Raw genomic sequence first — 144,179 nt, 5'->3', positions numbered from 1 at the left:
AATGAAATAAAATAAAAGCTCTGGAAAGGGTGAGTTGAAGGAAGAGAGGGGGTAAGGCAATAAAAAAAATAATCTGTTTCTTAAAGAAGAATGATAGGAGACATGTTATTTTCTTCAGATGAAAGCCTTTTTCATCTAAGTGTGAGCCAATTATTTTACTTGAGAGAAAATATGAACATCTGTGTTTGCAGTAAATTGGTGAATAATGCCACACCTCTAAATGCACATACACACTCATAGAAGCACACAGGCACACATGCAATAGCGAACACACACACACATTTGCCCTGTGGGCTGGGTGACGTCATGTTTGTTGTGGGGTGGGCGGCTTCTGGATGAAGATTAAAGACTAACTCTGCCAATGGTCTTTTAGGGTTTTGAAGATGGACAGAAGCACAACATTCCCACTAAATCATTAGGCTCTTCCAGCCTAGAGATAAAGGAGTCTTCTAGGTTGTGGCCCCAGGCCCCAGAGGCCCCTCAACCCCCATACTGAAAGGCTCAAGCAGATTTACTCTCCGGGTCGACATCAAGTCCAGGGAAAAACAATATTCTTTCTTTGACTGAGCATGTAACATCTCTCCCAGACGATTCTTTTAATTTTGGGAATGTTTATGGTAAAAGATGGAATTCCCCCCTGGGAGGATCCTATATTCAGCCCTCTGACTGCTCAGCCCGTCATGAGCTACTCTGAGAGCACAACCATCTTAGGGTATCTCAGACTAGTTAATCCATGCATACTGACAAAACTGGGATGAAAGTAGATCGTGGTTGACTGGTGGTCAAAACTACTTCCCCAGCAAGAAGCATATTCATACACTGAATCACATATTAAGTCATTGACTAGACAAAGAAAGGATGATTTGTTTTCAGATAAAGTCCCCTTCCGATGACACAACACTGTTGACATGGATTCCTTTCAGTGGAACAACAATGTTTTATACTGACATCACCTGTAGTTGTTATTCTGAGCATACCAGCATGTTTAAATTTGACCTTTTTAATGCCTCAACAATTTTTTTCAGGGTGAAAAACTCCTGAAACAACATTTGCAAAATTGCAAGTCACTAAAACTTTCAGTTCAAACGTTGATGAATGAATTTCTTTCAAGGTTACAGAAGGTAGACGTGTTGGCCAGCTGTGTAAACTCTTTATATTATTTATTCTTTAACAAATGTCAAACAAATTAGATTTGCAAAGGAAATAAAACATCAGAGTTGATTTTCTGTACGTCTAACAATATGGCATAAGAGGAAACTCAATCAAACCAGCAGACATGTCAGATATCTGGCACTATATTAGCCGGTATGTCAACAAACCACATCGGTCAAACTCTGATGAAAACATTTAAACAGTTAGGGCAGTTACTGGTCCCTTCAGGCCCATCCTGTCTCAGTTATCCACACCCTCACCCCTTTCTCCCCCTCCAGTCGCCTGACCCCGGCCAGAGCATGAGAAGAGCCAGCCACACACAGATGACAGCACAGGAAGGAATGCAAACACGAGGCACCAAGAGACATGGCTGGCACTGAAATTTCTAGCAAAGACAACAATCAAAAATAGCAGATGTGCCAAGCTAAAAAAAAAAACAAACGACATCCATCTGAAGTTGACAAGGTCAAAGCAATTTGTCAAAGAAATGACTGCTGGAAAAGCTGGTGAGGGGAGTTGGAGGCAGTCTTCCCATGGTCGCAGCCAGGGACAGGCACCATGGCAGGGCTGGGAGTGGATTGATTTAAATTCAGTCTTTAAGAGGGTGCAGACAGAGATATGAAATTGTCTTACCTGACGTGTCCCACATATTCAGCTCAATCCGGTGCTTGTCTATCTCAAAACTGGCTGTGTAGTTTTCAAACACTGTAGGCACGTAGTTCTGAAAATAAGGAATTTATTTCAGTTAGGCCTATACAGCTAAGAGGCACAAGATAAGACTGTGTTTACACATCCACAGGCTTCAGAAGAGAAGACTAATGTATTTGAAAAGACAAATAAAATAATGATAGACACGTTTCACAGCAAAGCCCTTTGGGGATATTTTAGAAATACAGTGATATTATAGCTGATGAAGACAATGCCTTAAAGTTTTATGGGCAGTACTGCAGACACAATAAAAAGTCAGTATAGACATTACAGAACTATTACAGTGATTTTATAGGAATTCGTTACAGTTCCCTCTACGCCAGTGCTTTCTCTCTCTTTTGTTTGAACGTTTCTGTCTTTAAGCAGGTGAATGGAACCTGCGGAACAAGTGCTGAAGTTGAACTGTTCAGTTTTCATATTTTGATGCCAGTGCTCCTCACTCATACACAAACTCCTGATCTGTTTTCTCTTCAAATTAAAAAGAGTAAGGTCAGACTTTTGATAGACCTACCTCTGGATAGCAGTCCTTGGCAAAAACGTGCAGGAGTGCCGTTTTCCCACATTGCGTGTCCCCGACAACCACAATCTTACAGCGGCTGCCTAGGCTGTCCATGGTTCGTCCGTCAGAGGTGTATTCTTGACGCGGGGATGGATTGCATCCAGCATCCGACAGCCTAAGAGACGAGGCGGAATCGAAGAAGGGAAAGAAAAATGTGCAAATACATGCGCGGAGCCGGTGCGCTTTATCCAGCTCCTTCTGTCCTACGCGCAGCTCTCAGGTCCCGCTGACAGACTGTCTGACTGGTCGGCGCGCAGCCCTCTGGAAACTGCTACTTTGATTGCTGGCCACGCCTTCCTAATATTCACGCCCGACTCACTGCTCTGAAGAAAATATAGAGTATGTGGGAACCGTTTTTAGTGACCTTATTTTACTTTTTCCTCCGATTGTATCCTATTTAATATCTCAATGGTATTACTAAAGTAGTGACAATATCCAAGTTTATCAATGAGTTTATATAAACAAGTCTGCCTCCTGTTCTGTCTATATTATATTGCCTTAGAAACGTTGTTTCTGAGAATATCAAAATTACATCCGTGCAGAATAAAGTCGTCATGCGTGCAATTTTGCCATAAAATTATTATTGGAGCTTCGAATATGAGAACGTGACTTCTTATATCTTCTTGTCACACTTTATATTCCCCCTCCTATGTTAACAACAGGACAATAACACTATCACTATAATATAAGTTAAGTATAGGCTACTATTACCACATCAAATCATATTATTTTAGGCTGTTATGTTCCTATAAGAAGCTTGTCAGTGGTTGCACGATTATTGTATAAATGTATGTAGGGGTTTTTTTTGTGTGTGTAACTTGTTGGCCAGCAGTAACTGGGTGTATCTGTATGCACATGTTATGCATGTGTCTTTTGTAATTTTTGCATGATTACAAAAACAGACAACTCTGCGATGCACTCTGGTGGGAGCAGTTCCATACTGAAACCAGTTACTGCAGCACTGCAAGTCACCTTTTTTTTTAGCGAGGTTGTACGGTTATAATTTATTCACTGCAGTCTGGATGCTGAGATAAATTGCTCGTCAGAAGAGTTGACATTTAGGAATATGATTGAAAGAATTCAGTTTCTCCTTAATTAGCAAAACAGAACTCTTAATATGCGAGAAATCTTTACATCCATATATGGCTTTTAGCCTCCTGATTAGAGAACAGAATAAGTGTAAGTGTGTTTTTTTTTTTTTCATTACTTGTTAATATCGGTGCTTATTTGTCCTCTGATGATCAGTGACTAAATATCTAGTTTTCCCTACTGTTGGAGAAGCAGCGTAAACACTGCCCATTATGCCTCTAGATTTAGTGCCAGTATGACCTCTTAATGGAGATGCAATAAATGCAGCATACATAAATAAAATAGTCTATCAAATTAAGTAGCTAGAGGTCACTGGGCTGTTTTATGGGACTCGTCAACTTATGTTTAGGCTAGTTGATTTTCCTTATTATTGGTTTTGTGAATGAGATAATTAAATGACGCGGAACCATGTGCAAAGGAAAAGTTTGGGCTGTTAAAACATCTTTTTTCCCCAGAGGACCGATACTGCCACCTTCTGGACAAGGTTGGTATTACATGACTTTCTATGACTTGCTATAATTTCAAGAGAGTATCAAGAGACCTGCAAAACTGTTAAAGGACTTGTTCTCTTCATATTATTTTTGTGGCTATGGTTTGTTGTAGCCTATTGTTGGATTGTGGGGAATGACCCTCTTTCAGTGGTGGAAGAATAACCTTTACGCTACTTAAGTGAAACTCCAAATAGGCCTACAACAATGTAAAAATACTCATTTACAAGTAAAAACACAAAGTATTATTATCAGATAGTGCAAACGTATATTGTCAGAAAAATGTAAAATACATATCAATAATTAAAGTACTGATTCTGTAGTAAAGTGGCCCCTGTAACTGATACATTATTACGTAGGCTATGATATTATTAGATTGTTAATACTGTTGCATAAATTAGCAGCATTTTGCTGTTGTAGCTGGTTGTGGTGGTGAAAATTTTCCCTACTTTATATACACTGAACAAAATTATATAATGCAACGCTTTTGTTTTTGCCCCCATTCATCATGAGCTGAACTCAAAGATCTAAGACTTTCTCTGTGAACACAAAAGGCCTATTTCTCTCAATTATTCACAGATCTGTCAAAATCTGTGTTAGTGAGCCCTTCTCCTTTGCCGAGATTATCCATTCACCTCACAGGTGTGGCATATCAAGAGGCTGATCAGACGGCATGGGTGTTGCACAGGTGTGCCTTAGGTTGGCCACAATAAAAGGCCATTTGAAAATGTGCAGTTCCATTACACAGCACAATGCCACACATGTCGCAAGTTTTGAGGGAGCGTGCAATTGGCATGCTGACTGCAGGAATGTCCACCAGAGCTGTTGGTTGTGAACTGAAGGTCCATTTCTCTACCATAAGCCGTCTCCAGAGAAGAATTTGGCTGTACATCCAACCGGCCTCACCACATCAGCCCAGGCCCTCCATCAAGGTCGTCTGAGACCAGCCACCCAGACAGCTGCTGAAACAATCGGTTTGCATAACCAAAGAATTTCTGCACAAACTGTCAGGAAACGTCTCAGGGAAACTCAATGCTCGTCGTCCTCATCAGGGTCTCGACCTGACTGCAACTTCGCACAGCCACTGAAGAGGAGTGGACCAACATTCCACAGGCCACAATCAACAACCAGATCAACTCTATGCGAAGGAGGTGTGTTGCATTGCATGAGGCAAATGGTGGTCACACCAGATACTGACTGGTTTCCAGACCCCCCCGGACTCCAAAATACAGTGAAACTGCACATTTTCGAGTGGCTTTTTATTGTGGCCAGACTAAGGCACACCTTTGAGATGGATGGATTATCTCGGCAAAGGAGAAGTGCTCACTAATACAGATTTTGACAGATTTGTGAACAATATTTGAGAGAAACAGGCCTTTGTGTACACAGAGAAAGTCTTAGATCTTTGAGTTCAGCTCATGATTAATGGGGGCAAAAACAAAAGTGTTGCGACCATAATTTTGGTCAGTGAAGGTCACATTGTGGTCCAGTGTAGTCCCAACCCCTCCGAAGGGTCACAAGAAAAATCTGAGGGATTGTGGGATCATTATAAGCTTATTACATATATTTAAGGTTACTTTCCACCATTGAGATTGAAAAGCATGTTTCTAATTCCTATTCCTTGTCAATAGGAGCAGCAGGTCTTTCAAACTTAGAAATGGTATAAAAATGGTTGACAGCATGTTCTGAGGATTATCCTTGTTTCTGGACAAGTTGTTGCTGAAGAGTTTTCCAAATTAAATTGTTCAATGCTTTCAACAACAGAAGCAAAAGTCCATACAGCTTCATCATATTAGAAGGGTGGTACAAGTTTCAGAGGTGATTTTTGGTGTGATTTGGAGAAGAACTGGCCCTTTAGAGTTAGTCACTGTTTGTGTCAATAGAACAGCAGGTGGCAGTATGTATTCATTAGAGCCATAGACTGTATATAAAAAGATTAGAGCAGGCTTTTGTATAGCTCAGGACCCCCCAGACTGTGTGGGACAAAGACAAAAATATTTGACCATCTTTACATGAGTAGCAGAAATCTCTAGGTCTCTATAGAAAACTAATCAAGCTCATCATATTGTTCTTAAATACATTTCCCACTTCACTTTAAATTAATTTCACTTAATGCCCACAAGAATCTGCTTGTATCTCATTCCCTGGGTCAGCTGGTTTTCTTGTGAAGGACTTTAGACTATTTCAGTAGCTGAATGTGATGCCACGTATACAAGGAGAAAGTGTTGGACAGACAGTGTACTGCATAGGCCAATCACACTCCACATATTTACAAAAGCATTTATGTAATAAATAAATGTGTTAATACTTACAGTAATGGTGGGTGGATTACAATCATTCTCATGCTGACTATTCGACACAGTCCGCTGCATCGGCCAGCAGGTGGGTGTAGAGATCTGCATTCCCATTGCCGGTGCTGAATGGTTGTGTCCTAAGAGATGATTTGTTGATATGCTACTCAACCATGATTACACCCATGCATGAATAGAGAAGACATGCCAGATCACTCAAAAGTAGGGAAAATGAAAAAAAAGCATATAAGTGAACAGAGGTTGAATTGGTAAGGAGCAAATATGCGATGACTTCTGAGATTTCTGTTTCTGTAAACTTGCCAGGAAGAATTGATTGAGCTTATACACTGTACAGTGAAATGAACAGAAGTTCTTCCAAACTCAGCATTTTAATTTAAGGTCTGCAAATAACTGTATACTTAATGTATATGTAATGCATATTTGGCACCTTCTGTACACTGCAGCCCTGAGACCAGGCTAATTACAACTATATGTTTGGAGGAGCTATGCTGGGAATAATTTGAAATCACTAAACTCTGTCCTAATAAGAATGATAACAGGGTGAGATAGATGTCAGTCAAGAAAAGTATGTACACACCCACACTGTCATGGGCAGATGTATAATTAGGTGAAAACACTTGTGGACTTGAGGATTGTGTGTGCAGGGCTTTAAGATTTTCCATACTAAATACACAATCGCATTATGATATATGATGCATTACTATTGCTTATATAGTATAACTAATATAATTACTAGTTACAATTTGCTCTCTCCCTTGACCAGACACAACATTATAATGTTGCTTATACTTTGGTCAGTATCTTCAAATCAATATGTATAAAAACATTAAACTGACACCCGCGACCTGACCCCAGATAAGAGGTTGAAGATGGATGGATGAATGTATGGATGGATGGATGGAGGGATGGCTCTTCATAATTATTACTTTGACTTTTAAAAGATTTAAAATACATTTTCTTTACTTGTGTAAATTTTGAATATTATAGTGCTTTTCCATGTAAGTGCGTTTTTACACTTTGATATTGTTCATTTTATATAAAGCATCTGAATAATTCTGAATACTTCTTCCACAACTTTAAGACACATACAGACATGTGTCCGTAATTACCCAACTTTTCTATTTTCCTGCCTCTTGATAATACATTCAGGCATCTTAATACTTTCAGTAATAAGGAGGTAGGTCCTCGTAGCCACTGAACATGAAGGTATTTCTTAAATCTGCAGTAATAATTCATACATTCATACAGATGTGTGGGATTTGCATGATTTGTCATAACACCATTTTCTAGATTTGTTATGAATCCCAGTATTTTCCCATTTTCAATGAAAGTGAAAATATCTGTATGTTTGTAGTCGAGACACACACATCCTCAGAGACCGTCCAGAGTCTCTGAAGACTTAGTCTATTTGCCTGGTAGAATGGTGACACAGTACTTTATCCAGGCCAAATTAAACCACTGAGCAACATTATGCATTCAGTAACCTACTTAGACAATAGATGAGGTCTCCAAACTACACCAGGTGTCCAAGGTAGTACATCTCTGTTCCTGTGTCCTGTGTTCTTTTAACCTCAGCCATTTCTTGTGATGGATACATTTTCAAACCTTTCTTAGCTGTTGGAACATGTTCTGAAATGTTCTTCTTGGCCTCATGGTGAAATAAATAAATAAAGTTTTAGCATTCCGCTTCTCTTCTAATCCTTTTGTCAGACTCTAACCTGCAGTCCAAGTTATTTTCCTGACTGTGCCTTGCTGATATATTACCATACCAGCCCTGCCAGAGCTAATGAGGAGAAGAGCCACTCTGCAAGCACCCACAGCATACTGATGTATATTCAGAGTGGCTCAGTGCGGTTGGTGAGGAAGAGCAGACTTTCTGCCTTGTAACATTTTGCCTGTGTCAAAGTGGCAGATCAATGATGGCTGCATACTACATCATTAAGCCCCTGTGGGATATTGACAGGGACATTGCTGACTTCGGCCTTAGGGGTGCTGAGTGGCACTTTATGACCACAAGGGTTCTCACCGCTTCTCTCGTGGTCACTTCTCTGTGAATGGACACTGAGCTGATCTCTCAGCTCCAAAGGCACAGACAGAAATGGAAAATGTGAATAGACTTTCTTTTTGTGACAAATATAAGAAACACTGGCAGTTAAATCTATCATCACAAAAGTTTAACTATTGTTTCTATCACATGAGCCTACTAGATTTTGATGGGTAAGGTCATCCTTCCCTATGGCCCTGGCTCCTTGTTCTGAAGTTGAATAATACAAAGCAGGTTATATCGTTTAATCAAAAACTGGCGTGACCTCAATACAAACTCATATTTTTCTGAGCTGCCTGTGCAGGGAAGTTATAACAATGAGCCACACGCAAGCCCAAAGTTCCTGCAAATCCTACTGTAGAATAGGCAGCATAAACAGACGTTTCCTCTGGCTGCTGCTGTTCCACCACCACAAATCTCACTGTTCAACAAGCAGCAGTAAACAGACAGAAATAAGCAAATACTTGCTGAAATAAATATTAATTCAATAATTGCATCCTTTGTTTCATCTTATCTGAGGGGCAGAAGTGCATTGGATTCTAAAGATATGTCACAGACATCGTAAAAATGAAACATCAATGTAGGCTACAGTGTCAATTTTATAGTGACTTCTTCAGATTAAACCTATATTTACCTGTAACGTCCTGTGTATAATATAAGTGTTTCCTTATTTGGAGTACCACTATTTGCTCTTATGATATTACAACTTTAGGCTAATAAGTTTGTGGAGATTTGCAGTAATCAACAGATTTGGAAGAAGGTTTTGCTAGGGTTGGCTTCAACTTCACTTGCCAGTAATGGACATTTTTGCAAATCACACCACTCTGCTTGATGCAATATAGGCTTCTTTTATAGCCCTACCCCAAAAGCCAAACGCATCCAATCACACAAGCCAATCCATGGGTTTCTTCAGCTCTCCGGGTTTTCCAGCCTGCCTCTCTCTCGTCCCACTCACACTCTCTGTCAGAGCGCGGCGTTGACAGCCACTAGCCACTGAGCAACCCACTCTGTCGGGGTTTGTGTCTCCATGCAAGACTGTTGAAAAAAGAAGCTCTGACTCTCTCATTTTGTTTTATTTGCAAGGCAGGCAAAACAGCAAGCCCGTCCACGGCAAGAAAAGGCACAGAAGTGAAAAAAGCCTCTAAGTAATTTTCTAGACTCCTCACTGTCTCACAGCTCCCTGCACAATGTCTGGAGAGGACGCACCTGCCCAGCAGCAAAACGACGTGGACCAGAAGCAGGAGACCAAACCCGCCGAGGAGCCCAAAACCGAGCCGCCCAAGACGGAGTCTCCACCCGCCGGCGCCGCCGAGGCCGCGGCGACCCCCGAGAAGGTCCCCGAAGAGGAGACGTTCACCTACCGCGCCCTGGTGCTCACCGGCTACGGGGGCTATGATAAAGTCAAGCTGCAGGTGAAGAAGGGCAAGCCTGCGCTCAAGGCTGGCGAGGTCCTGGTCCGGGTAAAGGCTTGCGGGCTCAACTTCGCAGACTTGATGGCTCGACAGGGGCTGTACGACCGGCTGCCGTCCCCGCCGGTAACCCCAGGAATGGAGTGCTCCGGGGTGGTGGAGGCTGTAGGGGAAGAAGTGACGGACAGAAAAGTAAGCACATGCCACTGATAATTTTTCTTGAAGTCTAATTTTGGTGTTTTACTGTGTGTGTGTGTGTGTGTGTGTGTGTGTTTTATTGTTTAAGTGATGAATATTTGTCTCGTTTTTGGTTTTGCTGAACAGTCTACATCTGGATATGGGCGTGTCAGGCTTCGTTCGCTGCTCAGGGAGTGGTGGTATAGTGCTGCTACACTGTAGGCCTATTAAACAGTTTTTTGACTTAATTAATTGAATGATATTTGGTCAGGTGATTATAATACGTTTATAATAAATATTGGCCTTTAGTTTATGTGAGCTGCCATGGGTGTTCATCCATCCATTCATTCAATTGTACGTAGAAGCCTAAAGAGAAAGCACTAGTCTCAAAGTAGAAAGCAATAGCCCACAGTCTGTTAGTGTGTCCATGTTGTATTTCATCTCTGTGGAAGAAGCCCGAAGTGTGTAAATTACACGAGCTGAGCACAATGAAGCCAACAGCAGGCGTCGACCCTCTTGTCTCCCCGGTTTTCAAATTGCGCTGTCTCTGCGCACTTGAGCAACTTTAAGTAGCCTACAAAACAGCCGCTGCGAGATGGATTCGCTGTCCATACGCAACACGTGTGTGTCCAAAGTCTAAATAAACACATGCGAATTCGTGGGATGCTTTCTACCCTTGCAGCACCTACGCTGTAGCCTACTGCGTTTTGGTGTGTGCCAAGGCGCGGAGAGCTGCGTCAAGTAAATCAGAATGAGACCGGAAATTAGATTGCTCTGCCTTCAAAATTAAAGCTTTGAACAGTCACCCGAGAGTTTTCTTTTCCTTTTTATGGAGGCAAAAGACAATGAAAAAAATACTATGCAAGATATGAAAACCAGCGATCAATATGCTACGATTAGTAGGCTATGTAAAACATGTTGAATTATAATAGGCTGCCGCATATTGGATTTGTAGGTAACATTTGGTCATGCAGCACACATGTAGGTCTGCACTCGTCCTACTTAGGTCTTTATACAGTAAAAAAATAACATTTTGGATGAAAAACCGAGCTACCTTAGTTCAATTTTGTCCATCAGTTCTTCCGCAACTTGCAAAACGTTAATTAATAAGGAACTTTATTGTGGAGACGTTGTCCATATGCCACAATTATTAATATGGCTGACTTGACACCGGCGGCGGAGACCAGAGTCACCGACGCCTTTTGTTACCGGGAGCGACGGTGGCGCACAGACTCAACGTACGGAAAGGGCGAGGCGCGACGCATCAGACAGCGTGATGTGAGAAATATGACCACTCGCCTTCTTTGTCAACAGAGGACCTATCGCCTCTGTTGTGTTCAGAAGTGATTTACAGTCATCAATATATCAGGATTAAAGTTCAGACCCGCGCGCTCTCAGACAATGAAGCCAAGCCAATGAAACAATCATAGGCTAATTAATTCAGCATTGACTTTTCTTTAATGTTCAACCACAAGGCATGAAGTTGTGATTGATAGAGAATCATTTGTCGCTGTCTTACATTGCATGATGAGTCACAGGCCTATTTATCTGTCTCCTGGCTGCATGGCATCACCACTTTAACGCCTTTGTAGGCAATTAAAGCACAACGCCAAAATGTTACACATCAGCTGGCGATCAGGCCCACGTTGTTTGTTGTAAGAGCACCACATGTTCTCACGTCAGCCAGTTAATAACTGTGGATAAACTAACGCTGATCACATGTGTGATGCCAGTACAGATTCAGTGCATCTGGCTGGGAGTGGCACATATGTCTTTCAAATGCAAGTCCATATGGATGGTGAGTAATAGGAATATAATCGGTGATAGGTCAGCAGGTAGCTGCCAGACATCATAGAAGGTTAAGACACTTGTGTTTCTTGCGTTTCTTATATACTTTATAGCTTATTTCCACACTGTCAGTAATGTAGATTGGATTTAAAGGTCACGCTCTTCACACAACATGCACAAACGCACTGCTTGTCATCAAGGCCTCACACTAACTAACCCCACATCCCAGTGCAGCCCTTAGGTTATAGAATTAAGAGCCAATCTTCCTAATGGATGGAGATCTCTGAGATCTTTTGGCAGCTAACTCAGAGGGAATGTGCTGACCCTGATGGCACAGATTTTTTTGGGAGGCTCATCACTCACTGCAGCTCCATCTATCCTTCTGCCTTTCTATCTCTGTTCCCCCCCCCCCTCTCTCTCACACACACACACACACACACACACAAAGACATGCAATAATGGGTGTGTCTGATAGTCTGCTCCCCATACAGTTTACACAATGCTACAAACCCATTCATGACATTTAATTAGATAATGCAACATAAACATCAGTGGCTAAGTAAAGTGTGATTGATTTTTGTTTAATCTTTCCGACATTTCAGTATAGTGCTTTACATTATGTTCTCTAATGTAAGCTTTCCCACACAAATATATGAGGCATTTGAGAACTTTGGCTTTTTTTGTTAGATGAGAAATAACATGCTTATAGTTGTTAAAGGTGTTGAAAAAAATATTGTTTTGGTATCAAAACTCAGGTATTGTACCGGCACCAGTATAGAAACATTTCAACAACCATCCCTGGGTATGATGTTATTAAAATCCTTGTCTACCTCATGATGAGTTTAAAAATTTGCAAAGATGACAAAGGCAGCACTTGCACCATTGTTGCCCTCCAGCCTTCCTGTGTTTGGCTTGTTTATTGTTTTGCTGCTTGCTGGATCATGTGTTTTTCTATCTATGTATTATCCACTGCATGCCTCATACTGTATTTCAATAACTGCCACAAAACAAGCATCCCCTGAGGGGACAGTAGAGTCGAACGAAGCAATACTACAGTGCCCTCACCTGAAATGACCTAAGAGGGAGTGTGGAGAAAAGTGTAACAGTGAGTAAGCGAGGGAAGAGGGGAAATATCACAAATCACAAGCTCCCCTGACACCAAACATCAGCACTTTTTTTCTCCTGGCCTGCTTTTTTTCTTCATTTTTCATGCTCTCCTCAGTGAGTTTTGGTAGGATCTGACATATGTTCTCAATTACCTCCTTCTGGCCCACATTGTCATTCTGGTATTTCCTCCATCCCTCCTTCCCTGCCTCTATCGATCCCTCTTTCTTTTGTATAAGACGATACTGTCAGTGAATCCCTATCATGCTGCCTTCCCTTTATGTTACCATCCTCTTTACTTTCTGGGCATCTATACCTTGCTACCCATCCTGCTCTACATGTCCTTTTCACCATGATCACAACAGTGGGAACTTTCCCTCATACTGCTCGTGGCCAGTTGACAGTTTGCTATAAACTGCTGGCTTAAAAAAGAAAATCTGACGTTTTTGTTTTGTATTTTTTTTTCTCTTCAAGCTTGTCCAGTGTAAATTGTGGAAATTTCTGGAACTGAAAGAGTAGAATTGCAAAAGGCTTCAAATAATAATCAAGCTGCAAAAACAAGATGAGGAATAGTGATGTTTTGTTAGCATTATATGCTGCTTTGCATAATCAGAGGTGCAGTCAAGTGCAAAAATCAGCATGCAGGCCCTCCTGTCACAGATATTGCTGAATGTGAGCAGGGCGTGGTCTTTATCGTAACATCATACAAACCGTGTTAAAGCACAATAAAACCTACACTGACACCAGGGAGATATTATGTTTCCTTTTCATTACATTTACAGGAGCCACGCAGGCCGTGTGGGTCTTAAGACTTCATCTTTTGCCTCAACCTGACTCAGGAACAACGTATCAAAAATTTTGTTCATTCTTTTTTTTTTCTCTGATAATTTTTTGCTGAGATCAACAAAGCTCAAAGCCACCAAGCAGCTGACTTGGAGGCCTGCATACCCCAAAATTGAATCACCATCTGATTAAGTCCATTCATATACAGTTAACTGGAAGTGTCTTTGTTCAGCGCCCCCGCACTCCTGACCCCAGCTGTGAGTACATTTGATGCAGTGGCATGAAGGCTGAGAAAGGAAACGCAAGAAGTCTGTGCGTGTCTGTGTGTGTCACAGTGTGAAGATGTTGAAACACAACTGTCACAAGGCTCATTCTCTTGGCCTTGAATGTTCCTGCCCAGATTCTGTGACAGTAACTCACATGCTTTATGTAGGCGCAGAAGAATAGCTGCAGATGCATTTGAAGGCGATGTGTGAGTCATATTTGTGTGTGTTTCCTGTAAAAGCCTGCACTCCCCCGTCTATCGATTTGTGCCACACTGTACCCCTAATTAAACCAGCTAGGCTGATGAGTTTGAAGACTCAAAAAGGCAAATAAAATAACTGAGAGGTGGTGATGGGAGAGAACAAGTCAGCATGAATAACAAAGGGAAGGAAAGAGATGTAGCCCATGGCGAAAGTATAGTTTGAAAATAATCTAAATGACTCAAGCTCAGACAGAAAGATGCGGGTATGAAAAGAGAAAGAGAGAGGGAGATCTCTAATTGGAGTGGATAGACAGCGAGGCGCATGGCTCCCTCCAGACCATTAGAGAGGCCCGGGTGGAGAGAGTTTGTTCCCAGGAGGAGAGAGCTTGTCTTATGCTCAGCCATGGGGAAGAATCTGGCAGGGACTCTGATGAGTGGAGAGAGGCCAGGGGAGAAGATGGGCCCCATTGTCCTGTTGCGCTGATGAGGAAGGGGGGATACGGGACACTCCTCGCAAGAAAAAAGGAGGATGGTAAAGACAGAATGAGACAGTGAAGGATGCAGAAAAGGGGAGAGAAAAAGAAAGCATCAAAGAAGGCGGCAAGACCGAGACACAGACAGGATGAGACAAGGGACTGGAGAAGGGGAAGGAAGATGTTCTAAAGTTGTAAGAGGAAAAGGAGTCAGGAAGTGAAAGAGAAAGAAGGGAAGAGAAAAAGTGAGGAGAATGGAAACAGGTTGGGAGGGAGAGCTGTGTTGAGAGAGGTGGATAAGGGGGAGGAAGAAAACAGGAAGAGAGTTATAATGCTGCAGTCGTCTCTGTTTCCTGTGTCCCTTGAGTGGGCTCTCCTGATTGGTTAGCGAGGGCGCCGGGAGTAAGTTTATATCCAGGCACCTCTTTCTGGAAAGAGACTGTTGTGAATCGGAGAATCCTGCTTTGAGAAGGATAGTTTGGGAGCGTACAAAGAACTATTCTGACATTTCCAATATACTCAAACTTAATCTAAGAATCTGAATAAATATCTTACAAGATCTCTTGAAGCCACACTTTAAGCACATTAGCAGTGCTTGTTAATTCAGAGCAGAACTTCCTTTGTGTTTTTCATCAACTTCCAATACTTTTCTTCTTTTCCTCTCTGACAAACAGGGCTGTCAAAAGCTTGCAAGAAAACAAACCACACTTTTACATGCCCGAATGCAAAGAGCTCACCACTGCAAGCCACTGCATTAGAAATCGGAAAACAGCTGTCATATTTTGGCACCCATCCCGAAGCATCTAACCTGTTAAACAAAAAGAAAAAAAGAACCTCATCCCTTTTTTTTTAACCCACATTCCTCTACTGCTTCACTATTTTCCTCCATAAAGTCAATAGAGTTACTACACATACTGTGGTTTATCGCTTTCGTTGTTTGCTTCCACGCTTTAAGAGCAAACTCTTTGAGGTTTGGTGGACGAGGCGGCTGCATGTTTGCATGTCTGTCATTGTTGTAAGCAAAACAATAAACCACAATCATGCTATTCCTGCTGCACGGCTCGCATCATTCGTACTGCGCCAAAGAAACCGTGAGGCTGCAGATGGCAGGATGCTACAGACTCCTTCAGACTCTAGCAGGGAAACCTCCTGGACTACTGAACTACCAGTGGAACCTATTCAAACTCAAGAACTTAATTAATCAATTAAAATATTCCAGAACTTAGCTTCAATTTAATAAAAGTTATACTCCAATTTTGCCCAAATTGCTGTAATGCCTTGGAGATAATAGTATTGATGCCAAGATATGATTCCTTCTTCCTTAAACAAATAATTGTAGAAAGCAAAGATTTAGCTTTATAAGGCTTAGTAAGCTTCTTTGTGTTAAATGGTCCACGTAAATTTTAATAATAATTTCAAAACAGTCACAACTTTTCCGGTGCACAGTGGTTCCCAACCAGTTTTGTCAGACGTAACCCCACAGCCTTGTCAGATGAACTCAGTTACCCTTTCATTGACAACACCCATCGATGTTACAGATGTTTTCATTTAAAGTATCTATAATTTAACTGTTAATGCTATAAAAGTGAATATAATTGTGGATGTTCAAGTTTGCATTTGTATTACTCCCACTTGGAGTGGCAGAATCTTAATGATTAAACTATTTATCTATTACTTCACACTATTCAAACCATTTATCGGTTGTTTTAAGCTAACAATTTTAACTATATATCTATTATTTTATGCTAAATTCTTAAACAATTTATGCATGACTTTTTACTGTCTATTTATACCATTACTTTACCCTGTTTCAACCTTTTATCTATTACTTTACACTAACTTTTTAAACCAATCATGCATTACTTTTTGCTAACTAGTTAACCATTTATCTATTATTTTAAGATAACTATTTCCATTTATCCATCACCATTAGCTAACAAGTTCTCTTCTCTTCTTACATTTTAACTATTTTTCATGCACTCAGTTTGTATAATTTAATATGTGGAAATATTTTTTGATCAAAACAATTAAAAAAAAAAATCTAATTTTTTGACCTACTCCACTATCTTTCTGCGTTCCCCCAAGCAAATGTAAAGGTTGTAAGTACTCCTGGTTGAGAATCACTGCATTAGGTTAGGTTACAGCTGTAAATAGGTACAGACAGAGAGCCCTTTGTTTTACCTTCTATTCAGCGTATGTCTTCCTGTGCCTTCTTTTCCAGGTTGGTGATAAGGTGATGGTGCTGAACCGCTTTGGGCTGTGGCAGGAGGTGGCTGTGGTGCCAGCAAGCCACACCTTCCTCATCCCAGAGGGCATGAGCTTTGAGGAGGCAGCAGCCCTCCCTGTGAATTACATCACTGCCTATATGATGCTGTTTGACTTCGGCAACCTGCGACCCAACCAGAGCGTCCTCGTTCATGCTGCTGCAGGTACTGATACAAATACAAATAGAGAGAAGGATACACAGCATACATGCACATAAGATGCAAATGAACCCTTCTATTTTATGTCAATCTTAGGTAGGGAGTGGTTGCATCACTCTCCATGAAAGGTCATTTGTTTCAGTAATGGTTGAATTCATTATAAATTGGTTAATAATTCACTCACATACAAAAACAAACATCATTTTACCCTGTTTGCTGTAGTATGTCTGAATAACTGTCAGTGACATAAAGTTCCAATATAAATTTATGTTGTCATCCTGCAACTGAAAACCACATTTAATCAGTTTCATCTCAGTATGTATCAACCCAGTATTGCACTCTGTAGTTAGCAGCCACACGTCATGTTCATGCATTTCCTTTCTATATGAATTATGGCTGTTGGAGAAAGTCTGTTTATTGGTATGAGATATGGCTCAGTGTTTTGCACTCTCTACAGGACTGCACTAATACTGGAGCACCAGCCACCTGGACTGTGTGGTCAGAGTTCAGAGTGAGTGGGTGGGAGAAAGATGGGGATTGAGGGAGTAAAAGCACCTGTTTTGGGGTGTGATGCACCAAGCCTGAGAGCATTTGATTTTGCTGTGTATACACGATCCAGCCAGCTGGAGAGAATGGGAGTGCATAAGCCAAAATATATTGTCATCTCCCCGTTTCTCTCTCACTATCTGCCAGTGTACTGTGCTCTCACGTTTCCTCTTGTTCCCACTCTTTCTGTGCAGAGGGAGTCAGAAAGGCATCCCTCTGAATTCGGGACACTGTGTGGGTGTATATCACAAAGAGCAATAAGCACATAATGAATCCTGAGCCTGTTTTCTCTCTGGGAGACAAAAAAATGACATCCCAGGTGGTTGCATCCCTTGGCGTTAATACAATAAACCTAAAAATTAACGTGTCAGATTGTCATTAAACTGTATAGTTTCCCCAGAGCTGAATGACAGCTAACAGACTCATAGTTGTGGGATTGGTGGTCCACAGAGGAATCCCAAATGTTTGCATTCATCATATTATCCAGTCACTCATCCCTGTGAACACACATCTTGCCAGAGGTTTTCTGTGCAGAGTATGTTTGCTATAGGAGGAATGCTGTGGATGTGTGGTGTAAGACACTTTTCCCCACTGGTTTGGTCTAGGCGGCGTCTCTGGTTTCTCGAGGCAGGCTGCCAGTCTTGGCTCTCCAGCTGTCCGCACATCAGGATTGTAAAAGCACATTACTGAGGCTATGACAAAAACATTTGCTTAACAGTCAGCTTCACTGCACTCCGTCATTCTTTGCATGTGGAAAGCATTATTATACTGTATGATCTACAACACTGCTCTATTGAGACTTTTAAAGCTTGATTGTTTATAGCAGTGTACATGATAGTAGTACATTTTGTGAAAAGGGTGTTTTATCAATGTGAGAGATGTGCACTTCCCTCCTTTCAATGTGGGGCTGCATGGCTCACATGGTGAGTGTAGGTGGGGCGGCTCCTGAAAAAATGTTCTTGATAGATCAAAAATAAAAGTATGTGACAGGTCCAGAGCAAGAGCGAAAAAGAGGGAGAGAGAGATTAATAACATTATAATAACACACACGCGTTACTGTTTCATTTATTTATTTACTTTTATTTTTAATATTAATTTTTATATTTTATATACTTTTTACTATTATTTTTTATTAACACACACAAACACAGCTTTTACTGTTTTATTTACTTATTTAATGAAATGTATGAAATGAATTGTTCTTATGTAATCTATATGTAGCTTTGGCAATACTGTTGTTAGACATTCATGCCAATGAAGCTGATTTGAATTGAATTGAGTTGAGAGAAAGAGAGGGAGAGAGAGATTGTGTTGTCTATGTGTCGGTTCTCAAGTCAGACAGGGTGGTATATATTCCATACTAAATGTATTCCAATAGTGGAACTAGTTATTTTTTCAGTATTGTAACATGCAATGCATTGCTAAAATACAGATTAATCTATTTAATCTTTAGTCAGTCGGCAGAAATGTATGTACAATTACAATTGCAATTTTTAAAATCAATTAAGTCATTTATCAAGCAAAAATGCCAGACATTCACTAGTTTTAGCTTTTAAAATGTCAAGATTATCTGCTTTCTCTGTTTTATATCATTGTAATTTAAATATCTTTGGTTTTTCACTGTTGGTCAAACACAGCAAGATATCACCTTGGGCTCTTGGAAAATGTAAAGGACATTTATTTCAGTATTTTATGACATTTTACAGACCAAACAACCAGAAAAAATATTAACAAATTCATTGATAATAATGATGATGACAATATTAGCCCTGCAGCTCTCCATTTTTTTGGCTTAATATGAGGCAATGTTTACCTGCGACCCCTCTGTCTCACAAGACTTTGCAACTAATGACTGCATATAAAGTCATATATCGAACTAAACTGGTTTTGTGTGCCAGACATGCCACCACATTATTGCTAGATCAGCTAATGGTGTGCAAAGATAATATAGTGAGCCTTTACGTGGGTTTAACTGGGCCTATTTGCATATCCGAGGAGAAGCAGTGGTACAGAAGACAGACAGTGATTTGTTTTACACGCTCAGTTACAGGGTATATGGTTTGTTAATTATGATTTAAACCAGTGTTGCTTATATTGAAGGCTCGTATTTAAACAGCAGCTTCTTATCACAGCTGCCATAGACTCTGTGTTTGAGGAGCAATTTTCTTCTTCTGCTGTCATAAATCTTTTCATCTTTCTAGTAAATGCTTGAGGGGTTCATCCTCAGTTGAACCGTCTCATGATTGACCTGTTTATTCCCATAAGGATATAATCCACTGATTTAACCACATGTGGGAAACAATTGTCCTCCTTTCAATTACTTTTTGATCATTTTGTCTCAAAACCCCCTGAAACTTGCAGTTTAACAGATCATTATTTTTCTTAATGATATATAATATATTATTCTTATTATCATCTTCAACTGGAAACAGGGTGAAACATTTAGCCTGGCTCTGTACAAAGGTAACAAAATCTGACCAGGACCAGTTGACAGGCAACCAGCAGAGAATGCAGGACGGTACTGGTCAAGAAATAGCTTGGCACATAACCCCCGGTAAAATGATGACATGTCATTGTTTTGTACAGATTAAACAAATAAAATGAAAGTGTTAAATACCGGGCTTTAGAGGTGCCTTTGAACAGTCAGGCTAGCAGTTTCCTACTGATTCCAGTCTTTAAGTTAAGCGAACTGAGTGCTATCAGTCTTCTCCTCTAAAATAGACACTAAGTGTCATAGAGTTTTGGGTTAAATGTAAAACAGTTTTCATTGTAGAAAAAAAAACAGTAACTTGCTGATGCAAAACCCGAACAATGACATCTCTATAGCAAATAACCTGTTGAACTGTGAAGTAGGCCTTTACAGAGGAATGATGGGTATCCATCCTCTTGCCTTTTGCTTCTCCATTCTTATGTGTTTGCAGGCAATGCCACGTCAACTCAAGAGCTCTCATTAAAGAGCATAATTTCCTTAAAAGTTTGGTGACCTTTACCCATCACGATCAGGTGACCTGAGCATAACGCCTGACTGGTGCTTAGACTCTATCAGTCAGTCATGTCTTTATGTGTGTGTGTGTGTGTGTGTGTCTCAGCTGCCTCTCTCGTGGGTTCTCTCCTGTCCTCTCTCGCCAAACAATAGCTTGTTGTATTTCCTCCCATCGTGCCGCCCTTCTCCACCGCACTGCACATCTGCATCCTACGTTCTCCTCCTCCCCTCCGGCCCTCCGGCCCTCCGTAACCTCCGCTCCCTCTGCGTGACCTCCCCATATCCATGCTTAACTCCTCGTCATCGGGGAACGTGTGCACGTTTCCCCTTTTGTTTCCCCCAGAGGGCTTGGGCGGGGGGAAGTTCAGCGACTTTTGGATGTATCTCGTGGGTCTTCCACTGTGCCCAGCCAACAGCCTTTCCTCTGACCTCTCCCTGAACTGGTCATAATGTTTATGAACCCTGGCCAGCCACCAGTCACCACACCCACACTACACATTCCTGCATACATATGGGGCTCCGCTGCTTCTAATGATGACGTCCACCTCTCTTTTATTTATGAGTTCTCGAGTGACTGCAGGCCAACGTCAACTGTCATGCATTGTGTTGCAGATGTGGAATGCATAATATGAATTAGGTGGTGCTGCAAGAGCCTGTGTCATCAATATATCTGATGCTTTTGCTCCATGGCCTTAGCCACTTCCCCCTGCGTGTCAAGACTTTGTAACATTTTGGCGCCAATGCTGCCAAAGTTTGTGGTTTAATTCCAACTGGAGCTTCCCAAACTGTAGAAAAACGTACTCACTAATAGCATTGTAAGGTGCTTCAGTCTACTAAATAGCATATGTTATCGATCACCTCTTCTCATAAAGTTCAACAGCCGTGTGTTTGAGGTTTGTGTGTTAGATTCCACACATCCTCTCAGCCTTGTTTAAGATGGCCGTTATTAAACTTTTTATTTTTCCAACCAGCCAATTATGGTGGCTTCCATACTTTGCAGCTGCTTCTCGCTGGAGTATCTGTGTATAGGATCGGGTTACACCAGGTTGCACTGAGGATAATATGGAAGCACTTGATATGAGAAGCTTCCAGCTGCATGCATGTGCAGTACAACCTCGAGAGGGATGGGGGACAGCAGTCACAGCTGAGTTAAATCCTTGTTAATGGTATTCTATTGCATTGAGCTGCTGGTTCTGGAAGTAATTTTTACCATTGTAAATTCCTGTTGGAACATTTTCTTTTAATGATACCCTCATTGTTCAGCATTCAAACATCGAAACAAGGTACTCTCCTGGATAAAAACTTTTTATCGTATACATTTCTTATGCTTTCCACAAGCAGAATATCCTACATGTTTAAGCTTTGGAAGTGCTCTAGTTGTCATGTAACATTGTCTATGCAAAGCAGGAACAGTACTTTAACTTCTGGAACAAAACTACTTTGTAACTGTTAGCTGTGGTTGACAAGGAAGGTGAGTTTCTGGCTTTAAACGTCTCTGTACAGTCATCTCAGAAGAGTGTATTGTTGTTATAAGTGCACTGTAAATGCTTAAAGCAAGTGGAACAGGTGGCTGGATCTCTTGGGTTTGCTGAATGAGAATCCCCATCCTGGTGTAGATCTTCATGACTGCTGTCAGACCTGCAGGCAGGGCCTCAGGCTTATGAGGCCTCTGTGTACAGCTGTTTGCAGATGGGATTGAAAAATGAGAAGCAAAAATGTTTTGAGAGGTTGGATGATTGCAAGAAGCTATAAGGAAAGAAATCCCCCCAGATTATTGCTCTCATTCATTATTTACCAGCTAACAAAGTCCCTAGCTATTTCTTTTAGCTCTAGTGTAGTTACATCTCTCAATTTCATAGACCCATTGTTCCTGGGAGCCATGATAAAAGTCTAATGTGCCTTGAAAATGTTTTTTTCTCCTCTCCTCCTGGTCTGTCTGCTCGGGAGGTCTTACCCTAGTTTAGAGAATGCTAATTCAGTCTGACCACTAAGCAGGAGTCTGGGCTGCGTGGTTGAACCGTCTCTGTGTTCCCCAGGCCTGGCATCGCCGGCGGCAGATCAGCTGCACTGATAGGAGAGGGAAACCAGGGCAACCTCCAACCTAACCCACCAATCACAACGCTCGCTCGCGCTCTCATTGCTGCAACCGTTGACAAATGACCCCATCCACCCACCACCACCCTAACCACTACATACAGTCGCAGGTGTATGTGAAACCTGTGTCAGGACACCTGTGTGTGTGTTTGTGTATGTGTGTGTGTGTGTGTGTGTGTGTGTGTGTGTCTGTGTGTTTGAATTTGCAGCATAACAGGATGAGAGTGCACCAGCTTGTGTTTCATTTTGCAAAATGAGGAAAGAAAGTGGTTTATGTTTGTGTCCAACATAGATTCATTATTATGTGTATTTCTGCATGCTGTGTGTGTGTGTGTGTTAGATAGAAGTGTGAGAATCCTTACTCAGGAAATTACAGGGACCACCTTCACACAGGAGCAAAGGATATTTTTTTTTATTCATTCACACAGTAACTAAAAATGAGCTTCCTCTGTGTTGCACAGAGAGAAAATCACCATCAGAGAGAAAAAATTAAACTTCTCTTTAAGCCCACAGTGTGTGTGCACATACACACACTTACAGTCATCCCAGAAAAACACAGAGATTACATAATATAGAGTAATACCAGTAAAATAAGAGTACACGTTCTCAAACAGCCAACCACAGCTCCTATCATCATTACAAAACTGAACTATGTTATAGAGCTGCAGAGAGTAGCAATAAAAAGTTCATTTATTTGGTTCAGCTTGTTGATGCTGTAACACAGCCACAGCGATTTTGGGTAAAAAGAGATGCTTGGGTCCGCGTCTGTATTTCATTCTTTGTCAGCCACTACCACCACGAGCTAATGATAGGTTAAGAAAGATGAGAGTCCTTCAGGAAATGTGGAAATAAATGCAGAAGAAATCACACAAGAAAACAACACAGAGCTCAGAGGCAAGGGACCAGTCATCTCTCTGGTGTTGACAGTAGCCATATGGCCACCACCCGTCCCCCGACTAACACCTGAGATTATTGCCTGGCTCACACAATTGACAAATGCAGTGATGTGAGATCATTTTCATTTAGATAAGAAATATGAGCTGTCAGTGAGCATGCAGCTTGAGAATAGATTGACAGATGTATTAATCAGGACGAGAGAGACATGGTATTCGTCTTATTATTTTTTTGATAAATCTGAAAAACATTTCTGATGTCCCAACCCACTGCTGCTGTTGAACTCTGGGTGTGGAGCAATAACAGTGGCCTCAGTGTCAATCTGGATTCCACTGTGTTTTGGGGAAAATTCCTCTTCACTCCTAACAGTCATGTTTTGGAAGCCAAGTGCAATTTGTGCCAAATGCGAGTACGTAAGGATTCAGGGGAAGACAAAACCCTACTGTGTATCCTGTTTCTCCAGAGAGAGAAACAACATAGATAGGTGGACGCTTTTTGACTTTCCTAATTTCCAAGTGTAAACAATTCTATTGAATCTTGAGGAGAACAAATGAAATTAGCTGCAAGAATTTGCTTAAGCTGCTTTCTCTTCCCCAAGCAATTGGTAAGTGTTTGTGGATGTTCTTAAATCACACTCAGCCCCTGCCAAGAGAGATGATTCTAGTCTAGTAGAAGTAGAAATATAGAGAGAAACTATGAATCAGGAAACCAAGAACACAATGGGAACTGAAGCACTGGGTTAATGAAAGGTTAATATTTTTAATCTCTGTGCATATTTGTGAAGATTAGCTCTTACCAGCAGCCATTCAGGACTGTTCAAGGCCGCAGCCCCATTCCTCACTCCTCTGTGATCTTTGTATATATGTATGGATGTGTGTGTGTGTGTGTTTGTGTGTATGTGCGTGTGTGCGCGTGTGTGTGAAGTAAGGTGGGGAGCAGTAAGGGGTTCTTGGCACGGCTCAGCAGTCTTGTGACGGCTGATCAGGAGTTTGTTCTCAGGGGATTCAGAAACAGGTACCTTCTTCCTCCCTGGGCAGCAAATTTCTTTAACCAGGAATAAATTTATACACACAAAAATAAAGAGAAAGAAAAATATCTGATTATATAAAGAGATGGTTTTCTACTGTTTTAAGGTCTGATTGGAAAGTAACTATTTGTTACTTGAAGTTAAAAAAAAAAGCAATATGAGAAGAATAATTTTAGCATGAACCGTTTTCCCCATTGTTCACTGACTACATAAAGCAGAAACAGAAGGGGAACCACTGTGTTTATGACAGCAGTGTTAGTTAAATATTAATATGTGAGTGCCTGGCTGTAAGTACGTGGGATTAATGGATGCATCATCCTGTTGGACACTTTTTCACACCTGTATGTGAAGGCTGCTACTATATGAAAGAGATATTTAGTAACAGCTCTTAACCCCCAACCAGACAATACTTTTTCAACATTGTTTCACTTTTTTTTATCTTCCCTTCTGCCTCACATACAATAGCTCATGTACTTGTGTAAAAACCCATGAGTCCAAGGCAAACAGATGCTTGTATGTGTCAAACTATAAGCACATGATAGGTACATTTCTTATCATATGTCACTGTATAGCATAACTCCACTGCCCTTTAATTTGTCTATAAATGGCTCCTGAAAAACCTTGACACATACTTACATGCGGCTGGCTTTCCAAGGTTTGGTGGCTACTTAAAGGAAGGCATCACTCAGTTGTCAAATATAAACTGATGACAAACTTGTGATTGCCATCAAACTGTCTTATGTGCGAATCCCTTATATGCCCAAAGGAAGAGCAGTCAATGAAACAAAATGGCTCCCTTTGCTCAGTCATTGCCGGTAATTTGGCCAAGGTTTCCTTGGCAACACAAACTTGGTTTCTCACTGAGGACAAGGAGAGATGGTGCTGTTATAACGCAGCCGCAACAACACACACATCCAACAGCAACAGCCTTGATTTTGTTTTCTCATCCATTCTCCCTTCAGTGTCAGCAGGCGTGATCATAGTAGTGCAGAGCAGTCGATTCATCTCACATGGCCCTCAGATGAGAACCACAGATCAGAAATGTTATTTTTTTTGTCTTTACGCTGAAATTATGGAGGAGGGGTTGTAATCAAATTATTTTTCTTGCCTTTTCTGTAACAAAGGCTCCCTAAATGAATTTTTTTTCACTGTCATGCTGACCGATTCCTGGTCAGAAATTAATAAAGAGGATCATTTGTTTTGGCATTAATCTTGTCCCCACATCTCATTTTTTGGCCAGTGTCAGTGCTGTTTTTATGTGATAGTGCTGCCTCAGAGACTAACTTCCAGGATGTCATTGAGGAAATTGTGCTATTCGACTGGTTCACTGGATCAGAATCATTTTTATACTGAGATGAAGGAACCAGACGTGCATTAGTGTCATCTAATGCATGTGCATGTTCTACCCATACAAAATATATAAACCATAATTCTGATATTCAGATATTTAGAAGATATACATGATCAAACATAATAAAATAAATTAACTAATTAAATTACTTACTGGTCCTGTTACATTGAGTATGCAGAACAGACTATAGAATAATTTACCAGATAAAATAAGTGTACCTTTATGGTTTGGGAACATTCTCCTACATCTTTAGCTAAATGCTCCATTTAAAACCAAATTGTGTGTGTTTTTTTATTAATTTATAAGGATTATGAAAGAAACATCTTTATTGATTTTACATGATATAATCAGAAATGTACTAGATTAAAAAAAGCATCCTCTTTGGTTACTTTTGCACAACTCTAATCAAATGTGCATAAGCCTTCTCGTGCATGTGCCTGCTTCCTGGCTTTCTGATTATCTTACAGGGTGTGCACATTAAATGTTTGGGTTTGGTTGCCTATGTAAGCAAGCAAATCACAATTTCATGATTCATTTAATCCAAACCAATCCATCATTAAAAATTGATGTAAATGCATGTGTTGCTTTGTGTTGCTTTATTCTCTGTTATCAGATAAGACGTGCTCTTTACTTGGTCAGGCATAGATGACCTTTATGGATGCCTTTCAGTTCAAGTCCTCAAGTCAGCCTCCATTGCAAACAAGCCACTGCTTATCAGTAACCTATTTCTTCTTGCTCTGGCTGCCTTAGCAAACATTGGCTGAGGCATTTGCCACAATTATGTACACACTTTCAAATACAGTGAACACAAATAGATATCAGAAACATCTACCAAAACACACAGTCTCACAGCACTTTGTCTTTTAAAGTTATCTTGGACAAAGTAGCACATTTTATTTTTCAGCTGAAGCTGTGTTTATGTAATTTGCAATAGAATGTCATCCAGCTCTCCTTTCCTAACAAACAGATACCTCAGCTACATTTTTGTCCTGTGGAACTTAAGACAGATTGTCTTAAATAAGGGAACCAAAAAATAAGAAGCATCACTGTGTGTGAGTGTCTATTTTCCCCAGGCCAGACAGGGTAATGTGATTGTGTTTAATGCGCTCTTTACATAACCTTGAGCAAAACACATCCACACTGTTATTGACTGGCTTGTTTGGGACAATAATGCAAATCACATTTACCTTCCATAGAAAATACGTGTGGATTGTGAATTCTTGGGTGCCTTCAGCAACTGTTCTGTTCAGCTGAGTTTCATGTAGGTCTTTGTGTTTCCTTGAACAACCATACAGAGTTAAGCTTGAATCTTTGTCAGTTGTCTTTGTAGCAGAATCCATCACAGGTCATTTCCTGAAATATATTTTTTTTCACGAAATTACAAATATTTATTAACTCTGCCATCTTCCTTCAGGTGGTGTGGGCATTGCTGCCACTCAGCTGTGCAAGACAGTGAAGGATGTGACTGTGTTCGGCACGGCATCAGCCAGCAAGCACGAGACTATCAGCGAGGGCGGAGTCACACATCCCATCGACTATCGCACCAAGGACTATGTGGAGGAAGTTCGCAAGATCAGTCCGAAAGGTGAGAAACTTGGCCATCTGCACTGGGTTAAGTGCTTTAAATTTAGAGTTGGTGTGTGCAGGGATTGGGAATAACGTTAAACAAGTGATCTACTGAATTATCTTTAATCAAGGTTTCTGCATGTTTCACTGAGGTTGTTTCATAAAGCAAATAGTCCAGATCGATATATTCCCACTGGTACAAAGCAATACTGTCTGACTGCAGAATTAGTGGCTCAGTGCTGAACAAACAGCAGAGAGTGAGATGATACAGTTTCATACACTTTGGGTTTTTTTTGCTCATGACACAATTCTCAGCAGAGCTGGCTGCCATGTACGCTAGACTGATAGCATGTAGGGAGTCATTTTTCACTAAGCAGTGAGGGATTTCCATCCCTATCAATAATGCATCCAAAGAGTTTTATGTAGACGTGGCCTCGCTAAGAGGGGCACACAAAATGCTACTTTTCAGCAAAACGTCCAGTTCCTGTTTTTTTTCTTTTGCATGCTGCTGTGTTCCTAGCAGCAGGATGGAGACTGTTATTATGCTGGAAGCTCATTTCATAGTCCCCTCTCCAGCCAGTCTCTGTTCTTTGTAGCATGGAGTGAGACAGATAGACATTACAGAGGCAGATAGGAAGACAGCGAGAACTGACACTTTGGACAGAATGTATCTAATTAGAAGGCTGGATCAATGTGAAGCCCTGCTCGCTACCTCTCCCTCTGTCTTTGGATCTCTGTCAATTCATCTGTGCTGTGGTCAAGGCATGGTCCTGCTGTGAGCCTCCCACGGTCAATAGAATCAGGGTTTAACAGAGCAAGGAGGGGTAGCCCAATTTGAGGAGTTCCCTCTGGCACAAAGAACATCATTAAGGCTGAGCCTACATGGCCACATTAATAAGCCACAGAGAAACCTTCATAGTTGGGTTGCCATGCTTTACCATGTGTTTAGACATTAATTTGATATCCTCTCCACCTAGGAATGAAATGGACAACAAGACAGGGACATTTTATTCCTCTTGTCTTATCAGTGACAAGAATGAGAAAACATAAAACAAGCAGGATCTCACCCCACTCTCCTCCTCTCCTCTATTGGCATATGTATGGGTTCCTCTTCGTGTAAACATGGCACAACTTGGCTACATTCTCTACTCCTAGTGAACTCTGCCATGCGGAGGGGGCTGCTGAGGAGACTTGGCAGGCTGCTCTCACTGAATACACACCAGTGATAACTGTCCCTTTCTTCTCTTTTGTGCTCCAGGGCTGGACATAATACTGGACTCTCTTGGAGGATCAGACACCCATAAGGCCTACAACCTGCTGAAGCCTATGGGCAAACTTATCACCTATGGTAAGTAGTAAAAAATATAGAGTCAAGTTTGGAGGAGCTTTATTTGAATCCTCAGTGATCCTCCAGGAGCTCGTGAGGAAGTAATAGGAAAGAGTTAATGCAAACAGATTTGGTTAAAATGGTAAATCTGGATGAACACCCACCTTTTATCACTTTTATAATAATCAGATTCAGAACCACTTTTATGAGCGTTAAGTCAAATAAAGATGAAGCCTCAATCTCCTCTCCCTCAAGCTTCTCCATTTTTTTCATTTTTAAATTTACCAGAACTTCTTTTGTAATGTCTAAAACCAAACTATTTTGTTATTAAGCTTGTTGGCAGAGCTGCACAGCATGGTAGGAAGCCCAAAGGTTACATATACTGTTAACTGCATGGCTAGCTACCTGCACCTGCTGACAGGAATACCCATGAACAGCGTATTCCTAAACGTGTTTTTACTCTTACTGAAACTCATTAGCAATATTATTATTCTGCGTAAGTTCACTAAATTGCATTTTTTTTCCTAAATATTAATCTACTTCATACAAAATATCAAAAAAGAAATCAAAAATCTCCCAGAGATCCTGGATTATCCTTGTTAAAGGGGATGTAATGTGTTTCAAAAGCATTTTTGATATTTGTTGAAATATTTACATCCTGACAGCAATCAATAAATCAAATGCTCTGAATTTTCTTTTATCCGGTATTTGTGGCTGTTGCAGGTCTGTAATAAGCCCAGCCTGGCAGGTCTCCCTGCCTGTCTACCTTCCTACCTGCGCGCACTCTGCCCATGCACTCATTGCGCATGAAAATGTATTTTGGTGGGGTGGCTTCTGAGGGAGGCCTGCGGGGAGGGGGTGGGATTTTTTCAGTTGGTTACTTCCAAAATCAAGCTGTCTCTTTCTCCAACGTTACCTTCCATAGCTTTAAGCAAATTAATACAGTACATGAAACAGGGTTTCCACACTTGCAACAGAATAAAGCTGCTTCCTGGTGGGCAGTGTGACCTCTCTGTAGAGATCCATGTCCTCACTGTGCTGTGTATCATCCGTGGGAGGCCTTTACGCTTGCTCTGTTACAATGCCAATCTGGAACCAGCATGCATGCAACAGTGGGCGGGGTCGGCATCCATGGAGAACAGGGCCTTGCCTTTGCATGCCACACAAAAACCCTGTACCCAGCATGGTGCCCCCCACCCTCGCCCATTCACCCTCTATCAACCCTAGAGAACCCACCCCCCCCAGCCTTACCCCACCCTCCCGGTCCCTCCGTGCTGGCTGCTCCTCTTCCAGCTTATCAGAAGTATGCATGGCGGAACAATGGGCGTTCTATCCACACGAAACCTGGAATGTGTCTGAATGTAGCAGGCCGGGTCCCTCTCTTCTCTCAGAGCTTGCTTTGTGTCCCCTGTTTCCCCCGAGAGAGAGAGAGACAGTGAGACCATAGGAGGCTGTGTGAGCTATGCCTCACAGAAGGACGGGTTAGGAAGGGGATGTGGTGAAAGTGAGAGCTGAAGTGCTTAAGAGGTTTTCATGGTCGAAGGCGTAGGTGAGGGTGTGAGGGGTAGAGCAAAAGAGAGGTGGAGCGAAGATTAAAAACCCTGATTAACAAATAGAAGCACCTGACAGGACTTAATGTTGATTTGACACGATGATAAATAATTAATCAGAATTTTTTTTGTCAATAATTGAAAAAAACTTTTATTTGAAATGATGAGACATCAACAGAGCCTAAGCCCATTTCTTGTGTTTTCCAACCAGTGAATTTTTTTTCCTGATTAATGACTTTAAAAATGTATGAAAATATCTGTCAGTTAAATAATTGAGTGATTGTTTCACAGCTAAAAGAGAGAAGTTGATAAGGTTGATGAGTACGGTCAGAGCAAAAGAGGAAAAGGGAGTAGGAGTGGGGGGCAGATCATTTGAAAGAGAATGGACCGGTCCTCTAAACAAAACATACACACACACACTCTCTCTTTTTTAGACTTTCTCTCCCTCCTTCTCTGTCAGGCTCTGCTAACATGCTGGCGGGCCAGAAGAAGAACCTGCTCGCTGTGGCTAAGAACTGGTACCATCAGTTCTCCATCCACACACTCAGCCTGATCCAGGGCAACAAGTCGGTGTGCGGCTTTCACCTGGGCTACCTGGATGGGGAGATGGAGCTCATCAGCCAGGCTATGAACTCCATTCTGAGTCTCTATAAGGAGGGCAAGATCAAGCCCCGCATCGACTCCACTTGGCACCTCGAGCAGGTTTGTGACTGTACACTGGAATTAACATGTTTCTTGTATGTTGATTGTCAGTGGATTGATTAGATTCTTTATTTGTGTTATTCAGTGTTTATCACATTATCTCATAATATTATTCATAAGTAGTTTTGGGAGATATGATGATATATACAGTGAGATGATATTTTGCTTTATAGTTTTACCAAGAAAGTGATCTGTTTAATGTCTCTGGTTGTATTATTGATGTCAGTGTTGCAAATCAGTGAGCGGGACTGCACTAGTGTAGCTATTTACAGGATTTGAACAATCAATGTGACGATAATTTCAGTATTTTTAAACCTGGGCCCTATTTTCACATAATTTAGTGTCAAAATTACTAGTAGGTACAAAAGGTTTTGGAATCCATGTAGTTGATGGCTTTAGCTGGCAGCCGCAAACGGGCTGCAATGGATGAACGTATTCCTTCGGGGAATTGCGCCCGTTAAAATTACGTCCACAATAGTGCTAGCCACTGACAGGCTCTGCCTGTTTGGAGGTGTCTAACAATATCATGGAAAGCATCCATATGAATGATCTCTGAAATCCTGCGAGAGGCGAGTTGTTGCAGGAAGACGACGGTGGAAACGTGAGTCAGAGTTTGTTGTTGAGAGGAATTTGTTATGTTGGAGTAACGTTAGGAAAAAAAGTCTTGCTAGCAGTTCCTCTGTGTACACAACAAACTCCTCTCCTTCGTTTCCACTGGCATTTCTTCTCACCTCTCACGGATTTCACAGTGAGAATTGTCCTTGAGTGAGACTTCCTATTAAAAACAAAGAGTGTCATATGTATCTTTATCTAAAGAAAATACTGAGATATTTCTTTTACCTGTATGTGTCTATTTAAACATTCGCTGTTTTCTTCCATGTTTCCTAGACTGAATCCATACTCAATGCTGTATTTCCATTAATCTGCCTTTGTATGTGGATTTCAGATCCATTTATGCCCAGTTGTTAATGTGACTAAAATCATCCTTGTGTCCCTCAGTCCAAATGTTCAAATGATTCATTGTGACCTGGGTGCATTTACACCTGAATTACATCTATTTTTACACCATGTGCTTACAACCCAGTCACCCAGAATTAATGCGAATGTCAGGTGGATTTGTGTGTGCGAGTTTTGCAGTGGCATCTGCAGGAGCTGGGTGTGGCTCAGATTCAACAAGGCTCAACATTCAACAGGCAAAGTTTGTCCACAAGAAGCCCTGTGTCTCGGTCATAACTCACTCAGCCAGACAGAGTCAGATTGTTGCTGACAAAATTAACACTGCTAACAGATATGAATAGAGAGTGTGAAAAACACTGAGAGAAAGAGGGAGTCAGAGGCTGACATCTTCTGTTGTCAAAGTCGAAGCTGGTCAGTATTTTGGCCTGTGTGACTGCGGCCAGAGAGAAACACCCGCTGTCTTTCTCCGCCATCTGACGCCCTTTCTCTGCCTCTCCATCTGTCTGCTCTTTATATCAGACTCTTTCTCTTTCTCTCTGTCTTTAGGTTATTGACTCCCTCTCTGTCTCTCTCCATCTCGCTGTATTCTCTCCTTCTCCCTCCTCACAGTGTCTTTTTTTGCTTTTTCTCTCCTGTTGCTATGGTGACATCCTTTAGTCAGTGAGTGCGTCGGTCTCAGGGAGGGGCACTGATGTATGAGAAAGAGACATGAAAGGAGCGTGGAAAAAAAGAGGAGAGAAGAATGTATATCTCAGTCTGTCTGGAAGCGATCGGGCGTGTAAAGTGTATGTCTGCAAACACTGATGGTCGTAGCAGCATCAAAGACACAAAGCTGTTGGGCGATAGCTCATCTGATAAATGATCAATTATTACGAGCTGACTACAAATGCCACGCCCTGACCCTATCCATCATAGCCGTCCATTGTCACTTATTTGGTCCGATAATCAATGAACATACTTGAACAATGTTTGAAAATAAGCATTACCCCTCCCTCCCATGGTTTCTCTGGATTAATATCTACATCTGCACTGATACCCAGAGGATAATGGCCATGTCTGTAGCCGCAAATAGCACACTCCAGTCCGAGATGCCCGGGAGCCAGAGAGGTTGACAGATCTCAGAGAGTGAAGGGTGGAAGTGGGTGGAGTCATCAAAAGAGCCTCGGTCGCTCTCACTGTGACTTTCATTCACATTGAAGATGATTCTTATAATTCCCGGACTCACCCCTCCCTCCCTTTCAGTTTCAGCGAGGAGTGTTCCTCATCTGAAGGACACCAGTTGCCCCCACACCACCACCACCACCCCCTGAACTCCCACACTCTCCCTCTTATCCATGTGTCTGAGTCGTCAGGGCCACGTTTCAGCCAGGCTTTACGTTGCTAGGAGATGGCCCTGTTGCTGTGGCATTTGTCGTTAGGTGGTCTGCCTGCCTTGCACGAAGAGAGGGATCGGAAGAGGGAGGGCGGGCGGGGGAAGCGATGGAGGCAGGAACAAGACAGTGGACAGAGCTCTGTGGTCAAGAAGCGGGTGGGGTTGTGTGGCTGGGATTCTCCAATATCGTCGTTATAACTGATAGTCTGTGGGGTCAAGTTGGTCGATCCATCAGTGGATGGGGGTTTGGCTGTATGTCCCAAAAAGTAAGATGATTTAATAGCTCCATTAAATTGAGCTATGTTACAACCAAAACGTGTTTTAGTTCGACAGACTAAAGAAAAGACTATGTACAAAGAGCTTCCATGATCAGCAATAGATTAACTACTTCTAAATTTACCACTTTTATGCAACATTACGTAAGATTTGTGTGATTTATCACCCTTACTGAGTGTAACAGCTGTACACATGCATTTGTGTATGCATTTGTTATAATTACATTACTTCAAAAAAAGTAGCAAGTTGACAATTTTGCTAACACAGCCAAACATCAAGCAGGTGTGACAACACAAGACATAGCAGTATTACTTACTAGTCCAATAGAAAGAAGGCCAGCTCGGCGTCTGTCTTGCAGCCTGTTATTTCACAAAGCTCTCACCAATGTCTGGAGACCATTTGCATGGTCTCTCTCTTTTTCTCTTCTTAGCTTCCTCCGTCAACGTCCTATTCAGTCTCTTTGCCTCTGCCATAAGCTATTGTTATGTCCATGGAGGCTGCCGAGCCTAGTTATTGTTACCCTCTCACCTGGTTCCCGCTTGACCGGCACCGCTCTCCACCAGCAGCAGCATAATGTGGCTGGAAAGTTGGGTGGCAATATACCCAAATAGGCTAGACAGCAACCGACACAAGAACACTTACAGTAGCGTCACCGATGTCCAAGTGTGGTATCTAGTCAATTTGTTAACATCAACTCGAGATTTATAGCTTTTCAGCCAGAGGTTTTACAGAGGTTTCAAACCTCTGTAAAACCTCTGGCTGATTTTGCTCGAGTTGGCAGCTTTGCTAACACAGGCAAACATAAGCAAACACAATCAAGATAATATGTTATTACTTTCTAGTCCAACAGCAAGAGGCCAGCTCAGCATCTGTCTTGCATCGTTTCAGCTCTTTTAGCTCACGGCAACAAATAAAAGCCACTCCAATATTTACTCCTGTCCGGTCTCTTGCTAGGTCACTCTCTCTTTTGCTCTTTTTCGCTTCCTCCGACAGCGTCTTCGTCGGTCTCTTAGCAGCCTCTGCCATGATATCCACACTGAGAATACCGAGCTAGCTTCTTCTTGTAGAAGAGTCGTGTTTGTGCCGTTAATCATTACGCCGTTGTCGCGAAACGTTGTTTGTTGTTTGTGAACTTAAATGTTACATAATATAATAATAATAATAATAATAACCACTTCCCCCCCCTGCCCCGGAGTGGCAATGACAGACGACACCCTATTACAAATCAGTGGACAATCAAAATTATTTTTAAGCTGTTATTTTAAGATAAAATTACTACATATTGTTGCTTTAACCCAAGGGAGACATTCACATTTTTTAAATCTTAAAACAACACTCAAATGCCCATTTGTACATTGAAAAAGTTTTTGGTCGCTGTAATTGTTCCTCCTGTGCTTCTAAAGTTTAGCTGAGACTAATGACGCTTTAGTTTGATTTACACAAATATGTGAAACTTTTAGTGCAAAATCCCCTCTTTGTTTCCCTGGACATTGTTTCCTCACTGTCCTGCAATGGAGGGATAATAACACAAAGAGGGAACTATGTACTAAAAGTCTGTTATTTTGGAAGACAGCTGAAGCCTCATGTTATCTTAGGCTAAACTTTATACTGCATTTTTGCACAGAACAGGACGATGGATTTTATGTCCCAACACACTAGAATCGCATTAGGAAAGGATCTCTTTATGGGCAGTATGATGAGGAGGTACAACGTGCAATGACCAAAAACTATTTTATTGTAATGTGGGTTTGTGAGTGTTGCTTTGGGGCATACTTAAAAAAATGTGAACCTATCTTTTAATAATGAGACATAACACTGTCAGATAGCCATGGTTTATTGATTGAATTACCTGCAGAGGCCTCTACCATCAGTGGAAAAGAAGTGATTACAACGAAAATGAATACAATGAAAAGAAAGCATCACAACTTAATTTTACAAAAATTATGACATAATAGTTTTGATTAGATTTAAAGTCAAGCACTTACTAGAATTTACACCCGACCAAGACAAGGACGGAACCAAGGTCTCAGATTCGACATTACACTATTCATCATTCACTCTCCAGGGAATCTGCCTCATCCCCCCTCATTTCTGTCCATAAGTTTTAATGTAGAAATTATATAATTTTCTAATTAAAGTAAATGTGTTGTTCCATAGCATTGGGATATTAGACAAAATGATGCACGAAAAGAAAAATGTTCTGCTTCATGTGTGTATCTTTCACCTACTAAACATTTCATTATCTTTATACTTAAATTCTAATATCAAGAGTATCTGTTTACAGGACGTTATTTCCGTCATTTATTTTGTTATCCTTTTTTTCTTTGCATTTTGCTATTACAACAATTTATTTTCCCCTCAAAGGTTATTAAAGTCTCATCTAACAAATGTAGTTTCTCATATACTGCATATTAAAGTGATATTGGAGAAGCGCAGTCCTATAAAATTTGTTTCTAGGCTGTGGTATCAAAACAGAGACAAAGATTAAAGGCACAGGATGTGAGGAGGCTCGTATTGCTGGGGATGTGTGTCGGTGAAGGAGAAACTAGCTACTACTACTGCATACACTTAATGTATTTTTCTCAATGGCAGGTGTATTTAAAATCGTTTCTACCCTCTTTTCACCCCTCACTCTTTCATCTTGCCATATGTAACGGTTTTTGTCCTTCCATCTCACCTTCAGGTGGGCGATGCCATGAGAAAGATGCAGGAGAGGAACAACATTGGCAAAGTGATCCTCACCACAGAGCCAATGCCTGAGGAGGAGAAGAAGGAGGAGCCCAAGAAGGAGGACAAGAAAGAGGACAAGAAGAAGGATGACAAGAAGAAGGATGACAAGAAGAAGGACGATGGCAAGAAGGAGGAGAAGAAGGATGACAAGAAGAAAGAGGAGCCCAAGAAGGAGGAGAAGAAGGAGGAGGAGAAGAAGGAAGAGGTCAAGAAGGAAGAAAAGTGAGAGGGAGGGATGGATAGTCGAGCAGAGCACCAGGGAGTTTGTATCCTTGGAGCAGGGGTTGTGGTGTGGGATGGAGGGGTAGGGTGGGGTGGGGGGAAGGATGGAGATGGATGGGGAGGGATGGTGGGGTTGGAGGGTAGGCAAGATGGGAAGGTGTTAGAAGGGTACATTACAAAATTATCACACCGCTGTTGATCTTTCATCTCTTCCACCTCCCCCCAGCCTCGCCCTCTTTAGTCCACAATGGCAGTCATTACTCAGGCCTGGCTCCACCCACCTCCCCTCCCATCTCATCCCATTTTCTTGCCTTTAACTCTAAAAGAAAAATTCCAATCACTTGTAACACCTCGTAAGCTCCCGACTTATCCCTCTGCGTTATGAGATTGAGAAAACAAAAGTCACAACACGGGAAAGATTTTTCCTATTGGGAATGACAGAAACAAGAGAGCCGTGGAGGATTGTGGGTATGGTCCAGGCCTGGGGCAAATTACTGTTTCCTTGACAACCGCAACCCCCGCTCGCACTCCGGCCCCTCCCTCGACCCCAATGCCCCTCTGCACCTCAACTCCCACTGTGCTAAATTGTTCTGCTCTGACTTCCACCTGCCACCTCCTCTTCCCCCTCACTGTGCTGAGTCCCCTCCCACCTCCCACACCACCACCACCCCAACCACATCCACGGGCCGGACCCACAGACAGGCACAAAGACAAGCAGATAAACAGAGAACCACACCCACCCACACGTTGCTCTCTTAGTGTCCAACGCTTAGTTATGTCACTGTGGATGAGTCATAGATGCCTGTGATTGGCTAATGCACCCTACCTCCCCAGGAGATATTTGCATCATGGTTGTGATCATGATGTTTGACTTCTCAGACGACTGTGCTAATTGTACAAGGCCTAACATTGGTTATCATTTAATATGTCCTTAGCTTGGATATAGCTTATATCAGTCTTCATCAGTGGCGAGTGAAACTGCTCCATAATGCTTGCATTCCCACCAAGTAAAGTTAATATAGTGACTGCAGTTTTGCACTTGCCTGAATATGAATTTCCCTCATAATGAGCCTTTCTGTGCGGTGTTGAATAGGGAGGCAGAAATCATTGCTCAGCTTCCCTCTCCTTAGTTACAGATTTTTCTAGCTGACCAACTGTTGGCAAGAAGTGCGCAGTGCCAATTAAGAGAGAATTTGTTTCTGTTCAAACAAGCCACAAATACGCACACATGCACACACAAACATACACACTCTGAATGTGATGAAAGAGGCACTGTCATGCTGAGACAGTGAAGCATCTGAAATGAGCAAGTTAAGAAGGTGAATACCAGTCCTTTTTCCTCTGGATCAGGCTTTTCTTCCTCTCTGATCCTCCTCGAGGCATTCCATGGCATTCTGCTCCTTTCACAGCGACCGCTGGCCTGTCGATCACCCTGACCTGAGAAAGGAGAATTCAGTTCAAGCTGGCGTCCATACTTTACCTCCCCTCTCTTCCTCTCTCTCTCTCTCTCCCTCTCTCTCTCTCACTCCCTCCTCTTTCCATTTCCCTCTCTATGGTCGGCATAGCAACAGGCGTCAGGCTCGTCAGAGATGGCACTGTGGTCTGTTTCTCTGAATCCCTCTCGCTGTGTCTCTCGTTTCTGCCTCCCTAACTCCATATTTGCCAAAGAGTCGGTTACTGATGACCAGTATTTCACCAGGTGTAAAATGTAGTAAGGATTTCAGATGATAAAATGAGGAGTTGGAGCACTTCTCAATGTTTTTAGTATTGCACTACCAAATGGTGTGTTCAAACCAGTCTGAAATTCTAATCAAGTAATGACAATGTGTGCAATTAGCAGTATGTTGGCTAAAACAGCGCACCGCTCCCCCTAATGGCCAGTATGAATTTTGCCTCACTGGTGAAATGCCATTAAGAAATAATCCTTTTTATCCCATCTCAAATCCCACTGGGTGGACTCTAAATCTTTCATGTAGGAGGATATCAACTTTAAACCTTACATTTAACATGACATTTATCTACCTGCCCGCCTACCTGCCTGCCTGTCTGTGAGCCCGGCATCAGTGTTGAGACTCAGATGGTGACTAGTGACTTTGTAAAAAACAAAAACAAAATGTTTGAAAAAAAAAAAAGACAAACAGTTGTTGTGTTAGCATGAGTGGCCTCCCTCATGTGCTGTGTGTGGTGTGCCATTGTGTGTGAAGATGTGCGTGTCCTCAGGTCGTTTTAAAAGCACCCACCCTACACCCCTGCCACATTTCCCCCTCACACTACTCTGCTACATATTATGTAGCTCCAAACCCCCCTTCTTACTCTATCTCTCCCTCCTGTCTGATAAGAGGCCTGTGTTATGAGGACAGTTGGTATTAGTATTTTGCACTCTGCTCGCTGATCTTAATGCACTTACAAGCATGACAGTCGTACTCCAGTCCCACGCAGGCTTTGATTCTGCTCCAGGTTTACAGCCTGTTTCCCATCATCCACTCCCAGTGTATCTGCTGAAGCTCACTGAAAGCACAGGTGGCACACACACATAGAAACACACACACACTCATCTAAAGGTCCCCCTCATTTTCAGCTTGCCAGTCCCTGCCTGGGCCAACTTCTCCTGGGTGGCAGCTAAAATCAAAGCATTCATCCATCCTTGACTGTGGGAAGTAAAATGTGGAGCAGGGCAGAGTGAACTGGGCTGGAGTGCGACCGCCACGCTGGTGTGGGGAGTGACTGTGTCCTGTCAGCCTCTGGTTAGTGTTCTGTTCTAATCTGCTGGGCTCCCTTTGTGAACCTGTGGAAGGTGCTTCTGTTCTGAGTGCCATGTGAGAAACAAACGCTTCAGTAAAATTTAAAAAAAGGATGTTTTACTTAATATGTTATTTTAATTTACCTTTATATTTCCGTTTGTTTGTTTGTTTTGTTATCCAAGGGTTTAAAGTTCAAAGCTCATACTCTTTATGTGGGGACCTGCCAACCTGCAATCCTTTTAAATGTGATAAAGTTTTTCTGTTGGTCCAAACCATGTGTGCCAAATTGTATGTATATTCCTCTGTCAATGCTTTGAATATTAACAGTGCATAAAAAATATAAAGAAAAATTCCGTTTTTGGATGCATTTCCATCAATGCTGAAAATGCAAAAGAGGCGTCATAGTGTGACAGATTTCTATCCCAAATGCTCATGGGTGCTGACAGAATTTTTGCTGCAGTTTACAAAAGGTTTAACACAATTTGTAGTTTTTGATTGGTTGCAGTCTTGCTCAAGCGTAGGCCTGCACTGCGCCTCTCTCCTTGCACAGCTTACCTCAATCTGAGGCACCACCCTCCGTATTTCTATCCTTTTCACTGTGTTTTACCAGCTCTCATATCATGTCTACCACAACAAGTTGATTCCTCCTAAGTGTTTACAATCATAATATTAGTATCACAGTGAAAAGGAACTGAACATGGTGCATGGAAGGTTCAAAACTCGACCAAAAGACATTAAGATTCACAGAAATCTGCAAAATCCCTCCAGATCCAAACCTCCGTGGTATTCTTCTCTATGGATTTCTATTCCTTTCAGTTTGTTTCAGAATGGCTTGTAGCAAGTGAGAGAGCAGATGTTTTCACACAGCTGTGCAGGGATGCCAATACTGTAACACAGCTGCACAAAACCCCAGCGTATTGGCTGATCATAGCTCAGCCCTGGCCTACCCCAGACACAACATTTCCGCTTTACAGCTGATCTCAGTTCACTCAAGGATTATTAGAGACGTTCTTCTTTTCCTGTGCTGCATCCGCAGAGCATCTTGGCCGGTGCAAGAGTCGCAGTGCAGCAGCAGCCAGCCAAAACTCCTCTCCATATCACCCCTTTCTCTTTCCATACACATTCATAGCAAATAAAACATTACTTTGACATCTGGAATTTGAAATTGCATGCATTCTTCAGCATGTGGAAAACACATTAGAAACATTTTCCCCTTGGTTCTTTTGAGCTAAGATGCCTTTGAGATGAACTCAATCAGTTGGGCGGGTGGCCTGCTGCCTGAGAGCACTTCCACCATGGTGAAGCTGCAGTGTATGTCATCTTGAAATAGTTTCCCAGTCATTCCAGACACTTATGCAAGAGTACTTAGCAACTCAGAGATGCACAGGAGAAAAACAGTGTTTCAACGTAAAAATAAATGAAAATTTTCTGAACATTTGCCGTTTTAGATTTGATATTACTAATAAACACTCATAGTTTTGGGTTTGAAACATGCACTAAGACAATGAGTGTAGTAGTTCCAATAGCTATTCCATCTATCTTGTCTTATATGGCTGAAGTCCCTCAAAAGCACCCACAATTTGAGGTGAATTTCCTTTCTGTTTTATATAGTTTCTCAGGTCATTCCAAACTGCAGTTTTTTTCTTCATGTAAGAAACCACTTCATTCTGTTTCAATGAGTACACTGCACAAACTGTCACACAAATTATCCTTCACACCATCCATGTTTGTTGTAAGCTTTAGTATTCTGAATCAAAAACTAGGGGCTCTGTCAGTGGGTTATTTCCATATTGAGAGCCACTGTGTTCACTCATCCACACTGAGAACCCAAACAACCACATCTGCCTGCAGCTATTGTTTTTTTAGCAGTAATTTTTAAGGTATTGCAATGCAGCAACATCACAGCAACATTGCAGAGATGCTACGAAAGTACAACCTGGCTGGGCTTGTCATGTACAGTACTAGGATGCATGTTTAGTCAACCAGAAAATAAGGCATGTGTTTATGTACAGCTCACCGTCTCTTTCCACGATAGTTTAGTAGTCATGTAGTGGTGTGGTGTGAGGGAGGAGAATGCCCTTCCAGTAGTGTCAAGTTGCCAACTGAAGCCAATCCACTGCCCCCTGTGCCACCTGACTCCCTGTCCTCACATTCAGCATGGACACTGTCATGGCCAGCTGGTACATTCATGATACACCTTAACCTTTCTCTGGGAATGCTTCAGAAACTCTCTTCACATCCATCATACTACGTACCTCCTGTTAGAGTTCAGTCACCACTGGTCATTTTCTACAAGGCATACCCAACAGGTTGATTTCTAAGCTAGTTCTCCTCTACTCTGTACTGTTTTTTTTTTTCCTGGTTGCAAACACTCTTCTAGTCTCGACTTTGTTTTTTAAACCCTTTGAATTGATGCTGCTTCTGTGCTTGACTCTGGGTTTACTGCGTGGTGCCATGTTGTCCACATGGCCTCTAGAGCTTGTAACGCTTCAGTGTGTAATGTTACCATATGCCTTACATGTTTTCCAGGACTAATAAAAAAAGCATAACAAAATGTCAGGAGATGTGCTTTATTATTTCTGTGCCTTTCATTCTAAATAAGAAGTGAAGACAGACAAACACATTTTTACAAAGTCATCATTTTACTCCCTAATGAGTATTCTACAAATATCTGCTTGTTTTTAAACTAGATTCTTAAAACTACACAGGACGGTATAAAATGTAGAACTATACAGTGCTATGAACACTACACAGAATAGTATGCATTTCTTTACAAATTAACACTGAAACAATATGAAAATGTTCAGGAATGCTTTGTGAAATAATTAAGACAACGATGGTTGGTCACATTGCCCCTTTGAAAGCAACGGTGAGGCAGGTTATTGAATTAAAAAAATCAGAATTAGCTGCAATGGCTGCTATAACTCCATTATCTGAAAAATATTTAAATGTCTATTTCCATTTTGAGACATCAATCATGAACTCGCTCAAACATAATGTAACCTGGTACTAATCACCATACAATTACAGTGCAACTGGCTCTAACGACAAAAAATATCAAATGTTTATATTTACATAAAACTACATAAGAACCCCTCTTCAGATTGCTCTTATTCTTCAGACTTGGCTGATGGCTCCTTAATCCCATGGGACGTCAAGACCTCAGACAAGCGAGTCAAGTAACTGGAATCTGGGTAACCGTTCCTGAGAGGGACAAAAAGAAGACTGTTTATTTCACATACATGGACCGGTGTGACTTTTAATTCTACAGCTCTGTTAGACAGTCCCACTGGCCTCACCCACCCTGATTTGCCTCCAGATATGCTGGTTTTATGTGGGATACAGTCCCAGATGACCCTGGCCCCTGTCTCTTTGCTCACTGTGAAGGTGAGTCCCTGCCTGAAGGCTTTCTCCAGCCTCGGCAGCAGCTTCCTCGTCTTCTCGCAGTCAGGAAGGAAGGCTTCAAACACCCCTCCTTGAAATGGTTTTCCTGGAAAAGGGTGGCCCTCCTGGTAAGACAGAACGCAAAGACTACAGGTGTAAACAAATTTGTTATTAAAGCTCTATGTGATACCTTAGCACATTAGCGGACAACTGCACAGTAGTTCAGAATCTGCGACAGCAGTCTACTTTACTTTTGATCACATTTGACAGTGTGGTTCCATAACACGGTGGATCGAAACACTTGACAGAACAGTAACTTCCTACTCAACACTACAATATCACAGTGCATTTTCCAGTACTCTATAAATCATAATAGGCTTTTCTGGAGGGTCTTAAGTTAAGCTAAATGCTTGTTGACATTGTGTAGGAGTCAACTACAATACAAAAAAGGGTACCTGTACATAACTGCTCTGTAATAAATGCCTTACACAGAATCTTACCATTTTCTGTGAAGTGATATCAGCAAAAAAACATTAGAAAAACAAATTGATGTTTCACTGAAACTGGTGTACAGTAACCAGTAAAAAGACTTGTGCCCATATCATTAGTCATCTCTTCTAAGATTAAAGATTAATAAGCACACAGTACATTCTGGGAAGGTCTCTATGAGACACAAACATTATCAGTGAAAATGTTTAAAATAAGCCCCTCACCCCTTGGATACCATCAGGAATGCAGTAAGTGATCTTGACAGCATGGTCTTTGTTGTGACCTGGTACGCTGATGTTTAGTTTAGCGTGGTTCATTTTGCCCTGGATGCCCCGTGGTGTCGGCTCTGTCTCATGACAGACTTTGCAGTGCACATGTATGGTGTCCAGGCACTTTGAGCACACGGTAGCCCCACACTTAGTTCTCATCATTCCCTTCTCACTCTTCCCGCACACACAGATGCCTCCCACACCTGAGCTGGATTTCTCTGGGGTGTCCTGGATCTCGGTTTGTCTTTGCTGTATACTGTCCTTTCGGGTAGAATGTGCGGTTCTCTCTTTCTGAAGCTCCATGTCTTTATCGGTACAGGTTGTTGACCCGACACCATTGACATGTCTCGCACTTCTATTATTTCCAATTTTAGAGTGGCTGACAAATGTCTCAGTCTTCTGTCCATCCATCTCCACTGTCACTTTCTCCTTAATGACAGGATTTTTCCTTGCTAAGGGTTGGCTAATAGATCCATTTACAAGCTCATACAAGTCACTTCTATGGTTTGTTCTCCTTTCCTGACTACCACCAGTTCCGTCAGCTTTGCTTGTTTGGCTCTCTAGCATCACCTGAGGATTACTGTAACAGTGCAGACTAGTAGTTTGGTCCTCATTCCTTGTGGATGTGGATGGATTCCAGTTGGAGGTAGAGGGGTAAGAGAAGTCCTGTTGTTCGGGCATTTGGGCTAACTCTCCAGAAAATACCTCCTGCAGTGAAGCACGTACCTGAGAACACAACTGCATTGGACCAAGAAGATATAAACTCCTCTTTAAAATTTGGATGGTAACCTTCTTGAACCGGCTGCGCACCTCAGCGCAACAAGCCTGTAGGGTTTCATCCGCTCTGTCAGTGATACCCAGCTCTGACAAACACAACTCCTGCACAGAAAAGTCTACATTAACTGAATCAACCAGCTTCTGTAAACCTTGCTGACTTAAACTCACTTTGGAAGAGTTTGCCCCTCTTAAGGTGACAGTCAGCTCACCACTACTCTCTGAGCGGTTTTCTTTCACCTGGACATCAGAAGTCAGGTCATCCAACCGGGTGCTGTAGGCTTCTTTAATGTGCTGCCACATCACAATGGAAACTCTAATCTCTGCACTAAAGACTTCCCGCTTGTCTCTCTCTGTATGGGTACTGAAGCTAGAGGACCTGCCCCTAGCTCTGACTGTGGACTTGCTGGAGTCATCTTGACTCTTTTGACCCACAACTTGGGGCTTCTGCTGTGGGGTTCCTGAGAAACTACTGGCTCGCTTCAAGGTGGATCCAGACCCAGCAGGTGGAAGTGGATTTCCTGACAAACTGGACTGAGTTGTGCTAAGGGGGGATGTTAAACTCTTCGGCCGAGTGTCAGTTAAATGTGAGTTCAAGGTTTTATTCTGCATAGAAGCGGCTGAAGGCAAAGCATCTCCACTCTTAAACAAGATGTCCTCTCCAGTGTTTTGGGTTAATGCTCTGGAGACTCTTTCACTAGCAGTGTCTGCTGTTTCTGACAGTACATCATGCCCTAACATTGGCCCAAGGCGTGTTTGTCTACGGGGAGATGAAAGTCCTCGTAAGGTGATTTCAGTTGGTCGACTGCATAATGCAGCCAGCCCTGAATCCTTAAACCGAGCAGCTAGCTTATACCTTCTGGCTCCATCAGCTTTACTCTCATCCTCCTCTGACCTCAGCAGGTGACCTATTCCATCATCGAGAGAATCTACAGTGGAGGAAATGGTGAGGGGGACTCTCTGCTCATCAGCATGAGTTGATGAACCTGAATCATATGAAGGAAATCTGAGACTGGCTACTTCCTCTTTTTTACCCCTCACTTTGCTGTGGTCCAGGAGAAGAAACTGCTTGGCTTCAGATATGTCACTACTGCTCCCAATAATGTAAATATTTTGATCATCTTCATTCATAAGAAGCTTGGGCTGTCTCAGACGCAAGTCCTCCAACGCCTTTTGCAGTCCCCCCCTGGGGGACAGGATACGCTTAGGGAGCTGGGCTCGACGAATCTTGGTCTCATTCTCTTGGTAAAGCCTACTTATTGCCTTTCTTGCCAACCTCAGGCACTCCTTATCTCGACCAGTCTCCCCAACTTCTGTTGCAACCTGCAAAAACAGAGTAGTCAACCCCTGATTTGTCACATCCACCACATCAACACCATACTTTCTAAGGATATCCTGGTATTCATTTTTGCAGTGTTTCTGCAGATACTGGAACATGTCAGCATCCACAATTAATGAGAAGTCCTCCTCTGGCATGGTAGGATGCCCAGGAAGCTGTAGAGCTGCACCCTCTGTCTGGCCAGTATGTTCCCGGCCATTACCACCAGGTGTCAGGTCTCTATGTGAGCCTGAGTTGTACTCATCAGAAGGCCTGCCACCGTGACCCTTCCCTTTTTGTTCTTTTGACTCCTGGATATGAGGCTTCTGTGCTATCTGAACAGACCTGTAGCCACTGGTGGCAGGTTGATCTGAGTCTTTGTTTTCTGCTGATTGTGGGATTCCAGTGTGGCCAAGTAGTTGTGCCAAGGCAGCTTGGACTTTGGAATAGGCACCATGCAATGTGCACAATGTCTCAGTAGCATCGTAGTTTATCTGGATATCAGGGTGGCCCTTCTGAAGGCTTGTCAATGTCTTTATTCCCCCGGGAAGCAGGTTATAGTCGACAGTTGCTGATAAACTTAAGATGACCTATAATGATGGAAGAAGAGAGACAACAAACACTCATGGATTTTACTGTATATTCAGGATATGTTGACGTATTTGCCAACATTCTAGTTAAATATACCTCATTTGGGTCCAGGCGTTCACGGTGCTCAGTTACAATGACTTTATATTTCTTCTCATCCACTTCCAGAATGTGCCCGCTGTGGCGAATAACTCTCTGTGCCACTGTGTGAGAAGGGTCGCCAGAGGGAAATCAATCTCAGTCTGTGCAGCATCCTGACTAAGTGCTTTTACCATTGCCTACTCCACTGACTTGCAAGCCAACATTCCAGCACAGTGTAAATCAATGGTGGCAGAGTTGACGTAGTGCAATACTTTACTAATACTATGCAAATTACTGCAACAACATTTTGGAGCCTTTAGGGTGAAACTTAATTAAGCGTTTGCTGGTGCATCGTGAGACCTGATTGTTAATATAATAATATAGTTAATAATATTTTCACACCAACATGTCTCCATAATAGAATCAATAAATTATTCAGAAAAATCTCTCTCCCATATAATTTATATGCACAGACATACACAGAACCCGACCCTCTACGGACCTCCACTGTCCTCGAAGGTGATGAGGGCAGAGACGGGCGTTGCCTTGACAAACTTGACAGAGGATATTTCCCCTCCTCCATTTTTGGCTCTCAGGAAGTGGATAAAAAGCTTGTCTTTCAGTCTGTCATTCTCAATGTCTGTTGGCAGACCACTCACCCTCACAGTCCTTCCTGGCTCTGCCATCTGCTGGGAGAAACACAATCACTGCTGTAAAGCAATACTCCTAAGAGTAAGCGCAAGACAGTCACACACAAATGTCATGACTCTAAACAAACGGTGAGCGTGTACAGCAACAGCATGGTGACAAAAAGCCAAAACACAACAGCTCTTCATGGATGTGTTAATACAACCATTCAAACCCCAGCCTGCAAATAGAAAGGGAGACATGTTTGATAATATAACACCATCTATTGGGGGTTACTAGGACACTACATCAACATAAATCAAAAACGTCCCTTTCAGGTTCCATTAACAGAGATACTTTTTTTGTTAAAATTCTGAGTAAATAATTGTCAAGCTCAAATTTATTAAGGTGTCTTCTCCAATTCCCCTAAAGCTGTTTTTTTACACTTACATACCTTACACAGGCTATGGCCTTGTATCATAGCTATGGCGACTGATATTTGCTTATCTTAAAGCCTTACCTAATTAGATATTTTCTCTGCATTGCTGAAGAAAACGTGTTGCTTCCGTTTCTTTTAAATCTACAATATAGCCTAGATGTACAGTAAATGTTAAGGTACCGATTGTCCAATCTACATTTTTCTGCTATCGCGTAGGGAACTAACTGACAAAGAATAAATTGCCTCCCAAAACAGCATTTCTTTAGATGTTGCTTTTAGAACACACAACATGTAATTGTAGAGTAAGACTACTATCAATTATGTTGAAACTCTTCTGGTGTAATTTGCAGCCATCCAGCAAGATGTGCGCAAACTGTTGAGTTTTTATCGCAACAGGATGTCAAAAACATGTATGCAGAGGCAAGAAGGAAAGCCACATTGCAGAGCTGGGTGTCAAGGAAGTGAAAAAAAATCAGACAGATCTAAACTGACAATCTGCGTAGCACACTATCGACGGATCTTCTGTTTATACCCAACGCTGTTACGATCTGTCACAAAATATTTTGGATATCTTTAAGATCCTTAATGATTACTGACCTTACATAGGTTTCTCGGCGGTTTCTCGCTATCTTTCACAGACCGTCACACTTTTCAAGCCATCGGAGAAAAGTGAAACTACAACCTATTGTGTCATTTGTCATAAAGGCGCGAGGGGGCGACCAAGTGCTGTGCCATTTCGTATAACAAGTAGCCTTCACACACAGCCTACAGTGTCAGCGCGTGTGCGGGTATGAGCAGCCTACAGGTGTCCCAGCTGATTTCCCTGCAAAACAACCTCTTGGAACAGATCAGTCCTCTTTCCAACAGTGTACAAGTCACAAAGCTGGATTGCAGATCTGGGGTTGAACAAAGTAGCCTATGTTTGCTGAGTTTCCTATATTTTAGCCTACTTCTACTCCACTAGATTTCTGAGGGAAATATTGTATTTTACCCCACTATATTTATTGTTTCAGACAATTGTTTATTTTTCAAAATAAGATTTTACCTAAAATAAAATACATATGATAATAATAAAATACAATGCCTTGTTAAATTTATTTTATTTAATGTTTTTTTGCTTGTGAAAATCCAGTGTTTTCTTGGGGCCCCTTGTCATGTTTCAGATTTAAAACTGCTGGAGGCCCAAAGGGGTAAGTAAAAGTTTCTCACAAATAGAAAAGGTTAGAGAAAAGTAATATGCCTACAAAATTGTATTGCCTAGTTTTTTGTTTTCTTCTCTCCTACACCATTTATCCTCCCTCAACCCCTAAGATATAAGTTTTGATCCTTTGGAGGGGGCCACACCCTAAATTATGAACCATTGGATAAAACTAAGTGAACTTAAAGTAGTTTGTTTAACCTAACTCCACCTCATCCAGCTACAAACAAACATGCTACTTACACATTGTTGCATCAGGAACAATCTGATAATGCCATATATAATAATGAATGCCTTTGGTGTGAGAGACCTGGGTTCAATTCCCCACTGTGACACACCTGTCAATGTGTCCCTGAGCAAGACATTTAACCCCTTGCTCCAGAGGCGTGCAACCTCCAAAACACTTAGCAATTGTAAGTCGCTTTGGATAAAAGCGTCAGCTAAATGAATAAAGGTAATGTAAAGGTAAGCCATAATGGGGGCCATTTTTCTGTGGACTTCTGTACTTTTACCTGAGTAGAATTTTACACTTGTAATGGAGTATCTTATGTTAGTAAGTAAGGAACTGGTGCAATACAATAACAATACCAAATGAAATAATTTAGAATAGTTGATTTGACCCATCTTGACCTTACAAAGAATGTGTGTAATATGACTGAGGTCAGTCTGACAGACAGACCAATTTAATTACAAAGATCAAATAATTTTCTAATTCACATAGTAAGACTACATTAATCACAGTATCTGATATTGCAGTTGTCATAGCACACAGTACACAAAGATACAAAGTACACTGTAAGACATTTCAAGTTAGTTGGAAATACACGTTCACCTGCTGCCTTGAAAATCCAAGATAACTGGAATCAATTTGAAGATTGCCTTTGTTTCAACACACAAATTAAATTTCATAATGTTGATATAACTACAGTGTTCTAGCTGACCCAATGTTGTTGTTTTTTAGTTGATTGAACTTTTTACAGAATGTTTGTTTCAACTTCATACTGTGGTATTAGTTGATTATGTCCATCCCTCAACTTTGACATCCCATCCCTGCACACCTGCCTTTTTATTCCACTGATAACTTACATACCCAAGTTCGATCAACACACATATATCTGACAAAAGTCTCAAATGGTCAACACAATAACTTAATGCAAGTTTAACTTTTGAAAACTCATCCAGTAGAGTTCAAAATCAAAACTTGTCAGAGTTCTTTGAGTTAAAAAGAAGTGGACATACCTAAATGGGGCTGTAATGATTTACAGTGTGGAAGTTATGAACTGCCTCCAGAAAAGTTTATTTATCTTTTCAATCAGTCAATGAAGCTATTAATTAATCCTTCAACTATGTAAAGTCCTTTCAGGCTCTGAAACCAGTAGGTGGCAGTAATGCACTATTACATTGAATACCATCCACATAGAAACAAGCTGTAATAGAAGAGTTCTGTCTTTTGTCCAATCAGAGGCTACGTTGCTACGTGCAGCGCGCAGGCGCCTTGAAGGAGATATTTCATGTGTTGTACGCACGTCGTGTCCGGTGGAGGTCATAGACATCTGAGCGACACTGAGGTGAGTAGTAACATGCGTTACACTTGAGATACATATTGGTACAGCCTAACGTGTGTATAGCAATAATTACAAAGCGAACAGGACATGGTTTTTATATCTTACATATAGATTACATTATATCACAAGTGTTGAGTAACAGTTACGAGCAGCTAGTCTGCACGTCCATCAACGAGAGATAACATGCGTAACAGTTACAGTCATCTGGCGAGCCATTTGGACTTGACCGATTTAAGTTTTATTGCTGTTTTAATATGTCCCAAATTATGTGTATGTAGTATTTTACATGTCGTAAACTCTAAGTTACAGTGCTCGGGTTAGCGGCTTAGCTTGCCACTCATCTCAGTTCATAGCTAGCCGAAAAGCTAATGCTAGCTGCTGAGCTAATTTAGCTAACACCCAAAGCCTTGGCATCTCTCAGCCCAAGGCCAACTATTACTGGATTAGAAGGACTTTCAAAGTGCTGTCACAAACACTCAAATTGTTTACATTGTGTAGCGTTAATGTTGGTGATGTGTAATTGTGTCAACCTCTTGTCTTATTTTCACTGCTAATAGATTGCTGTGATGGCCAAGCTGTTTGAGTCTATTGGGAAGTTGGGGTTGGCCCTCGCCGTTGGTGGAGGTGTTGTGAACTCTGCGCTTTACAATGGTGGGTGCTGCTGGTCATCTGCATACCTAACAACACTTAACGTTGTAATCGCGGAGGTCATTTTCAATCAGTTCACCTAGTTTTTACCGTGATATGAACAATGCACTCATTCAACTCAGTCACTGAGTGATTATTACAGCAGCATCTCCAAAATAGGGTTACAATTAAGTGTAAAAAAAAAAAAAAAAAAAAAAAAAATGACGTTCAGTGTTTCCCAAAGCCCAAGATGAAGTCTTCCAATGTCTTGTTTTCTCCATAACCCAAGATAATCAGTTTACGGTCATAACAAAGTAGAGAAACCAGAAAATATTTATATTTAAGAAGCTAAAGATTTTCAAACCGATTATCAAAATTCTTGGCGATTAATTTAATAGTTGACAACTAATCAAGTATTCGATTAATCCTTGCAGCTCTACTAGCATGTTAAGCATAGTTTATTCATCTAGCTCTTGTGTTGTAATTCAGTTTAGTGTACGATTTACAGCGTTTCTCTTTTTGCTTGTTTTTTTAATTAGTATCGTGTTTCATACTGGTGAATTTGTGTTGTCAAAGTGATGAATGTGTTTTTTAAATTATGTCTGTAATGAACCCGATAGCAGCCATGTAACATCTTGTAGCTCTTTATTAATGTGTCAACGGTTAGGAAAAAAATCTCAACATAACATTTGACTGCTGTAGAACTATACAAACCTGTATGCTGTATACACAAACCTTTTGGCAGAAAGACTAACAATCCTCCTTGCTACAGTTGATGCAGGGCACCGGGCTGTGATATTTGACAGGTTCAGAGGAGTGCAAGATATTGTTGTGGGTGAAGGGACCCACTTCCTCATTCCCTGGGTTCAGAAACCTATCATCTTTGATTGCCGCTCTCGTCCACGCAACGTGCCTGTCATCACAGGCAGCAAAGGTACATCAATTACCTACTGAACTACTGTAATGCTGTCCTCAATTTTTCTCATACACATTCTATCCCTTTTAAAACTCAGTTGGCTGTATGGGCTCTGTGAGGATGCAATTAGCCTTGTGGAAATGCTAATTTCTTTTATAAGAAGAAAAATAAGCTGGCATGGCTAACATCCTAATGTAACAATGCTATATATGTTATTTTGTTTACAAAATGTGCTAACAGTATCTATGAATCTACTAAATTGTACTGTACACATGAGGTTTTAATCTATGAATACAATAATTATTTGTATAATCAGTAAGCGTTCTATTTTCATCATTTACACAGATCTGCAGAATGTAAACATCACATTGCGTATCCTCTTCCGGCCGGTAACCAACCAGCTGCCACGCATCTTCACTAGTATTGGTGAGGACTATGATGAGAGGGTGCTGCCATCAATCACCACAGAGGTCTTGAAGGCTGTAGTGGTGAGTCTCAGTCAAAAAGAGTGGTTGCAAATAAGCAGATGAATGTTTTTGTTATGAGTCAGCTGATAAACGGACTCATAAGCCACTGTGTGTGTTTCTATTTCACAGGCTCGATTTGATGCTGGTGAGCTCATCACCCAGAGAGAGCTTGTGTCTCGGCAGGTCAGTGAGGACCTAACAGAAAGAGCCTCCACCTTCGGCCTCATCTTGGATGATGTTTCACTGGTATGAAGCTGCCGGCACATATTGCAACAATGTCCATGTTATTTTTGCAGTTGGGTTGTAACTTAACAACTGTTTGTCTTCTTGCAGACACACTTGACCTTTGGCAAAGAATTCACAGAGGCTGTTGAGATGAAGCAGGTGGCCCAGCAGGAGGCTGAGAGGGCCCGTTTCATTGTAGAAAAGGTATCATTTTTAACACACAGGTCATCCCAATACTACTTCAGAAACATTGTATGGTGTGTCTATAGAGTGCCTAAGTCCGTCCCTAACCCAACCCAAAACCAGAGTTTTTCCTGTTAGCTTAAGCGCCGGATGACCTAACGATTTCAACCACCAAGTTACCCACAGGTGGCGGGTGCTACTTTCATTCCCTGTGTGATACTAAAGTTTCTGTAGTGTCAGCTTCTCTCAAGCTTAAGGCCATTGTACAACAACAAGTCAAGCTATGCGTAACGTGCAAAGTTGATGCTTCCTCTGCAGACTGGTTTACTCTCGTGTGTCATGTGACCAAAGCGTAAGCGCAGCCTTTGTGATTAGAAAACTTGCTTTATCATATCACGATAATATCGCAAATGCAATTAATCGTTGAGCCCTACTCTGAAATACACGCATATTTGTCAAAATAGTTTGGTCCATCAAGAAAGTTGCAGTGTGTCGTCAACAGTAGAGTAACATTTACTTTAGTGTGAAACCACTTAATGAGCTGCATCTCTGGTATCGCACAATATACGTCACCAACATGTTAATGCTGTGATTCTAGCTAATGTCGATTGCTTGCTTGCAACTAGCTAGATAACTTTTCCATGTTCCATGCACAAATGTATCTCACCTGAGATTCTCTGGCCCTTTTCATTACATCATCTACACATGTAAGTTCTTTGACATTAGCTTCATTGGTCATTGGGAGAAAAGGTAATGATAGTTTTATGAGAAACTGCGACTTTCGTGACTCAACAAATGAGTTGTCTCTCGCCACTGAGTGCGTATATATTTTTTCCAAAATAAGGTCCTATGTTTGTCCACCAGAGGGGGATGGCTTAGGCTCTCTATAGGGAGAAAAGATGGAAAGTTGAATTGCAATAATTGTGAATTAAGGTAACTCACAAAATCTTTTCATCCTTTAAGGCAGAGCAACAGAAGCAGGCGGCGATCATTTCAGCCGAGGGAGATTCCCAGGCTGCCTTGCTCATTGCCAACTCCCTGATGGAGGCTGGTGATGGTCTGGTAGAGCTACGTAAGCTTGAGGCAGCCGAGGATATCGCTTTTCAGCTCTCCCGCTCCCGCAACGTCACTTACCTGCCCTCAGGACAGGGCACATTGCTCCAGTTGCCCCAGTGATAACATCTCACCTCATGTCTACCCCACTTACTGTCACTAGCCCATTACAAGGGCCATGGAAGGGGAGGTTGGAGGATTCAATAAAGGACTCCCAGCTTCACACATTCCTCCCACTCTTTCTCTAGCCAACTCTGGACTGGGCTCTGCTGTTGACAGCATGGTGGGAGACAAAGTGAGAGATCTGTGATGGATACATTAAGTGAGGAAGTGGAGGGTAGCGCATACACACACATTTTTTATATATATATATATATATATATATATATATATATATAAATAAATAAAATTAGTACTTTGTTTTGAAAAGAATTGACGAAGTAAATTCTCTTAAGATTTGTCTTTGCTGCATTGTTTGAGATTCAGAGCACTGCATGTGTGGAAAGCAAGGGAGTGACATCAGGAGAAAACAGTTTGTGATTCCTGTATAAGATAAGTGATTGATAAATGCCATTATCTGTTATTGTGCTGGAAAGTTATATCAAATTGTGTGAATAACTAAATTCAAATCTGTAATGAAAGGCTCTTCTTTTGATTCACAGACATAACTGACTCAAAGATTTATTCATTTGACTTAATGTCTTTGTGTGTTCTGACTTGAATGGATTAAATGTATGAAATATTTGCTTTATAGCAAATAACGTCATCATGAATATTAGTGCCACCACCAGTCAGTTGGAATGTGCCTGTCGGATAGTACAGTGGTCGCTGTGTCTTTAGTTTGTGTGGAGAAAGTGTGAGCCCCTTGTTTCAGAAATGGTCCAACTTAATAAAATTGTCTTTCTACCTCTTAGTGGTCAAACTTGTTCAAGGCCTCAGATGGGAACTTACAGCATTTTCTCTTGACTGTAATGATAATAGTCACCACAGGAGGGTGTATCACAATTATGTCTGCTTTTAAAAAAAAAATGTAGAAGATGAACCTTCAGTTGCACTGTTCATTGTTGCTTTCAGAATCAGAAATAGTTTATTGATCCTGAGGGGAAATTCTTGTGTCACATTGGCACACATTGCACATCAAGGCATAAAGGAATAGAAATAATAGATGTTGGTAGGTAGAGAAATATATAAATATAAAAGGAGTATGGATATGTACAATATTTACATTGACAGAATTGGAATGAACAGTAGTCTTAAGGCAATCTTAACAATTGCACTATTATGTTGTTTCAAAATGAATATCAGTTTTGACCTGATTTGTGTGCTTTTGATGACACAGGCTAAGTTTAAGGTATCGAGTGATATTTTTATAAAACAGGCTATTTGTAAAGAAATTGAAACTTCTATTCATCTAATGGATTTTAAACAATTCATTCTGATATATAGTTGAAGATGAAATCAATTATTTTTAGAAGTCATTAATTCATGATTAATTTTACTGCATTTAGAGGTTTTATATTCAACATCAAATTTAAACCCCTTGTCCTATACAGTGTCACTGATGTTATTTACCATTTAAGATAACTGAAATATCGAATTTAGCCAATTTCCTGGGAGTTGGCATCGAAAATAAATGAGAAACACAAAACTTAATTGGGAGCTTTCCCTGTCCAGACCAAATATCTTACTGTTAAAATTAAATAATTAAAGAGTAAGAGTTTATGGTAAAAATAGCATAGATTCATTACTCTTCTAGGATTTTTCCTTTGAGAGGATAAAACGGTCCTCGAGGTCTTATCATTATTATTTCATAAATCAAGTATTTCAGCTCAGCGCGTGTGCGCGCGCTGTGCTCTGTCTGGTTTGGAGGGAGACGAAAAGAATCCAGACCCAGACACGCAGCCGCGCGCCTGCCCAGACAGCGGCCTGAATGCCTGGGATGAGCGCGGGACGGCGGTGGTACGCGCGAGAGCTTGTCCGGGCCACGTAGCGGGGTTGAAGACACCGGTGCGCAGGTATCTCCGCAGCACAACAACATATAAACTCACACATTTTGCACAGAAAGATAATTGGCATTGCCCTTTCTAAATGCACATCAGCGAATGTAGAGGGACAGCGAGCGAGAGAAGAACTGCGCGTGCAACCCTGAATCTGTGCAACTCTGATTGCACGAACGCAAGAGGGAGGTCGCTCTCGACGGAGGTAAGCCAGCAAAACGACAACAAAATGTTGCTATATAACTTAATTGTATGCACTTACATTTATGACAAGCATGGCAGCTGCTGGGGAAAGCTCACGCAGGTAGCCGGTAGCCGGTGGCCCCGGAGCGAACCGTCAGGATTGTCCGTGAGCTCAGCTAGCTCTGACTTTGTGACAGTGTCGAGTTGAGTGGGTTTGTCAGTAACGTTACAGCAGTCGGGGTTTTGTTAGGAAAGCGGGGCTTTTCCTCTTGCACGACACGAAAGATACATTTATAACAAAGCATGACATCGCCGTTTCATCTAGCTTCATGTGGGTTTCATAACTGTCACACGTTCCCCTTTAAAGTGCAGTATCGAAATAAAGTGTAAGGTTTATGCTAAATATTTGACGTTGATGCTAGCTATAAGCTAACTAGCCCAAATCTGGGAGGTTTTGGGGTTAAAACAAAGTGAAAGTCTTCTATCGGTTGTTATCTAATGCATGTCAGCAGATACTAGACTTTAGATGGTGTAGCTTGTGCAAGGTAATACGATTGTTCTTGAGGTCGAGTCACCTTAACTGCACTAAAATATCTAATGGCAGCTCCTTGAGCTAATGTAGCCAAGTTAGCTTGTCATGTGTGTGCAGGTTAATACCTATGGAGCCCTGCTAGCTAGCTAAGTAGCCTAAGTTGGCCAGGCCTGCACAGTGTTACTGCTGTTCGGTGTACAGTGTTACCTTTTAGTCTCAACTTTCTTTGCTCCACACACACTACAACCTTAACTGCCAGTCTTGTAGCTGAAAAAAAAATGCTCGCAGCAAGATGTTGTAGCTCTCTAAAACCAGAAAGTAGCTGCTGCACTGATGTATGATGATGGTTTCGCACTTTGCAACGTCAATTGCTATAAATCGTTTGCCAGAATAAACAAAGAGCCATGTTGATTGTTTCAATGTTATCTTTCCTTACTTGGAATAGAGATACCCCAGTAGTGAACGTCAGTGGGCTGCTGTCAGGCTTGACAGTGTGTCTGTCCAGTGATGAGAATACAGAAACTTGGTATGGGAGAGCTTGGGGCTGAGCACTCTGCCACTTCTCTATGATTCCTCAGATGATTTATAACAGACCAAACACACTAGGTACTGCTCTGTGACCTGATTATGGGCTTTAGGGCCAAATACCTACAGAGACATTGAGCACCCCCGCAGTGCACCACACAGTGAGCTGGTTAAGGTCTTATGAGTTTGGACAGAGTGAGGAATGTGAACCCTTACACAGTCCTCTACAAGCTGCAAAAGGGAAAGCTCATTAAAGTCTAGACTTGGAAGGGAGCATGGATTCGAGGAGCGCTGCTGCATAATAAGAGGTAAACGTGACATATTTTGACTCCCTCAGATGTCTCATCTGCTTTACTGTCAAAAGCCAAACACTTGCGAACACTTGCACTATTTGGTGCTGTTGGTTTCGTGTTGTACAGTGTCACTGCAGTAAAGCTCCCATCCTGTGTCATTAAAATTTTAAGCCACAGTAGCATCTATCCGGTATATGACTGGCATTGTGGCTTACACCATATGAAGCTAGTTTTGGTTTCTCATCATGTCTCTGAAGCATGATTTGAGGGAGGCTATAAATTGGTTATTGTTGAATTAACTTTGAATTCTGGGCAAGTATTAGTAATGCTTTGGATTACTGAAATGGGCTGTCAGAAAGACATTCATTTTTGCACTCTTCTTTTTTTTATTTTTTTAGCATCAGGGTGCAAAGATCATCTTTAAAAGCTGTCCAAACTAAAAAAGGGAGTCAGAAATTATCATCTTTTTAATAGGTTTGATCTCCCAATCTCACAAGGTGAGTGTGAAGACTAATTACTAGTGATATTGAGAAGTCTACGCTCTACTTCATTCCCACATCAAAGGACTGCATTATTTCGATGTGAGTGAAACTCTCAAATGACTCATCATTGTTAATGATAAGCGAGTGGAAGGATTTTACTCAATATGGGTTACATAACCACCGGGTGTGTTTGTTTATTGGCCTATGGGAGTTTTTTTTTTTGACAGTTTTCAGCAGTGTATTTAGAATTTTTGATGCGTTAAATTAAATACATTCTTAAAGTTCATTGTTGTATATTCTTTCAAACCATAAACAGTTATTTTAAACATGCATGTGCTTAAGAGAGAACAGAACCCGCTGATTGATGATAACACCGTTTCAGGCAGTGGTTTCTCATGCAATTTATATTCCTCTGTCATCCAGACCAGGATAATCTATTAGGCTTTGTGTCTAAGACAGCCATGTGAGTTGAGTTGCTCTGTCAGTGCAGAGCTCGCCCTCCCCTTGTGGTCTTAATGCTCTCAGAGCTGCTGTCCAATTCTCAGAAAGGATCAGAGTCAGCATGCACAGGAAGACAGGTGTGTCTGTATGTGTGGATAGTCAAAATCTACATAAATGGCTTTCACTTGTGCTTTCAAGACTGTGCGTTTGGCTGTAATAAAAACCTTGCAAACATAGTTTAGTTCCATTTACACCAGCCTTCATTGTTGCATGATTTTTATTACAATCTATCGAGAAGTGACAGGACACACAGGAAAATCAGTTTAGAGTTTAACGAGAGAGATTATCTTTCATTTCTGATTGACTACTGAGATACACAGAGCATCTTTAAAAAAATGGATTAGATCAAAGTTGAAAAATGTTAGAGTAAAATAGTTGTAAATCTTGAAGAAAGCTTTTTTTTTTTAGCTATTATTATGGTTTTATTACTGATGACTTCAAGCAAGTGCAGCTTTGTATCAAGGTTGGTATTGAACCCTAAGTAAAAAAGTAGTTAGATGACTATAGTAAAAGTAAGTCACCACACATGAAAATGAACACTTTTTAGGTGACAAACTGCTCTGGGAAAAGATGACTAATAATTGTGATTGCAATTGTCAAAATAATTAGAATCATGTTTGCTTTAATTATGTAGTTCTGAACGCATCATGTCACTTATGATGTCCTCCTTTGCACACACTCTCCTTTTTCTGGCACTCCCACAAACCCTTCATGTTAATCATGACTGTAAATTAAAGTCTACAGCAAAACATCCATCATGGGTCTGCTGGGGGGATGTTTCTCGGCCTATTTATGCTTTATTTGAAGACGGTGGAGCATTGTGCTAATAGAAATAAAGCGCAAGACATTTGTGAAGACAGAGGAGAGAATGTATGCCGTCTCCAAGAAAGGAAATGTCTGTCTTGTTTTTTTGCTTTGGGAGGTTTTCTAGTGAACATACCGCCCTGGTGTACACTCATTATGGCAAGTAGGGTGTAAGGTTGTTCGAGGTCAACCAACTGTCAACCAGGAACGCCTTAGCATAGGTGTACGAAAGATTCAAGAATATACAAACGCCATACACCATGGATTCTGCAAGAATCTTGCAGGAGTCTTGCATACTGTTGGTTTCAAAGTGTGCATTTCTTTGGCTTCATTGAAAACTTGAAATACAGTTTCCTGTGGTTGTATTTGCAATATAAGCTCCTGAGCTGTGGTTATACTACGCTCTGTAACAGTCAATGGGAGGTGTGTGTGCAAGTTGGTGTGTGTTGCTTAAAAAAACCCATAAAAACAGATACTCAAACAGTCTTGCTTTGTCGCCTTCAAGTTGGTGTGGGTTAGGGTTTAGCAAAGTGCTCAGATCATTTTTGCTAATTGTAGTAAACGTTGAAGACTAAAAGATATGAAACATAACTGTGATTGAGTGAAGTTTGTTGTCTGGAGCAATTATTCATAGTTTCAAGATTCAGATTATAAGTGATGTACAATGATCTGTATAGTCTATTGCAATACATGCGTCTCAGTGGAGAATAATCGTGTTTTGTTGGATTTCAGTTGTTGCAATTATGCCCTTGCTTTAACAAGATGTATTACGGTGTATCACTCTAGAAAGCAAAGCATCTCTGCATTATATTGTTTTTTATGTTAAGGTGTTTCAGTTGTGGCCTGGAAATATTTGGAATACTCAGCTTTTGAAATTCAATATGCTCACATTCATCTGTGAAGGCTGTGGTTTTGACTCACTCACTGAAACATTTGTGGGCAAATGTGGTGCTCAGTGTTGAAAACTGGCTGTTGTTTCAGTTCACAGACTCTAGTGACACAGGACAGCAGAAGGGAACCTTTTTTTTAATCTCATATTTCTCCCTGTTTCTCTTCTGTCTTATCTTATAGGTAATGCACTGTAAATGGCTCTTCAAGCAATACACACAAGTCCTTACAGAAGTTCCATCTCTGGCATTCAGCTCGTGTTTACCTGCTCTGCAGTTTGAAGACACTGGCACCCCGCAGAGCAGCAGTGTTCAGCGAAACTGAATGTGGCAGCTGCCTACACCTCACATAATAACCAGAGAGGAATTTAGCTTCAAATGTTTGACAACAAAGACACTGAGCCTTTGATTTTTCAGTCTGATGTTTAAGCACATGGAACAAAACTTGGAACAGATTGTATGTCTTTCCAACTGCATTTCCTACCTTGGACAGCATGGATGCTCTTTTTGAATCAGGTTGACTATCTGTCACCTCATCCCCTCCTTCCTGTCTCTTTAGTAGGAGGAGGGTGGGGGATTGGTGTGGCGTCCCCTGCCCCTCCTTGTAGGCCTGCTTGAGATTTGAGTTGTCTACTTAGGCACCATAGCAGTTACTTTTTTCCATTGCCAACCACCTACGTCATCTCTCCATCCCCTCTCCCTCTTCATGAAATCCTGCAAGAGCCTCAAGGAAGAGGTTTCCATTCCTAGCCTTGGCGGGATGTCACAGGAGGAAGGACGCAGGGCGCCGGTGTCCCAGTCCTATTTTCACTCTCCTAACCCAGATCTGGACCTGACAGGAAAGCTTTACAAGAGGGAGGTTGGTGGTAAGCCTTATTCTGTGTTAGTAGACAATAAAATGGCAGCAAAGACATCCATGGGAGATCAGAATATTGGTCAGTTGCCTTCTCAACATGTGACTCCACAGCAACATAAGCAGTATTTCAGAGAGGGAGGAGCAGGGCAGGAGATGGGGACACAGGGGTCCCAAGCTGGCATCGACGGGGCCTCTGACGACACTGAGGACGATGACGATGAGGAAGAAGAGGATGAGGATGGGGAGGACGAAGGCTTCAAGCGTGAGCAGATCATTGTCGAGGTTAACCTGAATAACCAGACACTTCATGTATCCAAGGGGGACAACAAAACTGGAACCACAGCAGAAGACTCTGAGAGAGCTGGAAGTGAGGAGGATGATGACGATGAGGATGATGAGGAGGAGGAGGAGGAGGAAGAAGAGGAGGAGGAGGAGGACAGCCCCATTGATGAAGAGGAGGAAGACGACGAGGAAGATGACAATGAGAGTCGAAGAACGAGGTCAAAGAGGGCCCGTCGGGGTGCTAGCAGTACAGCAGCTCCCAGCCAGCCACGGAGGAAAAGCCTCAGAACAGCTCTGAGCTCTTCCACTCCTGGAATGACCACCAGGGGCCGGCGGAAGCGCATGGAGCCTCCGAAGAGCAAGCGCAGGTCGGCCAGATCAGCCCCATCGTCTGCCGGTACCACGATGACAGGAGGGAAAGCGGAGGCGGAGGAGAAGGAGATGCTGGCATGTGAAAAGTGCCCCCGAGTGTTTAACACGCGCTGGTACCTGGAGAAGCACATGAATGTCACTCACAGGCGAATGCAGATTTGCGACAAGTGTGGCAAAAAGTTTGTCCTGGAGAGTGAGCTGGCCTTACACCAGCAGACTGACTGTGAGAAGAACATCCAGGTAAAGCAAACCTCTCCAGTCTCATGTCATATCTGTACTTATTATGCAAATTCAGGAGTGCATTTTCAGGGTTCACCATATTATTTAATAACATCTTTATTCACCTATTTTAATTTAGCAGCTGCCCAGAGCAATTTACTTTTAGATTTATTTTGGGTGATTTGATGCATTAACCTGATGCTCAAGTTTAGCATGTTTTGCCTAATAAGTACAGTCAAGTGAAACGTATAGTTGTTCTATTTCCTGTTATACTGCGTTCATAAAACTAGCAATAACTAGAGTGTGGTTTAAGTGTGAGGAACACTTTAGTTTTGTTGCTGTGCAAAACAATTTTTGATCTCACTAAGTTACCATGTCTGTAGCCAAAATACTGCCTAATAATGTTATCAATGTGTTTTTCACTTGAAAATGATTGGTAAAATTTAAGTTGGAAAACTGAAACCATAATCATTTTAAAACTGAAAAGTAGAAGCAGACTGGAATATTCTCACACAGACCTTTTCAAACTACTAACATGAGAGAAAATGTTGGTAAACATGACAAATATTGTCACCTGCTGTCATTGGTGGTATTATAAATAGGTTCAGTTTGGTTTAAGTTCTCTAAAACTGAAAACTATGATTCAGCATTAATCTCCAAGGGTCATATGGCTATTTTGAATAGCTTAACTTAGCCCCCTGTTTTGCTGAACTTAATTTGCATCTTACTCTGTTTTTACCTTTCCCTAAACCAGCTGAAACCATGTCATGCTGTGAGGACACAAGATCTGTAATAATTAGTTTCGCTTAATGGAGCAGAAAAATAGAATTTGTTAGTGCGGAACCTGTTAATGCACGTGTTCTGTCCAGGAGGCAACACTCAAATGAAATGCTTTCTTTTGTAAGATGTGTATTATTGACACACTGAAGTCTTCCACTCCCAGTAACATGCTTGACTGCATATATAATTTACTTTGTATAACTTTTTGCCACTGCTAAATTCCACTGACTATACCACAGCAACAATAGATCACAGTTTTTGTTGCAATATTCACTCTTTATCTGTTAAGGAATCAATTCTACATATACATCAGGCTTACTTATGTGTGCATTTAATCCCAAGTGAAGTCTTATTGTAGTCACTTACTAAGCAAATAAAATGCATCATTATTGACACACTGATGGACTTGAAAATATAATACAGTATCCAAATTAATCATCCCCTTGGACATATTCATATTTTATTAATAGTCGCGGATGTGATGTGGATTTTCATTAAATCAAATAACCATTTTGCACAAGTATTCACCGCCTCTTTTACTCTGACGCACCAAAACATCCCTGGTGTAACCAAGTGTTTTTTTGAATCTACATAATAAGTTGAAAAGAGAGCGCTGCATTAAATGAAAGTAAGAAAATTATTAGGTTCAATACACCTGTATCTGAAAGGTCTAGCAACTGGTTAGGAAATTTCCTTGTCAAAACTATACCGTAAAGACAAAGGGTCTTATAAAAACAAATCCAAAAAGAACAAATCAGCAGTGGAATACAAGCATAAATATCCCTCAGAGTACGGTAAGGTTATTTTAAAATGGGTTTTTAAAAAAATAATGACTCATTATGGATCCAAAAGTCCACTGACTACGGTGCGTTACATCTACGCCACGGTTTTGATCCGTCCATAGCCCGGTGTCAAAGTCGACTGGAAGCGTCTCAGAAGCGTTTCAGCAGTGTGCAGCCTGCCCCACGTTATTGACTTGTTGTTAATTTGTCTTTTGTGCTTCTGCTAACTTATTCACAGCTCTCTGTGACCCTGTTTTGTTCCATCGTTTGCAGGCTGCATATGCCACAAGGATAGGGATGGGGATCGAGACCCGGTTCCAAAATTTCTCAAACCCCGAAAATCAATAAAGTTCGAGCTTATTGATTCTGCTATTGAGACTTGCGGGTCCTATGTTATGTCTCGAGCGTCAAATCTGATTTAATTTGAAACACAATGGATAAGAAAATCATCAGGCTGTAGTCACTGCCTGCTCTCTGTCGGCTCCTACACACACACACACACACACACACACACACACACACACACACACACACACACACACAGACAGCGGTGGAATACGGTGAGGGTTAAGTTAGCTCCAAACTAACTTAACCCTAACTTTGGTGTGTAACGTTAGTTGGTGACAGCTACGTTCATTACTGTAGGTACGTGCAATAAAACCTTCGCGAGAAAGACAATGCTTTATCAATACACCTGTCTGTAAGGTAACGTTAAACATGTAGAAATGGTTAATTTAATCATCTGTCCTCAGTATCTCATCCTGTATGTTTTATACAAGCTAACGCTAGCTTGGCATTAGCCAAATAAAAACAAGCTAAATAGAAAGCTGTCTGTCTGGAGCACAGACTGGTCTGTAGTCTTAAAAACTCAGCTGGCTGAGACAAACCAGCCGCTCCTCCTCCTACCTGGTAAGGTTACCTGCAGCCAGCGAGAGAGGAGGGACTGATACAGACTGGTGTTATTCTTTCTAACCGTCGCTCACTACTTGTGATGTCAGATAAAGTTAATGAGTTACTTTGCTGTTGTAAACATTAATGTTGCTGCTCTAGAAACAACATTTAGCTGTATTTAAAATATTAAATTAAAAACAACCAGGCAGTTAATATGTACACTTCAATATATGTTTATTTATCGCAAGTGATATGTCATCTCAGTCTGTAACGTTATCGCACATTGAATATTTTCCTCATGCCCGTTGGGTCTGGTCTTACCAAATAACCATCACCAAATAATATTAAAGTATCTATAGTGGTATCGATAAATAATCAGATCGTTAAGCAGTCTCAATAAGGGTATCAATAAAAATGAACGATCCCCATCCCTACACAAGGAGCATTTCAGAATCAGCATTTTGTTGAGGTTTAGATTTTGTTGATTTGGTGTTTGCTTTTTGTACTTCTTCTATGATTAAGTAGGCTATGTAATTAAATTGTTTCTTTTTAATCCTGTTTTACAATCAGGAGTCTTCATAGGGTGTTTTTATTTTGAAAATTGACCAAATTCTCTATGCCGTTCTGTGTCTGACTTCCTTCCTGGTTCGATCTGGTTTGTGCTGCTTGACGCGGCTTCTGTCAAAAATAGGCCGGCTACCTACTGGGACACACTGTGGCCACGTCTGGTGGTCACAAGCATTGACTAGAATGGCCACGATTAGCTCCAGCAACCGCGGCGCAGCTGTAACGCGCCTTAGTCAGTGAACTTTAGGCGTAAGACAGCTTGACTTAAAAAATGGAACGTTTGTGAGATAAATGTGCTAGTGAGGCTTCCAACAGGTCTATGGCAGCTCTGAAGGACCACCAGTGTTCACACAACTGTCTCCATGGTGCGTCACAAGGTTTATGGTAGTGGAAAGGAGAAAGACACCGTTGGGGGAAAAAGCTCACATGATAGCTTGGCTGGGGTTTGCCACAAGGAATGTGGGAGATACTAAAACAAAGTCTCTTCGATGTGAGATGAAAATTAAGCTTTCAGGCCATCATATTAAGTGCTTTGAATTTGGTTATTTATATGATGGTGGCAGCATGATGCTGCGGGGATGTTACTCTGCAGTAGGCCCCGCAGTCACCAAAAGAAATGCCAGGACAACTGTATTTATTTTCTAGCAATGAGGGTGGTGGTGGCGCATAGATAAGATGCTTGCCTTTGGTGTGGGAGACCTGGGTTTGATTCCCACTGTGAGACATCCAACATTGTGTCCCTGAGCAAGACACTTAACCCCTAGTTGCTCCAGAGGCGTGCGACCTCTGACATGTATAGCAATTGTAAGTCACTTTGGATAAAAGTGTCAGCTAAATGAATAAATGTAAATGAAGCAAACCAACCCCATATACAGAGTCGAGAATTAGACTAATTGTTATTATTTTTCCCCCAGCAGAGGGAGCTGGAGTACAGTGAAACAATTTAAATGAGAACCATCTCATGGCCATCAGATTTTGCTGCTTATGATATTTATCAGCAACAATATGCTTTATGTTAATAGTTTTTAGATTTGTTTTTTTGTTCTCCTTTTAGTGTGTCTCCTGCAACAAGTCTTTTAAGAAGCTGTGGTCACTGCATGAGCACATTAAGATTGTGCACGGCTATGCAGAAAAGAAGTTCTCATGTGAAATCTGTGAGAAGAAGTTCTACACTATGGCTCACGTCCGTAAGCACATGGTTGGTAAGTGGTGGCCTTTTTTAATTTATTTTTTTTACCTTTCCTAATTCCTGCATCCCCGTAATATCCCATACTGGAGGTGTGAGCCACCACACGGCTGTCAGTTCAATACCATTAAGCCACAGAATTGTCCTTTTTATATTTGTGTTTCAGATTATAGATATGATTCCCTGTGTATTTTGACTTTACACTTACTGTTTTTTATTTTTATGTGGCATCTTTTTGTAGGATCATCATACATTTTCTTTATTTGTACATGGACAGAGCTCACCTTAATAGAGTTAATACAGTGTTTCTTGATATTGCTAAAAATAACAGCTATACTACTTGAAACCTTGATATTACCTGATCAGATTTATGTAGTTCTCTCAGTACTGTTTTGCGCTCTCTCTCTCACCCCCAAAACCAGCTCACACCAAGGACATGCCATTTACCTGTGAGACATGTGGGAAGTCGTTCAAACGGAGCATGTCTTTAAAAGTTCACTCACTCCAGCATTCTGGAGAGAAGCCCTTCCGGTGTGAGGTAAGATGCTCACAATGTGGCCCCGTACAAACAATTGTAATTGGGTCCATAACTGTTTGAGACAGATTCACAGCAGTATCCTAATGTGTTTCACATGTATCCGGAGTGACCACTCTGGATCAAATTTTGGCTTTTTGCTGTCATTGATTGTATGTGTTGAAACTAAAGCCATTTCTACAGAGACAAAATACACATTTGTGCTTGGCCATACAGTTAGAGAACAGGATTGCCTCACCTTGGACATGGACTTAAAAACCTCTAAGCCGGAACAGATAACTTAACAGTTTTTGAGAGGTTTGAGGCTGTATGCAAATTGTCCTTCAGTGTGATCAGACACCGTCTTGTTTAGTGCACTTGTATTTAGTACACTAAGGAATTTTAGAGCTGAAGGGAGCTTGTTTATCTTGTTCTTTGTCATTTTCTTCTGTCAATTTTCACATGCTTCAGCTGTTGAAATGCCACCTAACAACAAAAAAACGTGAATTCCACAGTTGAAGTTTTGAGTTTTCCTCTCGGCAGTCATTGCTTAATTTATTCTCCTGCTTAAAAAACACCCATAAACACATGTGAGAACCTGTACAATGTTGACATACTGCATTGATAATATGCCTTAAATATTGTTTGTCATAAACATTTGAGCCCGACTGTATTTTTGGGGCAGATAACGATATTAATAGGGCTGTACAATTAATGTAATCGTGATGTCGTCATGTGCGATTACATAATTGCAAAAAGTGTGCGATTTAATAAAACAGTAAAAGTGTGTGAGACACTCTGCAATCTGCTCATTATCGCCGCCCACACAGGACTCTCGCATGTACCTCTAAAAACAGATACATGCACCGCTAATCGTTCAAATTATAGTCGGACTCGTTACTGGAGCACCGAGAAAAAGACCGGTGCTCTGTGACGGAGACGTAGCAACAGAAAGTAGAGAAAAGGTAAGGAAGGTTTGGGTTTTGTTCGAGACTCTGCATTAGACGGATGTACGTTGAGCCGGTGCCACCGTGCCAATATTTGCTGCTTCTGGCCGCCTCCTCTGTAGAGCAACTTGCTCCCCTTGTTCTGTTTTACTTGTTGTTCTTAAATATTGTTTATTGTTTAACTTTGTTCAAGTTGAGAAATACACATTTCAAAATGTCAGTATTTCACGCATTCCTTGATAATTAAGCAAGTAGACTCATAGTACCATTTTTTTCCATTAATTGCATCGCAATATTGTCCACAATAATCGCAATATGACTTTTTCTCCAAATCGCGCAGCTCTAGATATTAGGAACACACACACGCACCTCCCAAAAGTCAACATTTGAGCTGAATTTAGGAAGAGTGGCAGTGTTTCAGTGGAATGACTGAAGGTAACTGTTTTGATGAGTTTGCCCTTGTGTGCCTCAAAAGGAGCCTTAAGGTAGTTTTCCCTCATTAGTTTGAGCAGAGGAGCCTCTGTGCCTTGTGGTTTGTGAACAACCCAAAATAGTAGTCTATATTCAGTTGATGTCTTTCGGATGGGGACTGTCCTCCTGTATTTTGAACATTCATTGGACAGTTATGTCATCTGAGCTAAAACAGAGAAGCTCCAGTCAAACCATTTCAAATATTAGCAAACTGGAACATAAAATAAGTGTAAAACTAAAGGTTCAGTGTTTTTGGGCTTTAACTGACATCTCTTGCATTTTGTCACGCTGTGTGTCAAGATTTCCAAGTTTATTTCTGCTCAACAGGGTTAGTTACAGTTCATTATCCTATCCCTGTCCTGACTCATTAATTCAGTGGAAGTTGACAGATGGCGTGCTTTCCTCCCACCCTAGGCCTTTTAATTTCTGACAATTTGAATGCATGGCACATGGGGTAAATGTGTGTATGGGTGGAGCTGCCCTAATTAAATGTTTGAAGTCATCCTACACTGTAATGTGTGATTACATGCTTATAAGCGTATGTATAGACCAGTGGTTTAAGGCCCCGTCCACACTACTGCGATTTCATTTCAAAACAGAGCCCTTTTGCTACGTTTGCACTTCGCATCCAGACTAAAACGGCGAAAACGGAGAAGTTTGAAAACGCTGCCGCTTATATATCTCCTGTGTTATATTCAGTAACAGTCCAAGCTCATTGTTGGTCCATGCAAAATAAAATCTGGTGTGTTTCTTCGTCTGTAATACTTTATTCTGTCGCCAAATTTTCTGTAAAAACGGAGTAGAACATCTGCTTCATGTTTACACCGGCATGCGCATGCCCAGTGTACGTTAACGGCCACTAGATGTGGGTTTTCAGTCATTTTAATATAGACGGAGATCAACTCTGATATGCAGCTAAAACACTGGTGTGGACAGAGATCGTATTCGTTTTTAAACAAAAGCGGAGCAGTGTACATGGGGCCTAACTCTAGTGCCATATGGAAACTGCTAGGTTTTTCCTCACATACATTTGTTTAGCCAGATGGTGCCATTGAAAATATAAATATCTCACTTTAGAAAGATAACCAAGGAAGCCTCATAATGCAACCATACAGTGTGGCTACATGCACCCAAATAATCAGGTTATTGTTGGCTTGCATGTTTTTGTGTGCATGCCAGTGTGCTGATCTGGTGTGTGCATGTTATCTGAAAACCCCTATTGTCTCTGCTGTAGAACTGTGACGAGCGGTTCCAATACAAGTACCAGCTGCGCTCCCATATGAGCATTCACATCGGACACAAGCAGTTCATGTGCCAGTGGTGTGGCAAAGACTTCAACATGAAACAGTATTTTGATGAGCACATGAAAACACACACAGGTGAGACATTACAAGTTTGGCTTTCTAAGTGTATCCATCATCTTGTAAGCTGACCATCTGAAACAATGTTCTTAGGATCTGTTGTTCATGGGGTCCTTTTTGTCCTGCTTTCTGACCACCTGCTTCTAGTTATAAAGCCCCTTTCAACTGCAGAAGCTGGGAAGCGTTGTACGAAACTATGAACTTAACCTATGTAGTGCATGGAAGACCCTAGGTTTAATTTAGTTCATGGACTATTGTTCCTGCTCACTAAGACATTCCTGTTCAAGAGAGTGTAGTCTCCAACGGCCCAGGAACTATCAGGGTGGCGTCTCCAGTAAAAGTCGTCACCAACTGGTCAAACACCAGCCTCAACACTGATACAACTGATATGCAGAACTCATTCAGAAAACAAGCAAACCCTCGCATAAATACAAAGACTTGGAAATTGATTTTTTTGTAATGTTGTTCACATTTTAAAGTTATGCAGCTCAACTTTACAGTTTAAAAAAGATAACAGTAAGTGGGAGCATAAAACATATGTCAGAAAACTGATTGATGAAGTATTTCAGCTAAAAACAGAGAATTAACTAGAAGCACTCAGCAGAGCCTTACTACATTGGAGACAGACGTCACGCCTTTCTGGCAGTCTTCCCTTTCATCTCTGCACACCTCCTTTCCAGCATCTACAGTATTTAAATATCACACAGTCTTGTACAGTACATTACAACAAACAACAAGATGACTCAGCTGTTGCGGGATTGGCGTTGACATCTTTAAATCTTTTATAATTCTGCTTTGCTTGATATTCACAGTTATTCAGTTACACGTGAACAGAAATGCAGAAAACGCCTAAAGGACTTTTTTTTTTATTATTAGTTTAGATCCTCAGACTATTTTATCGATAAAGGCCTTACATTTTACAAGTTGTTATCTGATGTTCAGTTTTTCATTCTGCATGTTACAAATCTAAATACAGATATTTGAAATATTTCAAGATGGAAACTTTTGCCACACAACAATGTTTCTGGGCTCAGTCAGCCAGCCAGTCACCATACACTATAAAAGGAAAGACATGGGATGTTTCCAAGATGAACATTATAGTGGTAAGAGCAGGAGACTTCGCCCAGTTTTGTAATGAGAGGGACGTTCTACATCAAAGAAGAGCCTTGCACATACTGTGGCTTATAATGACTACCTAGACACATGCTGTATTATACCCCTCTGATTTTCTGTCCCTGCTGCCTTTCTATTTCTAAGACCAAACTGAGCATTGCAGCCTGTACATCCTTCACTGTTTTTCTCCAGCTGTAATTACGCTACCCTCTCCTCGCCCTGCCACTAGCAACAAATTTAACCTCCTGCAAGAGGAGACACACCCAGTCATGCCCTGTAATAGGTAGTTCTCATGTTAAACACAAAATACCAAAGGTTGGTTCACTGCACTACAGATTTTTCATGATTTCTTGTTAGCTGTCACCTATTTATATTCAGTTGTTTTGGAGGAGCTTCACATATAACATGCCAGAATACAGCATTTAGAGAGCCCTTCAGCAGCCTGTTAATAGATGGCTGTGTAGGTGGTAGCACATTCAGTGGCTCCATGGAGGGAGGTTAATGAGAGCTGCATTCCAACTGAGCTGCTGCTGTTCACTTTCACATCTCTCCTCAAAGTGTGAATTGTAATAGCTTCCTGCAGAGTGGGTGGGTTGACGGTGAAGACCCTCAATTCAAGATGGCAACTTATTAGCATTTTTAAAAGGGAACCGTTGCTCTCTTTAAAGAGAAATTGGAAAAGGGGAAAAGTTAACTTTTGTTATTTGGAGAGCTTTAATTTTGTAACCATCACATTTGACAACAAATGATGCATCATGTTGTTTTCTCTGTATCAATTAACAAAAAGATTGTAGCTACACTGTCTTGTCTTTATCACACATCAGTCTTTTATTTCCTGAATCTGTGCAGGAGAGAAGCCTTTCATTTGTGAGATTTGTGGGAAGAGCTTCACCAGCCGGCCCAACATGAAGCGTCACCGGCGCACCCACACCGGGGAGAAGCCCTATCCCTGCGAGGTGTGCGGCCAGCGCTTTCGCTTCTCCAACATGCTCAAAGCACACAAAGAGAAGTGTTTCCGGGTCACCAGTCCTGTGGTTCTGCAGACCAGCAGTCCACCTGTGCCTGTCCGCATCTTCACCAACACCTTCTCTTCCTCTTCCACCGCTGGTCCCGGTCCCTCAGCTGCCTCCCCGGCCACCACCTCAGCACCCCTGGGCCTCAGCCCGGCAGGAGGGCCCATGCCTCAACGAGGCCCTGTGGGACACACATTCTCCCACGTACAGCTCCACTCAACCGCCTCTCACCATCATCCCCACTCCCAGACAACTCAGCAGCATCTCTCAAACACACCCCAACATGCCCCACCTCACCCCCACCACCACCTGGCCGTGCCCCCGGTCTCCCACCTTCCCCCACCCCCGGCCCTTTTCAAGAGTGAGCCCTTAAACCACTGTGGGCATGAAGACAGCAGCTACCTGCACCACATGGCTCCCCCTGACAAGGGCCCCGGAGCCCCACAGCACCACTGAACTGTGTTACAGCTCTGCAGGCTCACACCAAACCGCGCCTTGTTCCTCCTCCTTCTCATGTCCTGCCTCAGTCTCTCAGTTGCTAGGCCCCTGTTGCAAGGGTGCTCCCCTCAAACAGATTTAATTAAATCAAGCTCGTCTTTGTCTTTCTCACGAGCTTGTATCAGCCTGAATAACACACCTGTGTATGTTATTCAGGCTGATACACCTTCAGTGTGTACATTATTTAAGTAAGACACCTACTTAAACACCCTGGTCAACTGAATTTACAACCTCTAGAAGTTCTCTATCTGTACATTAATGGGTGTAAAGTATCTCCTTTTCATCAAAAGCTGCTGGTGGAAGTCACCGTATGTATTACCTAGGCATAGATCATCAAAGATCAGTGTCATTGAACTGTCCTCTTTATGTCACGTTGACTTGTGGTTGCACATTGGTCACGACTTTTGCTTTCTGTGCAGGTTCTCCCCATAGCAATACTCAACCTAGTTGTTCTGCAGAGCCTCTGCCCCCACAGAAATGTTTTTGAGAATGTTGTATCTGGTTCTATCTGAGCTGTTCTCTGTCCAGAGGCCATGGCTGAGACTTTCTGTCAGCGAGGCAACAGCAGTAGTCCGAGGTTACAGTAAGAAGGCGGGGAGGAATTTTGTAAAAGGACATTTGGGAAAAAAAAAGGTTTTGTAAATGGTTAGTTGAATCTAGACATAGTCTAGATATCATGGTTATATGGTGCTTTCCATTCCATTACATAAAATATTTCTTAATTTTGATTTCACATTTGATTTTCAGAAGTGTAATATTACAAAATAACAGTGAATTGTGTCATACAGAACATGTCTTGCCAGCCTGGTTTTTCTACAATGGATCTTAGGTTTGACTTGATATTTTGTGATGAAGAAACTCAAGTTATGCAGGACGTAGGCACACACACCCTGACACTTACTCAAGCACACACACAAAAAGACAAAGACCATATGGTCACTGATTTACTTACTTTGATCAGTGCAACCTCAGCTTTCAATACTGTTGGTCAACAGATGTTTTTAGATAACAGATGACTGTCAAATACTGCCACTGTGAGGGGCCAGTCACATGGCCCCATCAGGATTTACCCCACCTCCCTTCGCTGCTGTCGAAATTATACGGGTTACCATGTTAAAGGTCATTTGACACACACAGTATACACACCTGGGACCTTTTTCATCACAGTTCTTAACAGGCAATTATGCATATTCCTCTCAGCCTATATTCCACGGTTTGGTGTGGGGTGTTGTAATGTAAAGGTTTTGTTTTTAGACTTTCATCGTACTGGCATACTTTGATCCACACTGGCAAACGTGTGTCTAAATCTGTTGAATGTTGCCTACGCAGAATGATGGCTGTTGAGTCATTCATATGTTGTTGTTGTGTGTGGTTTTTTTTTTTTTTTTATGTTCTCATAATTTGCTCAGTTTTAAGCTAACGAATGGTTCTGCAGTGTAGATATACTGTTAGCACATGATAGGAAATGTCAGGATAAAAGGCAGTGGTTATACAACTCATAATACTTGGAATTCTTGTATAGATAAGCATACATGTGATCAAGTCAGCACAGGAAATTACATTTATTAATGTAATAGCCGATGGTGTGAATGTTATTTGTTTAAAAGAAGCATAAATGGGTGGCAAGTATTTGGCGTGAAAGTGGATGTTAGCCCATCACCTAGTCTGGCGACTATCAGATGTGTGTTTAGGAGCAATGTTTAGTTTTGTGTGAGTGAGAGAGAGAGAGAGAGAGAGAGAGAGAGAGAGAGAGAGCGTGTATGTGTGCATGCATAAGTCTACCAGTATGTCTGTCTGGTTGTCCCCAGTGCTCTTGTACCAAAAGCTGCTTTTACACAGTGTGCCCCAATATATGTGTATTTGGGGATACCTGAGATGAACAATAGCAGTAAATTTTAACATGATCCTATTTCTGGCGCTCTAATGGAATTAAGTCTGAAGTGGTTAAGCTCAGTAGTTAAGGATGCCCCTTTTTTTGATTTGAGACCTGCAATTATCCTGCCATTTCTGTGGGTCTTAACAAAGCTGCATTATTTGCCTATCATCCTGCCCCCTCGGGTTCACTGCTGTGCTTCAGCATTTTGCAGTACAGATCTTTGTCCATTTTCCTATGAGATTTTATTATAATTTTTTTTTTTTTTTTTTTTTTAAAGCCTTTTCATTTGTGTGTATTCTCTGCACTTTACTGCTGCGTGGGTGAGGCGCAGGGAAGGGAGGGACTGACAATGCATTGTGGAAGAGAGTGCAGTTTTGGCTGCATGGGAAAGGGTGGAGGTGATTACTTTGAGTGGATGTTTTTAGGCAAGGAAAGGAGGAGAATCCTGGGTGGAGGCGGGTAGTGTGGAAGGGACCATAGCAAACAAAGGACATTTCTTTTAGTATGTGCATAAAGTTAATTTGCTTATATTTTTTTTTTTCAAAGAAATACACTTTTATTCCAATATGGACCTCCCCTCAAAGTGAAAGTGATGTTCCTCCTGCTTTGGTGACTTTACACTGGCTCCTCCACGCTGTCTGAAATACCTTCTTCTGTTATCTTTGTTCATGGAGCTTTTCCTCTGTCATTTCGTTTCATTTTGTCTTTCAGTTTGCCGAATGATTCTCCTCCTCCTTTCTTTGTTATATAGAATGCACTTTCTACTAAAATTCTTGGCTTGTTAAGAAAAAATAACATTGTATGTTCTTCAAAGATGTTTTAAAAAATCAATATACTTTTTCCCCTTTGTATTTTTAACCACTTAATGTAGCATTGCGTATTTTATTATGGTATCTGGTACAAATTGTGCAGCTTTATAATGTCCTTGTTTGTCTTTTTTTTTGTATATTATCTGGAGATTGGGGAGAAGTGGAAAAAGTTGGGCCTTTTTTGATAATGTACATTTAACTGACTGCTAACTTTGAGAAGTAAAAACAAGTAGCCATGATTATCACACATCTGTGTGCCTCTTTTTTTTTCTCTGTCCAAGTGGTGGGTTTACTGTGAACAGTTACCTAAACAAGGACATGTAATTAAACATGAAAAGTAACAAATTAAGAGGATTGTTCACTACATGTTCCTGATAGCAGGTCAAAGGGTCGGTGTTCTGCTTTCACACTAAGCTTTGCTGAAAAGCTTAAATTCCAGCTGACTGTTGCAACTGCACAGACTTGATTTGCTTGAGTGCCATTATTTTACTATTTTAGGGTCACTGGGTACTTGGCGTAACGCCTGAAACCAAACAATATCTGCTGGCTACACATGATCATGAAGGTTCAACAGCTGCAGTCCTCTTCTTTGTGACCACTTCCTATTCTTTCCATGTGACTAACCCTAACACCCCCCCGCACACCCGTGTGCAAAAAACATTCACTTTAGCAGTCGTGTTACATAGTTTGTTTGTTTTAGCAGATGACCTGAGAGCGCTGTTCAATAGGTTTCGTTGTATTCACTTGACTTTACCATCAGTGACCTCAGGCAGGGATTCTCCAGTTGGGTAACGTACAGCTTCAGTCTTTAAACCCATATTATAACTTTAGATGAACAGTTGCATATGGAGAAAATTAAATATCAGGCTCAATAATGTGTCTCCTTTCCTAGATACCTATTCTCCAACTCAACCAGCTTCCATTAACAGAGCGTCCCTCCTCTAAGAGCACATTAAGACATCTACTGTTGCTGGAATACCTCCTAAAATGTGTGCCCTCTATCACCAAGGGTGGTTTAAGTGTCGCGCCAATGAGTCACATAATCCTATAAAGTAGCTGAGCGGGCTGATGGGTAGAGAAAAGTGTGAGTGACTCACTGATGGAGAGTGGGTGGTCAGGTACCGAGGCTCACTTCACGAGCAGAGGAGATAATAACACACCGTCTGTACATCTCCATTCCCATTTGGGTTTGAAAATAGTCCACCACCCCAGCTGTTAGTCATTACGCCTTGTGGTGTAGAGGAGGGAGGAGGCTGCATCTGTCAGCAGGCAGATAAGGAGAGGAGGGCTTCATGCCGTGTTTTCAGGCGTGCGAGTTGCTACTCTGAAGGTTGCCGTGCGGGTTCATTAATCACTGTGTATTTGCAAGGTTTTATCTACACCACTGTCTTGTGGAGAAACAAGCAGCCAACATGAACTCCCTCGCAGCAATGCTAATGTTTCACTGTAGTTAATAAATGTAAACACCACATTGTTTAAGATTCTAAATGATGTATTACTTTTAAAATACTTAATTAATTTTATTCAAATCAGCCTCTCAGATGTGATACAGCTTTATCTCCATTTCCTGTGTCTCCTTAACAACAGAGGTCAGAGGTGAAGCCTTATCATCCTATTAAAAGGTCTCTTTATCCATTCATGTAGTGTGTCATAGGCACCTAAAACTGTATGTGAAATACATGTTTACACTTTCTTTAACTCTGTTTGGAGTAGCAGGAAATGTATTGGCATCAAGCCACCTGAACACTATCGTATTAGTTGGGATTATTCAAATATTTTCCTGTGACTGCCTAAAGTTTGCTGCCATGCACTGTGTTTTCCCAGACACCAGGCTCTGGACAAAATTAGCAGATTTTACTTTGGGCTTTTCTGGGCTGTTACAACCAGAAGTATTTATTCTGCCTCTGCCTAGCCATTGTAAATGCTCCACTGGAAAGTGTATGAGTGGGCTACCGTATTTACTTTACTGTATACGAGTGTGTAGCCTAATCTGCATTGAGATCATTAACTGTATTAGGAAGGCAAAAACAAACACATTTACTTGACTAACACAAACACCTACACTGTCCTGCGGATATGTTCTGGAAACAGACTATTTACTGTCTGTCTGTCGTTCGTTCTTCCTTCCTTGCTTTCCTCCCACAGTGCTCCCCACGACGATGTATTAGGGCCATTGTAGGTTAAAGAAATTAAAATAACTAGACCTGCATGCAGGTATCAACATGCAAGTCGGACATGCAGTCTCACGGGTGTGACACAAATCACAGGTGGAGAGCGGCACAGAGATTAAAAAACACATTACTTCAAAAACAGTGATTTGAAAAAATAATCTTAGCACATTTGCACCAGCACATGATTTTGCAACATAAGCACCACCTAGTGGCTGATTGGCGCCACATTTTGCATAGAGCCTCGGTGGGGCACGGGAACATACTAGCCCAAGTTCCCCGTTAATCCAACTGACCTATGCAGAGATAAGGCATCACTTCCTGCTTTGACAGTAACCTACAGTAAGTTGTTCCTTTTTAGAATTTATGCATATTTTGGATTATCACAATTATTTTAATCTTTTGATCATGAGGGTCCAGAGATTCTACATGCAAAGTTTAGTGCAGATCGGACTCACCACCTAGGAGTTCAAAAAAGCAGGTTTCGCACATTTCTCAGATTTGTGAAAAAGAAATTATAGGGGGACTGGGCGTGGCCTATATTACCAGCTACAGCTCAATTGAGGGAATGCGTGGATATTAGCCTATCTGAAAGTGTGATGTAGCCTCTGGGAATTTCTCAAAATTAGGCGCCTCTCAAATTTAAGGTGAAGTCCTAAATTTCCAAGAATAACTCAGAAAATACTATTCTTCAGATGTGCTAGTGTTAGGCTCTCTGCCCTATTAAGTAGGTTATGCAGATGTTAATAGCCATCACATCTAAACTACACTGCTCAAAAAAAAAACGGAACACTAAAATAACATCCTAGATCTGAATGAATGAAATAATCTCATTAAATACTCCTTTCTTTACATAGTTGAATGTGCTGACAACAAAATCACACAAATTATCAATGGAATTATGGGTTTTATGGGTTTATCAACCCATGGAGGTCTGGATTTGGAGTCACACTCAAAATCAAAGTGGAAAACCTACACTACAGGCCGATCCAACTTTGATGTAATGTCCTTAAAACAAGTCAAAATGAGGCTCAGTAGTGTGTGTGGCCTGCACGTGCCTGTATGACCACCCTACAACGCCTGGGCATGCTCCTGATGAGGTGGCGGATGGTCTCCTGAGGGATCTCCTCCCAGACCTGGACTAAAGCATCCGTCAACTCCTGGACAGTCTGTAGTGCAACGTGGCGTTGGTGGATGGAGCGAGACATGATGTCCCAGATGTGCTCAATTGGATTCAGGTCTGTGGAACGGGCGGGCCAGTCCATAGCATCAATGCCTTCCTCTTGCAGGAACTGCTGACACACTCCAGCCACATGAGGTCTAGCATTGTGTTGCATTAGGAGGAACCCAGGGCCAACCGCACCAGCATATGGTCTCACAAGGGGTCTGAGGATCTCATCTCGGTACCTAATGGCAGTCAGGCTACCTCTGGCAAGCACATGGAGGGCTGTGCGGTCCCCCAAAGAAATGCCACCCCACACCATTACTGACCCACCGCCTAACCGGTCATGCTGGAGGATGTTGCAGGCAGCAGAACGTTCTCCACGGCGTCTCCAGACTCTGTCCTGTCTGTCACATGTGCTCAGTGTGAACCTGCTTTCATCTGTGAAGAGCACAGGGCGCCAGTGGCGAATTTGCCAATCTTTGTGTTCTCTGGCAAATGCCAAACGTCCTGCACGGTGTTGGACTATAAGCACAACCCCCACCTTTGGACGTTGGTCCCTCATGGAGTCTGTTTCTGACCGTTTGAGCAAACACATGCACATTTGTGGCCTGCTGGAGGTCATTTTGCAGGGCTCTGGCAGTGCTCCTCCTGCTCCTCCTTGCACAAAGGCGGAGGTAGCGGTCCTGCTGCTGGGTTGTTGCCCTCCTATGGCCTCCTCCACGTCTCCTGATGTACTGGCCTGTCTCCTGGTAGTGCCTCCGTGCTCTGGACACTACGCTGACAGACACAGCAAACCTTCTTGCCACAGCTCGCATTGATGTGCCATCCTGGATGAGCTGCACTACCTGAGCCACTTGTGTGGGTTGTAGACTCCGTCTCATGCTACCACTAGAGTGAAAGCACCGCCAGCATTCAAAAGTGACCAAAACATCAGCCAGGAAGCATAGGAACTGAGAAGTGGTCTGTGGTCACCACCTGCAGAACCACACCCTTATTGGGGGTGTCTTGCTAATTGCCTATAATTTCCACCTGTTGTCTATTCCATTTGCACAACAGCATGTGAAATTGATTGTCAATCAGAGACAGTTTGATTTCACAGGAGTGTGATTGACTTGGAGTTATATTGTGTTGTTTAAGTGTTCCCTTTATTTTTTTGAGCAGTGTACTTTCACCAACCAGCATTATAGCCTAACTACTTCCTTCTGTTCAAAGACCAGAAGCATGATAGACATGTATAAATGACTTGACTATGACTATGTGACATGCTTTCAAGTGGCTTTGTTGCACTCCCTCAGGTGTGCCTAACTGTCAGAGAGCTCACTTCTTCTCTTCTGGCTCTTGTCTTTTATTAGCCTATTGATGACGGTAAAAAAAAACTTGCAAACCTGTAGGCCAGTATTGGGGAATCTAGACAAACACATGGCACAACACAGAAGGGCCAACTCCTCAGGTGGAAACTCAGCAGTTCACTTTCATTTGAAGGATAAGGGACACTCTTTCAAGGACAGCAAAGTTCATATTCTGGATGGGGGGACAGATGTTTTGAAAGAGGAGAGAAAGAAGTAATTTAGGCCCACACCAGGCTTTAGACTAGAGGGCTGCTAGCCACTTATCCCCCACCTAAAATGCTGCCATGTGACAATGCCAGCTGAGGTCTTTCAGACTTGGCCTCTGGTGACTCTAACGATCATATGCCATCACCTTAATCACGACCCCACGGAGGTTAAATAGCTGGGCTGAGTATATCAGAGTTTTCTTTTGGTGAATTTGCGACTTTTGTCTCGGAATATTTCCCCGCCACGTAAAGGCATAGGCTATTTTTATCTTTTATCTAGGCTGCAATGGCCTTAGTACGCCGTCGTAGCTCCCCCTCTTCTCTTGAACGTATCGTGAACGCGCTCAGCATGGCTGCTATGGGCGGACTTGTAGGCGCGGTCACGTCCTCAGCTGCTCCGGTGGTTTTTGACGGTCACATAAAAGTGCGCGTCGCACCGGCCAGCCGCCGGAACTCTGCCTCTACTCTGCGAGACCGGAGCGGACCTGACCGACACCGGAGATCGGAACCAGCGCTGCTGCCCAAGTAATGCGTTTCACAGGTTCTGAATGCAATTTACAAGAGTTCAAGTTTTTGATCTGTCGCATGCGCTGCTCTGCTGCTGTTGATGTCGTTATGAGAAAGGTTTGCAATTAGTGTTGGTAATTTAGCAGCTCTCCGAGTTGTGCTATAGTCCTAATCTTAAATAACTCAAACTATCGCTCGATTCTTGGAAAAAGAGGAACTTTTAAATAGGTTTTAGACGCGTTTTTTAAATATACATATTTATGAATGTCCCATTAAGGAGTAGGCTAGTCTGACTCTGTAATCTCCTTGTTACACACTCTTTTGGATTAATTAAGTAAATATAAAGTTATTACAGCGGTCCTAAATAATTTTGGCATGATCATTTTTTAAAATAGGCTTGCCCTATTGGTCGGGAAGCTGCTGGGTCGGCACCGGCACGCTGCACCGCTGTCTGCTGCAGCTCAGCATTCACTGTGTTTTTCCCCACACACAGAAAGAACCAGCTTGAAGGTGCCTGGCCGACTTTGCTGACATCGCCTTCAACCAAAGGTATGCAAACAGAAACTTATGCACACTTTGGGAGACGGTGCTTTGTTAATGTGGGCTATAGCCTACACTCAGTTTAACACATATTTGCGTGCTTGCTTGCAGGATCTGCATGGTGGGCTGATCTTTACATTCACACCCGAATATAATCATAATCCCTCCTAATCTTCACTTCTGAAGCAGAATGGAGGATGGAGGACACCATCCTCCATTCACACACACACACACACACACACACACACACACACACACACACACACACACACACACTCACACACTTCTGCACTGCTTAACTCTGTACCAAGTCCTTTACATTTTTTCATAGCCATGGCTGCTGCCGATTTAAAGTGCTGCTGGCTGCTTTTCTCTCTTTATAATTCTTTTTTTGTACATTTTTAATTTATGCGATGATTAGGCTATGTGTATTTCTTATCATAAATCTATAGGCCTATTTCATTTTGTTTACCCCCATTCTTCGTCTATTTATGCATTAATGTTTCCCAGAAATCCATCCTCGGTAGCCTCCACCTTACTGTGGCCTGCCTTGCGTGGGATACTGGAGAGTGGGAGAGCAGGAGTGGAGATTTAATGCCACTTGGCAACAGTAAGAGGTGTGTGGCATAGTCAGTCATGGGGGATTCAATCTTCAACTGCTGTTATGTCCCACCCAATCCTCCAGGCGAGGGGGAACCCCCCAGGTCCAGACGCTCAGAGATCATGGCCTCCAATTCAGCTCACATCTCCTCTGACAAGCGCTTCCTCATCTTCTTTGACTTTGATGAGACCATCGTGGATGAAACCAGCGACGACATGGTGGTGCAGGCCGCCCCGGGTCAACACCTCCCGGCTTGGCTGAAGGACACCTACCAGCCCGGTCGGTACAACGAGTACATGCAGCGCGTGCTGTCCTACCTGGCAGAGCAGGGCGTCACCGAGAGCGACATCCGCAACATCATGGAGAAGATACCGGCCACCCCCGGCATGGTCACCCTCTTCCAGTACCTGCGTACTCGTCCCCAGACGGACTTTGAGATAGTGCTGCTCTCCGACGCCAACACCTTCTTCATCGAGTCCTGGCTCCGGCGCGCCGGGGCCCGCCCACTCTTCCACCGGATCTTCACCAACCCGGCCACCTTTAACAGGGATGGCCGGCTTGTGTTGCGGCCATTCCACTCCCACGACTGCCCGCGGTGCCCTGACAACATGTGCAAGCAGGTGGTCGTCAGGGACTACGTGGCCCGCAGGACGCAAGAGAGGGGCCGTCCGTACCAGAGGGTCTTCTACGTGGGGGACGGAGCCAACGATTTCTGCCCGGCGCTCTCCCTCGGACCCCGGGACGTGGCATTCCCGCGGAGGGACTTCCCCATGCACCGGCTGATCACGGAGACCCATGAAGCCATGCCCGGGGAATTCAAGGCGGTCACGGTGCCGTGGGTCAGCGGGGAAGATGTGGTGCAGCGGCTGAGGAAGCTGGTGGCAGAGTAGAGGGTCAGGGGAGAAAGGAGACACTTAATGGGCCAGTTGACACTTTTAGTCATATTCTCAGGTAAAATAGTCATAAACTAATGTCCAGGGCAATAAAACCATTTGTACTGTCAGTGAAAATAAATTAAATGGTGTCTATCTGGCGTCCAGCCTGCACGTGCCTCCTCAGTCCAGCTTCTCACGTTTTTGTTAAAGAGATGTCAGTCTCAAAACAAAGTCCCAGTTTGACATTAAGCAGGTTTATGATTATAGAGACTTGAGAATGAAATCCAAAGAGAGGAAATGCATGACAAATCCAATGCTTTGTTTGAAAAACAAATTGAAGTAAGGACATAGGCCTAACTTTAAATTTGAGGGCATTTGCATAGGCCTACCTAATAAATTGCTTTCAATGGGACATGCTTTGCTTTTAAGTGTTAAACTGTGTCAGTGGAGAAATCTGTGTGAGTACCTCAATAATAATAGGCTATTTAAAAATTTTATGGAGAACCAAGTGACTGGTTGCTCTTCAGTCACACTTATAGTTATGTTTTCTTACAAACTTCACTTTTTAAATATTAAATTATAGTCTCAATAGATTAAATCATAGTAACCCTGCTATCTGATGACAATTTCTATTTTCATTGGATTTTTATCAACACGCTTCTCAACACTTGTCTAATTTAGAAATGGATGACTATGTTGTTTAAGGGTGTTGGTTTGATTAACTTGTTCAGTCTATCTGTTGTGTCTTGACTGTGTAGGCCAGGCCTACTGAAGAAAATATTAACACCAGCAGGAATAAAGCCATCAACTGAAGCTCTGTCTGTGTCTGAATTTATCATGAATCCTCATCAACATCCACATGAGATAACCATCTCCCTGATAACTTTCATGTATCCATTCCAAGGAAAAATTTGTCATTCTTTCAAACACTATGCTCGATTGGGTTCTTAGCATACCAATCATGCAAACAACAACCCTGCACAAGTTAACAGCGGTGTGAAGTAAAAAAAAACAAAACAAATTTAACATGCTTTTTAAAACTGAAAGTGATATAGAAACTTGAGTAATGCTCATAAAGTCATAATTTCTTACTCATTATGGGGCTTAATTTGTCTTTTAAGTATTGACCATCAATTTAAAGTGTAGGCTTCTGCCTCTAAAATACTGTCATAATTTTTTAAAAGTATGGTTTGTTTAGTATCCACATATTTATCACTTTTTAATTTTAATAAGATGAATTTAAGTTAGAAAGTTGTCCCGGAGTATATAAGGTTCATTGAGTTGAACTAACTTAAATGTATGACCATTATAAATCTCTTGGTACAGGCTTAAAATGGGTAGACAATTTTTAATTTCTATTTAGTTATAAGCAAAGACTGTAGGCTATATATAAAGGTAAGAAGCAGTTCCCTAAACACACACAGAGACCATTATTTTAACTCATTTTATGACCAACTGGAGTTGATAGATGTCATGAGTGTATTATCATGAGTGAAGTTTCACTGCCCTCGAGTGGTCACAGTGCGTAACTACACATCTGTCTATTTTAAGCGTGATGGTTGATGGTTATTATTAAAGTTTTCACCGGAAGGTATGTTGTTGTGTCTGCCTCACGTGACAGAGTCGCTGCATTTGTTTCATGCCTATTGAAGCATAACGTCAAGATTAAAATATTTTATAGGCCTATGTGCAGTGCAATACAGGCTTGATCTTCCGGTGAGGGTACTACACGAATACCAAGGGTGAAGGCAGACATGATAGCATACTAGCACTTCTGGTAAAGACATTCAAATTAAACCTTAAATTATACTAACGTGTTGACTTGTGCTGTGATTATGGAGATGTTTGTTTTGAAGCAGATGTACCTGCAGATTTTGGTGTTGAAGTAAGGTAGAAATATAACTTGCAACCCCCTATTATAAAATATTAAGGTCGATACTAGTCGAGTGAAGGAAAAAACTTTAGCCTACAATTCTTAAAATAATTATCCTTTAAGATATTGCATCGAATTTACCTCGCCAAGGAAGTTAAACCTAACATAAATTGTAATTGAGATTTTTGCAATTTGGAAAGAGAAACTATATTTTATCTATTTTACTGTTGTGAATTTTGGAAAGATTTGGAACATTTTAATAACAGATGTTTTGTTCGTCATGGTCTGGACAATTTGAACGATTCTGCAGCTCCTCATCATACCTGGAAAATTCCACACTTACTGCTGGAAAAGCGCAAAAAAGCTCCACTATTCTAGAATAACTGGATTTAATTTGAGCTTCTGGATATAAGATTTATTTGATTACTTGTATCCTTTGCATTTTTGTTGTTGTAATGAGCTTTGCATCAATAAAACTTGAAAAGAGAGAAGAAAGGTGCTGGTCTAGAGTGGCCCGCTTCCTGTCCGCTTCTAGCTCTATATACTCGTGGGGGCGACAGTGAGTATAACGTTGAATGCTGACCGCCCTCTGGTCAATAGAAGAAGAAAGCCGGAAGTAGTATATCGTGCGCATGGCGCTATTTGGGAAATTATTAATCTTCTGAACATAAACCCAACGTTGTTTTGTGAATAATATTTGCTGACTGCATTATAACATAATACAGGTAAGTGAGGGTTGCATCCTAAAAGTTATAGTTTAGTGCTGCACCCATCGATAGTGAAAGAACAACGTAACTGAAACGTCGCTGGAGAAGTCATTCATTTCTTTACTTGTTAGCTCGCTAGCATGCTAGTTTTTTGCCTTTCTAACGCCAAGAAAAATAGCAGTTTATAGTCATCGAAAGCTTCTCACTTCAATTAAGTCTTAGCTTAGTCGGCGAAAAGCATCTGCACGCTTCATAAACAGCTAACTAAACTATTCTATGGAGAAAGTTAGCATTAGCTCTAGTGGTAACTTAATGGACTAACGAATAGGTTAACTTAGCAAATGCTAGTTATCCCAGTTTCCATTGCAAGGCAAATTGTAATTTCTAAGGAGATTCGCCTGAAGTTATTGTACCAGTAAGTTACACTGACTCACACAGCAACACATAAGGTTAATTAACGTTAGTTCTCTACTTGTGTCTCAGCTAAACGTTTGTACCATTGTCTTTTGGCACTGGACTTATGTATTAGTTTACCAATAAACCCACTAACACTATCTTCATAAACGCATGACCCCTTGTTCAGTTCCCTACAAGATGGAGGCTGATCTATATGACGAGTTTGGGAACTACATCGGCCCAGAGCTGGACTCTGACGATGATGAAGATGATCTTGATGCAGAGGACAGAGATGTTGATGAGGTACTCTTAAAATCAGTGCAAACCGTTAAAACCTAGTACTTTAGTTTGTTTATGCAGTATATGTGCACACATGTCACGGTAATAACTCTACTTATGCAGGGTGATGATGACGATGATGATGAGCCTGCTGATGCTGATGACGATGTCCCGGGTATGGAGGTGGTCCTGCATGAGGACAAGAAGTACTATCCTACAGCAGAGGAGGTTTATGGGCCCGAAGTGGAAACTATTGTCCAAGAGGAAGACACACAACCTCTCACAGGTTAGATACAAAGAACAGTGTAGCGCGTATGTGGAGATTTACATCAAAGAACACAGTATTTGGTTCCTTAATCCTCATTCTTTCACGTACTTATCATGATCTAATATGGCATATGCTGTTTAGGTAAACATACAAACACTAGTGTTTCCTCTCCACTCCAGAGCCCATCATCAAGCCTGTGAAGAACAAGCAGTTCACTCTGATGGAGCAGGAGTTGCCTGCAACTGTTTATGATATGGAGTAAGACATCTGCATGAATATGTACACAATGTCCTATTATTTGCCTAAAAAGTCTGAAGATGCGAATGTCAGTCCAGATTCTACTTTACTCAATCTTGTGTAACTCCCAGTTCAGACCTTCCATTTACATGTGTTTGCTGCGTGTCTTTCAAGCTGTGAAAACCTTCCCCTCTCTTGACAGGTTCCTTGCAGATTTGATGGACGGTCCTGAGCTAATCCGTAATGTAACCCTGTGTGGTCACCTTCACCATGGCAAGGTTAGCACCTGCCTTATGGCTGCTTCTGGCTCAGTTTCTCGTGTAGCTGCATGATTCTTGTCAAGGCTCTTCTGTGGCATTTAGCCAAAAAGGATATGTGTTCCAAAGATGAAACGTTTAGCAGGATAGGAATTTTTTTGGATCATGTGCTAGTTAGGGTTGGGCGATGGCTGACAGACATCACGACGTTGAGTGGGCATCGTGATTGTAAAACCCCCGCCCCCCAGCAAAAAAAAGTCAAATTTTCACATTATACCACCCTGTGAAAGCAGCCTTTAATGACCACAAACATTCTTATTATTGTTTTTCAGTATGTTTTGCACCTGCCTCGGAATTCTCTTCTCCCCACACTCTGACACACTCACACACACCTACACCTCAGGCAAACACCCCAGCGTGCCCCACCTGTGTCTGTCTCTCTCCCCCGTCTGCTCCGCTTTCTCCATCAGCAGTAGTCTAAATCGCCTAAAAGACAGAACTTTTTTCCACATATTTCCACCCGCAATCTGTTATCAAGGCAGCAGGTGAGCCGCACGTCAGCTTATTAATGATGTAGCCTGTCCAACAACTGAAACCAACATCTGCACTCTGTGTGTTCACGGTTGCTTTACCTGCTCCGTGCGTAAAATATTGACCGCGACCGCAACTTGGAATGTAAGTTAATAGCCTACCAATTTTTTTTACCGAGTGAAGTTTGTGTGAGAACACATGGACATAAGACGACTGCTGCCCCCCATCGTCCATCCCGATCGTCCAATGGAAATTTTGCAGACATCGCCCCCAACCCTAGTGCTAGTAACATGGCTGCACTTTAGACTAATCTGTGACTTGTGTGGTTCTAATGAATGTGTTTATTCTGTTCAGACCTGTTTTGTGGACTGCCTGATTGAACTGTTTATTATTAATCAGGAAGAGAGATGATGTGGATGTGAGTTTTGACTAATAATAAACACATCTTTATCCCACTCAAATTCTGTATTTCACAGCAGAAACTAACATGATTTTTGACTTTTTCAGCTCCGATACACGGACATCCTCTTTACAGAACAGGAGGTGAGTTGTTTGGTTGAACTTTGGCGTAATGGTTACGCTTCATTGCGTCCTAAAATATATTTTGTTACCACACATTACAATGGCTGTGAATTGTGTAAATTTGATCCACGGCAGAATACAGTTTAATTTGACAACTTGACTTTGTCTTTTAAAGAGATGAAGTTGCATGGCCTCAAATGATAATTTTAAGAAAATAGATTTAAAATAATTTCCCTTGCTGCGTAGGTGATTCATATCTTGTGCTTTTTCTATAGAGGGGAGTTGGTATCAAGAGTACACCTGTCACAATGGTCCTGCCAGACTCCAGAGGCAAATCCTACCTTTTCAACATCATGGATACACCAGGTATTGTGTGTCGGCTGCATGCTTTGTTTTCCTGAATGTATATTTTGGTTTTGATGTATCAAAGCAGAAAGTGATATAAAACCTTGTCTCCCTTGAAGGCCACGTGAACTTCTCTGATGAAGTCACGTCTAGCATCCGGATCTCAGACGGTGTTGTCCTCTTCATAGACGCAGCAGAAGGAGTGAGTCCCTTTATCTTTTGCTTTTTGATCTTCTCCCTTATACACTCTCTCTGCACATTTGTCAGTGTTCTCTAACCTTCCATATAACCCAGACCTTTGTGTATCTCTGTCCAGGTGATGCTGAACACAGAGCGTCTGATCAAACATGCAGTCCAGGAGCGTATGGCCATAACCATCTGCATCAACAAAGTGGACCGGCTCATTGTGGAGCTCAAACTGCCTCCCACAGATGCTTATTATAAACTTCGCCACATCGTAGATGAGGTCAATAGTTTGCTAAGGTAATACTTGAAACCCAAAACCTCCACAGTGTCTAGAGAGCAGGAATGTTTTCATGTGATGTAGTACTACACATGGGTGGGATAAAAACTTTGATGTTACACCGAGAACAGTAATGTCGAATGAATGGAATACTTGACTTTGTTGAGCCAAAGAAATGTTTACAGTATTAAAAATGTTTAAAATGGGAGAACATTCTCCTTTAGGTATCCACACTGACTTTAGCCTTTAGTGACAACATCTGCCACTGTTCACGGTTGGTCAATTCCCTTCCTTCTCAGCACGTACTCCACAGATGAGAACTTGGTAGTGTCTCCTCTCCTTGGAAACGTGTGCTTTGCCAGCTCTCAGTACAGTATCTGTTTCACCCTGGGGTCTTTTGCAAAGATCTACTCCGACACCTATGGTACGATGACTCCTCAGCACATGCTTTCTTAAACAATTGACTGACACATCGTTTTCCAATCTCATGCCTAATGTAGTTAGTAATATATTAACTAACTTGTCGCTGTGTTTTTGCAGGTGACATCAACTATAACGAGTTTGCCAAGAGGCTTTGGGGTGACATTTATTTCAACCCCAAAACGTGAGTAAATCATTTGGATTTCATCAGAATGCCAATATCTAATGCTAAGCTATCCTCCCCATCCTCTTGATACTGATCACCAATCACTGGGTCTATTTGAAGCCTTCTATATATCATGTAACATTATATTTAATTATATTTTATATTTTAACTATTCTTAGAAACAATGCATTTTAAGTATTAATATTAAGTGATAATTTATTATGACTTGACAATTGTTTATTTTATTGGCAGGAAATGTGTGCAACATATTCCACTCCCTCTACTCTTTTAGAGACACAACTTAAACCATAGCAGCCTATGCTTGGTTATTGAGAACAGCTTAGAGCTTAACAAATAGCCTATAGCTTTCCTGTGGAATAAATTACAAAAACAGCACAAACAGTCTTTCTAAATTTACTTTTTGTTTGAATTGATTTTTGTTGCGGAAATCTCAGGCAGTTTCTGCAGGCTTTTAGGGTGTAGGGAGAGCAGGGTAGAGAAAGAGAGAGGGGCCAACAGCTGTGTGAGCGGTGCCTGAGCTGCTAAACGGCTCCGCTCTCCCTCTGCCTCAGGAAACTCGCACACAGCAAGGATCCTGCCTGATGCGCTGTGCGTAACGTAGGAAAAAGTTCAAGACAACTCAACTCTGGCAGCAGGCAGGCTTGTGCATAAGACGAGCACAACTGCGATATTTTCACGGGATCGCACCAGCTTGTCACTCTGCCTGTCAGACTGCCCGAGCTTCCCTTCCTACCCGCTCGCCTCTCATTGAAAATTAATTACTAGGCGTGTCAATCGCTTCATGTCTGAAAAGGACTTTAGTGCTAACTACCTTTGAAAACTGCTCAGACCGCTGACTGTTGTGAAACCATTTTAGTTGCGTGTTGAAAAATTGTCTCGCAATTATTCCATCATCTGATCCTCCTTTTATAGAGACCACCGATCAAATTACTTAAAGCAATTATCTGCAGATAACAATCAGTGGTCCATTGAGCAGAGCACCCTTAATTCTCACGGTATCTTTCATTTTCTTTTCTTCTGTTCAGCCGCAAGTTCACAAAGAAAGCCCCCAGCAGTAACTCTCAGCGCAGCTTTGTGGAATTTGTCCTGGAGCCTCTCTACAAGATCCTCTCACAGGTTGGACATGTCTAACATATTTTTTTTGAATGTGTAACAAGGCAGCAGAGCTTGCTCAATACCTTCCTCACCGGCCCGATCAGGCTGTGGCTGAGTCGGGCGCCTCTCTGTGTTTAATCCTCACCCAAATCCTCTTTGTGTCTAGGTGGTTGGAGATGTGGACACATCTCTCCCCAGAGTTCTGGATGAGCTGGGGATCCACCTGACTAAAGAGGAACTGAAGCTGAACATCAGACCTTTGTTGAGGCTGGTCTGTAACCGCTTCTTTGGAGAGTTCACTGGTACGGCTTAATTTGTTTTTCTGTCCTTTTGATTTTGTCTGTGTTACTGTTTTAGCATTTTAGGTATGGTTTTGGTATTGTATATGAAGCATTTTGTTTTTACTGTATAAATTCAGTTATAAAACAATACTGCAGAGAATCTCAGAGGTGCTGCATCTGTTTTACTGATTTACACAGTGTATCTGGTCATGATTGTAATTTTAATCTGAAAATAAATGGTCATGCTTTGGTTAATATTTTACATCAGTGTAAATCTCTTCCTTGCAGGCTTTGTGGACATGTGTGTACATCACATCCCCTCACCACAAGAGGGTGCTAGGAACAAGATAGAGCACACATACACAGGCGGTTTGGACTCAGACCTGGGGGAGGCCATGGCAGAGTGTGACCCTGATGTGAGTATAATGAAGGCAGAGCAGGAGTCTCTTGTTTATTGGCTGGTGAGGAGCCAATATGGCAGTTAACTGCAAATAGCTGCAATCTGTTTCTGCTGGAAGTCCAATAGTGTCGTTCCAGCTGCTCTTTTTAAAAATTAAATCAACAGGCTGTTTTTAATTGGTTTGAAATGGACAAGCTGTTAAATTAGCCAATTTAAGACAATGCCGGACATTGATGACAGTTTTCCGTGTTCCATGTAAAAGGTTTTCTGCCTTTGGCCTAAACCATCTTAGATTTCTTTAGGAAGAAACATTATATTCCTGTGGTAAGACTTTCCTGCCCTACTTTCTCTCTCTCTTATCCCTCTTTCCTGCTCACCTCATGTCTCTCGCCCTCAGGGTCCTTTGATGTGCCACACCACTAAGATGTACAGCACAGAGGATGGTGTTCAGTTCCATGCGTTTGGCAGGGTGCTGAGTGGGACCATTCAGGCAGGCCAGCCCGTCAAGGTTTTAGGAGAGAACTACACCCTTGAAGATGAGGAGGACTCCCAGGTCTGCACTGTGGGCCGTCTCTGGATTTCAGTTGCCAGGTATGCTTCAGGTGTTTGGTTTCCTCCTTTTATAAAGTCAAAAATCAGTAATTATTTGTATAATATCTTAATATTCCATCCACATTTTTAGATACCAAATTGAAGTGAACAGAGTGCCTGCTGGCAACTGGGTTCTCATCGAAGGTTGCGACCAGCCAATCGTCAAGACAGCCACAATCACAGAGCCCAGAGGGAACGAAGAGGTCAGACATAACAGAGAAATACCAGTGAAATCTCAAAAAAGACCTTATGAGAAACGGCCTACTTTAAATGTTTTACTTTCTCTGACAGGCTCAGATTTTCAGACCGCTGAAGTTCAACACAGCATCAGTTATAAAGATTGCAGTGGAGCCCGTCAACCCATCAGAGCTACCGAAAATGTTGGACGGACTGAGGAAGGTCAACAAGAGCTATCCATCTCTCACCACAAAGGTCTGTCACCACACGTGTACAGTAGGAGGTCCAGTAGTACATTGCAGCGAGATTAGAAAAGGTGTTAGGCTTGCAATACTTTTAAATTACAATGCGTGCAATATAAGCTGAATAAAAACTGAGCTCAGTAGCCTCCTAAAATATTTTTCTGGAAGAAATTAAAATGCGCATTCTGAAGGAAGGACAAATATGGAAAGTAAAACCTGCAATCTCAACGATCATTATTTAGCTTCTAAATTGCTTAAATTAATATTGACCATATGTGTGTCTTTGTCTTTCAGGTGGAGGAGTCTGGAGAGCATGTTATCTTAGGGACGGGAGAGCTCTACCTGGACTGTGTCATGCACGACCTGCGCAAGATGTACTCTGAGATCGACATTAAAGTAATTTTCCTCACTGCTGCTTCTTATTATGACTCATCTTTTGGCTTCACTTCATGCTGTAAAAGAAAACTTCAATAAATAATTTTGTTAGTTTTGACTAAAAAAACACTTTGCCAGAAATTACATTGTGATTTATAAAAAAAAAAATGTAATCATTGCACAGCTCTACAATTTCAAAAGATAGATAACAGTAAATTTGAATTTATTTGTGATACAATATGCTGTAGGTATTGCATATTTTCAAAACATTTAAAAACCTGTAATATTTTGATGGATTTCTTGGATGTAACTACCAAAAAATAACCATAACTTGAAGATACTACCCAGGATGTGGAGCCATTGGTTTCTTGGTGTAATTATGCTCCTCTTTATCTGCAGGTTGCTGACCCTGTGGTGACTTTCTGTGAAACCGTTGTAGAGACATCATCGCTCAAGTGCTTTGCTGAAACGCCTAACAAAAAGTGAGTATCAGACGAAATATTTTAAGTCCACTAGGGGTGGGAATCTCTGGAAACCTCACCCCTTTCTATTCGATGATGATTCAGAGGGCTGCGATGCGATTATAAAACGATTATCAATGCATCTTGATGCATAATTTTATTCTATACAGGATCTCTGGATAATTACTAAGCATTTAATTTGTACATTAAAATCCAAAAGAAACATCTCCTAATTAGCTTAAAAGGACTAGTTTGCATCCCTAATTTACTTCATTGACCTCAGCTCCATTTCTTTAACCACCACTTGTCAGACTCCTTTGAAAACTGAAAACTAATTATCAGGATGTACAGTATGCATACAGGACAGAGCTATACACCAGTGTAGTCTAAGCTTAAGTACTACTGACATACAGTTGAGCTAATTAATATTAAATCATTAATAATTTAACTAACGTTATAAAGAGCCAAAAATGTGCTGTACAGGGGAGATGTTAGCTAGCGCTAACCGCCTTCCCTTTTTCAGCAGTAACTGAAACTACAGACTTTTATTAACATGCTGTGACCTACACTGCACATTTACTACCTGACAAAAACTTACTGCTAATATTTTTCATCGCTAACTTTCAGTCATGTTCTTCTGCTCGCGCTCTCTCATTCGCTTGGCCTCACTCTTAGGATACACAGGGAGCTGCCAAGCGTTGAGTGTCACCATGCTCGCACAGCGTGCGAGTTAAAATCATTACTTGCACTTAATGATTGTATGGCGCTTTAAGTAGGGTGGTTAATCATTCCGGAGCATTGGTGTGCTGAATTCTGTTATGTGCACGCCACAGACGGTCCGCGCTGCACTCCCGCGAATTCCACCTTTTGCCTTCCGTCAACATTACGTTATCAATTAACATAAGGATTTGATTTTTTGAGATTTGTTAATCGAGTCAGAATCTTTCACGTCTGCATTGTGATGCATCTAAGAATCTATTTTTTCTCCCACACCTAATAGCCACACAAGAATGCTTACTTTGCTAGATTGTTAACATAAGTCAAAACTCACTGCTCTGTAATCCGTTTGTAATTTCTGACCTGAATTGTTGTGTTTCTTGTTGGGGAGTTCAATTTGTGCACTGTTTGGAGTCACTGTCAGAGTCAGTCCTTCCTTCTGGCTGAGTGTCTCCCTAACCAAGAGTGAGTGATTGACAGCTGTGTGATGTGATTGACAGGAATAAGATCACCATGATTGCTGAGCCCTTGGAGAAGGGGCTGGCTGAGGACATAGAGAACGAAGTGGTGCAGATCACGTGGAACAGGTATGATGATGAAGATATTACCGTCACGCTTGCATGTATAGAACCTTAAGTGAGCTCTTAATTAATTGAAATGAAGCAATGTGCCTTCATGTTAGACGGATCTGTAAATTTTCCCCATTTCAGTCTGATATGGTTGTAGCCTTATTAATTTGTCCATAGTTCAGAGCCGATCGTTCATTATTCCCTCGGTTAGCAGGGATAAATGAGCAGGCATGTGAGATTGGTTCTTTAATTAAATACTGTGAATGACGAAGGTAGAGAAAGATAGGATTGCCCAGGGCTGAAATAGCCTTTTAAAAAGTGCAGTTATTGGATTTGTCCGTAATATTCCTCTTAAATCCATTGGTGTTTCTTCAAGTTATTGTGGTTAAGACCAAGAGGTGTGTGCACTCTGATGTCTGTAGTCACAACCATGTGCTGCAATGCATTAACAGTGCTTTTACATCAGACTGTGTCTTTTTTATTTTATTACTATTTTATTTAGGTCTCATTTTCTTGCCAGAACTGCAGAACAACATGACAATAAGTTTCAAAGTCAAGTTGGATGACCAATGTTAACCTGTCCAGACTCTGTAATTATGGGTTTCTGCTTCACCTTGTCAGTTTAAAAGGGGTAATAGAAACTGTGTAAGAAATGCTAAATATAGAAGCAATGTTCATTACTGATATATGTATATAAAATAGATGTACAGTAGGGTATTTCTGGATTTGAATATTTAAGCAAGGTAAAGGACAACCTTCTGTACATTGTGACAAGTGTGTGCACATTAAAGCACCCCCCCACCCCGCTCGGTGTATTGATCAGTTCACTCACAGTAATTGAATCATGCACTAAAAGCATGCATTCATTTTGCCGTCCCTGTGACATGACGAGCATGCGTGCGTGTGTTCTGCTTGAGAGTGGCATCCTGTCAGTGCTCGGCTCATCTGTCAGGCCATCTGGACCCAGCGGTGCCAGTATGGAGTAGCAGCGCCAGAGAAGTGACATACTTCACACACCATTAAACCAAACCTTCGCTCTCCTCCTCCTTCTCCATTAACCCCTCTGCCCCCTGATCAACCAATCTCCTTAATGTTCCAGCTGACACAATTTGCAGACCTCCTTTCAACTAGTGGCTGTTTTGATTTCTGTATGGCAGGAAGAAGCTGGGAGAATTTTTCCAGACAAAGTACGACTGGGATCTGCTGGCTGCCAGGTCTATCTGGGCCTTCGGACCAGACACCACGGGACCAAATATCCTTGTAGACGACACACTGCCCTCTGAGGTGAGTTTTGAACCAGTCAGACGGGTGTATCACAGCTAAGTAGGGCTGTTTGTCTGGAGGAAGGTTTATGCTCAAGTTTCCCATTTAAATATTGGTTCATTTGGTTATGGGAAAAATACAGAGGAACTGCTGTTCAGTGTTTACACTAAAATGTTTAGAACATAGAGCTGTGACTAACACTTATTTTTAAATTGTGTAAACATTTACAAAACATCAGAAAAAGTCCATTATAACATCCCAGCGTCCAAAGCCGGATCCAGCAAGTGTTTAACAGTTTTGCTTAATAAATAACTTAAACAAGTACAGTTTATTATGGCATTTCTGTCAGTGTACTAATCAGGTAAGTAATCATCTCTGCTCTTGGGCCACACACTTCTTTGAGTCTATAACTCGGATGACAATATTTATATTATTTCTAATACATATATAAATACCAAATTAGGTCATTGTAATGCTGTCAAACCATGTGCACACAGTTATTAGACAATTTAGTATGAGATGCCAAAAAAGACAAAAGCCGTTCCTAATTATCAGTGTCCTTTATTTACAATTTATTATGTACACTATAGCTCTATTTACATCTGTTAATCAGGATAAAAATTACACAAAGGTACTGAAGCTTATGATATTTTGCTTTGTAGCACATCCTATCGGAGAATTTTAATCTTTTTTCCCCTCTGTAGGTGGACAAGGCGCTGCTCGGCTCAGTCAAAGACAGCATCGTTCAGGGCTTCCAGTGGGGCACCAGGGAGGGGCCTCTGTGTGATGAGCGTAAGTTCTCTTCTCTTTCTTTCACCACTGAAATATGTAGGTTTTAGGGACACACCTTTTTCTCTCTGAGCTTTGTGCATGGGGAAAATAAATTTTTCCTCATCAGTGTTGTGTTACCATAACTCAGTGTTTCTGCTGCCCTCAGCCATCAGGAATGTCAAGTTTAAGATCCTTGACGCAGTCATTGCCCAGGAGCCTCTCCACAGAGGAGGAGGCCAGGTCATCCCTACAGCGAGGAGAGTGGTGTACTCCGCTTTTCTCATGGTGAGATAATCCCCCTTCTAAGCCTATTCTTCTCCTCGGCTGCCAGTAGGTCCTCCTGACTTCCTTTTCATCCTCACTTTCCTTAATGCTCCATTACCATGATTAGGGCTCGGGATTTTGCTGACGTGCGTTCTTTTTAATTGTGGAGCGATAACTTTCCTCTTTCACAAATTTGGCTCTCCTTTGGCTCTTTCACTGCTTCTTATCATAAATCCATGGGTCAGCTGTATGTGAGCTTTTGTCCTCACTGTAATGTGTGGTCTCCCTTGTGACACAGGCCACTCCGAGGCTGATGGAGCCCTATTACTTTGTGGAGGTTCAGGCTCCAGCTGATTGTGTATCTGCTGTCTACACAGTGCTGGCTCGAAGAAGGTTGGTAAACATTCTGATATCTAGCGTCAACCCATGCAGACATTAAATCCACTGGCAATATTTCTTCAGACTTGACACAATTGCAGTAGTTGTTTTTAAAATACAGAAATTCAAGATTTTAAGAATTTGGTCTTGTGTTTGTCATCCAACAGGGGTCATGTCACCCAAGATGCACCTATTCCTGGGTCTCCTCTTTACACCATTAAGGCTTTCATCCCGGCCATCGACTCCTTCGGCTTTGAGACTGATCTTCGTACACATACACAGGGTCAGGCCTTTGCGCTGTCTGTGTTCCACCACTGGCAGGTACACAAACCAGCTTTCCTTCTAACATTAGCCAGCTGCCTATGTAGCGCAATGCGTGTTTCCGTGTACTACTGTCAATGTGAATATTCGAAGTTGGCTGCCTCAAGATAAGCAGTTGGTGGCACTAATTCTTCAGTCAGATGCCATAAAATCCTTGCAGAAGAAGAGGATGCAACAAGATGGCATACTTAAAAGAGAAGCAATAAAACCTCAAACAGTGGCCAACCTTTTAGAAAACATGATGGAAAGGCAGTATTTGTTTATTCCATGTATTAATTTGAGGAAGGTTTCAGTCTCCACAGTGCTCCACACAGAATTGTTGTTTTTTTTCTTCCACCTTTTTAGTCTTTCAAGTGAAGCTGAAGCTTGAGTGGGTGTTTAAGCAGACACGTTTTATAGAGGAGACACGCCACTCAATCACATCCTCAATACCACTCTACGGGGAAAGCCCATAACGGCAAAGATGGCGGTTATCCCACCCCTCCCGCTAGAAAGCCAAACGTCTGCTTTTAACAGCCAAAGCAGGGAAACCTATTTCAGCCAATCCTGTGGTTCCACTGACGTAAGGGTCTGTTTTAGTTCGACTGTGCATGCGTGGAAGTGGTAACGCATGCGTAGTAGAAATATAACCAGTTGGGAAAAACCCTTTTTAAACCTTATTTTGGAGCAAAGTTGTCAAGCTTTTTCAGCTATTCATGTAGCTATTCTATTCATGTAGTTCTCGGTGACCAGTAAAAGTGCAGTTCTGGCTCTCTCCCCATTCATTCAGATAGGAGGCTGGTCTTGTTAGTCTGAAACAGCTGCCCGGAGGCGTTACCAAGATGGCGGCCGAGTGGCATGACTTGCCTATAAGGACTTTGGTTTAAGTCACATGGTTCCTGCATGTCATGATTCATTCACTACGTCTGTTTCCATTGCACTTTGTTGCATTTTGGTTTTATCAATACGCTAACTTCTACTTCAGCCAAGTGTAAACCTGTTTTGAATTTTCTGTTTTTCTGCAGAAATTAAAAATGGGTAGATAAAAGTACCTATTGTCTTTAAACAGCTCTCACTCACCCTTACGTACAATTCAAGAGAAGAGATGCCTTCTTAAAGTAAAGTGTTGAAAATCCGTTGGAGAAGGTGCAAATCTGGCGCCAGGCCGCACCCATATCCACAGTAGGTCTCCAAGGTGAACAGCCTCTGGCTGTTTGAAAGTAAATAGTAATGGTTAAACATTCTAAATTGGACAAAACAAGTGGGTCTTTTTAGTGTGTTTTCCATTTTTGTTTTACTATCCCTCCAATACAGTTCAGCAAGGAAACACTATCTGGGGAAACAAAATGGGGACATTTTGTGCTTAAAACACTGAACTTCAAAAAATAGTTCCACTTGTCTGACTAGCTGGCTGCTGAAGCCTCATTGTCTTCAAACTAACTGAACTCAAAAGACAAAAAGAGGAGTGTGGATTTTGTCACACTTCTCTTCCATTGGAGACACATTAAAAAGGGATGTCTTTGTGGCCAGCTGGGAGAGGAAAATAATTAAATCAGCTCTCAATTTTATATATTGGCATGTTGTGAGACAGACTTGGGGAAAAAAATGACTTCCTGTCCTTTTAAAGGCTCATTCAAAGGACCTTTTGATACTAGACAGATGCATAGTTCTTTATCTGGCAATGGATGTGAAATGAACATAAAGCAGTTAAGAAAAAAAGGCTCAAATGGTAACATGTTTGTCAATAAATAGATTGTTAAGGCACAGGAATTTGAAATGCCTGAACAAACAAATCCAAATTGGTCAGTTATAAATAGCGCTCTCAAAATTGCACATTTGGGGCCAGATTTAAAAATTCAAAAAACAGTTGTGTATAAATGGCAGATTTTTGCGTGTGAAACTTCGATAACGTCTGTCGCATGCACAAATACCGTCGCACGTTTACTTACTCACATGCCCCAACTCTCGCGTGCACAACACTGTGGCCACTTGTATGTGCAGCAGAGTGACCAACCTTGCGCACATGTCTGCCACTTTAGCTGAATCGCTTTTGATGTGGAGTAGAGTGGAGTGTTGAGTCATCAAGTTTTAAGTATAATGTGGCTGTCTCTGGCTGCCATGTCTGACGTGTGTTTGTGTGTGCACTCTGCGGAGCTGTGTCAGTGAAAATTATCTCTACTTAGGGAGGATTAATATTTTACAGCACAGACATTCGTCTGGAAGAAAAAAGGTTTTCCTCAGTGCAAATATTTAATGTTTTATCTTCCTAACTTGTGTTTTATCCCCGTGAGGTGAAAATGAATATGACATGAATCATTTATTAATATGCTTGTCCAAACACTAGGAAAAAAAGATGTATTATAGCTATAGAGCAGTCCTTTGGGAACATACAGAATAAATGAAAACCATTGTTGACTGTGAGCGATAAAGCTGGCAGGCATGAGGAGTCCCAGGTGGATTTTCAAAAAGTGGGTTTTATTTACCCAAAAATGAAACAAAATATGCAACACAGTTCTGGGCCCATAGAAGAGCTAAACTATACTCAGACCAGGATAAAAAAACAAACACTTAAAACAATCTGAAAACTAAAACAGAACAGGACAATTGGTATCGGTTTAAATATCTAAACAATTAACCAGTAACAAAAGGAATAAAAAAAAAAAACTAGAAAAGCACAAAATAATAAGCAAAGCAGTTAGTAAATCCCCTGAAATAGACCGTTCTATTTTGACTTCCTGTCATCATGTGGTCCAATGTGATGATTTATTTCTGTATCGCCCAGTCCTGAAAGAGAACATTTACCCTGTTCCCATAAGATACCCCTGGGGTCCAATACCAAACCTTCACTCCACAAATTACTTTCTAAAGGTCAGCTACATAGTTTGTACCTGAAACAATCAACACCCTGGTTGTTCTCCTCTATTCTGGACATTGACAGAAATTATTCCTGTTATCACATATTGATTCTACTGGCCTAGAAAATAAGAATTACATAGGAGTCCTTGCAGTGTGTTGTTTGCCCCGTTAAACTCAAAAGGCTATATTGTGCCCCTCATTAGTTTGATTATGTTCCAGTATTGGCAAGCTAACTGCACAGTGTTGAGTTACTGTTTGTTAGCAGCTCTCATCCATCTGTTGATTGAACTCCATTGATAATGTTTTCCTCTTGTTTAAATCTTCCCCCAAGGCTAGGAACATCTTATTTACTCCACTCGGCCCCAATGTCTTTCAGATTCAGCACTCCTAACAAGCCTTCTCATCTTTCTGTCTTTGCACTCAGGGTGAATGTATCATACATTCGAGAATGAGAACATTTCTTAAGTTTCATCCCTCCCCCCACGTTTAAAGTTATTATTTTTTATTTTTTTTATGCAGGGGGGGCTACTTTATTTGAGTCGAGGGTCTGACAACAGAGGGTGTCGTATGCTGTACAGATTGTAAAGCCCCTTGAGGCACATTTGCAATTTATGATATTGGGCTATGTAAATCAAATTGACTTGACCTCATGAGTCATGCTATGAGCTTAAGATAATGGATTTGCTGCATCATTTTAAAAGCCTATGAACACTTACTACTTCTCAACCTGCTAACATTGCATTGATGCTGTGATGGTCACAAACTGAAGGAGTGACAGTACTTGCACGTTGCTTTTTTCATCATGTTGATGGACGTACTCCTGACTCAGTAACAATCAGACAGACTTGCAACTGAATCAGATATTTAGCGAAAGGTCGGAGCCACTAGTAGATGTGTCCACTCAGTTTATTAAAGCTCAAACTTTGATGTGTTTCATGTTGTCAGACTGCTGCTCAGATTGTGCTTGGCTGTATACAAATGGGGAGATGTGTATACCAGTGATAGATGCCGTTCACTCCTTCTCTCTGGGTTATCTAGATTTCATTTTTACTTTCAGATCGTCCCTGGTGACCCTCTGGACAAGAGTATTGTGATCCGGCCTCTTGAGCCTCAACCTGCACCCCACCTTGCCAGAGAGTTCATGATCAAGACCCGAAGGCGCAAGGTGAGTCTTTTTGTCTACCTGTTTATCACTTGGTTTGTGTCAGTTGCTGGTAAATTTCCTGATATCCTGTGTTTGTTGTTCTGCAGGGTCTGAGCGAGGATGTGAGCATCAGCAAGTTCTTCGACGATCCTATGTTGTTGGAGCTGGCCAAACAGGACGTGGTGCTTAACTACCCCATGTGAGACTGCAAACCTTAAGTGCACCAACACCAAAACCTCCACTAGTCACTCAGCAGCAAATCCTACTTTTTTTTTTTGAAAGAATATTTGGGGTATAATCTGACCACAATAAGACCATATCCATAAATTCAGGCTACACAATGGTTATTCTGGATCTCCAACAATTCCATTGCTCTTTGATTAGAAATCCTCCAACCAACATTTGTTTAAAGATGTGAAACAAGAGCTCATCTGGATTACATAATTGAGAGTAACCATGATAATACACAGTCCTGGCTGTCACAGGAGAGTTGTTGCCCTTTCCTTTTGGAAAGTAGCTGTATTTGTCAAACATTGCAGAAGTTTGCAATGTCTCTCATCTTTATTCTTGTATTTTTACTTTTTATGTACAAATTAGCATTGTTTTTGTAGAATAAGATAACTTGGATGCCTTTTTAAAAAAAAAAAAAAGAAATTACATGTTATTGATCGGGTGTGCGTCTAAATAAAGTCTGTAATTCAAAGAAAGATGTTTCAGTGTTCTGTACTTTCCTGGACCACAAAATAAACCACATCTCACAATGATGCTACTGCTGAGGGCTTGTGTAGCTATGATATAATTGTCAGTTGGGAAGTTTGAGTGAAGCTGACTAAATTTTCTGTCTGCAAGTGAAGACTAGTCATGCTAAGTTGGAGATTTGCTGATGGTTTGAGTGATTGGTGTGTCTGGGATGCTGTGTGGGCAGTGACTGATGGACAGGCTGTGGGATGGTTGGAGGCAGATAGAGGGAAACCAAAGGTTAGGCTCACATGACCAAATAAAAGGAAAAAGAAGGAATGATGCAGCGTGTTAAAGATGACAGATGTCACTGAAGCAACAAGACTTTGAATTGACATCTGAGATAGCTGAAAATTTTAAATGCTCACTCTTCATGTTTTGAGTCAGTCTAGAAGTCTTGGACATCTTGAATGCCAATGAGAGGGAGACATTTACAACTGTTCTCCAGGGGGTTCTTCTGCGGTTGCTATACGTGACAAAATTGACAAGCTTATCTCAGACATATCTACTTTTTTGGTGTTTTGGAGGAAAATAAATACCAACAATAATAAACTACCTACCAAAGACGAGAAGTGCCTCCCAACAACTTGAGTCTGTTGTAACAAAAGCTGAGATGAGATGTTTGAAAACTAGTTGGCAAGCATGGAAACATGTCTAAATGTATAGCTAAAGGAAAAGGTAGTGTTGTAGTCGAGACCAAGTCAAGACCAAGACCAGAGTTTACCGAGACAAGACCAAGACTTTAAGGGCTGAGACCAAGACCGAGGGAGGACAAGAACGAGTCAAGACCAGTTCCCCACATTACATGACACAATAAAATGTGGAACAAGATCACAGGTACTTCTTAAATTGATCTGAAAGATCCACATTCCTGTAAAAAAAAAAAAACAAACTCATACGACCACTAAGCTGAAATCAAACGTAAGCATCTTCATCTCTTTTTCCATGCTTAGCATCGCGGGGAGGGTTAACGGGACCAACGCATTTTTAAATGGGGTTATTGGTTGCATTGGAAGCAGTAAGTTTTACATCCAATCAAAGTTAGGATGTTAACAAATAAATCACACAATGCAAAAGCAATGTATTGATAAAAAGTTATGGTCTTGACAGGTCTTTAAATAAAATCCTGAGTCCTCAATGTCCGAGACCGAGACAAGACACAGTACAAATATGGTCGAGTCCGAGACGAGACCAAGACCATCAAAATGTGGTCTTAAGACCGGTCTCGAGTACTACAACACTAGGAAAAGGGTTCAAATGTCACTATTGTGGATGCAAATTTGACCAAATTTACTGAAAACATTCCAGGAAGAAAAAAAAGTAAAATACTAATAATATACTAATAAGATTTTTTTATTCTCCACTGCAGAATATTGTGGGTGTATACATGTATGATGTATATAAGTAGCTGTATATATTGTTTTATTTTTTGCAGGAAATCACAAAATTTAACAAATGCAAATTGAAAACAGTTATCACCACAATTAGATCTTTATCTGTAATGGCTCTGATGTCACAAACATGGAGGTCACGATTACTTTACTTTACTGCCTTACTTTACTAAAGTTCAGTATTTAGATTTGTTGGTTAGTACACTATATGGACAAAAGTACTGGGACACCCCTGTCCCGATACTTTTGACAAGGGCTGTTTTTTCATGGTGTGGTCGGTCTTAAGGGAAATCTTGATGCTACGACATACACCTTTAGACAACAGTTCTTCTAACAGTTTGTGTTTGGCCTTTCCCTCTTTCAATATAACAATGCCCCCCGTGCACAAAGCCAGCTCAATAAAGAAATTGTTTTCCCAGTTTGGTGTGAAAGCCAGGCCCTGGTGTCCAGCATCAGTGTCTTACCTTCTGAATGAATAGTAGCTCATGTATACAGTTGCGAAATGCAACATTTACTAGTGCAACATTATAGACCGTTTTTAAAGAATGTTTGTTGGTCTGAATGTTAACAGAGGTGTGAAAATGAAGGCATGAACAAACTGCTTGCAGCTCATCATATAGGAAACCTTGTTTTTTAAGCTTTCAGAATTGCATAATGTCTCCTGAGTGTTTAAGTGATACTTCATCCCGAGCCACTGTGCTCTGTGAGAAGATTAAACTGCCAACCTCTCAAGCTTAAAGGTGATAAGTACTGTATTTTATCTTTAAGAGATATATATTGAGTGGATGATCATTCTAAAGAGCAGCGTTTAACTACACTTCATGATGGCGTGATGTGTGAGCCTGGTCACACCTTCAGAAGACTGTGGTGTCTGAATGGCTCAGTCCTTCATCAGTCACCACTGACACTCCCCCGAACTGTCCTTGAGGTGGTGGAGATGGGGAAGGTAAAAGTGGGGACAGAAAGAGTCAAAAATTGCTTGAGCTTCTTTGACATTTGGACTGAATGTCAATCCTCCCCAGCGAGACAAAATTTTTGACGTGGGTGTATGGTGATGGGGGGGATACTGTGCCCTTTTCCAAAATGCTTTGGGGAAGGAGAAATTAAGACATTGAGGAATTGCCGTAAACATGAATGCACCATCGCATTGCTAAGTGCAGTGATGACACTCTACTCATTAAGGTATCGACACACAGATGCTTTCTGTGTTTGTATCCTCTCACCTCTGATTTGAAGGCATCTGCTCTGACAAAATGTGATCAACCCTGCACATGTGTTAAGTAAACGTGCACTGAGACGGCACGGTCCCGTCACTCCTCCCTTGCGCTGGCGTGAGCCGGGATCGTGCCTGGCCCGGAGCGCTGAGACGGATGGCAGCAGTCTTTGCCGGTCTGACCACAAGGCCCCGAAGCACTCTTTACAATCTGTGGCCCCTGTGCTAAATATAGACAGGAGCAAGACTCTGCCTCGATATAGGGCTGGCTAGGGGCACCCTCCTCCTGCAAGTCAAGGCCCTTTCTGTTTTTTTCTCTCCACCTCCATCTGATCTCCACCACCTCATCAGTCACATTTCACTGCAATGAGTCTGTCCCCTGCTCTTACCTCTCCTTCATCTTGTCCTGTCTCTCTGCACCTACACACCTCTCTGGCTCTGTCATGTGTCTGTGACTCAATCACACTTGTCTCTTCCTGCTAATGTCACGAGCAGACCTTTCCCTCCAGAGCATCCAGCCCAAACGTAAGCTACAGACATGTAGAGTCTATTCAGGCAATTTCATATCGACAGTCTGCTTATAGCGAAGTAGTGGCAGGTTATACAAATCTATCCACAGGCTGAATAAAGATGATGAAGTTTGAGCACGCCTCCAAACAATGTCATGACTCCAAAAAGTGTCTGCAGGTTGTGAGTGACTTGAGGTAAAGACCAAATATATCCAGGGGTGAATCTTTGGTACTCCCTCTACCAGATTAAGAGGGTGATAGGTAGTTGGCTTAACATGGATGGATTTCTGAACAGGCCTACCAGAACAAAGCCTCTGTATCAACGGACTGTTAACATTTTCAACCAAAAAGACATTCAAACCCTCTACAAAACAACTGCTGCTTCAGTGTCTTTGTCCTTTGTAGAAGGAATGGCTTATTGCATAATTTGTGCCTATTGGTAGTATGTTTTGGGTTGCAAGTAGCAGCTGTTTATTGCTATTATTTCACATTAGAATATTTAAAGTTTCCATTTGTGTATAACACTGAATCAATAATGTACCCATAAATAATGTACAGTTTATTATTACCAAGCTCTAGGTCTTCAAAAACTCTCCTCCCAGTCTGCCCTCCCCCATTCAAAAGTTTCTAAACTAAACTAAGCCTTGAACATGTCCTCACTTTCTCATTTTAGCAAAGAGCATAATATATGTTCTGACATCTCCCTCTTGAATAGTCAAATGTAGCCTATCCTACAGAAACACAGGAGGGCGCCATCACTGCCCGGCAGGTCAGTGGCAATTTGAGGTCTGGCAAGGTCTGAGCTGTGAGCAGAAAAAAACAAAAGACAACCACATGACTGTGTGACTCCTGCACCCTAGGGCACCTGAAGGACCCACAATACTGAATCATTCTCTAATCACAGAGATTAGAGGATTCAGAAGTCAATCTATCTCTGAGTTTAGCTCACAGGCTGATTGAGGCTGCACGTGCACGGGTGCCTGAGAGGGCTGCAGAATGGGGGGTTATGAGCAACTCTAGTTTACAACAATCAAGCTGTAAACTTAAAGCAAATAGCTGTTTCAATTTGCCAAACGAGCCATGTGTGTTCCCTTGCTCGAGGGCTTCCACAAAAGCAGATTGAGACCAGACGCAGGCCCTCACACAGTGAGCTGGTAACGAACAGTAAAGCACCTTGGAATGATCACCATCATTTCCACAAATTTCTCTGCAGGAAGCCCTTTTGACTGTATGGAATCACAGACGTCATCCGTTGAAGGATCTTGTGTGGTTCAGTCATTTCCTTGGAACATGGTTTGTGGCCTGGTGGTGCAATCTCTCATTTTTGTCATGGGTTGTCAAACTGTGTCACGTCGTTTTCCATCCAGTGGACTAAACTCATCACATCTGCACATTATCCAAGCTTTGTGGGCTCCACAAGGCCAACTGAAGTCCCACTGCTGCATCTTTGGGGGGCCACCACAAACCAAACTAGACCCAGTTAAACCAGACCAAAGCCAGTTATGTTCAGAGAAGAGACTGTTCTGTTATAACTTACCATTTCTCTCCTCTTTGACTGTACTGAAACTTATTGTGTTTTTTTTACCAGTATTTTTCTATTCTCTTATTGTTTTCTTTTATGCTTTGTGTAAAGTTCTTTAAATTGCGTAGCTTTGCCCAAACTTGCTTACTATAAAAAACTTTTTAAAATTAAAATGTAAAACCAGCTCAACAATTTTTAATTGAGGGTAAAAATAAACAATATGAAGCAGTTAAATCACCACATACCAAACACACAAACCATAGTAATCCTATACATTCTTAATTAACACTATACAAATATTAGTCTGTTAAATTCTAGGATTATGGTATTGAAAAGGCTAGCTGTTAAATATTCCATTAAGAATAATTATGCCATTATAAACTGTAAAACAGAAAAACAGGCTTCAATCGGCTACTCTGAGAATATAATTTCTGAGAGGCTGCACACTATAAGCTAAAAAACGTGGAGGCTTTGTATAAAATTGGCTTAGTTGCCCTTCCTTTCAGGCAGATGTTTGTGGACCGAAGATGTGTGACCTGTCGGGTACGCGCACTGTCAAAGGCGGGTACGCGCAACATCCTGCTTTACTGCTCTCCTGCAAACGTGTCGCCGAGCATTCAGTCACAGCATCCAGCTGTCACTCACCGAGACCCTCGTTCAGCCAGTGTCACACTGCATGTGGAAAACGGCGGAAAGCCCGGTCCTGATAAATACGAGACAAAGACTGCGCTGGATGTCGGTGGACCTTCAGTGATCAACAGCTCGGCAACTCCACTGTGTCCACTCCTACTACGAAGAAAGAAAAGATGAGAGACCCGAAAGACAATACCGGAGATAACTGGCAACATGTGAGCGACTGACGTATTTATAGCAAATTCTCGAGCCAGTCACAGAGATATGAACAAATTAGCTCTCACGAGTTGGTTTTAATCAGCTAATGCTACTGTTCTTGGCAGCGTGGTAGGTTCAGTCCGTGCCAAAATGACCAGACTATTGTCTAGCATCGCTGTAACGGAATGGGCCCGCAGGAATTTTGGCACCGGTTTTACGCAGCAGACCACATAGTTTAATCGACCCTCCTCGATCGAAGACAGTATTGTGTGGCGGGAAGGGGACAAAGAATGCTTACACATCTCGTAGTGATGTTATGAGATAAAATAAAAAGACATCAGTGAAACACCCTGCTGGTTCCACCCGAAAAGTGGAGCAGATTATCAACGTCGGAATTCAAGTTTGGACCTCACCAAGTCCAAAACGACCTTCCCTCCAAAAACAAGGATCATCTTACATCTTAAAGCATATTCACAGACTCGCATAGCGGTAAGAATTTGTCTATTAATTCCCAATATTGTAATGAAATGTATTTCCGTCTTTGTTCTTATGTGGCTAGTTTCTAATGGAAGCCCTGGTGAGAAGAGAGAATACAGCGGCTCATGGACGCACCATTTGGCACCTTAACGCACAAATGATGGTTGCATCTTTGTGGTCCTAATTTCTGTTTTAATTTTCACCGGGTTTTCTATATTTTTTGCATGTGTAACACGTTGGTCAGGGCCAATCTGTGAGCAACAAGAGAGCAACTTCTTTGTACAAATGTGCTTTTGGGAGGCAACTGCAACCGGCGCGTCTAATTGACATAAGCTCTTAATTTGGCGTTCATTGGCCTGGCCGTCAGTTTCAAATAATATACAATTTCAGCCTTAAAAAGACATGCCAATCAAGTTGAGAGAGACTGAGCCACAGTGTCTCATAATCTTTTGTTCTCAGATCATTTCAGCAGGAACATAGATGGGCGGTGCAGGGGTTCTCCTCGGGATTTAGTTCAGTCCTGCAGGAGCTGTTCAAATGACTGGAAGCACATGCAGACTTCATAATTACTTGACTGGTAAACTCTTGAGATTAATTAATAATGGATATTTCACAGGGGTTGAAAAGCGTTGCCTAATATGCGTTTTTAGTTTTAGGGCTTTTGCAGTGATTTCTGTTGAACAATGCTGTAGCATGCTGGCTCACATTATCAAAAACTATAAAGCTGAATTATTTAAAATAGTGCTAATTGCAGCAGTAGTGCTCATTATAATAAAACAGGTTCTTTGCTAAAAATAATTTTCTTTAACTAAATAGTTGCCAAAAGAACAATACCACCATCCAGGTAGGAATACTTGCACAATTAAGCTTAAAATAAGCTATAGGCCTATGTGCTTATGTTTTGCAGCTGTTCATATAAAATTTGTATATAAAAACACATAGGATTTTCTTTATTCATGATAGCGCTAGTGCCTTTACCCATAGTGCTCTATAGCTCTAAAAGCCTTTTGCATGTCTTGAATGTGCCAACTATTGCTTTGACGGCTCCTCCATACACATATTCCCTGATTCAGTGATTATCGCATCATTTCTGTGTCAATATATCAAAAAAAAACACTCCCACCACTTAACCTGGGGAGCAGCCAGCACCTGGCATTATTCCCCAGGATTAGAAAACCGTTTCATTGTGCTGGATGCCTTTGAAATATGCCACATTGGTTTCTGTGTGGAGCATTTGTCAACGCTACAGCAGCAAGGGCTCAAATAGGAGCCACTGTAATAATGAGTTTCTCCCCTATGCTTCGAAAATTCTCGCTATATGTAAAGTCATTGTGATGGAATGGGATATTGCCAACTGAAAGATCTTAGTGCTAGTGAATGATGGTTGCTTTCTACATAACATATGGATGATACATTTATTCAGAATTTATTGTTTGGTAAGGTGCCAATAGAAGCATATCTACCTCTATTTACCCCCATTCCTTCTTCTTTATTTCCATCCAATTAAGTGTGGTTTTGGCATTTCACAACCTTGTATACTGTAGGTTTTCTGTATGTGAAATTATTTCTGGGAGGCAGTCCATCTCTGGTGCCTGATACCCCTCCCACCTTGTTATCCCTGCATCCCAAGACCATTATTTTACTCCATGTGGATTGGAGGAGCTTGAACTTGTACCAATATGGGAGGAGGGGAAGTCGACCCCTGTGCACTCCAACACTGAGATGAGAGATGAGGAGCAGATTCTGTGTGGCAGCAAGGAAATGCCCCCATCACTTCAGTTAGTATCATGGCCAATGTGCTCCTGTCCTCTTAATATACAGCGCTTTCTGTATTATTGCACTGTTGGAGACACTGCTACCAAAAAACTCATGACTTGGCAGATAAGTGATACATTTTCAGTGGAAGTTTACTAAATGATCAGAAGACGTCCTAGAAAAGTCACATAGCCTCTTGCTGGTAAGTTGATTGATAACATATCCAGTAGTTAGGAAAAAAACAGAACATTTTGCTGCCCTTTTTTCCTCAGAGATCCAAAAAGAGTCCTTCCAAGAAAAGATTCCCAAAAATGGCTCTTTAATAAGTAGAGAATTGCAACACTGACAAATCTATGCAGCAAAGTGTGTTATCTAAAGTATGACATTTAGAGCACATACAAAACAATTTTACTTGCTAAAGAGATGCCTAAAAAATGGAAAAAGCACCAGAGGCGTAGGAAGTATTTTGATCCTTTACTTAAGTAAAAGTTGCAGAAATACAAGATAAAATAGTCCATTACAATATTTCATAATTTGCAACATTGAAAATATTACTTGGGTAAAAATACAAAAAGTATTATTAGCAACATGTACTTAAAGTATCAAAAGAAAAATGGCCCATGTGTTTGTTACACTATTGTATACTCAAATAAATGTATCAGTAAATAAATCAGTTTGGTAAATATTACCTCTGTAGCATGAAATAGAAATACAAAAATGAGCGTTTAAGTACAGTACGTGAGCAAATGCACTCACTTTCCACTACTGCAAAGCAATACTTCAACATGTAAGTGTCAATTAAAACAATTTATTTAATAATTACTTTAATCAGTCTGCTGATACTTTAGCTTAAATACCATACTATTAAATTCCTACTTACTTATGGCAAGGAAAATCAATATTACCATATATTGTAGAATTTATTATTCTGTTCCTGTTTCAATTTACAGTTAAAAGCTACAATAACACTCCTGGGGGTTATAATCAATAATGGTATATTAAATTAAAAGTGCAGTAGATAATCTTGCCTCCTTTCCGAGACTTGTCAAAAGCAGAATGCATTGAGCATCATGGTTTCAGCTTACATTTAACTACGTAGCCTACATATACTGTACATGGAAATAAAAATTGCTAGGGGTTCTTATTGCCACAGAATTGCACACAAATTTAATCTCACGTTAAACTGCAGTGTTTATTCCTAACCAGTCAAGATTAAAATCAACATAAAAGACACCCTCAGCCAGATGTACATAATACAGTAACATACAATATTCACCAACCGCAGTCATAGATAATAGTTTTGAATCCTAAATTGCCTCATTTACACCGTAGAAATTCTTTTAATCTCTAAATATCACCAGAATATTATGTGTATCAAATTATCTACCTTTATACCTTTATTGAATTGTTTTTTATGTTAATCACTTGCAATTAAATGAGGCATTTACAATTATCATAATTGTCAAGTGAAATGTCTGCAGGATGTGTTTAAGTCAATTATATGCTTTATAGGCAGCTATTTTGAATAATTGGAGTAATTCACTTCCTGTTTTTCCCAATTCTTGCCTTCAGAATGTGTGATGTGGAGCCAGTACAGTAAGAGGTAAATTTTATGCTTTTAGCCACTACATCAAAAACACACCCACTTGTATACATGAGGGGCAGGTGTTACGCAGCACAAACAGTCAACATGTTATGCGCCAGGCATCTCAGAAAAGTATATGAGTGATTGGTGACTGCAGCGTTGTGGATGAGTTGGGGAGACATGTGGAGATGATGGGAGATCCTGGCAGATGATGGCAGCCTTTCCTAACTGGCTTTGTGCAACATGAAATATCAAGGTATTATGTCTATATCTTGTGCAGATGTGAGCTTACTGCCAGCCTTAATCCTCAGAGTGCAGCACACAGAAGGAAAATTGTGTCTTTATGCCTGCCAACAAGTCTGGATTCACTCTGCTTGACACTGTGTACTCTGCTCTGCATTTTCTGGTTGCCAGTTCGTGAACGACATTAAGGTATAAGCAGAGTGAAGGTGCTTCACTCTCTTTGTAATTACAGGTGATTAGACTTGTTAGAGGTCATAAAATGCGCCGACTTTTACTGACTAAGTGTAAATTTTCTCCTTATTTAAAGTACGAACTTTAGTTCGTCTCTAGTGATGGGACATTTGAAAGTACAGTATGGATGTAATTTAGGGATCTGGATGATATGGTGAAACTATTTCTGGAATGAGCTAATGGTAATTTTCTGGGAGAATAGTTTCATCAAGTAGATTGAATGAATGAAGTGAAATTTGTTCCGTAACATTGGTATGAAAATAATTGGTGAGGGTACTGAGATATGCCCACTTGTCTTTAGATAATTGTGAACATTAAAACTGGACTGTAATGAAATTGTCATTAAATTTCGAAATTATGAGCTTCACAATGTGAGCCATAAATGATAAAGATTTTGACCTTCATGTATTAACCTAATATAGTCTGTTGTGATATCAATGAATCTGCTATGTGCCACATGATTGTAGTCTTAAGTGAGCATGCTTTGTGTCCAAAACACCTGATATTTTAGGGGAGACTCCAAATGTTACAATGAGCGGGGGAGGGTTGTCTTGCTCCCTGTGACTCAGGATGACTAAGGAAAACGAGCCCCGCGGTCGGCCCTGACCCTTTGAAAACAGGCAGAATTCCAGTTGTGTCGGTGCACGTGTTGCCGTGGGGCCACAGCAGATCTCTGCTGCTTTAATTACAAAAAATGGCACAGAAATGTCTGATTTTGTAGTGACAAAGGGAATCCTGACCATCATGATTCATTGCGGTAGTAATGCTGCAGCATGTGCATAATGCTGCAACACATGGATCCACGTTGCAAAAGTAACCACAGTGCAGTAGAGCTGTATACTTCAATTTTATAGAGTAGAGTACACATTGCAGTTATTTACCATGGTGAATCAATTAGTTCATTAATCACCATCAATTAAAGAGATCATATTATGCTCATTTTCAGGTTCAAAATCTTATTTAGTGGTTGTACCAGAACAGGTTTACATGGTTTCATTTTCAAAAAACACCATATTTTCTGTCATACTGCACATTGCTGCAGCTTCTCTTTTCACCCTGTGTTGAACGCTTTGTTTTAGCTATGGAGTGATACATCTTGCCTCTACAAGATCTTTGTTGGGAGTTGCACATGTGCAGTTCCTAGTTAAGGACTACTAGCCAATCAGATGCAGAGAAGGGCGGGTCAGTGACACAGCTTCGGTTCAGCTGTGTATGTTCCCGTTACCAGCTTAGCAACATGGACTGGAGCAAGAGTTTCAGAGTGGTGATTTTTCATCCATAAACCTTTAGCTGAGCTCTGTCTCTACATCATGGTAACAACTTTATGTCCATTGACTGCCTGGAGCGTAGCTAGTGTTTGGAAGGGAGAGGAGAGCTGTGCTGCAGCTCTGTGTTTTTCCACCAGTGTTTTTTAAGGCGTGTCGGACTAGCCGCTAAGCGAGCATTATGACGCACATTTTGCTGTGTCGTCACAGGGATCAAAGGGAAAAGGCTGGACAACAAACGAGCTGTTTTCAGGCAGTTCAGAGCAGTGTTTTCTGTGGGAGATGGGAACTCCCTTTGGGCTGGACTTTGGACTTTTTCACTTTGCAAACCTGTTACATGCACAAAAAAGATATATAACTCAATAAAGGAGAGGGAAAATGCCAAAAAGCATTATACCACCTCTTTAGTCATTTTAATTTGAACTTAAAATGTAAGGATTTTCTGCTTTATAGCAGTAAAAAATTACATTTTGTCAAGTTATGGACTGTTGGTCAAACAATACAAGCAATTAAAGCTAATTTCATGAAGAAAAAGGTTTTGTCTATTTTAGAGACTAAACAAGTAATAGATACATATATTAATTCATCTATCCATCGACCTCTTATCCTGCGTACAGGGTCGCAGGGGGCTGGAGCCAATCCCAGCTGACATCGGGCAAAAGGCAGATTGTCAGACCATACATAGACAAACAACCACTCATGCCTAAGGACAATTTAGGGTCACCAATCAACCTTGTCCGCATGTCTTTGGATGGTGGGAGGAAGCCAGAGCACCTGGAAAAAACCCATGCAGACACCTGCAAAGTATCTCATAATGACAAAAATTTGTTGCAGCCCCAATTCATACTAAGCAATCAAGTTAACTTTGATAAAATGTAATACTTTAAAATTTAACTTTTCTTCTATATGATGTGGAAGGACTAGGGCTCCAACTAATTATTATTTTGATTATTTGGTGATTTTCTCTGCATTTGGAGCATTAGGTGGAATTTCTCTGCATTAACCAAAATAAATGACAAAGTTTGATCATGAGTTCCCAGAGCACAAAGGGATGTCTGTACAGTTTCTTTCTTGTCTGTCAAACAAACTGAAAAGTATAAGCACTTTGTAAATGATATGACACAGAGAAAAGCAGTAAACCCCCACTTGGAGAAGGTGTAAGCAGCAGGGACATGAACAGTAAGAGAAAAGATAGAGACAGACAGAGAGAACCCCACTGAGTGTGGATGAAATCATATGTCACTTCCACCCAGGCTGTACTCATGAAGAGATATGGGCAGTCTAGCAAATGAAAAGAGTCGTGCAGGCTCCTTCCCACCGGGAATGTCACTATAACATACCAGGATCAACTCAGACATACGCATTGTGTGCCTGGAAACACAACACACACAGATGTACTGAGCCCTACATGTACAGAGATGTTTATGCTCCAGTCAGTGTTGAACATGAATTTTCAAACTGATGTCAGACTCATGAATCTGTGCATGCTGACACATTTACATATGAGCCTGGCTGTCGTGGCTCAGGCTGTGATTCGGGGTGACAGGTCTTATGCCACTTCCCGCGGGTCACCGGAGGGGCGGAGTCACAATCGTGACAGGACTGAAGGTACAGAGATGCCTTTCATTCACTGTCAGTCTCCAATGACACAACCTTTCTCTTCGTTTTAGTCACATTCCTGGGTTTCAGTAGTGGTGAGGTAATACTGTGGGCTTCTACACAGCTGACTGTGTGTTCATGTGACTAATATTGTTTCACTTTTATGTGGTGGCCGTCCACAATTCATTTTGTGTTGACAGAGTAGGTTAAGTGAATTCCGACAGTAGTATATGAATTTCACAAATACATTTACCTTATAGATGGAATTAAGCGCATTTCTCCACTAATCAATATTGAACCTTTGCACATCCTTACATTTAAAAAAAAATCAAGATAGCTGTTCATGAATTTTCTATCGTATCATATTATTCCATTAATCGTTTTGGCTTTATTGAAAATATAGGTCTGTTTTACTGTTAACAAACGTTTAGTAGCATTGGAATATTTATATATTGGAGTATTTTATTCATAATTAATGCTTAAAATCGTTAATAGAGTTGAATAGTGGTGATGTGGCTACACTTTTACATTTGGATTAGGAATTGGGTCTTTAAAGACCTGTCTTATGCTGTAACTTGGCACAATAGCAGCACCCTGGAAAAAAGTAAATTTTTAAATTCAAATATGCAGCTGCAGTCTATTGCACTTTTAACAATAACAAACTGAACAGTTCTGTTCAATATAAACAAAAAACACATCACTTATTGTGCAGAACTACACCAATGTGTCAGAAGTAACTCTCATGGGTCTTAAGTTAAACAAAATACTTCATTATGTTCTGTAGGAGTACAACAACAAAACTTAAAGTTAACATGAACGAATGTAATCTCTTGTATGATGGACGTTCCTTCCATTTTCAGCATAATACTCTTAAAACTAGAATATGAAATTTTTACATATAAATGAACGTCCGTTATATTCAAGTCTTGAATTGCGTGTGTCTGTGGCGATGGTCTTGCGCTGGCACACAGGTAAGGGTGTTTTATGCTAACCAGCAATGATTGATTTGCCAAAGCTGAAGGGGCAGCGACCGTAGCGACAGCAGTAACTCAGTATGGCAGAGCTGTAGGGCAGAGCCCATACTTCTTAAGCACACATTGACAGTGTTGTGTAATTGCTCTCACTGTCAGTGGGGAGACTAACGTTGTGCACTGCAGGATTAAGGTATCAAAAGTTAAAATACTCATTATGCAGGAGAAAAGCCCCTCTGAGTAATATATTATTATTCGATTATTATTACAGCTGCATTAACGTATAAGCAGCATTTAAATTTTGTAGCTGGTCAAAAAGGACCTAATTTAAACTATTTTGTAAACGTTGTAATGTAAAATATTATATGTAGAAAGTATAAGTAGTAACTACAGCTGTCAAAAACATGTAGGGAGTAAAAATTTAATTTTTGTATAAGGTGGCAGAAAATGTAAATACTCAAGTTAATTAGAAGATTCTCTAAATTGTACTTAAGTACTGTAGTTTGTGAATGTACTTAGTTACACCCCACTAAACTATAAAGGCTCAGATAATGTTTTATTTTATTTCAGGTGTTGTTGATTCAGGTAAGTTCTCCAAAAAGCTTGTTGGAAATTTAATCTCTTATTTTACAAGCTTCACATAACACTTGCAGCGGGTCAGCTTGCCACCAACCCCATCAAAGTTTTATAGTCAGATTTTCATGGAACAGATTTACAGGTTTAAATGGTGTTAAAGAGACTTTTCCAGCCTGGTAAGAACAACATCCTGGGAGAAGCACTTTTAATTTGTTATTTTGGATATTTTTACAGTAATACAATAAAAATCAGCATCAGGTCCCAAATAAAGTTACTGGTTTCAACTTTCAGAAACTCATAGCAGTGAAAGTTTTCACAAACCCACAGTGTTCAGCCATGTGACTCTGAAACATTATCAACATAGGTGCAGTGAAGGAGTGTGCAGAGATTTTTTTAAACATACAGAGTCACCTTCATTATCTGAACAAACACACACGAGAGAGATCAGCAGAGCGCCACTGACACTGTGGAGAACATATTAGAATCCATAAGGGGATCTGTGCCACAGCGCTGCACACGGCGGAAGGCATGCGCTGATCCGTCCACGAGCACTCACGCCTGATTGGCCCAGCTGGGGCAGCCATGGTCGAGCGATGTCCCCCTCGCTCTCTGTCACTGGCGGAGTTAAGCAGAGCAGCCAGGTTCAGAGACCGCGGCCGGCACCCTGTCACCGCCTCGCCTGGCACACTCCTCCACACACCGAGGCAGGAACACACACACACACACACACATATGTACTGATGCACAAAAACACGCAGAAATGTGTGGAACGCTGGACCACAGAGCAGAGAAAACCCTATGCAGTTGTGGTCACTGGGAGTCAGAAAAGTAATTCTGGAAAGAGTATTTTTGTTGCCCACGTAGTAATGATTCACCATAGCAATAACCAAATGCTCATATTACTCCAATTTCATCAGTGCTGTGTCAGCTGTTGCAGACCCTTCACCCTCTTCCCTCTCTCCTTGCCACTGCTGCCATACTACAAAAAGTCAAAACCTCCATTACTGGGTCACAGAGCTAAATGTGTGAGCATTTTCTTCCCAGTACAAAATGGAATTGAAGTTGTTTTTATTTTAGGATGTTCATCATGATTATTAATTAATTAATTTGTTCTATGTATTAGAGCATTTTTCAAAATGTAATTCTCAACTTTGCTTATACAAATATTGAGTCCCATTTACATTTAAACCCCAGCAGCTTAGTCTCTTTTTGATGTGCTTTGAAACTGTTTATGTCTCATGTGAACCAGCAGAGTAGTGGCTCTTTAAATATCTTAGAGAATAATTTCACTCAATTGAGCAAATACAAGCGGTGACACAGGCTAGCACAGGATTATTTTTAGCCACTGTTCCATATACAACATGTTCCTCAAGACACTAAGATGCTCTAGGGTCATGCTCAGTGTTTATACAGTCTCCTATGGAAACCTCATACCTTAGACTAGATTTAACTGGAACTTTACTTTAGCCTGGGAAATAACTCTGACATATAGTATATCTGACAGGTCTAATAGTGTTTTACAGACTCAGATGGTTCATTAATGCCAGAAGGTCTATCTGTCCTTGAATAACTCATCATTTTAGCTTTAAGAATGCAGGTTTTATTCAAAACAAACTTGTACTTTCCAAAGGATAGTTGGTGACTTTAGTCCTTGGTTGATAAAATTAAAAAAATAAATAAAAGTTGAAACGATTAATCAATTCGTTGATCTTTTGTAACAAAATTCATCAGCAGCTATAAAAAATCTGTTTATTGTCTCAGTGATTTTTCAAGCAAACATGCCACACGTTCACCAATTCCAGCTTCACAAATTTGAGGATGTGATGTTTTGTGTAATGAGAATATCTTTGGGTTTTGGATTAATGGTTGGATAAAACTAAATACAAATGGTTTGGCATTTAATAGACAAAATTAACAGATAATAAAAGAAAATAAATACATAATAATAATAATACTAATAATAAGAATATATGAAAGGTTATCTTGAAGCTGAAGCTGTTATTTTTGAGAAGGCATATGAATAGTATGAGAAAACGGTAGAAACAGACAAAGAGAACCGCACTGAATGTGGATGAAATCGATCAATTGAGGAAATAATCAGCAGATTATTCAATAAGGGATATATTTGTTAGTTTCACTCCCATATCTTTTACTGATCAGAATCTTCCTAATTATGGAGATAATGAAAGCCTGACATTGATTTGATTTTTTTCCATTAAAATTGAAATATTTGCAACATTTATTGTAAATCTACTGCTGACTTTTCTTCTTGATTTGATCTCTAGCTCAGTTTACTTTTATAGACAGGGTGATTTGATTGTGACTGATTTTCGTAATTTAATTACATCGTAATAAGAAGTTGCTGATTATTACTACCACCAGTGAATTGAGGAAAGTCCCCCAACTACAACCTGTCAGCTTTCTCTTGTCTCCATATTGTTTGGGTAACAAAACGCCAAAGCAGCGACTCCTATTGCTGGTTTCTTTCCTGTTACATCACCAACACGTGACGTGTCTCCCAGGACAGTCCTGCCCTGTCCTCTCTGTCTGTACTCCTGGAGTCATGTTTAAACAAAGTAACATTCATACATGAATGGTTTCCATGGCCACAAGGCCTAAGGATTATCTGAGCCATAGCCCACCATGGTGTGATGGGCAGGAAAAAGCCTAAAGGCGTGCACAGATGCTCTCGTGCTACTAGTGTAGCCTTGATGATAGCCTTACGGGCTAACACTTTGGGACTTTATGTCTAAAACAAAAAAAAAGCAGAAAAAAAGATTCACTTGACAGAAATGCTTAAGGCCTAACTTTAAATAGCACTTACTGTTTCTGTTTTTACTTTTTTCTTCTTCTGTTTATTATTGGTTTGGGTCTCTGCTGCACGGGACATTCTCGAATGTAATTAGGAGTTGAGGGAACTGAGTCTCTCTCCTAAAGAAGCCCTGAGACAGACCGTTTTTATAAAGATTACATAAAGAACATGTTTGTTCCAAGAATGATAATGACTTAGTAATTGTATGCACAAGCCGTAGGGGAGTGCAGCAGCAGCGTCCTTAGCTCGTACAGCACAACTGTCTGTGGATCATCACTGCTCCTGTTTCTGGTTTGGCACGGGAGCACAGGAGCAGTCCTGACCCCATAGCTTCAGCCCACCTCTCTGTCCAACCCGCAGAGCTCACATACACATTTCCCCCTGAGGTCAGCGAACTTGTCTGATGCACTAACCCTGATGATTTCTTCCTCTCTGTACATATTTTTTTATTAATTTTGTCTTTAAAGTTTAAAGTCCTTAAGATTTCAGATTTAGTGACAGCCATTGTTACCACGACAAAAACTGTGGTTTAATACTACAGCAAACACATTGTTTTTATAAAGAAGTCGGTCAGAAATACAGCCACGATCAGATTTCCGTTGGAGGTGTGCACTCTGTAAACTAACAGCTCACTCTGGCTGCTCCTTCTTGTTCTATTACTCGCTAGAATTTGTTTTTAAAAAATAACAAATATTATCTAATTTTTCAGATGCAGTTTTTAATAACCGATCACAGTCACTCCTAACCCTGGTGACAAACAGGGTTAGGAGTTTCTTGTGGCTACTTCACAGTTAAAGCCACCTTGTGTTTCACAACACTTTTAATGTGAAGCAGCGGCAGTAGGACGTTCCGTTTGCATTAGCATTAGCAATAGCAGCAGCTTAATACAACTCTGAAACACTGTAAATACAGCTGTTGTCAATGAAATAAAATTGCTCTCAGTTCCTGTGAATACTTTATGCTTAGGTAGGCATCTGAATCGAGAGCAGTACTGGTGAACAATCACTGAATGTAAAGATGCTAAATGGCTATTGCATAAAAAATGCAGACCATAATTGGTTGGCTGGATTTCATGAAAAGTTAATAACTTAAAAAATGTATTTCCCAAAAGGGATGATTAAGTAATTCTTCTTCTTCTTCTTCTTAAAGCACAATATAAATAATAAAGAATACTTGCTGAATAGCAACAGGTAAAACTTTCTATGTATTGAGAGTCGAATATAAAACAACTTGGACTTGGATTTTTTTCTACTACTCGTGTTTATTTGATCTTATTGTAACAGAAGCCATACATAGCCATAAACAAGAAGATACTTTACTTTGTCCCTTTCTTGACATGCGCAAATCCAAGCACAGCACTGTGTGGTCTTTAATGTGATGTAGGAGATTTCATCAGGTTGTTGTATACACTGAGTGCCTGTGTGCTGTGAGGCCAGAAGGATTTGCCCCTAGCAACAACTGATTTATGGAGTCCACACTCAGAGAATGTGTTGTTTATTTCATTGGGCAATTCTTAATCAGAGCTCTTTTCTTTTGATTTGTGCTGTGGTTGTATTCCAATGCGATTTTTAAAAACGGATCATAACATTTTATAAACATCACATTGTTATATGTCTAAACTTGGCCTCAAAATAACTCTTGTGTTTATCCTGTGCCAATTTAAATATGTTCCTCCATTATTTTATCTCTGTCCCTTTTCTTCTCTTTGTGTTGCTTTTTCTCTCGCTGTGGCTGGTCGTCATCCAGACTGTGTTGATGAATGAAAGCCTGGCTTCTGTCATTTCTGGGTTTTATATCCAATATCAGTGTGAGCAAAATCCAATTGTTGCACAACCAGACTTGTCAGACATGGCAAGCATGATTGGATGATTAAAGTTGCATTGGAACAAGTGTAACCGTAGGCGTGAACATATTGCTGCAAAAGGGCTCTTTTTGTTCTCCAGTCATTCAGTATGTTTCTTTCTGGGCTTAGGTTTTTTCAATCTTTTTTTCCCTCCTCTTTTCTGCATCCTTTAAATGTTTTGTAGGAAATTTGATTGCTCATTTCCGTTTACATTCACTCACCATCTGCTGCAACTGTGAATCAATTCTTAATGTTGGCAGCTTTGCATTGACTTGCCTCCTCTGTCTCTTTGAGCCTCCATTACATCTTTTTCTGCGGTCTGAGGCATATTTTGATCTCTAAACACTAAGCAGAATACCAATCCATGACTCTCAATAAAAGGCAATTCACAGAGAAGACACCTCAACCACCAATAACAAAGAAGGATCCTGGGCATGTTTCTTAATGAATAACATGGACTGAGAGCAGCAAATAAGGAGAGCAAAAGGCAACATATTCTTCAGAGTAGTTGAAATTAAGTATTTGTACTGCCTATGAAATTGTCTGCTCTTGAAGTGGTGCAGTTACTATATGTAAATAGTAACAGTCAGTGACACAACTAGCTTATTGATATTCATACAGAACTTTAAAAATTTTCACACATCTTTTTATGGAAAACACACATACCAAATAATTTAAACTTTGACTCTCTTCCCAGAGAGATAATTAAAATATTAGCAATCAGGAAAAATGTCATCTTGAGTTGAATCATTTTGAAAATGAAAAATAGCAACCAAAATTACCTGCTAAAAAGGCTCATAAACTTCCCCCATGGGTACATGTTGGATGGTACAGGAAGTTATCCTAACAAGGCTTCTGTCTTATGGAAGTGGAGATAACTTGCATCTCTGTAACTGTTTTAGTTTTTTTTTTTGTGATTAGGCCAGAACTAAAACATCTATTCTTGTAATTGGAGGATAAGGATCATACAAAACGTTATGGTGGTGCTAGAGGAAAAGATATTATGATTCCTCCTCTGGGAACCATGAATGTCTTAACCACATGGAATAATAATCTACCCAATAGGTGGAGAGATACTTTAGTCTGGTCCAAAGTGGTGGACTGACCGACTGACACATCAACATTGCCATCCCTAAACCTGTGCTGGTAGCATGGCTAAAATACGGGGTACTGCCGTGCACTGTTATCCATTTACCTCTTGACACTCATTGACTCTATGTTGCTTATTTGTGGCTTTCTGTGAAGCATTTTAATAAGTTCAGACTGAACTCTGTATCAACTCTGTCTCATAGTATTGTCATTTGATAAACCTTGGCCCTTCCTACAGCTGGGCTCCTCAATCAGCCTGCTTTGCTCCTTAAGGCGAGTACAGTGGCAGTGCAGTAAAAGTGTCCATGGTGTAGTCAGATGAAAATGAATGATGGCTGATGACGGCTATGCACTTGACATTGACTTACTACCCAGATATTAAAGTATAATAGCGTGGGAGATCCTTGCCCCCTGTCATTTATGGCCCAGCCATGGCTTGATATAAATATGAATGATGTGGACTTGTCAAAAGAAACAGGCTCAGGGTCAGTGTCTGCCAGTAGATTTGTTCTGTTTTTTTTTATTTATTTGATGTCCCACAATTGGAAGGATCTGCTAAAGCATCCTTGAGCAAGATGCTTAACCTCTACCAGCTCCCAGTAGAGGGTTAATTATCCCCTCGAGGTAACAAACTGCTGTTATATAAAGACAATGTTGTACAGATATGTTGAGTTTTCCTCTCTGAGATGTACATGATTTCAGGGAAGCAAGAACTCAATATTACAAAAGTGAAATCTTCCCAGGTTTGAGTTCAATACATTTACATTCTTGACATTCTTTAGCATATTTCTATTAACATAACCTGATTTTGACTAATATCATGTTACAGTTTAAACTCATATATGAGAAAATGAGAATTTCTTTTTACTTATTTCACATTTTAAACAACTGCTCAAACTTAAACTCAGAATTATATGATTATATAGATCGTTTTCAACACAAAATATCTACCATACAAGTCTTGCAGCACTGTGAAATGCTGCTGTTATTATTATTTTCTATTATTTATTATTTTCCATATTTATTTAAATAAATATGTATTTTATGGCTTTGTTTGTACCTTATGAATAGCAATTTTGGTCTTAAAATGTTGTACTTCTTGTGAGAGGCATACATTTGGACTAGGATCATTTCTTTCCCATGTTTTAATGCAAAACTGTACGTATTAGAAATAAATGATCCTTGTCCAAAAAATTGTAATCTACATCAAAGAGAGAGAGAGTCAAAGAAGGAGGGTGCAGCTGGAAACACACTGCTCAATCTGCAAACCAGGCACCAAAAGTGGACAAGAATATTAGCATTAAGTCAATTATTCATGTCAGCAGACTCAATTGCACATTATTGAGGGTTCATGTCAAATGCAAATGAAACTTAATTAGAATATGGTGTTACTTTGTGCATTGTAAGGGTGCATGTATGTGTGTTAAATCACATGCATTCATGCCAACATGAGCCCTGTGCGCACAGACATCCCCCCTCTTCTTCCACACAAGCTCAGCCAAAATCATCTTCTCAGCATTCAGTCACTGTGATGGCAAGGATGTCTCTACTTATCTGGAGTAAACAAATTCAACTGCAGCTGGCAGTGGCATTTGGCCTCTGTGTGCGCTCCTTCTTGGCAGCATGTGTGTGTGGAGCTGCTGCCATCGGACGCAGCAACACGGAGCTTGGATCCCGAAGTCAATGGCTGCTGCTCTAAGATGTCTGATTTAAACAGCCCGCTGCCGCAGGGCGAGAGCCACATTTCATTACACAATGCTAATTAATTTCTGCAGGAAGTCATGCGTGTTCCTAACTGATTGACTCATTGTCACACCGTAAATAGATGTTCACCACTCATGATGCTCTAAGTGCCGATTTCACACTAGCTACAGGGGGGGAAGTTAAGCTATTAACTTGTTTAAAGTAAAATGTCAGGTGTTAAGAAAGGGACGACTTCAATAAGACAGCTATTAATCTGTCACTCATTAGTGTTGTTGCATTGTATTACATCCCCAGGGACCTGTTTGTGATTTACATTCTATTAATACATCTGTTTGTTATATGTATGGTGGCCGTCAACAAATTCAGCCCTGACAAAGCAGACGGTGGGGGGTGAGCACACTTGGCAGGTCTCAGGTCTGCTTTGGGACAGGGAGTTTCATAGTAAAGCCAGGCTTCTGTACAGGAGCAGCCTAATGCTCTTATGTCCCCCTTCATCTCGTTCCCTCTACCTTTCTTGATCCATTTGTTTTTTTGCCATGCATCCCCAGCGTCTCTCCTCTCAGGTCAATCTAGCTGAGCTCAGAGAGCCATTATTCATGGTCAGTCATAAATCCCCACTCTAATCAGCTACTGTACAGCAGTATCAGCTGGCAGCGAAGTAGTCCTGAGCACAAAAATCAATCTCATCAATAAGTGAAGAAATAGTGAATTTTTGTGAATGTGTGTGTGTGTGTGTGTGTGTGTGTGTGTGTGTAGTAATTGACCCTTGCTGCCTTTTACTGCTTGTTAGCAGTTTGTTTCACATCAAAATCCTGTGATAACATGGACAAGATAAGAGAAAGATGGTATGTTTGCACTGGGATACAACCACACATACACAAACAATGGGATTAATAAAAACTAGTGGATCCCACTTACGGCTGACATAAGAATAGAAACTATTTATAAAGACCAACAACAAGGATGTGGAGGGCTGCTGCTGTTCTTCTTTAAGTGTCTCATCCTCTACAATTCGTTCTTTTTATGCCTAAGGTGTTGGATGGCCCCTGAATACAAGTACAACGTGGAAAAGTCTTTGTGTAAAGAAAAAGGTGTCAGGTTGAAATTTTGGACTCAATAATTATTGTGCAGTTACACAGGTGAAAGGTAAGACATATACACCTTCATTCACACTCTCAAACGTCTCTCACTTTGCCAACTGTTATCTTCTCTCTGTTTCGTTCTCACTGGCTGCCATGGGTACTCAAAACAGAACAATGCACATGGTAAAAGTGGTACTTGAGTTACATGTATACAGTCTGGGCTGTATTTGAGCTGCTGTTAAATGCACTTCTCTTCTCCACACTCACTGTACAAGAAATATTGATGTCACTAGTGAATCAGGGGGCACCCACAGTTGAACTGGGGACCTCTTAATCTGTAGTCAAATGCTCTACCACTGAACTACTGTATATCCCCTTCCACACTGACATCTTCATATCTGATGAACATACTCACAATATGGATGGGATTTGACAGTGCTTTAGGTAAGTTAATCATTTATTAATATTTACCTATATTTATTTGTGTTTATCTGTAACAAAATAAATGGTTTATGGTGGTTACCACATTTTAACAAATCCTCTCGGCTGGATATCTGCCTTCACCATGGCTTGCTTTGTCTTTTTAGCTAAATGATGCCTTAATAAAAAGTGAGAAGCCCTTTACTGTTGACTTAGCAACATTTTCAACTGCAGACTTGATGGCTTATTACAGTGATGAGAACACAACAGGGGGTTTCAGAACCCCCCATAGGGGAGAATGCAAAATCTCTGTACAACATTTTCTGTTTTTGTAACAGCAGTTTGTTTGTTGCTTTAAGGGGATCATTCACCTTCTGGAGCTGCCATGCAATACATACGATACATTTTGTAGATATTCTTGTAATCTTTGTTTTGCTAGACATTTTACATTACAAAAAATGTATTAAAACAAAGCAGGAAGAGAAAAAAAACTTGGTTGAACCGGACATAGAGTAGTTGTTCCCAACTTAGGGGTCTGGAGTCTTGAGTTAAATCTGAGAGGTCACAAGTAAATTGATTTGGAAAGCAGAAGTAATGTATTCTGGCTTTTTTCCCAAAAGTGTAAAACATTAAACAATCTGAAAAGGATAAATCACTCACACACCACATAGCAAGCGAAGATTAATATAGTCGTTAATAAGGTCATAAGGCTCTCAATGTGAAATGAGCCATGGAGTTATAATTGTCAGTAAAAGTTCTTTCACTTCTCTGAGCCTGGCTGAGCTTTTTTATTGGAGGGGTCTTTCTGATACATTAAAGAGCTTGAACAGAGCTTACAAAGAGCTTTTACAACATGGCAACCCAAACATTGCTCTTATTAATGGATTATTACAAGTTTAATAACCACTAGTATAACATTAGCTAAAATTTAAACCTTTAAAATGCTTCAATAAGAGAGTGACACCTTAATTTCTGTACCTTGTATTAAAGCTGAAACAACTAATCGATTCATTGATTAGTTGGCTCTTATTTTAATAATCAGTAAATCATTTATGGGATTTTTTTCATTGTTTCTAGATTCATTTCCTACTTTTCTTTGTCTTGTGTGATTGTACACTAACTTTGGATTTCAGACACAACAAGCAATTTAAAGACATCACAAATTAATAATAATAATAATTTTTTATTATATTATTAAAGTTTAAGTCGAGAAAATAATTGGCAGATTAATTGATAATGAAACTAAATGTTAATTACAGTCTTACAGTATATTTAGTATCACAATATAGTTAATAAATATATATTTCCAGCAGGAGTTATGGTTGGGTCGTATAGTGGCCCACAGGGACCATACTGTATATACGTGACCTCCAACTCTACATGCATGGAGGGAACAATTATTCTCATCCAGTGGCATGCAGTGTATGTGATGTGTAAAGAGCAAGTGTCTGCCCTGATGGATGATGAGGAGGAGGTGGAGGAGGTTTTGGAGAGGGGGATGGGGATGGAGAGCAGTAGTGAGAGCAGAAGGAGGGAGGTTAGTGGAAGGGTGAGGGTGTGTTGGGATTTGTGGGGGCGGGTATACGAAGGCCCACAGGGAGGAAGGTGGGGGATGGTGAGGAGCGAGGGGATACTAGCGTGCTGAGTCCCCCCCCCTTTCAGATATTATAATACCTCTATACTGTGAGCTGGTTAATGAGCAAGCTCCATTTTCTGCCCTCTGTATGAATGGGGATATTGCACGAGAGCTTTGTCTCTGCTCAGCGCTCGGTGCCATGTGCAGAAACAGGGCATTCCATTCATGCACTCTCTCTCCGATTTTGTCTCATTAGATTGTGGGCGTCATGTGTTGAGCTGCCTTTGTGTGTTCATGTGTTCATGCTTGCCTGACTACATAGTGTGAGAATTGATCACTTCGCTTGCAGGGTTTTGCTCTGTAACATGTGTGCATCAGTATCTGTATACATGGTGGGTTTTTGTTGTGTTTTTCTTTGTGTCACAATCAGAAGATAACAAAGGAGAAGACCTCATATCAAGGAAGTTGGGAGGGGGTAGAGCAGGGTACTCTCTCCAGATTCAGTCAAGATTTTCCCGCCCTCAGGCGAGTTGTGAAATCGACACACGCTTTGATGACCGTGTTACCCTCCGGATCTTCTTGTCCAAAAACAGCTCCTAATGCTGCGACCCTTATTTTAGAGCCCGCTTCGAATCCTTGAACCGCAAGCTTGTTTTTTGTTTTCACTTCATACACATGTTGCATTGAAACATGCAGAGGGAGAATGAGTGTGTTTGAAACGCACCATCAGCGCTATCCTCTGAGTCAACTCTCATCACCATTCTACTCTTTGTATCTATCAGTCTTTCAGACAGCAGAATGGCCCCTACAGTGTAGACCGAGGCTGAAAGCTGCAGCTGCTGCACACACTGAGCAGAGGCAAGGGACAGCACTCCCCATGCTCCTCCACACACACACACACACACACACACACACACACACATATACAGAGAGAGAGAGAAAGCTTCTCCTCCCTTTTTGTCTGATGTTTTGCTTTGCTTTAATAGCAAGACTGATGCCATTTAAATCTTTCGCTTCAATTCACTCAATGCAAATCCAGCTGCATAAGTGGGTTACCAAAGTCTTTTACGGACACTGGCGAGGACAGTAAATGCAGTGGGTCTATATGGGCAGTTCAACTTCATTTATTTTAATGTCAGATTTTCTAACTGATGCATTAACCAAACATGAAAGATCAGCAAAAACATGCAGCCATGTGAAGATTGCTGAAATTTGCATTTTTCTTTTTGCAAATTGCTAAAATCATTCAAACACCACATTAGCATTTCGAAATAAATGTGCACCCATTTTCACTTCCAGAATTTTAATTAACAGATTAACATTTTATCTCTCACACAGCCTTAATAAAGGATCATCACACTGGGTTTTACTTATGTAGATGGTTGTTATCAGGTGGCTTTTTTTTTTAATGGTTTCATATATGCATTGATTTCCTTTTTTTCTCAGACTCTACTTTGGGTCAGAGTCTACAACTACAGCTATTGTACATTTTACTCCGCCACATTGATTTGACTGCTGTTGCTTATGTCAACTTTAAGATTAAGATTTTTCGCACAAAATGGATTGTCACATTATAAAATATGAAGCTCTGTCAAATACTAAATGACACAACAGTATGGAGCTCAAAGTGATGAGTATCATTACATATTAGTTTGTCCAAGCTTTGACAATGAGAGAATCAGATAAGTTAACCATGCCATGTAACTAATCACTACTAACTGTTTTTTTGCTTATCAATCATCATGTTTTGTTTCATATAAGCCAAAAAATTCACACAGATATGATGCAATTTCCCATGTTTGTACATATACAAACACACACATAGGGAAAAGCATACTAAATCCAACTTGTACTCTTCAATTCCCATTACCCATTTCACAGTAAAAAACAGATACAGTAGATGATCATTTTAGAACCAGCTGTGGTATTTATATATATTTGGGATGTTATTTAAGAAACCTTCCTCTCCTACATCCGTCTTCCCTCTGCCCGGCTTTTCAGCTCTGCGGTATTAAAGATACGCCGCAGAAAATTAAGTCATCCCTAATCTCGTATGTGCTATATGGGCACCCCTGACGAAGACTCATCAAGGTGAAAGTGTGATTTGTTGGATATTATTAGCATGGTAATAGGGTCTTAGAAGACACGGAATAAGAAGGGGAGGTACAAGCTGTGTATCCAGGTGTGTGATATTTAGCAGCAGCAGTCGCCTCAGGAACAGATCTGTCAGACAAGTGAACACACACCGTAATGGAAGTCTGGCCACTTCCCTGGAGAACGTGAATAATATGAATATAAGAATAACACACAGTGTACAGTAGTTTGCGAGTGCATAACATTCAGAGGTTTCACACACATAAACACACACACACACATTCCCTCTGCCCTCTAAACCCGTCACCAAAGGCAAAGGTGCTCTGCACATGCACCTACACATGTAGACACACACACACACACACACACGTCAAATACACTCCATCCCTGCCTGAAGTCACAACAACATCTAATTCTGAGTCACTCTGAGCCTGACCCACACACGCACACACACAAACACACACACACACTCGCACTCAGAGACACAGACACAACCACAGAGCAGCATTCCCTCAGGAGCACTTGTTTTACCAATGGCCTTTAACTTGGTTACTGGGACAGATTTGATCTCTAATTCATCATAGACTGTATACTATTACTTGTCGTTATAAGTCGTTACATTAAACACATAAATTCTGCCTTCATTCACACACAGACCCTCTTTCAGACCTCCCTCAGCTCCTTATTCCTTCCTACTCTTCCTCCTCCCTTCTCTAATAAGTCTCTGTGTGTCCAGGTGAGCCTGAGGGGGCGATAGCCGTGTGAGTCCACGTGTGTGCATGTGTGTCTCGGCATGCATGATTGTGGATGATAATGTACACATGCTCACCAAGGTGCCCGAGAATCCGTTCGCCTCAGGTTAACTCGTCTCCTCCCTGCTAATTAGAGATGAGAATCTAAAGGCTGATGAGTTCAAGCCTTTTTATGATAAGTATGAAGTGAAGTGTGGCTCAGTCCCGGTGTTGTACATGCAATGGAGATAGTCCACAGCTTTGCCAACTCAAAGAGCATATGTAGTCATCTGTTTGTACGGCAGTGAATTATATAGGGTTAAAAAAAAGGTTAATGAGATGTATTACAAAGTATTATCAATTCTGTCTGTGCAAATGTAAGCATTTTATCACCCTCACTAATAAGGGGGCACCTAGAGTTGAACTGGAGACCTCTTGATCTGCAGAGAAACGCTCTGCCACTGAGCTGTACCCCCTCACACAAAGGTGAATTTTAATAACTACATAACAACATATGCATCTTTCAATAATTCAAAGTTTAAAAATGTCTTTTATATGGTCTGCAGACATAAATGTGTACTGTGTGAGAGCCGCACATCACACACCTGTTTTCTCAGTGCGTCTCTACATGATATATAAAGTTATGTTACTATAAACAAAACATACTCAGTGTGTTCACCAACAAATAGACTGTCTCCAGATTAAAGCAATACATTTTAGAGTAGATAAATTCAAACGCGGGTGGCATTCCACATGTGGACTCACAGCTATGGTTAAATATAATGTGTATAATCAACAGAGGTGGTAGACAGTGTTTAAAAAGGTACTTCTTTATCTCCAGCCTCTTTTTCCAATACTGAGCTATGAACGCAATGTGACAGTAACAATATGAGATAAAGTAAGTTTAACGTACAGTGGTAGAATACAGGGCTTTTATAATCTTATTTTGTGAGTCTTTGGGCAACAAATTGAACCTCTTAAAGGACATAATTAAGAAGCAGTGATCAAATGAACATGATGAGGACACAGCATATGCATTATAACTCTTACAAGTTTCTACTCCAAGCTTGCAAGCCCATTTCACATAGATGTAATCTCCTACATCGTTTATTACATGCAGGAAAGCTAGGTCACACATGCAGAGACCACGCATACAATATAAACAAAGGGGGGACCTAGAGTTGAACTGGGGACCTGTTGAGCTGCAGTGAAACGCACTACCACTGAGCTACACCACTTCATGTATGGTGGCACTTCTATGTGAATATATGTACCTTGAATGATGTGAATATACTGACCTTTCAAAAAATATACATAGTTACTGAGTCAGGGAGGATTCTTCTGTCTCAATCACACGTATTTTGACTTTGTGGGTTCACATATGAGCCTCTGAATGTCGTAGCATGTCATGTTTGTTTTTGATAATGAACATGTACCTGCAGATGTAGATGCTGTTGTCTCCATTCACCCAGTGTTAATTAATTAGTTCCATAATAATTACAGAGAAAACTCAACAAGGATAATATTCCTAAGGACTTTACTTGCAGTTAAGGGTGAACTAAATTGTTTAAACACTGGTGCAGATGAGATGGAGGTGCGTTAAACTTACAGCGAAGTCACATCTTACAAACTGTACTTTGTCTTTCCATTGGTTAATTAATCAAAAATAATATTTGCCAAGAAGGGAGCACAAGGATAAAATTGTAAAAATGTACTGCATTTTAGATAATATACACATCAGAGTTTTTAGTGTAGATGTGAGTTTGAACAAAATACAAAAATGACTTTATTGGACTTAAGGCAAGAGTAAACAGATAAGACAAAGTAGTTGTTTTCCTCTGGTGTGCATTAATGTATTCTCAGCAGGACGATTTCCATAAACTGCATAATATGCTTGGTTTGTTTGTCTATTACTGTGCACCGCTATTTAAAGTGTGCATTGTTTATGGTATGCTATCTTTAGATCCTGTATCAATCAAACCATCCATCCATCACCCTATATTTATGCCAAGATGTACACGTGTCTATTCATGTACTGTCCTCTCTGTGTTGATAGGGCCATGGCATGGACCAAACAAAACAAAACCCCTACACAATGCGCTCTATGAGTGGGGGTATAGCTCAGTGGTAGAGCGTTTGACTGCAGATCAAGATGTCCCTAGTTCAAATCTGGGTGCCCCCTGTGGAAGCATTAAATGTCCAGGTACATTTTCTATGTTCCTTTATTTTTTGAGTGCTGATGACGTTTTTCTGTCATACCTGTAGAGGCTGAAATGGCTCAAATGAAACAAGCAGGAATATTTCCCTTATACTGATATTGAGAACCAATGGCATATAACACAGAACATTACGTAACATCTCAGCTACAGGTGTCAAACTCTGCACTAGTGAGTTCTGAAAGTCTACAGGTTTCCATTCCAGCCAGACACCACACAATACACTGCAGGTAATTGTTCTAATAAATTCCTTCTCTCTGGCTGAAACACTAATAAGTGGCTGCGGTTCTAGGGTAATTAATAAAATGATTGGAAACATACTGTTTAACAATGCAGTTGCACCAATATTGATTAATTGAAGTGGTTTTGTATTGACAAAACAGTTTAAGGCATGCCTTTAATGATCTATAAAAGAATATAGAATTAATGTTGCATTACAGATTTTTCTTGTGTTGATGCTTTTATTCTGGCTCATGTTAGTATGGCACTATTTGTGATCTCTGACAACTAACCTATATACAACTAACCTATTCACTTCAGGGTTACTCATTTCCTTCATGCTTATTATAACCAAAGATTATAATTAAAGCAGCTGTAGTGACACTAGATAAAGGAACCTTGCAGGAAGATTACAACCTTTTTAATTTACCAGAATATTTTTATTCCAAGATGTTTAATATCAGTTAACTGATGCACTTCTTCACTGAGCTTTTGCCCTTCGGATGTAAAGTAGGCCATGTTTACTGTGCTATGTATTGTATGTATTTAGAAATAATCATTATCAAAATGATACAATGACAACAATTGTTTGTGCTCAGGATTGCAGTTAAGTGTTAGCTGTTGATCTGTAGTCTAATGTTCTACCACAGAGCTGTACCCCTGACATCTAACACATAGCATGAAATGACATGACTACAAAGTCAACAATAGACTGCCTTCAGATAAAGGATTATTAAAAGCTCTCAACCTCAAAACTTCAACTTTAAACAAATGTAAGTTATGTTGTATTGGTTAGTGAATGAACATATTGACTCGCAGTGCTTTCTCTGTCTGCTGTGTCGACTCACACTTTGGTTTTTGATGCACTGAAACAAAAACATCCATGCTGTCACTGTGTAAATAGCAGAGGCATAAACAACATAAACCTAATATATTGAAACAGTTCTTGGTGACTTTAAATTATCTTTGAATTTAGACAGTGGTGGGAAGAACATTTACTTAAGTACTGTTTGGACACAATAATAATTTTACTCAAGTAGAAATTTGATTGCAGGACTGTTTTGTTGAGTATTTCCACTGTGCGGTATTGCTACTTTTACTTAAGTAAAGAATCTCAATACTTCCACCACAGAATTACAATATTTCAAAGAGTTGTTTGTGAGCATGTATAATGCTTAGCACTGGTTCTGGGGGTTACAAAAATTGTAAACTCATTTGTCATCTTCTCACAGTTTATTCTGAACTATCCCTGAGACTTAAATCTATAGCTACATAGTTTAACAAACAGATCAGGCAGCTCCACCTAACTCTTTGTCTATTTAACACTATAATTCCATGTGGGTTGCCACTTTAATATTTACAACATACTCCAAACCATGTAATATGCAGACTGCAGCGTCAAGAGGCTCAGTTATTGTCTGACTAAACATTAGAACTGGTAGGAGATTTGACTTACAGTAAAGTCTGTTTTTGCTCTCGTGGTGTGATGATTTATGTTGTGTAGTTCATCTTACAATGGTGTACTCAGTCGACAGTAAGTGGAGCTCCACTGCTAAAAACTTACTAATTTGGCCAGTGACAATGCTGGTTCACTTTGAACTGGCTTTATAGTACTGAACATCTCTAGTTGAAATGGGATGTTGAGGTGGGAAACAACACTGAGTGGGTTACGTTAACATGATGGCAGGGGAGGAAGTGTGGTAATTTTGTTGGTTGGAGTTAAGTTAGGCCTCAGAAAGTTTACCAGCAGGAAGTTGTGGTTCAAATTCAACTTTCTGATGATAAACTTTGACCTAAATTTCTCACTTCACGTGTTGATGAGGCACACTCGAATATATACTGTGTTGTCATCTTTACCGATGCACTATTTCCCAGGAAGTTAAACTTTTCCATGAAATCCCCATTTCATGATGACACTGCTGCCTCAGGCTTAATGCACATTAATAGCAACCCATCAGTCTACAACTCAGAAATAGAGAAATTGCGGTAATGGCTTGAGTGAAACAAGATTGCGAAAATAAAATGACTGGAAGATGTCTGAAGAATCTGTCAAAAAATACTCTTCTTAAAAGTGCTTTGATGTTTACGTGGACGATACACTGTCAAATGAGTCAAATTAGTTTGGTTTGTAGACAGGCTGAAGGATTATGGGAGTTAAGCAACCCCAATCTCCCCAATCCATCTATGAGCATTCGTTTTAATGACATGCTGATATATACATATGTTTTGAAGGCTGCCTATATGTGCTCTGAATATCAACATTTTCAGCAGAATATTTACAGTGTTAATAAGCTGCTCCACAGCATGGTTTGCTCTCATGCTGTGGAGTGTTATGAGAAATGAAAGGCTGGCTATACCTTTGCAACACAATATGATATGATCCTAATGGCATCAAACCATGTATCATTAAAAATCGACGTATATATATATTTATTCTGTATGTCTATCTAATGGTACAAATCTTTATGCAATAATTATAATAATGTTTCATTTAGTTTCATTGTAAACATAATACACAGCATGGATTTAGGCCCATATGCCCTAAGGGGTCAGTAAAGTGACACACACAGTAGGTGATTTTTTTTTGTGCAACATTGTCCCCAGGGGAGATAATAGACCACAGTTTTCTGAACTCATATTATGATCCATTGACATGAATTCAAAAGAGCCAAAGTCAGATAATACAGCATTTGGACTGTATCCAAGTTTAAGTATCAATCCACTTTTTATACCTTTAATGGAAACCTTTCAGTGGCTTCTAGGCTTTGCAAACTAACCAACATCATATTTTGTCTTTGATACGTTGTCATCACTTGTGGTTGGGAATATTTCATTGAGATCCAATCAGTATTTGCTGCATTTGATGAAAGATACAGAGTTTAAATTACAGCGCCGCATCATTAACTCTGGTCTCTGACAAATATATTGTCTCTGAGAGAAAGTCAGTAAATCATCTCTTGTGTACACCAAACCACAGCTTTTTACAGCATCTTTCTAACGCTGAAATGAAGACAAAAGGCATCATGCATATACAGTAAGTGGTAAAAGGAAAGCATTTATATAGCTCCCTAGTCCTCCAACCACTCAAATCGCTTTATAATACATGTCAATATTCGCTTTATATCAATACATTCATACACTGATTGCACAGCCTTCAGGAGCAATTTGGGGATCCGCATCTTGCCTATGGACATTTCAACATGTGAGCTGGGAGCTGGGAATTGAACCACAGATTTTCCAATTAGAGGACAACCCGCTATACTTATCAGCCACAGCCGTCTCCTTACTGGGGACCACTATGACAACAGGAGGAGCTACAGCACTATTGGCTATACACAGAAATTGTCTTAACAGCTAATCATAAAGGTTAGCAGTGACGCTATGGTTAATTATCCATAAGATACTCAAGTTCACACTGTACCATGTGATACTGACACTGCTGAACTGCGGTTGTAGTAAAGATCAGCATGTTGCTTAGCACTTGTTCTCCTGTATTACTCAGTCATCAATAGATCAAGATTGTTCCTTACTCAGTAGATGTGTCCCAAATCCACAATGCGTGCTAATCTACACAGTATATACTACATACTAATTGTCGTCGTATAATATTTTAGCAGATAGTATACAAAAAAAGTCACTTAAACTTCTCAAACACAAAAGCAACATGTCTTACATGTCTTACATGTCTTACAAGATTCAATACTTTTTTTGGGTCTTCCAAAATCTTTCTGGAGCTGTTTCACCAGCGACCACAATTAATTAGATTTCTTCCCAGCTGTGAGCTGCTCCTCCATTTCCTTGTACATTGCATTGTGGGAGAATAGTATCCATCAAAGGCACGCTTTTTTTCCACTTTTCCAGTGTGAACACCAATAAACATTTTAGAAAACCTGCTTCGACGTACTCTGTAGTGTGGATTTGGGATACACCGGCTGACCATCAGCATAAGAGAGCTGGTCTGACATCTGCTGCTGTTATCTCTGAGCAATATGATGCTTTGATGAGTTCTAGCACAAAAAACAGTTTGATTGATAAGGCTGCTAAGGCAAAGGGGGCACCCAGAATTGAACTGGGGACCTCTTGATCTGCAGTCAAATGCTCTACCACTGAGTTATACCCCCTTGCATGTAACAAGAAGTGACATTAACAATGAGTTGTTCCTCTTTATGTCAGCAGAAAATCAAAGTAATAAATCATCTCTACCCCTGTGCTGGCTGAGTCTGCAAAGACGACCTCGACTGTGGCATAAACAAACACACACAGAGATAAAAAAGTGACTTACACAGCAATTTAGAGTGTATTAATCTAGTTAAACAAATTAAGCTCAGGGGGTACTGGGGACTATTCTGCAGTCAACAACTAATATGTGAATACCTGCCATAATTGCTCTTTAGTATTTCTATCAGTGCTATGTGTGTGTGCTCAGAAGGCCAACCAACATAACTTTGGTTTCCCACAGGTTAATGATTTTTTTAATGTTTTGGATAATTATCATCTTTGACAGCAGCATCAAAATCATCATCACATCTAGTGCAGTTGTCCATAAATATTTGTATGACTGAAGAAAGTGCTCCATAAAACTACTCACATCAAAAGGAAATGAGGACATCAAATTGTTCAGGGTTATTACCAAGATGACACGTCTAAAAAATTATTTTCCACTACTTCACATTTATGAAAAAAATGGCAAAATTGCCGTACTTTAAAGAAAAACACATTTAACACAAGCCGTGGACTTTGAGCGACATGATATGAATTTAAAGAGGATTTAGACCCTCTGGTTTCTCAGCACATGATCTGTGAAATTTGGTGATAGTGATTGGTCTACTCAGAAGAGATAGATAAGAAAAGAGGCTGAGATAGCGTGCAGTCCTAATTTGAGCAACCACCACTAGTGAGTGGATTTGGACAATATCAAATGAACATCTTTTATTGTTTGTAGCGTTGCATGATTATGACTCTATGAAAGGGCATTAGGGAGGGAGCAGAGTGATGGAGTGAGAAGGGCATGCAGAGGATGAAAGTGATGGAAAGGATTATGGAAAGTTTCCATATGACTTCCAGCTGAATACAGAAGATGGTTGACATAAAACGTTTAGCACCAGATTGGCCAGGGTCATCTGATTATTTGGATATTTCCCAACTGTTATCTGAGTTCAATTGTCCTCTTGTGACTTTTCAAACAGCTCTCTTGATAAACTAGTGTTATTGGATCTTGTAGTTGGCAGCTCATTGCCCTTCTCTTAGAGACCCAAATCCACTGGCATTCATAACATGCAGCATGTTGGGCATCAATTATTTGTTATGCTTTGACATATGGGACTCATTGCCTGTGGTCAGAACAATAATGTAAGTATAGCCCTATTAATACTGGATTTTTAAAGAAAAATACTGAAAATTTATTTTTAATTAATCCAATATCAATATATTGTCCAAGTTTTTCACTTAATAATTAAGTAAGTAATTTAACCTGATCGTGATGAGGATCCCATAAATTTAGTCGGACTCGGAAATATAAAATTTTTCCCAGTGGCCACTTGTGGTATTGCTGCAAAAAATTCCTCTGCAGCCCATAAAGTAGTGGTTGGCAATAGATGGCCCTCGGGCCAAAGCTGGCCCGCCAGCAATACTATCTGATCTGTGTCCAGATTACTTTGATAGAGGCAAAAAAATAATAATTATAGCGGCTGGTGCTAAAACAGATCTCATGACAGGAAAAGTTACTCACATAATGACTTCCTCTTAAGTGATGGTGCCCACAAAATAGAGAACATTTTTGTGGCAGTACTTTATGTTGTGTTTAACTGAGAGCTTTTACTTAAAGGAAATGCAAAAGAGTCTCCAGCTTGCTTGACACACCTCTGAAAAAGCCATCAGAAAACGTGCGCTTGCGGATTCCCCTGAATGAGAAAAGCACGAATTTCCTCTGCCTGGAGATACTGGGGACACGAAAATAAGTGTCCATAGGTTGATGTGGACCAAACGCCGGGATGTAAACACTCCTGCACATGCTTAATTGTAATATGCAATACGATCGCCATCTAATGACTTGAAAATAATTTGGCCCGATGTCAGATTTATTTGACAACTTTGTAAAAGAGACATCTGTAAAACTATTGACAGAACACCTCAAATTGCAATGAGTCTATCAATTGTGAATTTTCAATCCATGAAGATTTAAAATTTTTAATACTTTTCTTGAGCCCAGAATAGCAATTTAAAAATCACGATATTATCAAAATATAACGTCTTTTGGCCAAGCAGGAACTTGCTGGTGGATCCAACAGGAAAAGCACAACTGCGAATATTCAGTGGGCCACATACCCCAGGAGTCCGCCATGTTGAACCGCCTGAACGGATAAACCAATCACAGGCTCTAGATCGGGCCTTTTGCAATTTTCGCAAGTTTTGCGGCCACTGTAAATTTCTCCTACACACTTGGAACAGGAGGGTGAGGCAAGTGGTATTCTGTTGATTGCAATCTGCAATTTCACCACCAGATGCCACTAAATCCTTTACATGAAAGAGTTCATGAAAAAGATGAAATGATTACAATTCATCCTGAAGGGAACATGAATGTTTTTACCAAATCTGATTGCGATCTATCGAATAATTTTACTCAAAACCACAAATCTCAACCTAATGGTGTTGCCAGCGGAAGAGCCAGAGGATCAACAAAGCTATCAGGATGCATTGTCTGGAAAACATGAATGTCTGCACAAAATTTTACAACACTTAATCCAGTAGTTTAGATATTTCAGACTGGACCACATAGAGGCACCAACGGCATACCGAGACAAACATCCATAGAGCAATGCCTCTAGCTTGTCTAAAATACATAGTGCTCTCTGAGTAAACTATGTATAGCATTACTGTTTCTAAGCTATTGCAAACATTGGGTCTTTGGCATTTTGTCTGACATGCTGTATATACCAAAACAGATACATAATTTCCCATGAACCATGTTGTAAGTGACTGCAACGAGTAAACATGTAAGAAAAGCTTTATATTTGTTTGTACTGCAAAGTTACTTCAATTCAACATGCTTCATTGTTTTCCTTTTAACTGTGTTGAGAAACTCCAATAATTAAAAACAAGTTTGAAGTTATTTATTTCGGATCTCCTGGTCTCAAAAGGCTACATATAGCACCTTAAAATGCATGATCTGAGATGCACTTTAACAGTGTTATGAAAGCATAAAGGCCAGATTTGTAATTGCTACCCTTACCCTTTCCTGAAAGCCTCTTCCTGTCATGCTCCTCTCCAGTGGCCAGAGGTCTCACAAAGTCAGTGAGTTGAATATCTTTTACCTCCAAAACCATGCACTTCCCCTCCCAGCCCATCACTGTCTGTCTGTCCCAGACTTCTTCTCGCTTCTGCCCTCCAAGGGGGTATTAAAACTCCATCACCTCATTCTCATCATCACCGCACATACAAAAAAACACACACCCATCCCCACCCCCTACCATGACCCAGTTTGGAGGGGATAAGGGGGTAAGTGAGGACCATTGTGAGTACCACAGGGAGAGAGACAAGATGCTCTGCCTTCCTCATTTCTCTCCCTTTCAGAAAGAGCTCACACTTGGTTAAGCACACACAGTGAGGCTCTTCACAAGAGAGCGGCCACAGAGATGTGTGTTTTGTTTTGAGTTTTTTGTTGTCGGGATGCCGCTGTTGATTTTAGGTCAGAGCTGTTTGATGTCAGCCGAGGTTAAGGGGTATGTAAAGGAGTGAGACGACGAGACAGAAACAGAGATGAGGTGCTTGAGGTTGAGAGACAAAGGACACAGTACCTGGCGTCTGGGAGAGAAGGAGTAGAGTGAGTATGCTGCTTCATCACTTTACTCTGCTTGTATGTGTGTGTGTTTTTGTTTTATTTTAGTCATTTGAAAGTCATTAAGTAATGACAAAGGAAAGAATCTTTAATATGTAATTAATGATGTCGTGTGTGTGATCAGGAAGCTAAACCCAAAGAACTAAAGGACAGATATTTACAAGGTATGGCAACAGTGCAATGTCTTCCTGGACTTGTTCATGCTCTGTAGTTTGCAGAACATAATAATACACTAGTACACTAAAAAGATTGCATGATTACATGCATTCTCTCCTGGCACGAAGCTGAATAAAAGGCACAGATGCACACAGAGTGGCTGCTCCTGCCTCAGAGATTCATCCTGTAACATATGGAACCGGTTTACCGTTGCGTTTCTTCCCTTTGGACACTGTTAATGAGGGAAATTTTAGTTTCCCACGAATACAGAGAGAGAAATGCTCCTTCAGAACCCACCTCCCTTCTGCTCTGCACGAAAAAGAATAGCTCATTCATCCAATCTCAGCAAAGACTTCCTCATCTCAAGATTCTCTCACAGTCCGAGGTTCATGTTCGACCACGCACAAAATGTTCAACAGTTTCTTTTTTTATCCCTCACTAGTTATGGTTTCCTGATTACTTTATGTCCTCTGCTACACATGTATGATGTATGAGTCAGAGGCCCAAATTGGGGTGTACCGTCTACTCAATCCTTTGGAATTTATAGTTTATTTGTGTTTCATGGGCGCATGCATTGATCTCTCTGCAAATAAGTTTCATTCTGTGTGTGTGTGTGTGTGTGTGTGTGTGTGTGTATGTGTGTGTGTGTATATTCATGCACCATACAATCTGGCAAAGATTAGTCAATGAAATGGATGTGATTAACAATTCTGATAACCTTCTGTGCGGGTGAACTTAAAGCAGTCACTCTTGGCATGCATGTTTTTAATCACTTAGAGGATACTTTTTAACAAAGTTGCTGCTCAGAAAAAAAAACAGACAACCAGAAAGTGTTGATAAGAAATCCATTTTTAGCGATGCTGGATTTTTTTGGGTGATTTGAATATCTCTGAGTGCCTAACAAATGAGCTTATCCAGCGCCTTCAGAGTAGGAGAAGAGGAACCACAATATAAGAAACCCTCTGAGTTTTTTAAGCTGAGCATTTGACGGTGGTCGGTCTATCATACAACGCTGTTATAGTGGTTATCTCAAATCGTGAAAACCTTTTTCTGACATAAATTTGGTGGTTTTAAATGGGGTCTCTTAGCATCAAAACAGCCACGATTTAACCCACATATGACGATCCAGGGGGTTATCATGGACAGATGTCTGGCCAGCAACTGTTTGAGCAGATTAATTTGATCTGTGCAGTGTGTAGGACAAGGTGGAGGCTCGGAAGAGCATCAGTAAAGCCTGAGGATATCGTTGGCAGAACAGAGGGAGAGGGCACTGTGGCAATGACCCTTAAATAAGGACAGTCAGAGGGACATCGGCCCCAACAGGCTCAGAGGTCCCAGTCAGTTCATAGCTCTCTGACGCTTTAATTTTTGTGTTAAAAGAACCCATTTGTGTTTGTGGCAACTTGCTTCAATTAACATTAATAAGATAATATCATAGATGACAAAATCATCTCTGTATCTCTCATTCGCTTGGGGTTACCCTGGTGTCAGAATGTATTCATTAATTAACACATTTTTGATGGCTATGGTTTGAAAGAGTTCGTCAAACTATTGACTACATATGTCACTTAGACAATATCCCTCATTGTGCCAAAACTTTCATCTCATCCCAATTATCCCCATTGTCCTTTTTCAGAATAAGTTTTACAAAGCCAGCACATTAAATCTTTACACACACTGCGGCACTTTAGTGTCAGTGGTAAGGACCATTTCAAACTCTGCCGCCTCTGGTTTGACATTTTCATTGAGGACTTCTGTTGTACAGGGTTTTTTTTCCCCCTTAAAATGTAATGTAAAATATGGCTCACACAGGGAGAAAGTGTAATTAACCTTTCTCTCTTTTTCTCACCACCTCCCCATTCTGACTTTGGCTCAATGTTACCCACAAAATTCTACTGTACAGCAAAGACGGCTGAATTACGTTGAGTTTCAGCAACAAATGATCTAAATCCATTTCTCTGTGAATAGAGAAGGTTTGAGTTAACAGGTTAACAGGTTAACAGGTTAATATTATTGTTGCTTTCTAGTGTTGTGTCTAATGGTCGTATTTTTAGATTACTCAAGCTAGTCCCTTGCGTGTCCTTCATGCCATTGCTTAATATGAGAGATAACAATTGTTGCCTGACATTTATAATACTGAAGGGCTTAATGTAATGTTCTCTGGTCATGTAATCCCCTAACATGCTTTGGGCCATTGTGATGATGGAAAGGATCTTTTTCAAGTGAGAGCCTGCAGGGAAAGGCTAAATCATACGAGTTATTAAAAGTTGTAGACAAACCCTATTGAGCAGCACTGTACAGAAGCAAAGATGCAATCATAATCACATTGTTTTAAAGTCAGCAGATCAGCAGCATCAGGGCTAAATCGATCTTGGCTGAAGAAAGTGCTGATCTTTTTTTTTTACTGGATCTGCCTTCAGATCATTTACAGTAACTTTAAAAACACTAAGCAAAATCTAATTGATAATAACATGCTGAAGCAGACTGAGGAAATGTTTATCCCAAGCCCCTTATACTCTGCAGGGGGGAAAAGTTCATCTGTTCTGTGAGCTGACGGATAGCGGCTGCCTCATCTGTACGGATGTTTGTCTAAGAATGAACACTGCGTGAGGTTAGCAGAGAGGCAGAGACACAATAACACTGAAAATAACTAGGAAATGATCCAATGTTGTAATACTATCTGCATCTGCTTTACATACAGCAGCCACATGAGTCAATATATAATGTACAAAATGTAATGTGTACAATAATACTTTTATGTAGATGTTTAATATGCTTCTTTTCTCTATAAATGTACATGTTAGTATGCTTTACTTTAATAAAATTCATCCAGAAGCTGATAAATCCATTACCTTACATTCACTTATTAGGGCTTTTTTCCACCATACATTAAGTTCCTTATCCAAACTGCCCTTGGCCTGTTTTTCTTAATATGATTGTGGCTTTGTGTGTGTGTTTGTGTGTGTGTTGTTAATGTTTTTATCCCGGTAGGGATTTTAACCTGAATGCACACTGAAGGGTAGAGACTGCTTTTTGAGGGTTAAGACTTGGTTAGATCTTGGTTAGAACTAGAATTAGGATAAGGTAAGGGTTAGGGTATGGGTTAATGTGTGTGCGCATGTGTGTGCGTATGTGTGTGTGTGTGTGTGTGTGTGTATGTGTGTGTGTATGTGTTTATACAGTTCTTCATATATCAAAGCCAAGCAGAAACGTGTAATCTGTAGACAAACAGAGGCAGTGAGAGAGGATACAAAAAAAAGAGAGATTTTTAAATTTTTATTTTTTAACTCCCTTTATTAACAGTGCAGCAAACTGCTCATTTTGCATGAGCATTCGACAAATAAAACCTTCAAAATCTTGTGTAGGCAAGCACATCGGCATCGAGAAACATCAAGGAAACAGGTCTTCAAAATGAAGTACCAAATTCATCACGTGCATTTGCAGAATCTCTTACCCTAAGAAAGAAAAGAAGTGCTTCAACCCTAAAGTATATCCTGATATCCCCATCTCACAGGCTTTCTCCAAGTAACTGGCTAACATTACATTTAAATACATCACTTGGTACTAAAAGAACCCAAATTTATTAACTGTCGACTCAAAGGGAGGTCATCGATGGTGTTGCTGAAATATGAAAACCATGACCTGGCACCTGTTTTATATTTTCACCTGTTGCTGCATCGAACTCCCCTCAATTATGCATGCAGTTACAGCACATCTCCATACAAAATCACACCCCTTGTCCACTTGCAGTGGTCCCTGCACGGGTCGGGGTTTGTTCTGTGGTGGGCTCATTCCCCTGGTGTACCTCCCAAGCGCAGGGCCCTTCAGCTGGAGCGCTGTGTCAAAAATGATGACTCACTACTGTGAATAAGGAACACCTCAGCTAACCCCAATGTAGTTTTACTCAGTCATGGTGTGTTTATGTACAGGGACATTGTGGTTCTACTCCGCATGCTTTTTAAGGCTATTGCACGTGTGTGTGTGTGTGTGTGTGTCTGCCCGTCTGTGAGTCTCTGTGGATCCCAGGGGATGAAAGCCAGTGACTGAGGGGATCCCTCCAGTGACGCTAACTGTAATTGTAACTGTCTGTTTGAATTGGCACGCAAGGTCGTGGTGCGGAGGGTTTACCCCTCAGGAACTGATCTTGCTGACCTTTGATCTTGTACTGTTCTAGTAGGGCTATGAACTATGTCATGGGCTCAGATGTATCAGAGAGACTGATAGTTTGATGACCCAAGATTACACAATCATGACCTTCTGGGCTGGTGGCTATATAGCCATTGATCCTGAAAGTTATTCCCTTTCAAAGCTCATTAGTCTCCTATTATATAAAATTACTGTGGGAGTTTTACTCACATTTGTTTCCTTTTCTGACTTTAGAACCAAAGTCTCGTGTGCTTTTTGATTTTTTCACATGTGACATTATTTCCACCAATTTGCTGTTCATCGTTTATATCAGAGCAACAGACAGAAAGCCTGCCTGCTGTGTCTGTGCAGTGCTCTTTGGGAGGCTGACTCACCTCAGTAACTTAATGCACAGAGTCAGCTTCTTACCCCTAACTGCCCCACTAGCTCCCACAGACATAAATTGGATGAGAAAGCAAAATGCCAGGTTATATGTGGCTGAGGTAGCAGAGGTAGCGCAGGAGTATTAAGCCCAGGCAGCCGTGTGCCTGAACTGGAGCGACTCTCCTGGTCAGGAGGGAGTGTGACAGTTCGTAGTGCACAAACTATCCTAGGAACTCTTCCAAGTAAATACAAAGCTTCATCAAAGGACACATTGATGTTCCTCTGTCTGTGGAAGTACTGTTTTCAGCTGTCATCAGCTACAAAAGTGCATTAAATACATCACAACAAATATGACTCTTTTGAAAACTATTTGTCAGGTTTAACGAGGTTTTAAGCAATGTTTTGAAATTAAAAACACTTCTGACCCACCAGCGGGTACAAATTCCTGCTGTGCAGTAAAAGATTGCACCACACCACTTACGAATAGACTGAACATAAAGAGTAGGGAGAAGTAGACCAGAGTAGTGAGCACTAACACATCCAAAAAACTTTAACAGGTGGACAGCAACATTTGATAGACCGTAGAAGACAAAAACTGTGCCACTATACAAGGACCACATTACAATAAATACTGTGTGAATAACACATTGAACATCAAAAATATTCAATAAAGTACAAAATTACACCCACAGTTGCAATTAAAGTACAACACGGACAAATACAGTAGATAGGAAAAGTAGAAAAAAAACCAGAACATACTATACTAATAATACATTTACCACGGTAGCCTTAAGTTTTACCTTTACAGCTGGCTTTTTGTCTGTGAGTGAATCTGGTTATTATTACCTAAAGGACAACTGTGCAGCACAGTAAGAGTTATGTAAAGAAATGCGATGATGTAATACGGGAAAAGTCAGACAGAGCTCGACCGCGGAAGGACACTGCTATGAC

The 144,179-nt window shown here is 41.0% G+C and overlaps 7 protein-coding genes and 2 non-coding genes across 16 annotated transcripts in view; 6 read left to right on the top strand and 3 right to left on the bottom strand.

The window, feature by feature from the left end:
* The window catches only part of LOC123958172 (rho-related GTP-binding protein RhoN-like), a 19,259-nt gene extending 16,578 nt beyond the window's left edge, over positions 1–2,681 (bottom strand). Inside the window, exons 1-2 of the mRNA XM_046031432.1 lie at positions 2,372–2,681; positions 1,786–1,873 (exon numbers count right to left, since the gene is read on the bottom strand). Coding sequence (XP_045887388.1) covers positions 1,786–1,873; positions 2,372–2,473 — 190 coding nt within the window. The 5' untranslated portion in view covers positions 2,474–2,681. The remainder of the gene's footprint in view (positions 1–1,785; positions 1,874–2,371) is intronic.
* A 6,636-nt stretch (positions 2,682–9,317) lies between these two features.
* Positions 9,318–36,638, top strand: vat1 (vesicle amine transport 1). Its single transcript, XM_046031495.1, has 6 exons — positions 9,318–9,953; positions 16,774–16,981; positions 27,285–27,455; positions 28,695–28,784; positions 30,774–31,015; positions 36,304–36,638. The coding sequence occupies exons 1-6, from the start codon at positions 9,540–9,542 to the stop codon at positions 36,574–36,576; spliced, it is 1,398 nt and encodes a 465-aa protein (XP_045887451.1). The 5' UTR covers positions 9,318–9,539; the 3' UTR covers positions 36,577–36,638.
* Positions 36,639–41,869: 5,231 nt separating this feature from the next.
* On the bottom strand, positions 41,870–47,905 carry si:busm1-163l24.3. Its single transcript, XM_046031486.1, has 6 exons — positions 47,885–47,905; positions 46,719–46,902; positions 46,235–46,338; positions 43,411–46,137; positions 42,617–42,822; positions 41,870–42,517 (listed from the first exon to the last, which is right to left on the bottom strand). The coding sequence occupies exons 2-6, from the start codon at positions 46,900–46,902 to the stop codon at positions 42,424–42,426; spliced, it is 3,315 nt and encodes a 1,104-aa protein (XP_045887442.1). The 5' UTR covers positions 47,885–47,905; the 3' UTR covers positions 41,870–42,423.
* A 2,071-nt stretch (positions 47,906–49,976) lies between these two features.
* On the top strand, positions 49,977–54,422 carry phb (prohibitin). Its single transcript, XM_046031508.1, has 7 exons — positions 49,977–50,048; positions 50,603–50,696; positions 51,445–51,606; positions 51,934–52,076; positions 52,185–52,301; positions 52,389–52,484; positions 53,427–54,422. Exons 1-7 carry the CDS (start codon positions 49,992–49,994, stop codon positions 53,637–53,639), a joined length of 882 nt encoding a protein of 293 aa, XP_045887464.1. The 5' UTR covers positions 49,977–49,991; the 3' UTR covers positions 53,640–54,422.
* Positions 54,423–55,401: 979 nt separating this feature from the next.
* Positions 55,402–74,504, top strand: znf652 (zinc finger protein 652). 4 transcript variants are annotated; one of them, XM_046031491.1, is made up of 7 exons: positions 55,402–55,531; positions 55,616–55,718; positions 59,905–61,470; positions 65,524–65,671; positions 66,078–66,193; positions 68,822–68,966; positions 70,911–74,504. In XM_046031491.1, the coding sequence occupies exons 3-7, from the start codon at positions 60,427–60,429 to the stop codon at positions 71,528–71,530; spliced, it is 2,073 nt and encodes a 690-aa protein (XP_045887447.1). In that variant the 5' UTR covers positions 55,402–55,531; positions 55,616–55,718; positions 59,905–60,426; the 3' UTR covers positions 71,531–74,504. The 4 variants fall into 4 exon arrangements, with proteins under 4 accessions (XP_045887447.1, XP_045887449.1, XP_045887446.1 ...); XM_046031492.1 differs by having other exon boundaries at positions 55,465–55,523; XM_046031493.1 differs by lacking the exon at positions 55,616–55,718 and having other exon boundaries at positions 55,406–55,531.
* A 518-nt stretch (positions 74,505–75,022) lies between these two features.
* Positions 75,023–82,481, top strand: phospho1 (phosphoethanolamine/phosphocholine phosphatase 1). 5 transcript variants are annotated; one of them, XM_046031504.1, is made up of 3 exons: positions 75,023–75,045; positions 80,146–80,201; positions 80,878–82,481. In XM_046031504.1, exon 3 carries the CDS (start codon positions 80,916–80,918, stop codon positions 81,681–81,683), a length of 768 nt encoding a protein of 255 aa, XP_045887460.1. In that variant the 5' UTR covers positions 75,023–75,045; positions 80,146–80,201; positions 80,878–80,915; the 3' UTR covers positions 81,684–82,481. The 5 variants fall into 5 exon arrangements, with proteins under 5 accessions (XP_045887460.1, XP_045887456.1, XP_045887461.1 ...); XM_046031500.1 differs by lacking the exon at positions 75,023–75,045 and adding an exon at positions 79,417–79,670; XM_046031505.1 differs by lacking the exon at positions 75,023–75,045 and adding an exon at positions 79,583–79,686.
* Positions 82,482–84,109: 1,628 nt separating this feature from the next.
* eftud2 (elongation factor Tu GTP binding domain containing 2) lies at positions 84,110–100,744 on the top strand. Its single transcript, XM_046031487.1, is given in 29 exon segments — positions 84,110–84,266; positions 84,832–84,947; positions 85,047–85,209; positions 85,371–85,449; positions 85,631–85,706; positions 86,571–86,596; positions 86,598–86,634; positions 86,724–86,759; positions 87,014–87,104; positions 87,203–87,285; positions 87,400–87,566; positions 87,846–87,970; positions 88,087–88,150; positions 89,179–89,269; positions 89,415–89,550; positions 89,818–89,945; positions 90,327–90,520; positions 90,612–90,723; positions 90,812–90,952; positions 91,234–91,335; positions 91,714–91,796; positions 92,993–93,079; positions 94,219–94,345; positions 95,029–95,116; positions 95,262–95,380; positions 95,658–95,752; positions 95,905–96,058; positions 99,951–100,058; positions 100,145–100,744. Coding segments are annotated over 28 exon segments (2,913 nt in total). The 5' UTR covers positions 84,110–84,266; positions 84,832–84,842; the 3' UTR covers positions 100,241–100,744.
* A 29,660-nt stretch (positions 100,745–130,404) lies between these two features.
* Positions 130,405–130,476, top strand: trnac-gca. Its single transcript has one exon. It is a non-coding gene; the product is annotated as a tRNA-Cys (tRNA).
* A 4,302-nt stretch (positions 130,477–134,778) lies between these two features.
* On the bottom strand, positions 134,779–134,850 carry trnac-gca. Its single transcript has one exon. It is a non-coding gene; the product is annotated as a tRNA-Cys (tRNA).
* Between the last annotated feature and the right edge of the window lie 9,329 nt (positions 134,851–144,179).

This window comes from Micropterus dolomieu, linkage group LG19 (genome assembly GCF_021292245.1).
Source record: "Micropterus dolomieu isolate WLL.071019.BEF.003 ecotype Adirondacks linkage group LG19, ASM2129224v1, whole genome shotgun sequence".
Taxonomy (NCBI): domain Eukaryota; kingdom Metazoa; phylum Chordata; class Actinopteri; order Centrarchiformes; family Centrarchidae; genus Micropterus; species Micropterus dolomieu.
The sequence above is the reverse complement of the archived record's forward strand: the minus strand, read 5'-3'. Positions and strand labels throughout refer to the sequence as shown.

Coding starts and splice junctions, on each gene's coding strand:
- vat1 (XM_046031495.1), top strand. CDS start 9,540: ATGTCTGGAGAGGACGCACCTGCCCAGCAGCAAAACGACGTGGACCAG. Junction 27,456..28,694: donor TCGCAAGATCAGTCCGAAAG/GTGAGAAACTTG, acceptor TTTGTGCTCCAG/GGCTGGACATAATACTGGAC. Junction 28,785..30,773: donor GGGCAAACTTATCACCTATG/GTAAGTAGTAAA, acceptor CTTCTCTGTCAG/GCTCTGCTAACATGCTGGCG.
- si:busm1-163l24.3 (XM_046031486.1), bottom strand. CDS start 46,902: ATGGCAGAGCCAGGAAGGACTGTGAGGGTGAGTGGTCTGCCAACAGAC. Junction 46,138..46,234: donor AACGCCTGGACCCAAATGAG/GTATATTTAACT, acceptor CCATCATTATAG/GTCATCTTAAGTTTATCAGC. Junction 42,518..42,616: donor ATATCTGGAGGCAAATCAGG/GTGGGTGAGGCC, acceptor TGTCCCTCTCAG/GAACGGTTACCCAGATTCCA.
- phb (XM_046031508.1), top strand. CDS start 49,992: ATGTGTTGTACGCACGTCGTGTCCGGTGGAGGTCATAGACATCTGAGC. Junction 50,049..50,602: donor GACATCTGAGCGACACTGAG/GTGAGTAGTAAC, acceptor CACTGCTAATAG/ATTGCTGTGATGGCCAAGCT. Junction 52,485..53,426: donor CCCGTTTCATTGTAGAAAAG/GTATCATTTTTA, acceptor TCATCCTTTAAG/GCAGAGCAACAGAAGCAGGC.
- znf652 (XM_046031491.1), top strand. CDS start 60,427: ATGAAATCCTGCAAGAGCCTCAAGGAAGAGGTTTCCATTCCTAGCCTT. Junction 61,471..65,523: donor ACTGTGAGAAGAACATCCAG/GTAAAGCAAACC, acceptor TTCTCCTTTTAG/TGTGTCTCCTGCAACAAGTC. Junction 68,967..70,910: donor GCACATGAAAACACACACAG/GTGAGACATTAC, acceptor GAATCTGTGCAG/GAGAGAAGCCTTTCATTTGT.
- phospho1 (XM_046031500.1), top strand. CDS start 79,432: ATGGCCTTAGTACGCCGTCGTAGCTCCCCCTCTTCTCTTGAACGTATC. Junction 79,671..80,145: donor GAACCAGCGCTGCTGCCCAA/GTAATGCGTTTC, acceptor CCCCACACACAG/AAAGAACCAGCTTGAAGGTG. Junction 80,202..80,877: donor GACATCGCCTTCAACCAAAG/GTATGCAAACAG, acceptor CCAATCCTCCAG/GCGAGGGGGAACCCCCCAGG.